Raw genomic sequence first — 122,039 nt, 5'->3', positions numbered from 1 at the left:
CTACCAACTTTGTAATTTAAAGCAAGGTATAAACCTATAAATATATTGTTATTTTTACATATTCACTTCGAAATGGGCGCTACCGATTCATCTACCGATTGAATTGAACACATTTCAGAAAATTTCCATGATTTAACATGTACGTGACGTTTATATCCGATATTTTCTTACACACCGTATACGATCGCCATATTTACTGTTCACACCTAACAGAATGACGTCTTCGTCGCTTAAGACCTTCTAATCCTTTATTGACCAACGAAATCGATTATTTATTATTATAATATTCAAATATCGTAATGTAGGCATTGGCGCACTTTTTTCCGGTGAAAAAACCATAACCTTGGTACAATTCACTACGTATAATATCTTCTGACAGCGGCATCCGCCACTGTCCGCCATTTCATAGATAACGTGATATTCCAAATTTGATTTTTTAAAATACTTCTTTGTGGCTGTTCACTCACTCTTTTTTTATTGAATAATTACCTAGGCCGACCTAGGCTACTAATTTCCATAGATCAGAATATAGTCATATTAAACTAACAAAGTTGCCATTGCAAACAATGAAAGAAATTAATACGAATTGTCATAGTCATCAAAATGTGTGATATTGTATATTCTACCTATTTTTATCGTCATTTTCATCATCATCAATCTTGACCTATCCACTGCTGGATGAAGGCCTCTTCAGTCGTATTCTACTCCTTACTTACACATGAATTGTTATATTTATCAAAATCAGTGATATTATATTATTATCTACCTATCTATATATAATGCCATTATTATCACGAGCCTCAATAAATCCACTGCTGGATGAAGACCTCTGTACGTTGATTGTATTCTTGACAGTATTCTAATGTTATTTATCTACATATTCATATCGTCATCATCATCTTCAATCCACTGCTGGATGAAGGGTTCCGCAACGTGATTCTACTACTATCGGTTGAACGAATTTGTGATATTATACCTATTTCTATCATCCTTATCATTATCGACCTGAACCAATCCGCTGCTGGACAAAGACCTCCCTAGCCTGATTCTATTTCTTTCTGCTATTTGAATTGCTGTATTTATCAAAATCTGTGATATTATATTTATCTACATATTTATATAGTCATCATCATCAACCAGGATCAATCCACTGCTGGATGAAGGGTTCCACAACCTGATTCTACTACTAGCGGTTAAACAAATTTGTGATATTATACCTATTTCTATCATCCTCATCATCATCGACCTGAACAATTCCACTGCTGGATAAAGGCCTCCCTAGCGTGATTCTATTCCTTTCTGTCATTTGAATTGCTGTATTTATCAAAATCTGTGATATTTTATTTATCTACATATTTATATAGTCATCATCATCAACCAGGATCAATCCACTGCTGGATGAAGGGTTCCACAACCTGATTCTACTACTAGCGGTTAAACAAATTTGTGATATTATACCTATTTCTATCATCCTCATCATCATCGACCTGAACAATTCCACTGCTGGATAAAGGCCTCCCTAGCGTGATTCTATTCCTTTCTGTCATTTGAATTGCTGTACCTATTTATCAAAATCTGTGATATTATATTTATCTACATATTTATATAGTCATCATCATCAACCAGGATCAATCCACTGCTGGATGAAGGGTTTCACAACCTGTTTCTACTACTAGCGGTTAAACAAATTAGAGATATTATACCTATTTCTATTATCCTCATCATCATTGATCTGAACAATTCCACTGCTGGATAAAGACCTCCCTAGCCTGATTCTACTCCTTTCTGTCATTTGAATTGCTGTATTTATCAAAATCGGTGATATTATATTTATCTACATATTCATATCGTCATCATCATCATCATCATCAACCAGGATCAATCCACTGCTGGATGAAGGGTTCCGCAATCTGATTCTTGACAGTATTGAATTTCTATATTTATTAAAAATGCTAATGTTATCTATCTACATATTCATATCGTCATCATAATCATCATCATCATCAACCAGGATCAATCCACTGCTGGATGAAGGGTTCCGCAACCTGATTCTACTACTAGCGGTTAAACGATTGCTATATTTATCAAAATTGTTGATATTATATTTACCCATTCATAATATCGTCACTATCATAATCAACCAGTATCAATCCACTGCTGGATGAAGGTTATCCCAACCTAATTCTACTCTACTTGGTCATATAAATTGCTATATTTTTTTTAATTTGTGATTTTATATACCTACCTATTTATAATACCCAAACCCTACCCAAAATAAATTTTGTTTCGATATGAATGTCTCACACCGGAAGACTATGTTATTTAAGTTTTGAATGTGAAGTGAATTTTAATTCAAAATTTGATTTCTTAAATATTATTCAACGGCTGCAAGCATTTATTATTTATATACTGCTAACCTTTTATTATCTAAATGGGTCCCGTGGCAGATTAATATTCATGTTATATTGGATCACCATTTATAATAATCACATACATTGCTTTATATTCGAATTTATGAGATGTATAATTATTTATCATATTTAAATGCACGTGTTTTAACGAAACATTTATATAACTACACATATTTTATTCTATTAAAATGTCAGTGGTCTCAATCGCCATTGCAAGCTGTTCTATTTGGCCTATCAGCCTCAGGTGGTGTTGGACGATATTGTGAAGGCCAGACTCCAAAATAGACTACGCATATGACCCCAAATTTATATTGACAGTGACGACTTGAAAATCGTAAAACTGACAAATCAGCAAAATGTCAAACTGTCTTGAGGTGAATGAAAATCAATTCCGAAGGGAAAACTCTATGCATACTTCACAATTATATTAAAATCCAACACCGCCAAGCCGTCTGCAAGACCTAGCGAGACAGACTGGCGACCGCCAGTTGACGCAGCTAGTTATCAATATTAGTGTTCACCTTCACTCTCCACACTTCCTCATAATCGTCATCAATAAAATATGGCAACTTTGCACGAAATCATCGTCATTATAATCCAACCCATTTTTATTTCTACTAAGGTCCCTTTTACATGATTCACTTTTCACGATCATCGCAGAGGAATCATCCGCAATCAAAAGTGAATGAAGTTCAACTCGTTCTACTTTTTGATCACTATGGATGATTCTGCGTATGCACACTGCGCCCCTGAGTACTGTCATCACATTCCCCATGATACTACGTCACATTACCCATGGTTTTATCCAACACATCTTTTTCCTACCAATCTTTCCCTCGACGAAATTACAGCATTCATGTAACAAATTGTTTGTATTCCAACCTACACCACAATTCAACTTGACACCATTTTGGAATGAATCAAGTATTTCACTTTCGGTGACACGTGTAAACAAAAAGTGAATGCCTGAATACAATTCCCTACGGACGATCATCCGCAGTGACTCGTCTAAATGAGCCTTTAGGTTCTCTGCATATTCACAAAGTTACCTACATAGTTTCGTGACATATTAGTAGGTGCCTAAGCCTAAAGAGATGTTGTAACAGTCAACATGGGTAATAATATATTGTGTTATGGTTAGTCTTTGAATGTATGGTATATCAAATTTAAGTATCAAACAGCAGTTTCTGTTTTATTGTTGTTGGAATTTTCATAGCCATGAGTGTGAAGTCATTTATACTGTTGGTCAGTTAATCAAAGCAATCCATCTCGTCACAATTGCCACTGTCTCAAAGGTGTAATTGGTAGCGCACTTGGCTGTCAACCGAAAGGCTGGTTGGTTAATGCTTGTTGCAATGTTATGTTGCAGAATCACACAGCACACTCACTCAGAACAATTAATATATACCTTACCTAATAATTGACTTCTGTGAATAATTTGGAGAGCATGTTGCTATTTCATCCATGCAATACATTATATTATAGTTCATCCAAATAACACCAAATGCTATAACTTCACAAAGTTTGAAGGCAAATTTCTCTCAGGTCTGAAAACCGTTGACGCAGTCCTATGTTAATGTGCTAAAACCGTAGTTTTACTTGAAAAGTTCAACATAAGAGCATGTCATTTTCGAAGGTATCTCTCATTTATGCTTTATAATTTACATTCAACAACAATGTTCTTGCCTTAGGTTTTCATTTATTAAAAAAAATGAATCACTATTTTTGTTCATAAGCATACTATATGGGCTCTACTGAGTGGAGGTTATATTATTATAATAATTTTTACAAGTCCAGTCATCCAATCAGTTCAGTTATTGCACTGGATCAAATGTAACATGTTGTATTTTTGCAAGCCGTGGGATAGAACCTGCGACTTACGGCTTCAGAGACAGGCACTTTACCAACTACGCTTCAGTGTAAGCATTACCCCTCATAACTTAAAACCATTTTCTGGAAGCTATATAACTGAAACTGGGGTGGAGTAAAGATAGAAGCAAAATGTTTTTTAAATAAGTTTATTTTCAGACTTATGATGTAGTGTATACATTTTAATAAAATTAAAAAACAATCAACTTCATCAAAATTTACATATTATTATAAAATAAATGTGCAATATATAGTTTTATTTTTAAGTTAACGGTCAACGCCATTGCCATTTTTCCCATTCTGCTCAAACTCAAAGCACGGTGCATAGATGAAACATGCACTTTTAAAATATCAACGGTAGGCAGAGATAAACTGTTATCATAGCACAAATCGCACCATCGCAACTAAACTGCCACAATCCAAAAAATGTCAAACAGAGAAAATAAGCTTTGAAGTTTTTACCTATCGCATTTTTGTACTGTGTTTTTGAAATATGTTTAGATATTGAATGAAGTTTTGACTTGAATTGACTGAAATGACTGAGAGAGAATGAGATATCAAATTTTCGGTACATATACTATGAACGATAGACAATGAAACGTAGTAATTAACTGAAAACACCTAAATTTGGACTTGTGGCGGTTTAGTTGCGAGGGTGCGAAATATCATATTTTCCCTTAAATTTGAGCTTATGTCATATTCGGACAACACAGGCTCACTCGTTGTTTGGACTGCCGCGTCCGCGATGTGTTAAGTCAGTGCTCGAAGCCACTCAGCCAGATTGGAACTTATTGACAAACTTACAGACAAATAAAAAAGATTCTCTATGCGTACAACAGGAAATGGCTAACTTATGAATCACTTTTCGCCTGAGACGATGACAACCGACGGCACTCAGTCGGAACTGATATTTATTTTATATACATAATATTTAATAACCGTATTATACTAGTTAAATTAGATTGAAAGCGACTCAATCGGAATCGCTTCCGGATTCGGAAAGGCACAAGTCTTCATTGAGAAGGTGCATCGGCATTGATGCTTCGCCATTGCCCACACTATTGCCGTTACCGTTCACCGCCCCTGCAAAACAACAAACATTATTATAGTTACAAACTTAATTGCTGTAATTCAACACTTGTTGAAGAGAGGGACCACTTACGAAGGACCTACTTTAAGGGAAAAGCTGCATTATTAGATGTGATGAAAAGGTTTACAACAATTATAAATATACAGTGGAACCCTGATTTACCGTGCCTGGAATTCACGTTTTCCCACTATTTGCATATAGTTTCTACAGTCCTGTATCATTTTAGTAAATTTTAAAACCCGGTTTTACATTTTTATTTTCGCGCTATTAATCTCTGAAATATTAAAAATTAAATATATATTAAAACATTCAATTAAATGCATGACAATTATTGAAATGAATATTAAGGTGTAGACGCACATGTGCATTTCTCATCTGTAGTGCCCAAAGGTGACACAATCCCATTGGCGATCTTTTATTTTAGCCATTTAGAGAGTTTGTCATTTTGTATTTTAAATGAAATGTTACAGTCGCTTGTTGGCGACATTTTTCATTCTTAAATATTCACATAATTTTTTAATAAAAAAATAAATTAGTTTTTTTAATTTCTCAATACCAGTTTTTTTAAAAACATAAAATTGGGGCTTCACTGTATGTATATTTTTCAATACAATCCTTGATGGAAATCAATTACAAAAATCATAAAACTATGTGAATTTAATTAACATACTTGCCAATGGAATAACTGAAATATAAACTAGTCAACCAAAGATTGAGAATCAAAACAAAAGTAGACAATACATACATAATTTTGATAAACTTCAGAAACACACCTATCAAAAAAAAGTTGGACCGAGTGAGATTTGAACTCATATCTTTTACTGTCCAGGAGAGTGTTTATTCTTTAACTCTTTTACTCCCAGCTGATTTAGCCTAGCATATGCGAAAACTCCCAAGCGTTTTTTGACAAAAAATCGTCAATTTAGTTTTTTTAAATAACTAATTCTACACATGTTTTAAAAATTTGAAACTTTTTTTGTGTGTTCTCAATGGTGTATAAAGCAATAATAAGTAATAATATTGATAGTTTACATCAATAAAACAAAAGAAAAAAATAATGTATCAATATTTATTTAGAAATGAACGGATAAAACTATGTTTGAACAACAAAACATTTTTTTATTTATAATTGATATATCAAATTTTATAATATAATCTATCCTTATGTAGTAACAGAAAAAAAAATAAACACATTATTATTTATCTATGAAATAGAATTTTTATAAAGTAATCAAAAAAAATCGTATAGTGTCCAAGGTATTCAAGAATATTATTCAATTCACAAAATCGCAAGAGAATTCGATACAGTATCGACGACTAACTGATATGGAATGAAGTAATTTCAAAAAATAAGTCTCAAAGCACTAAATCATTTATAATAATATTTATATTCATGTATTTTTTCACCATCTTACCAAAAGTACAGTGGCATCCATTGTTAGTTCAAAAATTACAAATTTCATTTTGTAATGTGATATATGAATCATAAAACAACTAAAAGAAATATCAGAATTTAAAATGTGTCATAAAAATAATGTTTTATTATTTTTATGACCCTCTTTGGTCTCAAGTTCGACAGCAGAGCAATTATGACTTGTGAGTTAATAGGGTGTGACATAATTATAAATAAAGCCGATACTAAAATAAATGTTACTCACACTCAACACACAGTGAATATAATGCTTCGTCTACACGAGACGAAATATGACGGGAAAAAATTTGGAATAAATCGTAAATTTGGTTCCAAACTTTCGGCCGATGGATCGGCCCAGATGGAGTTTTCGCATAGGTATGGTGGGCCGAAATATCGGCCCCATGGGAGTAAAAGGGTTAAGTTACCGATCCTTAATTCTAATAATTATATTGTCTCGGGTGTTTTATATCACTCTAATGGAAAGCAACAAATTTTGTAATTTAATCGAGGAAATTACTAATATGATTATAGACGGCGGGGCGGTCTGGTGTCGATTACCAAATCGAATCCGCCTGTTATAAATATTGTTTTTATATGAAAAGAAGTATGTTCATATGTATTCCCATGCGATTTTGACACATTTAAATATTACCTATTGATATAATTGGAATGACATACTGAATAAAATGACTCACCATTGGTGGGGGGTTCGGGATTAGTGCGACGATTGGTGTTGGGAAGCGAGAGAGAATTGAGAGAGGCGGGCGGAAGGTGCGGCCGATGGCGGTCCTCTCGTTGGTCGCCACTGTTGCTGTGGTCGCTGTCACTTCCGCTGCTAGATGAACCGCTCGACGAAGACAATACGCCCACATCTTCATCATCACCATTTAGCTGCAAACAAACAATTGAATAGTTATTCTCTAACTATTTTATTTTGTAATTACAAAATAAATTGTAATCTTATTGTGGTTTCAAGTGCCATTCAAAATGACATTCAATTGGAAAGAGCTGTGCAATTATGGATTAAAAGAGGTTTCTGTCAAATTGAGATGAGATACTGGAATGTTTTGTTATTTAATGGGTATAATGTTTTATCATACGTACCTATACAATGGGCATAATTAGGGTTCATTTGAGACTCTCTTAAGTGAAGACAAATCTATATTTTTGGTGTTGTTTATTTAATTTAAAGATTTCACTTGAAGTTGACATTCATAACTGTTTTGTGTTGCTTTATGGAATTATTACCATTCATTAGAACCTCGGTTATCCTTACCTTGAATATATGGATTCTATTTGATCAGCAGTTTCTTATGATTATAATATACATATTTATTGAGTTTTTTTTTGTAATTATCATAATGTATTTCCACCAACAATTGAGAGTTAATACCATAAAAGAAATTTAATATCACCGACTAGAACACAGTACCTATTACAAATCTATAGTAAAAAAAATATATATATAAATAAATCAAACATTACATAATTTCTGTAATCTAGTATTTGAAAAAATCTCAATACCTATCAACTATAATCACTACTAATTCCAACATACTATTCCATAATTTATAATTGGTGTATTGTAAAATCTTATAGTATTTTGGGTTGTAATGCTCTAGCCGATTAATATTTAATTTCAACTAGAATATTATACTCGATTCATAAACGGAAAGACAAAAATAAATGTGTAAAGACGAGTACCAGTGCATCGAGAGGTGCAGAGTCGCGCTCATCGATGGAAGGTAGAAAAGATGGCCGCTCTGGTAGGGCTGCGGAAGGGGCGGGCGCTAGAGCCGAGTCATCAAATCCGATCATGGGGAGGCTCGCCAGAGTACTCTGGCCTGAGTTCACAGTCCAACTAAAAGAGAAAAGAAATATTAATCAGTGTCAGTAATCTAAAACTTATATTTAATATTGATTCAAAAACGTTGAAGGAAACCTTCTTCAAAAACGAAGGCTAACTATATGACACTAAAATGTAATGTTACTAAGGCTAATGATTAAAATAGCTGCAAGTAATTTTTTGTTGCAGATGCATGTTCACACTTTTGTGCTTTGAGATTTATTTACCAAAGCTGAATCGAAATAAAAAAAAGTGTATTACTATTACATTTTAGATAATTGTTCTATAAATGCGGATCTGGTGGTTATTTTGTGACATGAAAAATGCTGTCTTTTTAGTATTCATTCCTATGAAAATTATAGCTTTCCTTTTCCTAAAGTAATAGTCATTGGCAGTTTAAGGTACATGGAGGCCCCAGACGCAGAGCGATTTTGTTACCGTCTATGATTAAAATTAAAATTATTAACTTATCTTATAGTAAAAGAATACATTTTAATTTTGTACACAGATTACAAATTTAATTTTAATTAATTAATCAAGCATTTAATTAATTTCCCTAAACAGATTAAGTTGCATATCTGTTTCACCTCTTATTGAGAACAAATTTTATTTGTGTTTGGAGGCCCCTCAGAAAATTAGTCACCCAATGAGTGTTCAAAATACAGATATAATGTTTTGCTACAATGATTTTTTACATTTAAAAACTTAAGAATGTGAATACGCATTATTATGTGTTTGGAACTTTCCGAAGAAGCGAGCGCATCCTATGGTTCAGGGAAAACTGCTACTCGCAATAGTGTAATTAAAATCTTACGGAGTGGCCTGCGGGGGAGAGGTCCGGTGTCTGCGAGGTGAGGATCCTCCGGCAGGCTTAGCGGAGGGACCGCGTCGTCCGCCCGATGCCACTTTAGTCCTGGAGGTGGACCTCTGTGTGCAGTTGTTGACTGACAGCATTTCTGGACTTGGCGGCCGCGGCGGGCCCAAGACAGGGACAGGAGCTGGGGCCGGCGTCGGCTTCTGCACCGGTTCTTGCCTGATGGCAATCAATTCACATGAAAAATAGATTTTATTTTACACAATTCTCATTACATACCGGCCAACGGTTCGAATCACTAGCCTTTTTCTATGAAGATTGAAAGGAGGCAGGATCTTTATAGGTCATAAATACACTTTAAAGGTGGGCAGCACAATAGGAGGAAGGCGTAACTGTGAACTTTATACATACGTTGTATGTACGATGATCCCTTTATAGCAGTGGTCGGCAAATTTTTTAGACATAGGAGCTACTTTAGCAAAATTTCAGATGTCATGTATATTATCAGTTTGATAATAAAATGTCACATCCATAAATATATGTACAAGGCACAGGCTTCTCATCTGGGGGTTTTGGGTTTAATGCCCGGTGAGGTCACAATACATCAATATGATTTTCTCAAAGCCTGGTTGTTTCCGTGATTATTTCACTGCTACTACTACACTACTGTTTCACTATTACAGTAAATACCGTTAATTCGAAATCGACAGGGTCGAAAATTTAAAAAAAATCTAATTATACAATACAAAATGTACAGAGAAAAAACAGTTCATCTTGAGAAAAGTTTATTTTTGTTGCAATTTTGTGTCATTGGTTCTGTTTCGATACAATTTCTTTCAGATTAATATCTGTGGTGACTATTATGGTTCATTCATCGAAATAATGGAAATCTTGCTATAAATAGATTTTATGATTTTAGTGATGTATTGATTTACCATGAATTTGGAATGAACCGACTTGGTATTAATGAGGTTCTATCGTAATACACTACTGTCATTGGGCTTCATAGCCTGTTATAGTGTAAATATAAATAAAAAAAAATGTCTGCACATCTGTTCTGCTGTTCAATGCCACATTTAAATGGCATATAAAACAACTGCACTTTGCATATCGTCGCCTAAATGCGCGGAACTTGTAACTCCACTTTTGGCCTAAAATGAGTTAAGTATGCAGTGTTATAGTAAATTTAATTGTCCATCGATCTGTTTATATATTGTAACTCCAAAAAATATTTACTGTAGCAAAAGCACATTGTTCATTCCTTGTATCTCAGGCTCTGTTATTTGTCAGTTTTCATACCTTGTAACTCCAGTAAAGTCATACAAAAAAGTCCACGCATGTTGCCTTGTATCGAACTCGATCATTATTTCTGCTTTACATTAAATTTAATTGACCATGGCCCAAGAAAGTGGAAAGCAGTAAGTTTGGTTGTATATTTAATTATGCCAATGTATAATTTCAACCGATGTTTCTCAACCAGTGGTCCTCAGAAAGTTTCTGGTGGTCCGCAAATTTTTGGCCTGTGCACCTACAAGTGTTTGAGCATTGTGTTTTTGTTCTTAAAATATATTAATGGTTTACGTGACAAAATCAACTGCGATCATACGCTATTATATTATAAATAATGTTTTCTTTATGAGTTAGCAGTGCATAAAACGTCTCTGAAATTTTCAGTAGTCCGCAAGTGTAAAAAAATTTGGAACACTGATTTTGACCTTAGGGACAAATAAACATTTTAAACATAGGTATGGGAGTTTGAGTCAGAAATTTGAATACCTGAATTGAAAACTATTTCAGTGTAAGAAATATATAAATGCGATGTATGCACGGCATACAAAACAAATAATTTAGATAGACTTGTACACCTTGTTCAGCAAGAAAAGAGAAAATACGGCAGAAGTGAAAAGGAATCTGACAAAATTACTGAAAAATATGTGTTTACAATGGACTTACAATGTGTTTTGTTATAGCCAAAATCTAATGTTTCCAGCGCATATTTTAAAACAAAACTTGGCATTCATAATTTTACCCTCTACAACCAAAAACGATTGGTGGTCATTGCTGTGTTTGGATTGAAGTCGAATGTGGGCTTACTACAAATTAGCTTTCTAGTGTAATAAGTCAATTTATTCTTCCTTTTCTACCTCTTTCTGACGACTGTAAAACCATTCTTTTGCATAGTGATGGAGCTACAAACCAGAAAGATATGTAGTACTTGCTAATGCTTTATTAAATATTGCAATGCCACGTAATATCACCACTGTATAATAAAAAATGGAGAAGGACCATACTCAATTTGAGGTTGATCGATAATTGTAAGTTGAGTAATTGAGAGGTTGAGAAATCAAAAAAAAATATGTTCATGCTAATTATGTAACTGCGTTTAATAAAGCCAGGAAAAAACCTAAGCCATACATGTCACATTTATTTATACGAGTAGCATCATTTTTCAAAAAAATTAATGTTAAATTTTACAAATCCATACGACCAGGAGGAAAACTAGAAGACACAGTCGTAACTAATATTCGAGCACTGCAATATAATGGATGGAATTAATGGAAATATTAATTTCAAACTGCGTTTTAGTGATGAATAAATTAAAGTACCTACTATTATGCAACCGAAATTCTTTGATAGCCTCCCTCAACTATATCAAGAAAGCTTAAAGGCTTAAAATAAAATTAAATAAGTACAAATACCTTCAGCCGTTGAAAGCAAGTATGGAGGCCGATTATCACTAATATACGAGGGTGGGTCAATAAGTCCTTAGAAAAGCCGACAGGTGGCGCGACTAGTACTGTAAGCGGTTTGTTTTCATGCAGCGGCACTACCGATTCAGTATGCTGCGAAGTTTCAATCAGATTGGTCGGGTTGTTGTGTGTTTCTCGTACATTTAAAAAAAAAATTTGCTTGTTTACAAAAATGGAGAAAATTGAGTTTAGAGCTGTTATTAAACATTTTAATATAAAAGGGTTAACAGCAAAGGAAATAAAAAATGAGTTGGATTTAGTTCACGGCATATCTGCTCCTTCACTTGCAACTATTTATAACTGGTTAAATAATTTAAACGTGGTCGTACATCAACAAAGGATGAACCACGCTCAGGACGTCCTGTAGAGGTGACTACACCAGAAATGATCAATAAAATCCACGATATGGTGTTAAGTGACCGAAGATTAAAGTTGAGTGAGATAATTGAGGTTACAGGGATCTCAAAAGGTAGCGTCATTTCTATTTTACATGACAAATTGGGCATGAAAAAAATTTCTGCAAGATGGGTGCCGCGTTTGCTCACAGTCGACAATAAACGCAATAGGGTGGTGGCCTCTAAAGCCCTGTTGTCGCTCATGCAACGCAATCCGGATGAATTTTTTCGTCGCTTTGTGACTGTAGATGAAACATGGATACACCACTATACTCCCGAGACGAAAGAACAGTCAAAGCAGTGGGTTGCGAAAGGCGAACCATGTCCAAAGAAGGCGAAAACCGTAAAATCAGCTGGAAAGGTTATGGCTACTGTATTTTGGGATGCACGTGGAATTATTTTCGTTGACTATTTGGAAAAAGGAAAAACAATAACAGGGGATTATTATGCATCTTTATTGGACCAGCTAAAAAACAAAATTGAAGAAAAACGGCCTCATTTAAACAGGAAAAAAATCCTCTTTCATCAGGACAATGCCCGTGTTCACACATGTTTACGATCAATGGCTAAAATTGAAGAATTGAAGTTCGAATTGGTCGACCACCCACCGTATTCGCCAGATTTAGCCCCCAGTGACTTTTTCCTTTTCCCAAACTTAAAAAAATGGCTAAGTGGACAACGTTTTTTTTCAAATGAAGAAGTCATCGATCGGACAAATGCTTATTTTGAGGACCTTCCGAAAACTTATTTTTCTGACGGTTTAAAAAAAATTGAGAAACGTCTAACCAAGTGTATTGAGCTCCAAGGAGATTATGTTGAGAAATAAAAAAAAATACAAAAATAAAAACTGTTTTAATGCTTTTTTCTAAGGAATTATTGACCCACCCTCGTAATATACTAATCTGCAATTTGAAAGCTAACTTAAATACACTTTAATTATGTAAATCTATTTTCGTTCATTTATGCAATGCTTATTTCCCCTATTTATACAATTTTATCTAATTTTCCAACATAATGTAAGCAAACTGGGTACTGTTTATTTTAATTCAAACATTGTAACTCCCAGCTCAAATCTCAAAAAAACAAAAGCAAACCATGTAACTCCTCACTAACCATGTATCTTCTTTATTAATAAATATTTGGTAAAAATGACCAGATTTAGGCATTTATAACATTAAAATACTAATAGTGTTTTTTCAAAATTTTCCTAAAACTGTTCGTTTTATTTTAAAACAGTTTTTTCTTCCCCCTGTAAAATTGGTCAATATGGAGTTACAAGTTCCGTGCATTTAGGCGACGATATATGATGCGCGATCGATCATGAAATTTTTTGGAATAGATAGTTTTCTGACCACAGGTCTTGAACCGGAACTGAACTGAAAACCGGAAAAATGGTAATTTTTGTCTAAATGAAAACCAGAACCAAACTGAAAAAAATATCGGTTTTTTCGGTTCGGTACATGTTCAAACACGCGCATTAACATGATCTTACTCCCCAGTTATGCTGCATTGCTACGTAACAATTGCTCTGCTAGTTGATGTTAGTCATTGACAGAAACTCCAATTTGACAGGCATAATATCTTAATGCCAGATAAAGTTGTAACCTTGGGGTATTAGGTGTTTTAACGTAATCTTACGTAAATCCATCTTATCCATGGGAAATATTGCAATTTTTATGACATCTTTAGTGAATAATTACTGAATATACTAAATCCAATCGTACTACAGAGTATTCTAGAGTATGAACACAAATCCCTGATGTACGTGTTTTGTAAACGATTACTGTTCGTAAATGCTCAGCATTCCAGCCATTCCATTCACTCCAGCAAATGGCAGCCATTTGCATTATGTCCATAGTGGTACACAGTGACATCAATATTTTTTATAGCATTTGTTAATAAGCCGTTCAACCGCTAATTACCTTCAGTGGGGTTTTGACATTTTCATGAATACGCCTCTCAGCCTAAAAGATGCTGGGACTCGTATTATGCAACTTCTCAGTCTTTCTAGTGACCATAGAGCAGCGTTAAATATTACATAGTCTGTATTCTATAAGCTGGCGTTCACGTCACGTCGTTTGCGGACGAAGAGCATTGTGCCATCACGTTCGACAGAAGTTCGAGTAGAAGACAGACTCTAGGTAGATCATTAGATCCCTTTTCATATTCATAATAAATGTCAAAATTTGCGTCAGTTATCTATCAATGATCCAAATAGAAATGAAGCTAGCTGCGGAAAGCAAAACTATGTTGCTACTCGATTACTTAATAAATATTTATTGGGAATTATTTGTCCGATATTTTTTTTAAATAAAAACACTGATAAAGTAAGTAGTAAATAAATTATTTAAAGTTATTATTAATTTTCCATTTATAATTGTTTAATTTATACTGTGCAGTTCGGACACTTTCACACTTCTTGACAATTTCAATTTTTTAATTTAATATAAGTGTGTAAAAAATCAATATTAAAAAAAATGGTCATAATAATGACGAGTGACATCCCTAACTAAAATATTGAACGGCTGTTATCGTATTTTCGTTTATGCATGCAAATTGGCAGAATTTAGTTTGAAGGTGATTTGACGTTCTATGCATGCTCCTCTAAGACAGTGAAGTGAGTTTTTGATAGGGATAGGGGAATGGAAACATTTCCTCGAGATGGTTGTTACATTACCTGATGTTTTTGTATCGCATAATATTTTCAGCTCATTAAAAAGCAAACAAAATTCAGAAAGAAAAACATGATTTTCTAGAGGTGACGAACCTGGTCTTCTTCACTTGAATATTACTCGAAAGCTTTTCCAAAGTTATCTCTCCAGTGACTTTATCGATTATGAGCACACATTCTTTTTGATAGGTTCGCTGATTTCCTTTGAAGACAGTCTGAGGTATGCCGGCTCCGTCTGTAAATTTCAAATAGAATGCTAGTTAAGAAAAGATACATCGCACACTGAGATCTATAGGGTATAGTATAGTAACTGCAAATTATCTTGAGTAAATTAAGATTGAATATTAAAAAATTAACTAGTTTCATTAAATGCAGTAGACTGCTGAAAATTGTACCTTGTTAGAATAATTTTGTGTATTTTATCGTATTGTCATTAATCATGTATTTTTCAAAATTTTATTGTGGGTTTTACTAGCAAACTTGCAGCTGCGGCTAATAGTTTTAATAGAAAAAAAATAAAATGCACCCTTTTCTTATAAAATAATATAAAACATTGAGAAATAAAAAAGAACAATACAAAAATAATCTTAATCATCGCTAGGATTGTTAATGGATGCTGGTTGGCAAGCTTTCATAAATATTATGATATTGTTCTTTAATCACATTGACTGTGCAGACAACAAATCCTGCTTCTTTCAAGCAGCAGTTATATCACTGATATTTTTATATTTCGCACAGAAGGAACACTGAGGTTTCACTGATCAGAAAAAAGATGTCATGTCTTTCGTATTTGTAGTTGAGTAAGTGTTGTATTTTCATTTACCTAGATGAGGAACTGTAACAGTCACTTGATTGTTTGTTCCGACGTCCAGAGTTGCCATCTTGCTGGCGTCTACCGATGCTGGTTTAAAGTCACCTGAAGAAGTTAATAGAACAAGTGAGGAATGAATATGATCAATATAGGTACACCGAATCTTGTACAACAGATTCTCCCATTTACTTTGTCAACATTTATAATAATTAAATCAGTATTCTTCATTTAAAATTTTGCTAATTCAGATGAAAAAAAAAATCTGCTCCCACACAAAGGTTTTCATACATGGAATTGTTATTTTACTGTTAGAAACAATAAGATGTTGGATATTAATTGATAAATAATAGACTATTATCAATTATTATTATTAGAATCAATAAAAATAAATAAAGTATATTATTTAAGTAGGTAGGTACCGACTTATATTCTTTTTTACACTGAAATGGCCCAATGACAGTAATGTAGTAGTACAAGTGAAACAATCAAACCCCTTGCTTTGAGAAAATCAAATAAATTAATATATTGTGATTTCACCGGAAATTGAGATGATTTGTGATGTTTTTAAAAAAGTATTTTTTTCCTAAGCGGAGCTAAGTTTTTAGTTCCTAAGTGGAGCAAATATTGGATATATTCACAGAATGTAGGTTATATTAACAGATATGTATTATTAAATGAAGAATGATTCATAGCCATTCGTCAGAACCATTGGGTCTTTATTTGAAACATACATTAAATAATCCTGAAATTTGCGAAACGCGAGATTTGAATGTGCATTCCATGGCTTTGGAGATGAACACTCATTTCACTGTGATTAAAACTATTTTTCCAATCTCGTGTCGACATACCTACTGACACCTATTAAATATTAAGTTTTCTGAACGGTGTTGTACTTACATTTTAGAGTGTGAAAGGATGTGGATTTGTTATTTGTAAAGCTGGCACCCAGTTTTAACTCCCGCCATTCGTTCCCCATTCTTAGCTTATCGGCCATTTTGCTTTGCTTTCACCCCATTCAATGGAGTTCATTTCCCTACTGTAAAAAATATTCATCAGACAAATCAGAAAAAATCATAACATTACAAGTGATTAGCCCACTGTTTTTCATTCACAAGTCTATAATCATTTCCTGGACATGCAGGTAGGTCCATTTCTTCAAAGCGTTTAGTACGTAAAATAACTGCCATTTAAATGTACACATTCAATTTGGTTACAATAAGTAAAATCGCATCATTTGTGGTGTTAACTGTCAATTCTCGGTGGAATATCCTATCAAGTGGTTATTTACTATCAGTCTGATCAAATTTTGCGTTAATAAGTATCCAATATCATAAGTTTTGATTGATCGATTTCATTGTGGTATTATTATTTAGTTTTGTTTATAATATAATGACATTCATCTTACATTCGACCTGAAGTACATATTAATGGTTTCCATGAAGATAGGTAAATTATTTTTTAGAATATCGTACTTACATAATAATTTAGTTTGTCTTCTCGTCTAGTTAAATTAATTGTTGAATAAATAGCGGTAAAAATGTATTTTGTATCAGTTGACAATCAAATATCTTAAATAAAAGAGGGCCTGCTCATTATTAAATTTTGTGGATTAAGTAATAAATCAGGTTTGATTTGAAGTAATTAAAAGTGTATAAATAGGCATTAGATTAAAATAAGTACCTAGCTAGTTTATGTTTGATAATAAACAAAATGGATTAAAAATTAATATAATTTTCCAGACATATGTAATAAAAAAAAAATGGTTATACGTAAATATTATCTAAATAGTATGTTTCTATACAATTTCTTGGCGCATATAATTATTATTAGGACTTCTGTCAATCACCTAACCTGCTTTTTACCTGTGTTGATGACACTGCACACACACCTACTTAGGTGAAAATATTGTAATAGCAGAAGTTTCTTTAAAAGTAAAATTAATACAAATTGACAACTCTTAAAAAAAGTTTTCACATTTGACGGGATCATTACAAAGTCATCGGCGTAATATTTATTGAACATAAAATAGTATAAAAATAAGATTTCAAAAATATGAAAGTAAAGAAACACAGAACCTAAAAAATATGGTAAGAGAGCTTAACAGTACATTAATATGCTTACCGATCGACGTTTGCTTAAAAAGTTAAGACTCATAAAACATTACAATTAAAAGCATTATTACACAAAATAACACTGATATACTAGAAAGATTGTTCTAAATATGGCAAAATAAAAATACGGCAACAAATTCGACACTCGACCCACTTCCCATGACGGTTCTTTGTCGCGACATCTGTTGGTGACATTTATGTAACTACAATTTAGCGATTAATTCGTTTTTCCCGATAATAATAAAAACCTCTAAGCGCTAAGATCATGCTAAAACGCTAATGCTAAATCTAAATGCTAAAAATATATATTTTATTGATTTCAATATCTATAAAATGAAATCTTTTTTTTAATTGGCTGGCTTATATTAATTTAAACGTCATTAAAATTGAGAATAATTCGTTAACTAAAGGTTCCAAATACAATAAAATTACGAAAAAACACTTATCCTCACTTGCTACTATTCTTTCCATAGACAATTTACTATATAAATAATGTCAAACTATAAATACTCAGCTGTCATCTAATATTGTTATTATCAATTTTGAATTGTATATTTCACGGTGTATTACCTATCTTTCAAAAATATCTTCACAATGGCTTGGCGAAGTCATGGTAAAGATAATGCTGATTTAGTGAAAAATTTACGAGGTATTTAGTTTTGTTTAATGTCGTATTATTGTTCATCTTAATCCATTAACCTTCAGTAGAAAATCAGAATATATGTACCTATATCTGGTACCTAATTAAAGATATTCGGCATACATACTGCAAGTCATACTTAATCAATTGCCTTTCATTATATAAGCTTTTAGTAATAATTAAATATTTCTTTATAGCCAATCGCATCATAAGATCTGACCCTGTTGAGAAAACAATGCTAGCGATTGACAGAAGATACTACTGTCCTTCATCACCTTATATGGATGCACCTCAGTCTATTGGGTATGCAGTTACGATAAGTGCCCCTCACATGGTAAGATTATAATACTATTCATTTTTCAAAATATGTATTAAGTACTTAGTGGGTTCTATTTAAACCCAAAAATCTGAACCATATTGTGTTCACAATATCTATTGCTATTCCTAATTTGGTAATTGTGCCGCAGAGGCAGCCATGAGCTTTTATATATATTTTTTTTTACGAAAACAGTTTATTCCATGTAGACAATTATAATAAATACCTTTTTCTGTCGGCGCATCGGCTTTTCGATCCAATAATCGTTAATTGAAAATATGAAATTTTCATTCATTTTGATGCAACATTATCACAAACTAAGATTATATTATGTTAGGTTTAAAAAGAAAGTTGTAAAATCTCATGGCCACTTCTGTGGCACATTTACCCCTAATTTTATGAATAAATTATATCCTAACCATGGCTTGCCTATTCTCAGTTATTATGTCTTATCATTTTGCAAGCTGCAGTCCATGTACAAATTGATATTGGTACTACCTGGTTGACAAATATTGGTTGGGCCAATTATGGTCGCTTTTTCCCATCTACCTCAAATCCCCAGATATTGTAGCAAGACCAGGCGACCAGCAGTTACAGGCCATGAGTCAATCGTGATTGTGAGTTATATTCAGTTACCTCAAGACAGCGGACACGCCTAGGCTTGTTAGAGCTAAGCCGCCGTTAACCACAGAGTGACTTATCCAAAATACATCTGTTCGACCTTCGTTGCGCTAAATCTGATATGGTTTCAGCGAACGTCACGTCTTATCATCCATCCTGAACTTGTCATTATCAGTTATCCCAAAACCGTGAGGGTGGCATTCCGAACCATCCGTTTACCAGTGCAAATTACAGTCCACTGCAAAAAGCGCAACCACATATTTAGACGCGTAAGGTTATATTACAAAATATATATTTGTAAGGCAATGGGGAGTGAAATACCTAGGCGAAATGCAGTCATTAACAAGACATTTCTACCTTTACTAATTCTAGTCTCAAATTTCATGAAAATTCATGATATAAGTACTTACTACATTTTATTATTTATGTACGGCTATTCTATAAAGGTGAAATTTTTCATCTACATAGAATATAATCTCAAAGGTTGTATGGTTTACATTGCTTCCCTAATTTTCCATTCTCATTGAATATGATGCTCCTTCCTACCTGCTTGCGATGACACTGCCAGTAGGGTTAGAAATGATAATTGAAGCACCTAGTTTCAAAAGCCCCTAAAACAGGGGCGGGCAAACTTTTTGGATGGAGGGCCAAATTCAAGAATTCAAAATGAGCGGCGGGCCGCAAGTAAAATACCATTTTTAGATATACACTATTTATTATCACGCAAAATAAACATTACCAAAAAACAAATAAGAAGAATGAAAGTGTTGTACATTTTTTCAAATGTAGGTGTTAATTTTGTAGTTGATATTTTCAAAACTGCTTGTAAATGGGCATCGGAGATATTTGATTGCAAATAATTTTTATTGAGGTTCATGATCGAAAATGTTTGTTCACATATATAGGTTGATCCAAAAAACATTTTTCTTGCATAATCTTTAAGTTGGTCGAATTTGTCTGAATTAAGGGCATTGTAAAATTTGGACATTTCTTCATGACGATATAATTCTCTTAAATCAGTGTCACACCGCAGATCAATAATCTCAAGTTGTAGCTCTGTCAGTACACTATCAATATCTATTGAAAATGGATCGCGTACTATTGCTAAACTTGTCTCAATTTTTCTGAAGTCACCAAATCTTTGTGAAAAATCGTCATTCAGAGCTTTGATTATTTTACCATATTCTTCAAATTTATATTCTGGTATATTCAGCAACTTCAAAGTTGGAAAGTGGTCCACGTTGTTATTTGATATTTGTCGAAGGAATAACTTGAGTTTTAATTGAAATCCATTCAAACTTTTTACCATATCATGGGCATATATTTTTTACCTTGCAACGCAGAGTTAAAAGTATTTAAATGTGTCACGATGTTCAACATAGAAAATAGTGGTTACATAGTGCGAGATGAGACGCAAGGAAGACGTACTGAGATAATATATTTAAACAACAAATTCTTCAAATTTTAATCTATTGTCAATATTTTTTAAAAAATATGTAAAAAAGTTATTCGTAATCAGAAGTACAATTAATGATGGCGGGCCACATGCGGCCCGCAGTTTGCCCTCCCCTGCCCTAAAACGATTTTAGGTAGTTCTGAGAAAAATGATTTTAGTTAGTTTTGAGAAAAAATTATATCTATTAAATCTGTGAATTTTATGTATTTATTTTTTAATTCGTTACATTCTGAAGAGTATTTTGGCTTTCCATTTTAGGGGTATTTGAAAAGCACACCCAACCATTTTAGCGGGTTTTGAATTTTACCCTAATTTTTGATCATATGTATTGACAGTTTTTTTTGCGTTTTTTAAAGTTCAATCTTTGGCCATCATATAGGTAACAAAAATATCCATCTAAATCCATATCCAATTCAAAAATTTTCAAAAACCGTTTTAGGGGCTTTTGAAACTAGGCGCTTCAATTCACACTCACTACATTAGTAATAATTATGTTGCATTATCTAATCAAACCTATTTTTCAGAAGACTTCATTGTTCTAAACTAAAAATAATATTGGCAGATTCTCATAATTGTTTGCCACGATCACCATCAATCGTGAAATGACACTTTAGATCGTTCCCTGGAGTCGTGGTCGAAATAGAATAATTTTTATTACGAACAGTCAATAATACAAAATAACATGCTATTAAATACAATCAGCAACTTGTTACTTGTCTAAATGAAATCTCAAATAGTTTCCTTTGGCATTTAAAGTAACGAGAAAACTGTTTAACGTTGCAACTAAGTTGCCTGATGATATATTTATTTTTATTGCACTAGCAAATGAGCGTGTATTATGAACCAGTCAAATCAAGTGTCAACACGATCGGGTAGTAGTAGGGTGTAATTGCTATTTAATGTCAATGATTGCTCACAACGGTCAACGTAGACTACTATTAGATCTGGTTGAGTCTACTGGTGTAATTATGTTTTTATAATGGGTCACGTTTTTTTTTTTTATATCTATAGTAGTAGGTACCAAACAAAAAGGTTACCTACTATTTTCTTCATAAGTTTCTGGGTATTCTTGCAGAACCTGGTTGGGAAACACTCAATTATCAATTTTATGGGTATATTGACACAGTATTACTAAAAAAATACTAAGGGATGTCTATCATGGCCCCCTCATCCTAAAGCGGGCCCCCAGGCCACGATGTTTGGCGCCCACCCCAATATATCGCTAAGGTTAAGGGCAGTGTAATGTTAAGTGTACCCAAAATGGTATTCCGCGGAATTCCAGGGTTCCGTATCTTTTTGGTATTCTTAAATAAATCCACTTGAATTGTCGGCACTCGGCATCATATTATTATGAAGCACTAATCGCGACCCCCCTTTGTGATAGCCAAGTAACATGTGACCCTTCTATTTATTAGATGAATAGTTATTTTTATTAGTCAGGAAATACACTAAAGATAATTAAGTATAAAATATATTAGTGTAAATTTGTGGTGTGTTTCACTTAACTGGTCGACCTGTTACTCCGGGCCCTCTTAAGCCCGGGCCCCTAGGTTAGAGCCCTGCCAGCCCCACCCTTGCGGGGGCCATGATGTCTATAACAAAGTGGTTAATAAGTAAAATAATATTTTACATGTTTCATTAATCTCAAGCAAGTTCCTCTTCAACTAATCATGATTGAAACCTCAAATAAGGCAGTTGTAATATTTCACATTATATTTCCAGCATGCGCAGGTGCTAGAGAATTTGAAAGATCACCTTTTACCAGGGGAGACAGGCTTGGATGTTGGTTCTGGATCTGGCTATTTAACCGCTTGTATGGCAATAATGGTTGGCGACACTGGAAAGGTGGTCGGAATAGATCATATATCATCACTTATATCTATGGCCACTTCTAACATCAATAAGAACACACCGGAACTCTTAAGTTCAGGAAGAGTTAAACTAGTAGGTTAGATTAAAATAATTTTATAATTCTACATTATTCTAAATATTCTCTATAACATAAACCTTTCTTGCTGTTATTAAAATAATGTAAAGAAAGTACTATAAAATTTGTTTTATTAATACAGTAGAACCTCGATTACCTGGACTAATTGTGGAAGGAGGTAATCTGGATACTGATAACTTCAGTTAACTGAAAAAAATAATAAAACATCTATTTGACTTCCGAATAAACCCTTTTAACAGGAATTTTTGAAAAAATCACTTTTCTTACTGATTATATAAGTAACAATTTATAAGTATATATTTCAAATTCTACATTTTTCTTATAATCATACGCACATGGTTAAAGAAATCTGGATAGTTGAAAATTCGGATAATGGAAGTCGTGATACCAGACGTTCTACTTTGTAATAATATTTATACTACACCAGCAAAATTAATTTTCTCATGATAATGCCATGTTGTTTAATTCCTAATCCTTATCCTTAATATACTAATTAAAACATTTTTTATGTATATAAACTTCTTTTTTAAATGAAGATTTATTGCAGAAGATAACTAATAAAGATTTATTTTAAATACTAGTTGGAGATGGCAGATTAGGATATAGCAACGATGCACCTTATAATGCGATACATGTTGGAGCCGCAGCCGCAGTTATGCCTGATGCAGTAAGTCCGCTTTATCACATCAATCTCATGCTACGAGGGTGGGTCAATAATTCCTTAGAAAAAAGCATTAAAACAGTTTTTATTTTTGTATTTTTTTTTTATTTCTCAACATAATCTCCTTGGAGCTCAATACACTTGGTAAGACGTTTCTCAATTTTTTTTAAACCGTCAGAAAAATAAGTTTTCGGAAGGTCCTCAAAATAAGCATTTGTCCGATCGATGACTTCTTCATTTGAAAAAAAACGTTGTCCACTTAGCCATTTTTTTAAGTTTGGGAAAAGGAAAAAGTCACTGGGGGTTAAATCTGGCGAATACGGTGGGTGGTCGACCAATTCGAACTTCAATTCTTCAATTTTAGCCATTGATCGTAAACATGTGTGAACACGGGCATTGTCCTGATGAAAGAGGATTTTTTTCCTGTTTAAATGAGGCCGTTTTTCTTCAATTTTGTTTTTTAGCTGGTCCAATAAAGATGCATAATAATCCCCTGTTATTGTTTTTCCTTTTTCCAAATAGTCAACGAAAATAATTTCACGTGCATCCCAAAATACAGTAGCCATAACCTTACCAGCTGATTTTACGGTTTTCGCCTTCTTTGGACATGGTTTGCCTTCGCAATCCACTGCTTTGACTGTTCTTTCGTCTCGGGAGTATAGTGGTGTATCCATGTTTCATCCACAGTCACAAAGCGACGAAAAAATTCATCTGGATTGCGTTGCATGAGCGACAACAGGGCTTTAGAGGCCACCACCCTATTGCGTTTATTGTCGACTGTGAGCAAACGCGGCACCCATCTTGCAGAAATATTTTTCATGCCCAATTTGTCATGTAAAATAGAAATGACGCTACCTTTTGAGATCCCTGTAACCTCAATTATCTCACTCAACTTTAATCTTCGGTCACTTAACACCATATCGTGGATTTTATTGATCATTTCTGGTGTAGTCACCTCTACAGGACGTCCTGAGCGTGGTTCATCCTTTGTTGATGTACGACCACGTTTAAATTCATTTAACCAGTTATAAATAGTTGCAAGTGAAGGAGCAGATATGCCGTGAACTAAATCCAACTCATTTTTTATTTCCTTTGCTGTTAACCCTTTTATATTAAAATGTTTAATAACAGATCTAAACTCAATTTTCTCCATTTTCCATTTTTCCATTTTCCACAAGCAAATTTTTTTTTTAAATGTACGAGAAACACACAACAACCCGACCAATCTGATTGAAACTTCGCAGCATACTGAATCGGTAGTGCCGCTGCATGAAAACAAACCGCTTACAGTACTAGTCGCGCCACCTGTCGGCTTTTCTAAGGACTTATTGACCCACCCTCGTAACATTCCAAAATAAGTAACAATTTATAAAGATACTTATTTCTCATAATAGTTTTATTTAAAAATAATTTTATGTACCTACAGTAAATAAAAAATTTCAATATATTTTGTATTTATTATAAGAGTTTGGACGGTGCTTAGTTATATGGGTGATATTTATATTTTTGACACTTACGGTGGCCGCGCGGCTTAAGCGTTGGACTATAAAGTCGTGGGTCCCAGGTTCGAATCCTGGGTTTGGCAAATACACATATTGTTTTTCAATTTGTGTGTCAGGGTATGGACCTAATAGGTTCAGCAAGTGGCTGACATCCATTTCTCGTAAAAAACAAAATCTGTCAATACAGACCTCCACTCTGTGGAGGCCCATATGATCCTATCAGGATCGGACATGGTCTAAAAAAAATTAATATATTATGTATGTAGTAAAATGAAATTTCAGTTTTTCATGCCTGTCAAATTATTTTCTCTCTTTCTGCTACAACCCTGTATGGGTCTTGGCCTCCTAGCGCCTACCTAACTTCATAATAGGCCGATATGAAATAAAGAATTTGATAATCCTTTGAAAAATTTAATTTAGTGATTTGTTTCAAATAGTTTTATTGATATTCATGTAATATATTTTATTTTAGTTGATAGAACAGCTTAAACCAGGTGGCAGATTAATCATCCCTATTGGACCAGAGGGTGGTGACCAACATTTAACACAAGTAATATAATAAGCTATACTATTTATTATAATATAATAATATATTATCCCATCTTTGGCAAAAATCACTTATTATTTTTTCATTGTGTTTTGACCCGGAGCAAGGATCGAATGGGTTGACTTGCAGTGGCGGCTGGTGGTTTCAGAAATTCTTTAAATTAAGGGTACACTTAAAAACCCACCGCATTTGGAGTAGAGATCTATTCGGAGTGGTTTTACAAATAAAAAGTTGCCAGAATTACATAATAATTTAATAATATGATCTTTATAAAAATAAAATCAATGGAAAGAATCGTCCACATTCGACATAAAAATAATTAGAGGCAATGAATAATTATAGTGCTCTTAACTAGCACCCGTCTGTTACCTGCAGATTGTAGGTGGTAAGATTCATATATGTCCCATGTTATTTAATGGGATGTACGTCCTGCACTTCAAGCTATGATACTACCATCGATGAAAGCTTTGCAATAAAAATTAAAACATTAAGTTTTGTAGGCGTAATTCTTAATTTTGTGCTAACTTAATTATTTTATTACTCGCATATATACCCCGTTTACATGTGCATGGATTTACTGCTGACAGTACGTATTATCACGACCATAATGAGAAAATTTAGATATTAATAGTATTAGAGCGCCAAGGATCATGACGGAATGGCTACCCCAACGGAAGAGACCCAGAGGCTGTCCAAGAAGATGGGCTGACGCCGTAGAAGTGGACTGGCTTCATATAGGAAGACCCGGTAACTGGAGAAGTGTGGCGAGAGACCGGAGTGAGTGGAGAGCGGTTGTGGAGGAGGCCAAATCCCACCCCGGGATGTAGCGCCGTGGAAGAAGAAGATAATGAGAAAATGCACGTGTAAACATGTATTATCCTGCAAGTTGCAAGATTGCATGCATGAATCAAAAAAGTTTGGAAGCTTCTGAATTTTCATGTGACGTTGGGATTTGTTTAATGTCTGTGCTTGTGCAGTAGAACCACAGTGGCGAACCTGCTGGAAAAAAACGAACTACACAGTGCAGAGACTTATTTTGAGGTTAACCGATTTTTATGACTGTCAAATAGTACCATAAAATGACAACATCACGTCTCGCTTACTCTTGAAGAATGAGATTGGCGAGACAGTCAGCAATTATACGTATAAACAGTTATTATCGTGATAGTTTAAAATACACACTATTGGTGCAAGTAAATCCATGCATGTGTACAGACGCTATTACTTATAATTCACATTGTGATGACGAATGATAAATACCAAATTGGAGTGATGTTTTATTTGATAAAATTGTGAGGAGTGCGGTGCATTTCGATGGTGTGGAGGCCCATACATTTAGGAATGTGTATAACAATTTACTTTTATCTATTTGTAGGTTGACAAGTTAGCGGATGGTTCGGTGAAATCAAAAAGGCTCATGGGCGTTTGTTATGTACCACTTACTGATAAAAATAAACAGTGGAAAGATTGACGATTAAGATATATAATCTATTTGGCTATTATATTGCTCATTGGTCTCATTATTGTAAGATTAATATATTTTTTCAAATTAATCTTTGTAAGCAATAAATAGTATTCAATATTATGAAAAATAAAATTTAGTGTGCCGAAAAGACAATGTTTTTTAACATGCTATAAATACGTGATAAATTTAATCTTTTCAGTTATTTACTATTTTTAACAACATTCAAATACATATGTAAATGAATACATTATCAAGCTATTGTTTCAATAGATTTGATTGATTTAAAAAAAAAATGTTGGACATGCCAATAATTTCTGCATGGAATATTGCTAACTTTTGATAGGAAGCATAAGTTAAACAATTGTAATATGACGAATTATTTATTATTTTATAATATATTTTGTGATTCTCGTATTAGTTGTTATACTAAAATTTGTGCAGGTATTATTTATATGAAATTTCTCAATAATTGAAATATTATGTGACTATTTAAATATTTATTTTGTCTCTTCAAAATTAATCAGCAACTGGCTGGATAAGAGTTTATCAATAAAAACATTTTTTAAAAAGCATGTTATATAAATTTTATTGTGTTGTGAACAAAAGAATATGGGTTAAAAATGTAACAAAATTAATTCTCCACGGTTATATTATTTGACTTTTCAAAGCAATAAATATATTGTCGAACAAGAACTTCTTGTCCATTGTGAACTAACAATCCCCTTCAATGCAGCTAATCACATCTCCGTTTTCGAATGAGGAACGCCCCCAAATTTATCATTTCATTTTACGCTCCCGTGGTGTACGGCTCTATCAATTTACGTAATTTGTAGCTTTTTATAATACAAATACATATGTCTAACACGATCAGAAGTTAGAATTATTATTAGTAAACTTTTGGTTTATTGCGAAGAAGAAAAGAGTTTCATCTAAAAGGATAACCGATACATTATAAACATGCCTCTAGCATGTGTTGCTGCCATGACAGGTACGTCACTGAGAAGTCTTTTGTATGCGGACCACAGCGATTTCCTGTTATCGCCGATTTCTTGTTGTCGGACAGTAGTACTTATTGTCTATAAAAAAACAGATTGTGATTCTTAAAATAATTATTATCACAGCGACAATGACAAGATTGTCCGGAAGAAATACGTTAAAATTTTTTCCCTCTTATTGGTTTTCCGAATCGATTTCTTTTTATATTCTTGTTATCAATGGTAGAATCGGTCGACTTATGCTGACAATGAAGAATGGTCCATAGCATTTCACCATCTATTTTATTGCACAGTATTTCTTGTATTTCATTCTGTCAAAAAAAATATAAACATTTAAAAGATAAAATGAACTGTGAGACTTCGTAAAAGAAATATTATGACATATTTAAAGTATCAATTTTTCTATGTGAAAAATAGTATATTGAGTAACAAATAGTCAAACCTTTTTTAGTTTGATAAGCTTGTCCATTGATACTCCTTTGTTTAAAATTTGGGCTATATTTTTAGAATTAACTCCCGGTAGTTTAAGGACAAAATCGTGGATCCTTGGATTAAACCTCTCTGCTAATAAACCATCTACAGATGCCTCCTCCCCAAGAGCTATTGCTATCGCCGTATCCGGCTGTGCTCTTCCTTGCTGTTAATGAAAGGAAAATTGGTGGTCACAAATAATAAAGTCATATTATAAATCTATCAATATAAGTTGTTTGTTGAGTTTGCTGCATACTAGTATTTGACAGCTTCTCCTGTATTTTATTACGTGTGTACGTATAACATTCCATAACTATGTTTTGTGTCGTAATTTCTTCCTCGTCTTCGGCCATATCTGCCCCTTAGAGCATATGAAAACCACGTGGCGCCTCCAAGAATCTCTGTCGCTCACCAGTCTTCTTGCATCGGTCCAGGTCATACCAGCACCTCATAGTAATTATAGTTAGTAGTAGGTGATTTAGAGAAACACAAAAACTATCTAGAGTGGACGTATTATGATTAGACAAGTAGAGATTTATATAAATGTTGTGTACTATTTTATTATTCAATTCACAATTTTTATGTAGGTTTATCTCAATTGATCTATGTGCGGTAATGAATGTCTAATTTGCGGTATTCCCTTAAAAGGTTGTGTGTGCATGTACAGCTTAGAGAGAACACTGCTGGTAAGCTGATTATGTTAAGTCCACCTATGGTAAAGATTGAAGTAAAACTATAAAACAACATCTTAACAAAATTGACCTGTAATAGATAATGTGACAAAAGTCATACCTTGAGTTCAAAAAATAGTTCCGCTGTAGCATAAGGGCTAGGAGACCAGATTAACTTTAAGCGGGGAAAATGTAATGTCAGCAATTGAAGTTTCTGTTGCACTTGGGCTCCTGATATATCGTTTGACACGACATAGTGACCCTTGAAAATAAAAATAGCATTACAATTTTTTTTACGAAAAATAAATCAAAGCCGAGTCAAAAACTTGTGGTTTGCCAGTTTAAAAAAATAAATAAATTACACAGTGACTAAAGTAAATTAAATAATATGTATGTATTACAATCCTTTAAAAAATATTAACCTGTAGTTGAAAAGGTCTGTTCTGATCAAACTCTATGAGTAACATCGGCCTTGCGTAGTTTCGACTCATTTGTGTGCATTGTGTGTATAATCGACCGGAATTTAGAGAACCGATCAGATCAGATAGAGACTTTCTCTCAACACAAATTTCAGGAGTCAGAATGTAGTCTCCAATCTAAAAAATAATCTTAGGTAAATTCAGTGAGTTGTTGTGTAAATACAGGGGCACCGCGTCCTTATATCGTCGCTTAAGAAACAACACCGCGGAACTCAATTAATTAAAATTTTCAGGGGCAAACAAAAACCGTCTCAAAAAATTGAAAATTGATACCTTTTAACTTATTTTTTTTTGTGTTTAGTTAAAAAAACATTTTTTTAACTATACACAAAAAAAAATAAGTTAAAAGGTATCAATTTTCAATTTTTTGAGACGGTTTTTGTTTGCCCCTGAAAATTTTAATTAATTGACTTCCGCGGTGTTGTTTCTTAAGCGACGATATGTTATGTGTGCGGTGCACATTGGTAGCCAAATCAAGGGGAAGCAGCAGGCTGTCTCTTAAATTTGTCTCTGCATTGACCGCCGTGATGGTGACGGTAATTTATGATATGTTCTATCTACCAGAACATAGGTTAGTATATAAAAGTAAATATGAAGTCCTATAATATTATTTTGTTTTTCTGACATTAATTGCTCACACCTTTTCATAATTTGTCATTTTACATAATATATAAATGGAGGTAGAGGTAGTGGAAGAGGCCCATGATGACTGAACGGCCTAATGGATCCCGGGTTCGAATCCTGGGTCTGGCAAAATTCACATGTTATTTTTCAATGTGTGTTAGGACCCAGAGTATGGACCTAATAGGTTGAGCAAGTAACTAATCCATTTCTCGTAAAAAAAAAAATCTGTTAATAATTCATCCTCCACTATGTGGAGACCAATATGATTTTCTTAGAATTGGATATGGTTACCAAAATTATTGTTCTTTCACGGTTTTTAATTTTGTGAAACGATACATGATGTGATATGTTTATGTTATAAGTATGCCATGCCAGTCTGAATATAAAATTTTGAATTACTGGAGTGCTAAATGTTAATGATCGATAATTCACAATTACACAGCGTGTGATGTGAGGGAATGTGAATAAATGAGAAAGTTTTTTTATCAGTAGACTATTTTTTCCTTAGGGCGACATTTGTTTCGCACATAAGACAGCTGTACTCCTTACAGCATTGTCCCTGCGTAAATACCTTATTTGTAATATTATACTTACATAATGACACATGATTTAAATGTACGTATGATAAACATTTGTAAATATCTTCAGATAAATTAGTAATTTATTTGTGAAATAATGAGTTTTAATTTGGTTACATAAATTTTATTTAAAAAGCATACTGAAATGTTAAAATGGTACCGTTATAGTAACAGGATCTGTTTCAATGCCCTTTTTGTGCAAAAGAGCTGGCAGATCTGATCGGAATTCTCTCATATCTACAATAATTCGGGGCTTTTCCTTAATTGACACATCGACTTCCTGTCCTCCTGTTAGTAAAATCAGAATGTTCTAGTTAATAATATACAATATACATAATACTGTGGATCATAGAGAAAAATAAATGCAATAACAAAGCCGAGTTTTGAAAACTGAGTTTTTATTGCTTATAACATTGTTGGTACATATATTAATTCATTGCACTGGTGACGAACGGTAATCTACTGGCAACCAAAACATATGGCCATTGAGTGCACAATATAATATGGTTTCTTAGATATAAATTTATTGTGTATATCTATATTTACAGTTATCGCTATTTTTTTTCATCATTTTTGTGTTGGGACAAAATGTATTCATTGGAATGCTTTCTTTTTCGAGTGCAAGTATAAACTTTTTAAGTCATGTTTTTGTAATTTTGCTATTAAAATTATTACAATGCAGTGCAAGGGCCAATGAGTTGGACGAATGTTTAACAACCATTCTTCATATACTCAGTTTCAGAGCGGACATGGCAATTTACTTATTTTTAGGTATACAAAATAGATGATTCTCGCATTTATTTTTTCTATATTTCGACGCAAACTTATATTTTGTTTGCTGAATCAAGATTGAAGATTGAATAAAAAAAAAGAATATTCGCAGAAATAATACATTATCTATCTTTCAAAAGAATTATAATATTTTGGTTTCTACATAAAATATTATAAAAAAATAGTGTCTTGAAACCTTGCTTGTTTCTGTGTTGTTTTGCCTTTATGTGTTTCATTAGAATTTCATAATAATTGTTCAATCCAAGTCAAATACATACTGTATGGTTAGGCTTACCATAATTATGACACTCTAAACCGGGACAGCAAAGTTTTATCATTAAAAGTATGTACAAAAGAAGAATGGAGAAAGTCTGCTGCAGCAGAAATTTTAATTAAGTAAGAATTTTATTTATTTATTGTACCTGTCGTACTTCTCGCTGGAATAAACTTTTTTCAGCACATAATCATTTTTTTAATCGTTCACGCACCGCATCCTTCCCCGCCATCTTATCACATATTATACGGTACTATAGTCAATCATGACAATTTATTATTGACAATCACGGGATATGGCATTTTGTAGAGAGCTAGCTATCCAAATGGGAATGGCTGGAGCAACATTCAACTGAACGCAAAGTGTCTGGCCGCCTATTCAATGCTTGCATTCAGACAGTGCTGCTTTATGGTAGCGAATCATGGCACCTTACGAAGGCTCAGAGCTACCGTATACTGAGCTTCGAATACAGATGTTTGCGACGGATACTGAGTGTGCGGTGGTATGACTAGGAGCAACGAGGAGATAAGAGCGCACCAAGCAGCCTCTCATCACGCTGAGAGTGAAGAGACGACGTTGGACCTGGCTCGGCCACGTGCTGCGGATGTCAGAAGAGAATTTTAACCTGGCTTGCCTGTTCTTCCAGCCAACCGGATTCCGGCGTCCTGGAAGGCCGCTAAATACCATCTATAAAGTGTATACGGCGGAGCTACGGGATGCTGGTTGGACATGGAACGATGCAAGAAGACTGGCGAGCGACAGGGATTCTTGGAGGCACCTCGTGGTGTCCATATGCTCCAACGAAGGGGTGGATATGGCCGAAGGACTAATGTGGACAATCCCGGTCAAACCGGGACGTATGGTAAGCCTATGTATGGTGGATATACATACATTCACATTTACCATACCTTGGATCAGTGTCTTTCATCCTTTCTGAGTGAGCGACACACTTAATGCTAATAAGGATTACACGACACACCACAATTAATTGTTAAATTAAAAAGATTTGCTTAAAATAGCACATTTTCACTTATTAGTTTTCGAAAAAAATTTGCAATACGAAACACTATTAACACCTTGAATGTTATGAACTATGCCCTACTTTCATATAAGTAGCTTCCCTAGTTGTCAATGTATGAAAGCACCATAATAATATAAGGTTTAAATGAATATTTCGTTAAACATTTAATTACCTGCTTTCCGGGTATTTGGTTCAATTGTAAGTGGCTCATCTCTCTGGAGGTTTGTTGGTATTTCAGATTTTCCATCTTGATATGCTGGAATCAGCATTGTCTGAAATATGGATCTAAATATTATTTTAAAATGCAATGCTACGCTCGGCAGCAATTTCAAACATTCTTGGTATTCTCAAATTGGTAATTATAGAAAAATTAATAATCCAGGTTGGCAGAATTGTTTGTAAATGGTAGGGAATTACTGTTCTAAGTGCTAAAGATTTCATTTAGATCGGATCACTTAATACTTACACTCTTTGCTTGGATAAGATGCTCGAAAGATTGTTTTTCTCTTCGTAGAGCAGTTAAATACGCTTGCTCTTCTGTCGTCTGTGAATGCATTAAGAAGTAAACTTTGAGAGGCACAACATTATGCTCTTTGCGAGCTTCGTATAGCTCTATTTGCCTGGTAGCGGTTACATTACTATGATACATGACCACGTATTCCGGTTGTAGAAATCTTAAAGTGTCTTCTAGGCAAATTCCACCCTCATTATTTTTGAATGTACGAATGTATATAAGCGGGTTCTTTGTCTCCAATTGGGTAAGATCCATATTTTCCATCTAAAAGTTATATAGAATAATATTATGTATTTGCTTTTTAAAATTTGAATAATGAATAAATTAGGGAAGAACTATCCAAAAATAAAATCTTATAATACGCACATTGCCTTTATTAAGTGATATTCACTTAATTAGGATAAATGCTAATATTGTCAAGTTGGTAAACTTGATAATTATTTAATTACACCTAATGTGGTTTTATTTTAATTTACCACTGATATAAAATATCTGACAACACAGAACCCATAGCAAACCGACAAACAATAATTAAATATTAATATTATTATGCTATATGTTGGAAATAATTACTAGGTAAATAGTAAAAGACCCTATCTCTTTTTGTGAGTATGTGAGTGAGAATACTGACCCACGATAACATATGCGCGGCATAAGCGTCGGCCTATAGCGTCGTGGGTCCCAGGTTCGAATCCTGGGTCTGGTAGGTACATATATTGTTTTTCAATTTGTGTAAGAGTCAGAGTTTGGACCTAATAGGGATGACAACACCCATTTCTCGTAAAAACAAAATCTGTTAATACAAACCTCCACTCTGTGGAGGCCCATATGATCCTATTAGGACCGGACATGGTCAGAAATAGTAAAAGATCCTATCTCTTTATGTGAGTATGTAACATATTATCGTATTAGAGATAAAACATGTTAAGTGCAATAATAAACTAATGTAGTCAATGTGTTTTATCTCTGACATAAAATATAAGTAAGTCCAAAGCGTTTATTCATTACAGTCTTCATAATCGTATTGCAATCGAAATAGTTATTGAAGAATAAATTAGTATACAAAATGAATGGGTAGGTACCGAAATATTTCATTCAATCTACCTGAGTAAATGATTCGAAAATGCTTTCATTTTTTATGTCATCCAATTTCGGTGGACCATCTTCTATGAGTTTTTCAATGAAAGCTTGTGTCATTGTTAGTGTGAAATTTGGGACATCAATATATTCATCTTCGGTACCATCAATGATAAATTTTTCTAAATCATCCAAATTATTTTGTTCATTACCACCAGATTTTTCAGTAGGATTTTTTTGGTTATTTTTGGCAATTTTGTCATCCAAATGATCTTTTGAGGCAGTGGATGGTAAGGTATCTTTGAATGTTACGTATTCTTTTGATACATTTTTCAAATCTATTTCATATCTCTGCGCTGTTAGATACATATACTTAAGAGTTCCTAAAGTCAAATACTGATTAAGTTGATAGGATGTTCTTGAATCGTCACAGAGGATTAAAATTTTAATTGGATTTGTTCGCTTTTCTGCATTTTTATTTTGGTCAGCTGGAATGTCAACAGTCAATATTTCGCTGAGGTATTTCCACTTTGAACATAATTCTGGTTCAAACTCTAAAAAATATAATGGACATGAAAATAAGCTTACATAGGCAGATAATTTAAGCTATTATAAACTATTATGTTTATAAAATAATACATTTTGCACTATTTTGGTAAAGATAATAAGTACCTTTCTTTGGATTGAAAACACGACTTCTGGAATACTTGAATAACTGTTCAGCTGAATCAAGCAAAATCCACCCGGAATTGATTTTAGCATACTCAGTCGTTCGGTATTTACCTAAGTCAGCATAAAAAGCTATGGGATCTCGATAAATCAAATCACTGAAAATGTAAGAAAATGAAAATACTGTATTGAGATGATACATAGATACTTATATTATCATAATCCGGAAGTTTACAAAGTGTTTGGTTCGGTGCCCTGGGGCACTGCAGAATATTCGAAAATTTTACTAAATCAAGCAATTTTAATCGAATATGCTGTTACTCTTTCACAGTGGTAGATTTGTATGCTTCGATGGCTGTTTTTTTGAGATGATAACAAAATTTACACAGTATACTGCTCTTCTCTTCACAATCCTCACCGATGTCACGTCCCTCTGTTTGCTTAATCTGATAGTAACTGTCTAGTTTGATCTGAAGAATTGAGAAACTGGTGAACATGCACACCTATCCCACTGATTGGTATTTTTTCAAGCTGGCCTGCAAAAATCTGTATACTCTAAGGATGCCGTGTAATGAAAGAGTTTTATAACCACTGTTAGAATAATTGATTTCATAAATATATAATATGAAAAAATAATTACATGATTAGAATACGCAATATTTTTAGATCCTGTATTAAGTCCTTAGTTCTTGTACTCAATTGATGCCATACTGAATCCAGTTGTGATTGCAAAATTTTGTGAAACTTCCTAGTTATGCAATTTTCCACGGTAATTTCCTACAAACAAACAAGACAGAATTGCAATGGAAAGTTTTAATGATACAGTGTAAGTAATATAACATTATAATTAAAACATTGAAATGGAAATCAAGAACTGTTGCATTTTTATCTTTTTCTTTTTTATTTACGGATCGTCTTATGTAGGCGAAGTCGATGCAAACGCGATCGCGACGCTGTTTGAAGTGATATAAAGCGAAACGATGCGAAGCGGCAACGTTGTCTAACGTGGCTTGTCACCTGTCATCATTGCATATTATTCATCATGGGCGGACATAAGATTTTTTTTATTTGAAAACTCATATTTTAAATACAAATTTTTACAGAAATATCTATCTCAAAGAAGTGGAACTAATATTATATATTTAGAAAGATACGTTCATGGAGAATTTCATCATTTATATGAAGATATTCAATGAGTATCTGCCGCGCTCCGCGTTCAGTTCGTGCAAAAATATCAAACCAACTGATCACGTCGCTGAAGCTACGCACCGCTTCGCATCACTCGCCGGGCGTAATCTGCACGTAGGCCACTCATTTGGCACTCCATGTGTTTGATATTTCCGTGCCGTGCCGCATCTCGTTCGCATCGACTTCGCCCGCGTAAGACCCCGCGTTAGAATCCTTATGGAATGGATTAATCAAATACTCACTTGTAAATCCAATGTTCGGTTAATTTTTTTCAATTCCTTCGTTGTATAATTCATAATATCTAGTAAGCATGTTTGTATGAGAGTGGTTTTATTTGTCAAAGGTACATGGAGTTCAATAACATTTGGTTGTTTAGCTTTTAGGCATTCGATCACGACACCATGAAATCTATGGTGTGGAATAAAATAGATTAATCACATATTAAAACAGTACCCAAATTATTGCCATAAATTTATTGTCATGGTATACAGCAGTGGTCGGCAAACCACAGCTCGCGAGCCACATGCGGCTCTTTAGCCCTTGAGTGCGGCTCTGCCACAAATGCCCTCTGCCCTATTTGACATGGTTACAAAGAAGAAGCAAAGAAAAATGGAAGACGAAAACCAATTTAAAGTTGAATGGACAGAGATTTTCGCGTTTATTCAAAACTACTTAAATGGCCCACCGACCTGTATTATTTGTCGGGAAAAATTGGCGCATAACAAGAAGTCAAATTTGGAGAGACACTTTACAACTAAACACGCGTCATTTAGCACTAAATATCCTGTCGGTGTTGCAAGGAAGAATGCTGTTGAGGATCTTTAGAAGATATGTATTTAATTACTGAATACAATCATCCAACAATATTAATATTGCGAGTTTTGTGGTTAGTAAAAGAGATTTCTTAGAGAGGAAATAATCAAGAGTAAATTAAGAAGTCGTCTTATGAGAACCTGGAATCGTGCTTAAAATTAAAAACAATAACATGCAATCCTGACTTCCCAAACTTTCCAAGGAGATGCAAGGACATTATTCACAATGAATGTTTGTCAGTCATTGTCATGATTTAATTGTATGGATACAGTGACGTCCCTAGACAAAATGCCGCCCCTAGGCAGCGTCAAAATGCCGCCCCATTTTTTTTATCATCCTTTCATTACTCCAATATCTAAGAAATGTGTTGTATGAAGCATGGCCCCCGCATCCTGAAGTGGGCCCCCAGGCAAGGATCTTTGGCAGCCCCCCTACCTATCGCTTAGGATAAAGGCAGTGTGACGCTCTACAGTAATGTTTTCCAAATGGTGTACGCGTTAAAACTGATGCGTATATTTAGTGTTTTTTTTTTGTATATTTTAATACACCCATTTGAATTATGGAGTTTTTGAGTATCGCTACACAATTATAAATTGTATTGTACAACCACATAATTTTAAATATTAATATTATTGAATAAAATAGCGCCGCAGGCGAATTTTTTGCTATTAGAGCAAATTTGTGATATGTGTTTATTTCACTTATCGAGCCCGGGACCCAGGCTAGAGCCCTGTCAGCCCCCCCTTGTGGGGGGCATGGTATGGATGGATACATCACTAACAAAATATATACCTACCACTAAGCTGAATCATAAAACATTAAATTTAGATATTAATAAATAAATAAGCGAATAAATATAATATTAGTTAAACACTTACCCAAATCACCAGAGTCTGAGATGCCATTTGGTTGATATGTCTGACACATTTGAGTCGCTTAGAATCATAACTCACATATTCCAAAAATCAAGTTTTGAGATAATCGCTAAAAACCAACAGAGCACTATTTTTTGCAATAAGAAGAACAGTATTGAACTCCCTTGAATATTAATGAGTGAGAGAGTCGAATAACTTTTTTTTTAAAAATATATATACCTAATACTCCTAACGTTGCAGACATACAGCATACTATGAGAAATAGAGCTCCCCGATTGGTTAGGAAGGCGTCAGTGACAAAACTCCATTCTTTGAAATATGCGAGATATTACACCAACAATGAACTTTGTCAACGATTTTCACATGGTTTAAATTGACTTTTAATACTCAACTATTTTTCGGTATATAGATTAATTCATTTAGAATCACTTGGCATATTTAACTAAAAAACGACAAAATTGCAATATGTGAGTTATGACTCCAAGTTTGGTCTGTACCATTTAGTAATACCTATGCAGACGCACGCATTACACCATTTTTTCTATGCTATTATTGTACCCTACAATATGTAAACACAATAATTTTCCTCATTATTTATTTAATATAAACCTATTTTTAATCATAAATACACTACTAATTAATAGTCTCAACACTCAACCGTTGATGATTGAAATAAAATACCCAAATCCACACTATTATCAGCACAAAATATGTTTACAAAAAAATGACTTAAAAGAAGGTATTGTTATTCACAGCACGATAAATACGATATAATCTAGGTAGGTACCTACTAGTGTACATTTTTAATACAATTAGCTGGTACTTAATGTAAATAGTATTATATGCACGAATACTAATTGATTATGACAAATGTCAATGGATTAATAATAATTATGAATATCTATTTTGCAATAGGTACATCCGGCAACTTTTAAATCTCGGGAATGACTGGCAAAAATATTTGGATAAATTAAAAAATACGGAAGTATGTACCTATCTATAAATCTCTACCATAATTTTCCTTGTTTCGTCACTAACGTTGAAATCTATATAGGTAATATTATTTTGTTTCAATACCTATCTACGTCGCTTGTTCGGCGCCACCCATGGCGCGACGGCTTTTGCGCGTATACCTACATAATATCACTGTTATGAAAGGAACTCTTTAATCTGAGTAAATGACATTATATTATTATATTATGACTGATTTATTATGGATTTTTGGTGTTTTACATTTATCATTCATAATGCGTCTACGTGCCAAGAGTAGTAAAAATATTTTTTATAGGCAATTTGTATACGAAACCGAGCAGTCAAAAATAAAACAAAAATTCCTCGCGAAGCGTGGTGACATCATACTAAAATATGTACTCTAGTAAGCACTGGATAAAAAAAAACATCCGGAAAAAAACATCTCCAACGCTCTGGTTATAATATAACTAATTTTGGTAGCTATTTCTATATAATACCAAATAATTCTCCTCGATTTGCCGCCCTTCGAGTATCTGCCGCCCCCAAGCGACGCTCAATCTGCCTACCCCCACGGGACGTCACTGTATGGATACCATACTTACAATTTAATTTTTAAAAATAAATAAGATTGTTATTACGTATGAAATCAAGTTTTGTTAAGTTAATAAACAGTGTATCTACCTATATAATTTAAGTTTAGGAAATTTGGCTCTCAAAAGAAATCTCAATCGATGTACTGTTGATATTTGGCTCTATTGACTAATGAGTTTGCCGACCACTGGTATACAGTAATGTAGATATTAAAGGTATGAAAAATAGAACATTGGAAAGATAGAATCATAAATATAAGAACACATTATAATAGTTACCTTGGCCATAAGAATAACTCCTTGACAAATAAATTCCGCATAACTTTTTCCACTTGAGCAAAACCAAAAGTAAATCGCTCTGACGAATGTGAGAATGCTTTTATGAAACCAATCTGGAACATTTTAAATTTGAATAAATTGATATGAAGAATATTAAACAATCAAATTGAAATTATCTCAGGTCTATGTTCCCTCTATGCAATACTATGTTGCATGTATGCACATAAATAAATTAGGGTGTCTACACTGTAGTCATAGACATAAACTAAGAAAGATTCTGAAAGGTATGCAATACAGTGGAACCCTGATCTACCGTTCAGTATCATTTTCCTCGATCTATCGTCTAAATATTATTGTCCCGTCACAAATATTATCCCGATTGACCGTTTTTGTTGAATATTTTTCATTTCGCTTTCGTAGAATTGTTTATGATACATACAGACCTTTCAGTCGCGTCGCTTTGTTTGCACAGGTCGGTCCGCGCTCAGGCTTGCCTCGCATCTCGTATTACGAATTTTTATAAGTCGCAATTAAAATGCCCCCCATAAAGAAAACTAGAACTCTTGCTGAGAAACTGAAAATAATTCAAGACGTCGAAAAAAATTCAGGAGAAAAACGAGTTTATTTTTATTTTTATATCCCGCATTTATCGTTTATTTTCTAGGGTCCCTTGAAAACCGTAGAATCGGGGTTTCACTGTAATCGAAAACTGTCTAGAATAGATCATTAAACCCATACTTATACAAAGAGGGCTTTATACTGAAAACTAAAAACTGTGCACCAATATAATAACATCTGACATCCATTTCTCATAAAAACAAAATCTGTCAATACAAACCTCCACTCTGTGGAGGCCCATATGATCCTATTAGGATCTGACATGGTCGAGAAAAAAAAATATAATATATTATTTAAATTTTAACTCAATTTAGTTTTCTGCAGCAATTAATTTATCAAATGTGCTCCCATAAAAGTTTTGTGTGTACAAAGCTTAAGCTCAGTCTCCATTTGTTGCTTATTTACATCTTCATCATTATTGTATCCCATCCAGTGATGCCAATGGCAAAGAGATCTTGAAGAGAGACTGTGGAGATCCGACATAAATAGTGTACGCTAAACTTTGTTAGATATACTTATAAGTTTTCATTGAGCTAATAACACAAATGGCAGATGGTGTTGGATAGTTTTTTAAATTCAATTGAGCCTTGCCTAATCCAAACGATAATAGATAAAGTATTCTTCAATCTATAAAATATCTAACAGTATTTAGAAATAGAAAAATATTTTTTATCTATTATGGTTTTCCATATTACAATATCTTTCCCCAATAATTGGCTGTTAACTTAAAAAGAAAACCAAGATGACCGAAAATTAAAATAATCCCCTAATTCTGTATTCGAATGAATGTTACTCTAAGTGCTCAGCCGTAGTGGTTTGGCGGGCGCGGCGCGGCGGCGTCTTGCGAAACTCAAATGTATAACCATGTGTATTCTGCCCCAAAAAAGACACTGTCTACGAACATTTCACACACGGTTATACGTTTGGGTTTCGCAAGACGCCGCCACGCCGCGCCCGCCAAACCACTACGGCCGAGCACTAAGGGAAAATCTGATTTCTGAAATCATAATAATTTATAGAATGAAAGTTACCTTGTTCTTTTGCCGGTAAAGTCTTAACGCAAATGCTTCTTGACAAGATTCTAGAATGCTATGTGCTCTCATCACAACAATCCCAGTGACGTGTTCAACTGGAACCCTATTTTTTAATAAATCAACAACCAATATTCTTGTTGAAACGAAGTATATTCCCCCACTTAGATATGCCTTTTCTCTGTAAGAAATATTAATATGGGTAAGTAGGTACTGTTACACACCCGAATGGTCCCCATTTGGGGATGTCTCTGTGGATCTAGAGAAGCCCGAACCATTATCAAGCCGACACATAATAAGGGTTGATAGAGAAAATAAATAATAATAAAACCGGCAACGCTGTACTTGTTTGGCGCCAAAGTTTAATAACAACTGCAACGCCGCATTTTTGTCCATTGCTTTTAGCGTAAAATTATCGCTTAAAAGCGATGCGAGACCACTGTAGGGCTAAATTATTGCAGCAGCAGGATCGAAAAGCAAACGATCTTGGCGCGCATGCACAGAAGAGAAGGTTAAGCAGCCATTTTAAAAACAGCGAGGAGAATCGATTTACCATCATAACCATAAACATATTCATACCGCGCTCTAAAATAAATTTATAAATATGTAGTCATATAGTAAATAAAAATCGCCATTTTCGACCATTCCGGTGTTATTTGTTCACCTCCCAAGTCCCAAAATATCACAGACGATGACGATAATCAGTATACCGCCAGAAGCAAGAAAAATGCATCTCACGCATTTTGATGGGGGATGGCAGTACCTAGGTAAAAGGAAATTTTTTAATGTTCTAAAACTGGCAATCGATATTCATATCACAATATACCTAACTATTTTTTAAATAAGTGCAATATCAAACCTTTCAGCGGATATGAGGGGTAATACATTTACTTTGAGTTTATTCATGAAATATTTTTCTTCAATATCGGAACTGTTAATAACGAGTACTAAATTCGATGGATCGTTATGAGCACGAAGTAAATTATGTATAACAACATAGTCGTTAAGACCTCTGTAATTGGAAAAAAAACATTTATTTATTATTTATTGGTTCGAATGGAATAATTATAGGTAAATAGAATTAAGGTTAAAAAATATTTACTTAGCGCAAACCATCAACGCGTCATTCTCTACAATGTCAAGAAACATTTTTTTCTCGTATTCAAGCATGGGAATAAGATCACGCTGGATAAGCGGGCAAGATTCATCTTTCTCATCCATTATGCTGTTGATAATGAAAACAAAGCTATCAAAGAATTATATTTTAGGAAAGATTTCAAACGAATCGCCAAAACCAGCTGTCAATGTTGACGTCTATGGTTTTCTGAATGGTCCTATCATAGACTAATATACTTTTATGCTGTGAAATATTATCTATGGCTGTGAATGAGTTCCCAAAAATATTTCATGAATAACATATTTTTAAAAATAGGTACTTAAACACAAAAGCATGTCTTTTTACTGGTTCTCCGCCACCGGCCGCTGTCATCTATCAGTGAGCGCAGTGTTGCCAACCGAACTATAATTATAGTACATTTTGGTTCGCGTACTATTCGAAAAGGTACATTTTCCTCCGCGTACTATTAAAAAAGTATAGTACGTCAAAAATACCACAATTTTGAAATTTTTTATTAATTGAATTCGCCGGTTTGGTTAGGGGTGTGAAGCGAGGGACGGTGTATGATAAAAATAATATAAGATCTCGGTGTGCGAATTTAGTCTATGGACGTGGTTTTGCGTTGTTTACCTACTCTAAAAAACTAACGTGACAGTTAATAACGGCGGCCGGTGTTAGCGTTTTTTGGTCGTAAGAGGTGTTATAATTAAGCAGGGCATCGGAATTTCTCGAATTCTCCGTTATGTTTATGTGACAAACAAAAAACTTTCATTTTATACATGTCCTATAATTTTTGCCGAAATACTATAATGGCTTGGACCGCGTACTATAATTTGATGACAAAAAGATAGCTAAAATTCAAAATGGCGACTGACAGATTACGATGACGGAGAACCAGTAAAAAGCACCAAGCATTTAAATAACTTTTGGCAATTATCTTTTAAAAAATAAAATTCTGTAGTAATTCCAATTAAATTTGGTACCATTTTCTGTTTCATGAAAATGGAAAATCAAAATGATCAAATGGCAATAATACTAAAGATAAATTTGGGAAAAGAAATAATTCGAATATTATCTATGATTGCGAATGACGTTTCGTTGATTTTTTTTTAATTAACAATAACAATAATTTCTAAATAAATTTGCCAAAAAGTTTAATATTCATTTTGATACAGTTTTAACAATATAGAATACCTTGTTTTTGGATATACATGAATTTGTTAAGGGAACCTTGTTAAAATGTCTCTAAACATAAATGATATCTGTCGGGTTTGCCTAGTCCCAACAACGACGAGAAAATATTCAAATTTATTTTTTTCTTCCGGCCGATCCACCCAACTTTGGGCCAAGGTGATGGCTTGTGCATGGGTCCAGGTAATACGTTTTGTTTAACTTTTTAATTCATGTAAGTGTATTAGCTACACTACACAATAATATGAAGATAGCTACAATTATTTGATTCATTATAATATTATTATAGTAAAACAAATGTTTCATTATTCATAAGATGCAACTCTTAGGTATATTATCATTATGAAGTAAATATAGGGTACCCCATATCGTTTTTGTGGTCGAGGTTTCTGGTCTCAAAACTTTAGGTACAAAGGTAAAAAAAGGGTAAGGTGAGTTGGGGTAAGTGTAACTTTGGGGTAAGTGTAGCTACTAAGATATCTCAGTATCTACTACAAATTGGATGATGCCATCTACGGAAAGGTGATAGCAAAGTTACCGATTTATAAAAATAATCAGAAATGGTGTCAATACCATGTTTTTTGAGGTGACTACATGGATTATTCTCCAGACGACATTTTGAAGTCGACGAGTGAGATGGTAGCTGTTAGTAAACTATTTTTTAAAACACGGAAATCTGCACATTATGTTATATTAGTGCACCTTTGTTTTGTGTCACACTTCCCCCATATATTTTCTATGAATTCACATAGTCATTATTTTAACTAGTGATGGGACACGACGCATTATTTATATCGAACGAAAAAATGTTCGCAATTGAAATAAAATGTTTATAATTTTATTGTTATACCTAGTTTTATGTTAGCTAAGTAGGTAGGTACTCGGAAGAGTGCCTGTGTTTCAATTTAATACACAAATTTTTAGAATAAGTGCTTATCTAACATGTGATAATAATTAATGTGCATTTTTTCCACATGTAAATATAAACGAAAGACATAAAGGAGCTTACGACCAAGGAAAATTACAAAAAACAGTTGAATGAGTAAAAAACAGGATATGTCATATGGATATGTATAATCATGTTTACGAAAGAAGAGAAGACAGTTTTAGCAGTAGTACAATATTACCCAAAGAGATTGAAACATCTTTTGCAGAAAATTTGCATACATTGGAAAAGCATGTCTCACAAAAAAAGTAGTCCTCGAATTAATTGGACAGTATATTAAAGAAAATAATATTAACACACCGTTTAAAAACGAAGTACCCGGACACAATTGGTTTATAGGTTTTATTAAAAGAAATAAGTTATTATTTAAATATGATGGTTACTTAAACACTAACGGCTAAAATTATTAAACATGGAACATGCTTTGCCCACTGATTCTTTGAATGCCGGTTGTCCAAATTCGAAGGAAAATAAAATAAATTGCGGGGCGCGGGTCACTCGTCATTCCCGAAGCGCAGTTCACGGCTGATTGAAGCCACTCTAGCCAGCGCCCCCCTACTTTCGTGACTTAATTTTTTGTTTTCGTTACCGCTGTCTGTGCGATGTTTTCGTAACGAATCCGGCCGGGTGGTCAAGACAAAAGCATGTTCCATGCTAAAAACCGCAAGCCGTAGAATATGTTTGAAAAAAAGTTTGCGGTCCTTTTGTAATCAATAGGTACTTTAACTTGTCTTATTAAACACTACAATCATCAACCTGAATTTAAAGGATTGTCCACAATGGATCTATAATATTCACTGTCAACTTGACATAACAAGTTTTCCCCATGTTCCTTCAAAAAGTAAACTCGTTAGTGTCATCAAATTTCCGTCAACTACCTACGTTAATTAATAAAAAATACGTCGTTTTTCTTTCGGGACATCACTAGCGCTTCATACATTAGTATGACACACTTACCCCAAAAAAAATGTTTTAGTCCATTTTGTTGAAATTCTATACTGCAGTTTTAACTGAAGACTCAATATCCATTAAATGAAATATTACCTTTCTATGCATATAATACATTATGGTTTTGAAGTACTTTTGGAATAAAGATGAATTTAGTTACACTCACCCCAATATTGGGGTAAGTGTAACAAACTGACTAGTGATCAAAAAAATTTAAAATGTCGTATTATAGTAAGATATACAGTGGGTTCCTTCTGTACATATTAATTGTAATGCTTTTGTAGATCCTACGGTAAAGTTTTCAACTGTTTAAAACACACCTCATCATGAACCAGGTGGAAATTCATCTCATTGAATTATATGTCACACTTACCCCGACTCACCTTATCTTTATCGATTATGATATTCTCTTGAGAATAGGGTTGTAGTGCCACAGAGGACCGCATGCCCATTTATCATTTTGGTTCTATACGTTTATCCTGGATACATCGGCAAACACATTTTGAAAATAGCCGATATACTGGATTATTTGTTAGTTCGGGTTAGTTTAGGTTAGGTTAGGTTATCCTAACAAATAATCCAGTATATGGGCTATTTTCAAAATGTGTTTGCCGCTGTATCGAGGATAACCGACTTGTACGATCATTGTTTTTTTTTGTGGAAACAGTTTATCCCATGTAGACAATTATTTTAAATACCTTTTTATATCGGTCAGATGCTTTTCGATCCAATAATAATTGTTAATTTAAAATATTTTCAAGCATATCGATGCATCATTATCACACACTGAGTTTAGTTTAGGTTAGATTAGGTTGGGGTTAGTCTAAAAAGAAAGTAAAAGATTATGCAGTCGAGCTCGGTTATTACGATCACGGATATAGCGAGATCTTGGATGTAACGAGGAAACATTCGTTGACATTTTAGTTTATGATTTTCTCCGTACATTTTTTCACTTTTATAACATGTTACCAATGACATTAATATGGACGAAGCATCTGGAAAAAAAAATGACACTCCTTTTTTGTCGAGTCTGCCGAATGGCATAATCTATTCTAACACCATTACAATATAGGTGATATTGCTATAAATTTCCGATGCTTTTTGTCGGGTCTGCCGAATGGTTCGGTTCGAACGGGTTCGCTCAAATGAACATTGACACTAGAAACACTGTTCTAACGCCATTACAATAAAAGTGATATTGCTATAAATTCTCGATGCGTGATATCGCATAATGGAAATTGCGTGATGTCTACCTATACATGTGCGAATGAAGCTATGCGCGAATTTATTTGATAGCTACTGTATTGAGTGCGTTGTCCATTAATAATGTCATTGCGTGCTACTTATCCGATATACCGAGCTAAAAATCGTCAAAAATTTTCTTAAAACTGTTAATTTAATGTTTCGATTGTTTAAAAACATCTTGACCCTAAGCAATAAAATCCGACCGGACAGGATGTCGCCGGCATCGAATTACGTTTATGACATTAGTTAAGTGTCTAAGTACCTACCTAATTGGTGTTATCGCCGACAATATTGAAAAAGTTTCCACGCATATGGTTGAAATTGCACGTAAAAAATCCAAGGTTTGTGAAGTCAGTAGATACCTACCAGCGTTCATTACAATAAACAACTTCTTTTGTAGTTTATGAATGCCATGCTTGTTTCGGGACAAAATTCTAATTGTCTATTTTTGTTTGAATTGCGATTTTTTGTGTTATGTGACCGCTCATTTAAAAATACCTATTCTCTGATATAACGAGTAACGCTCGAGTCATGTGTCGAGTCGAGAAAAATCAAGTATTTACTAAAATATAAACAGTAAATCACTTGACACAACCAGTTGTTCAGTGAGGCAGATATTCTTGAATGGCTTAGGATTCCTGGCTTTCCCTGTGATCAAAAGCTTCATTTTGCGTGTCCCAGTTGCATTGGAGCACGGCATAAATGTGATGCGGTCCTTGGGCATTTTCCTCCCTGGTACATTACTTTCTTCGAGATGAAAGTACGTTTTACGAAGGAGAAGTTTCCAAAATAAACCCTTCTCATCTGTGTTGTATACTTGTACACAGCGGACTACTGAATTTGACAATCGAATACTTGCAAATTATAGAGCTTGATTTTGTGCTTTTAACTAGTAAAAATAACGGCGGAATATAGTAGTTGTCGATAATCGAGCGGCGGATTACTGAGAGTGTAGTGTATATGATATTATATTTCACAGGTATTTGAGGGAGATGGACTGCCATCACAAATTTGTTACAAATGCCACAATAAATTGGATATAGCTTATCAATTTAAACAACAGTGCGAAGCAGCTGATGCTGAAATAAGGCAATTCTTAAATAGAAGCACAACCAATAAAGGATGCTCAAATAATGTTGATTTAACCCAGGTAACGCGATAATTAAAATAATAACCATCCTGTCAGTTACTACTTTGAATTCTTTAATTAATTAAAGTACTTCCTTTGTAATGTTGTTATTATATTGCTTGTTTCAGACTCAGCCTGAATGCTTAGCAGAATGTAAACCATTGAATTTTAATATCACCAGTGAATGTTTAGATTTAGCCCAGACCGATTTATCGTTGCCGGCGTATCGATTGATGAGTCAGGATATTCCACTTTCACAACAGATAGATTTCAAAATCCGTGAACATGATTTTGCCGCTATGAAACAGGAACCTGGATTTGTTTCAGACCTAAATGTATGTAAATTTATTAGTACTTTAATTGAATAATACATTACTTATTATTGGACCTTATCAATTTTCAATCAAATGATGTTTTCCCGAAATTTGTATAATTTATATTTAAAGTATTTCGTAAATATAATAATGCATACTTAATTAAATGGGTACCTACTCTATTAAACTGACAAGAATTAACATTTTTGCCTTAATTTTTTTTTGTTTCATCTGATGGTCGGTATTCGGAACCCATTAAAAAAAAAATTATCACCAACTAGTCGTGATATCATCCATAATTTGGTGTAGATGTAAGAATTTAGGCATTCATTTTGATTTTTCAAATAATCATTTTTGTTGTGCTAATTACTCTTTTTTATCTTAATTTTCATACTTGGATAACTATTGACTATAATGATTTCTTTTTCAAGTGCAAGCAACAAGTTTTTTTAGTAATCTTTTGAAATTTTACTAAAAATTTACCACTTTGATCAAATGAATGAAAAAAATTCGCACAGAAAGGCATGTTGCCACAGACTTAATTCTATTGCTTAATCACGCAGTCATTTAGCGAAAGAGAAAATGTTGCTGTCATATTTCTATTAATAATGTAAGCAGTTTAATTTGTGAATGAATCAAATACATACAATAGATATATAAATAGTGAGGTAGGAAATATTACAATAAAGTTATGTAAAGTTGGTTTTTCAATTTTTATATGCAAAGTTTTGATATTTCGTGTGACTTGTCTTAAAAAACCACTTGAAACGAATATAACTGATTTGAAAAAATATTCTGTTTTGTAGAAATATTTTTCAAAAGATTCTTATTTTGTTCTATTAATTTTTTTGCGTTTATTGAAGTTTTCACAGCTTAGTTTTTCCATGATGATACCTATATAAATAATATAAAACAAATCAAATTAATGAAATAATTTTTGCTTTTCAGCTTTTCAATCCACTACCATTACAAAAAGGAGATTGTGAAATCAATTCTTCATTTAAATGTGAAAGCTTTAATGATAGTGATATAATGCTTGATAGTTTACCAGCGAAACTTTTTGAATCCGTCGATGCGTCCATGCATCATGGTGGAACTGAAACCGTTGACCAAATAGATACCAAGCTTTCCATATGGGATTTGCAGCATAAGGAACATCCTCCATTGATAAACAAAAATGATTTCATTCTTAATCCCACTATTAGAGAATGTAGTAAAAATAAAGAGAATATTAATGAAAGTGAAGAGTTATCATTTTTAGCCGACGAAAGGTCGGTAAGCCCAATTGTTAGTAGGCATATCATGTTGCCAGAAGTCTGCAATAATGTTGCCTTGGATCAAATTCAAACAGAATGTAACTTTAACGCTGAAAAAGTACATCCCAATACACCTGAGAGAATTATCGATGAACTCCAAATATCAAATAATCGAGACATAACTAATACTTTAAAACAAATACCTAAGAAAATGAGGAAAAAGCCTGATAAAGAAAATCAGGTAATAAGCCAGTTTTTTATATTTTGTACATATTGCTTAGATATTCAATTTAAACCATCAAGATGTTCTAAACTCTGTGTTATAATGTGTGTGGGTATTTCTAAAATATTTGTTGTATAAGGATTGGTTGTTATCATTGCATCCATATAATAATATCAGCGGCGAAGGGTGGATGTAGGCTGTTAAAATCTGACATAAATAGTACACACTAAGCTTTGTTAGTCAAACGTATTTGTTTTCATTGAACTAATTGAATAATTATAGATATTTTATAGATAAATGAATATTTTCTGACTATTATCTACTATGGCTTGGATTAGGCAGGGTTTAATTGAATTTTGAAAACTAACCAACACCATCTGTAATTTGTATTCTTGGTTTAATGGAACCAAGTAAGTATGACTGACAAAAGTTTATTGTCCACTATTTATGTCGGATCTCAACAGCCTACCTCCACCTCCAGTCACTGATGTAGAGTAGTGGTAAAACTGAGATTTTTTGGTATTGCAATTGGACTGGAATATTATTTAGAGGATTTTTTATAGACTTAAAGCTCTTACTACCAGAGAAAAAAAGGATAAAAAATGTGCTTATTGGAAGAAATGGGTTTTTATGAATTAATGTTTTGTTTGCAGGACAAAAAACCAAGACTTCGTAAAATAGGCAATTCAAAAAATCGTAAGAAAAATGATGTACAGGAGCAGTGTGAACTTTGTGGTAGGTGAAATAATAAAAAATATTTATTAACAATTCCGGCATTGTAAATACCGAATAAAATATGTATTTTATTTGAAGGCTAGATATTGCTTTTAATACGGGTCTAATGTGAGTTTAAATTTATGTTACAAATTTTCAGGTAAGGTTTTTAAATATCGTAGCTATATGGTGCAACACTTACGAACCCACACTGGAGTCAAACCATTTGCTTGTACGAGATGTGACCAACGGTTTGCAGCGTATCATTCTTTAGTTGCGCATTTGAGAATACACACAGGTCAGTATGTAAAATATGTCGTTTTACTGTTAATTAAATTAAATTGAAGTAAACTTTTTCAGTTTACTCTTGTATTGATGATATTATCATAGGAATACGTAAATATGACTGATTTTTTAAATAATATTTTATTTCTACGGTTTCAGGTGATCGACCATTCATCTGTGCCGTGTGTGGGAAAGGGTTTAGTCAATCAGCTGGTAATTAATTAAATAATTTTAATATAAAGTTTATCATTAGCAAAAAAATGTAATTGAAGTGTATATTTTCTCTAAACATGGTAGATGACAATATAAACTTCATAAAAACAAGATTTAGCAGTATGTGTAATACAGTGATTTGATTTGAACATTGCTGATTAACTTCAACATGGTAAAGAAATTACAAACATTATCATTTTATGTTGGCTTACTTGTTACAATCAAACATTGTTTAGGTATATAATTTATTTAGTACTGTCCTACAACAAGAAATCGGCGATAACAGGAAGTCGTTATAGTCGCATATAGAAGACTTCTCAGTGGTGTACCTGTTGTGGCGACAACGCATGCTAGAGCCGTGTTTAAATAATGTATCGGTTCTCCTTTTAGATGTGACTCTTTTTCTTCTTCGCAATAAACCAAGTTTACTTATGATAATTCTAACAACACTCCTGATCGTTTTAGACATATTTGTATTATAAAAAGCTACGGATCACGTAAATTTATAGATCTGTACACCACAGGAGCGTAAAATGAAATGATAAATTTGGGGGCGTTCCTCATTTGAAAACCGAAGTGCGATTAGCTGCATTGGAAGAGATTGTTAGTTCACAGTTTTAACATGTGGACAAGAAGTTCTTGTTAAACAATACCAATAATTTTATGTAATATAAGTATTTCATTAAAAAATTGTTCAAATAACAATAATTCAACCGAATAAAATCTACAAAATTCTTCATTATTTTTTTGAAAAGCGTGAAAATATTGTTTTTATTAGATTACGAGGGTGGGTCAATAAGTCCTTAGAAAAGCCGACAGGTGGCGCGACTAGTACTGTAAGCGGTTTGTTTTCATGCAGCGGCACTACCGATTCAGTATGCTGCGAAGTTTCAATCAGATTGGCCGGGTTGTTGTTTTTTATTTTCGTACATTTAAAAAAAAAATTTGCTTGTTTACAAAAATGGAGAAAATTGAGTTTAGAGATGTTATTAAACATTTTAATATAAAAAGGTTAACAGCAAAGGAAATAAAAAATGAGTTGGATTTAGTTCACGGCATATCTGCTCCTTCACTTGCAACTATTTATAACTGGTTAAATGAATTTAAACGTGGTCGTACATCAACAAAGGATGAACCATGCTCAGGACGTCCTGTAGAGGTGACTACACCAGAAATGATCAATGAAATCCACGATATGGTGTTAAGTGACCGAAGATTAAAGTTGAGTGAGATAATTGAGGTTACAGGGATCTCAAAAGGTAGCGTCATTTCTATTTTACATGACAAATTGGGCATGAAAAAAGTTTCTGCAAGATGGGTGCCGCGTTTGCTCACAGTCGACAATAAACGCAATAGGGTGGTGGCCTCTAAAGCCCTGTTGTCGCTCATGCAACACAATCCGGATGAATTTTTTCGTCGCTTTGTGACTGTAGATGAAACATGGATACACCACTATACTCCCGAGACGAAAGAACAGTCAAAGCAGTGGATTGCGAAAGGCGAACCATGTCCAAAGAAGGCGAAAACCGTAAAATCAGCTGGTAAGGTTATGGCTACTGTATTTTGGGATGCACGTGGAATTATTTTCGTTGACTATTTGGAAAAAGGAAAAACAATAACAGGGGATTATTATGCATCTTTATTGGACCAGCTAAAAAACGAAATTGAAGAAAAACGGCCTCATTTAAACAGGAAAAAAATCCTCTTTCATCAGGACAATGCCCGTGTTCACACATGTTTACGATCAATGGCTAAAATTGAAGAATTGAAGTTCGAATTGGTCAACCACCCACCGTATTCGCCAGATTTAGCCCCCAGTGACTTTTTCCTTTTCTCAAACTTAAAAAAATGGCTAAGTGGACAACGTTTTTTTTCAAATGAAGAAGTCATCGATCGGACAAATGCTTATTTTGAGGACCTTCCGAAAACTTATTTTTCTGACGGTTTAAAAAAAATTGAGAAACGTCTAACCAAGTGTATTGAGCTCCAAGGAGATTATGTTGAGAAATAAAAAAAAAATACAAAAATAAAAACTGTTTTAATGCTTTTTTCTAAGGAATTATTGACCCACCCTCGTACTTACAAAAAAGGGTGGCAAGGTATATGTTTTCACAAGTTTTTGCATATTCCTATGGAATCCCAGCCTGAGTTTGCAGAATTTAACTGGGAATCACTGCGATACGTCATATTATTATAAATTTCAAGATATGTACCTATATCGAAAGTAAAATATGTATTTATGGTTCTATCAGTATTGTACCGATATTGGTGTTGTAACCAAATAAAAATAGGTATCGTATTGAGATGTACATATCATTAGATTTTGTCCTAGAAACATTTTTTTAAGCCTTCCGTAGATAAGTAATAGTATGTGGTCGCGGTATTGTATCGAAAGAGAAGTATCGATGCTTTTTGAGTCGTTTTTTGCGACCCGGGTTTCGCCATTCGGGATCTTCGGGCGCAAAGGCAAACACACACTGACAGTGTGTTACCATCCAATCCATTCGAATTTAAATTCAAATTACATCAAGTACATTCGGGTAATGAGTAATTATTATTAAAATGTATTATATTAATATATTAGTAAAAATATGAGTAAATGTTTAAATGTTCAACTTTTAGGTCTGAAGTCTCACATGCGGGCTCATAGTGGTGAGCAACCATTTGAGTGTGAAATCTGTGCCAAAAAGTTTTCCCAAAGAAGTAACCTACTCATACACAAGCATATTCATTCTGGTCAGAGAGACCACATGTGTACTGTTTGCAATATAGCTTTTAAATTTTACAAACATCTTGAAAGGTAAAATATACACTGTATTCAATTAATCTCGTTTATTTAACTCAGTTTTATATTGTGTTAACGCAAGTAAATATTTTTTCAGTCATATGAAATTGCACTCAGGACAGAAAGAGTTCAAATGTTCAGTATGTGAAAAGAGTTTTCACAGGTAAATATAATTCATATTTATATGCCCAAATACTTCTTTACCTATAATAGTTTCACTGCGATAATTAAATGCAACTTATGCCTGTCAAGTTATTGTAGTATCTATGTACTTCTATGGTTCATTCATTGGCAACACATTTACATCGGACATTGATTCATCAGTAGTCCATAATAATTATGCACTGAATCTTGATTTATCATAGCCTTTTAGCTAATTTAGCTAGGTTTAATGCTAATCACATGATATTTGTCATTTCGTACGCAGCCAATGAGGTGTCTGCTGATTGGTACGGAATAGTTTTCAGCCAATGAGGTTTTATATCACTAAGGTGCAGGAGAATCCAAACTATATGTGAACTCTACAATTTTTGCTTGACGTCTCTATGAGCACAATGAAAAATTTCAAACCCCATTGCACTGATCATTATGTTTTACCATAAATAATGTTTGGTAATGCAGTTGGAGTGTCTTTTTTATACCTTTTTGGGTAATCCAAGTTTACGGCCAATCAAATTCCTTATGCCAGTAAATTTTTCTTTTAATCTTTTAAAACTCTAAATTTAATCTTTTTCCAACTGCCTAAGTACTGTAAAGTAAAGTAATCCGTATATAATTTGCTTGTCATCTGTGGTTAATTTTTCATGAACAAATTAGAGGCATTTACATAATGTATAGACCAGGGAACTCAGAAATAATGGGAACTGAAATACACAACGGGTAAGGCGATAGCAGGTAACCGACTCGAGTAAGGATGAATCCGGGTTAAACTTACACACGTGTCTAATACGTTTAACGTCGAATACTGAAAACTGCTCTCGGTTTATGCATTTAAGCTCGTTTAATGTTGGTGTATTACACACACTATTGCACGTGCATAATGCGTGCTTCATTTTCGTAGGACACTCACACATTCAAAAGCCTGCTTCACCATGCGGCGTATTGAATATAGCCTATTGGTATTCTATTTATTATCTGTTCTGTGGTATAGACTAACCTTTTATAAACTATAAGCCAAATATATGGTACGCTGATTCAGTAGAAGGAATTGATTTAGTTTGGTACTTTATAATCATTTTGCACATAGGTAAATCATTCTACAGTGGCAGTATAGGCGATTCGCAGGTGTATTGGCATTGTTTGCTGCATAGTCTATTTCAATGCTAGCAAACAATACCACTACAACTGCAAACCGCTTTTGCCATATCCTTGGTGCCACCGTAGAATGCTTTACCTTGGGTAGACAAATTGTGAAGAAATACAAATCATGAAAATTTTGTTGCATGGAAACATCTCATTTCCAGCTTTAGTTTTTGTTATTTGAATTACTAATAAATTAAGATGTATTAAATTAATATTTCTTTTCAGGAAAAGTTATTTGCGTTCTCACCTCTCAATACACAGTGGTGAACGGCCATATAAATGTAACGAGTGTGGACATGCATTCGCCAATTCTAGTAACTTACGAGCACATTCACGAGTGCACTCCGGTGTTAAACCATATAAATGTCGGGTTGGTATTCTTATAAATAAATTATAGTATGCAATGTAATGCATTTGTGAACCACGATATTTAAGGCGTTGACGTGGAAAAAAAAATGATTTAAAGTGAATTATTGTTTATTTTTAGGTGTGCAAAAAAGATTTCACCAAATCTAGTACCCTAAATCGACATATGCAACAGCACCCGTCAGTGTTATTGCCAGAAGATAAGGTTCCTGAAAAAGACTGAGTTTATATTTTGTTATTTTTTACATTGAAATAAAAGTATGTATACGCATCATGATTGTTTAAATTGATGTCTCCATCCTAAGCATTCTCTTTTCAGCATGACACATCGAACCTTTTTGTAATCTTATGCACGCAGTTCGCCCATTTATTGCGTGGGCGATCCAAGCAACGAGTGTTGGCTTTTTGGATACTCGAGAGCTTTGGATTTTTCGCATCTTACAATGCTACCTGCCAATTTGAATCTTTTGTTTTATGTTTGTTAAGTAAAGCTTAAAAAAATTAAGGAGCTCAGCATTAGTATGGATAACCAATATGGTTTTTTTTACTAGGCCAATTATTTGAGAAGATTGCTTTTTCGTGTTTGTCCCACTCCCCCACTCCTCCATCCCTGAACTCTGATTTCACCTTAAGTTCATATACTGTCGCTATAGAGTTGGTTTGTCGAAATCGACCTTCAATACAAAATGATTTTTTGTATCTAAATGGACCATACCCATCCTTTTCTTTAAATTGCTTTGTAATGAAAACAGCATTCATATGCTGTAAAAACAAAAATTTAAATACCTCCATGTATTTAAATATAGGATAATGAAATTTGTTTTCGTCTCCTGAACATTTGACATTTGGTCTATTTGACAAACCAATCCTACAGCGACGATACTTGGTAGAGGATATGATTAAAAAGAATTACATACTTTGAAAATTCATATTTATATTTGTTCATTTATATTAAGTTAAAACACAAGACACACAATCATCATTTTCAGTCTTAGAAGGTACTACAACCATCACATTGATGAAAAACCAATTTTATTGTGACACTAAAAAACATTTTCAAAAGAATCAATTTTAATAAATTAAATTTTTATAAATAATGTAGGTAGGTACTTGACTATGTAAAATGTTACTGATTTTAAAGAGCGTATGAAAATGAGTGATGCAAGAATTATCCAAAAGATAGTAACATGCTCTCTAATGAAGTTGTGGTATTATGGCGGCCAACATTTTGTAAAAAAAGTTTATGAAACAAACCTCTTTTTGAGACAGCCAATATCCACACCGGATTGTAGAACAAATACAAAAGTATAAGGCCTAAGGGTGGTATGTAAAATTGCCATGAGTCTTCATGAAGTGATAGTGTAAGGCTGGCTGTGTTTTTGTGTAATCCACCAATGCTGGGTCACATTGTTTGGTAGTATTTTGATCAAAATATATATAATTATGTTTGCTGTAATCCTTTGAGACTAAATTTGGATCAGTATCAACTTTTAATTCTGCAGGCGCAGATTTATTCTTTTTGGTGAGAGCTTGGTGTTGCCTTCTGTGGCGTTGGAGAGCCGATGATTGATTGAAGCGAGCTTCGCAGAAATTACAGGAAAATGGTTTTTCGCCGGTATGTATTCTAAAACAAAATAAGCCAATTAAAAATAACACAAATGCCCCTGTGGTTACAAAAATATTTCGTTAATCAAGAGATTTGCCGAAAATTGTTAGACATAATTTTTGACAGAAATACCTTGGTATAATGGTTAAATTATGGCACAATTGAAAAAAAACAGACTGTTAGACAACTGTTATTATTTAATTAGAATAGTAAAAATAAAGATGCTGTTAAATCGAATTGAAATACAAATTTGGTCGGTTCACTTTCATCACTAAATTGAACTATTAAATTAATTCTTGTGTGTACAAACAAAAAAAGGTTATATTTCTTTGCGCTGAGTAAAACTATTATATCGAAAGAAAACATATCAATACGTTTTGGTATCGGTATCGTATCTAAGGAAAGTATTGATGTGATGTGTTTTTCTTCCTTCCTCCTTCACATTCTATCAAAATATCCTCATCAAAGGAAGTGTCGATACTTTCTTGACGGTTCTAGCGCTGAGTCTTCATTGAAAATCTTATAGAAATAAACAAGTGTCAATAATATACAAAAGTTATAATACCACAAGTGTAAAGCTTCAAATAGATGCTTTGAATTGGTCAGTCTGAAAAACAGCCTAACCAGATTTGGCTTGACTTAGCGCTTGATTTATATTTTCTGAACGAAACACATACATCATACTTTCTATTTTATAAAATATCAAAAATTCGGGATTGCGCAAACATCAGTGTTTGCTATTAATTTAAAAAAAAGAAAGATACCTACAGGTGGCCGGTTCACATGGTCACCTGACAATATACACGATCTAATATTACATTGAATTTGATCAAATCAGCTCGGCCACCTGACAAAAACAGATCGTCTGTAGGGAACTTGAACGACTAAATTAAGTTTGTGTTTTTCGTCAGCGTTTCTGCTTACAGTCACGCGGATGAATTTTATTTGTGACTAATTCTACTGCGGTTATTCATTTGTAGATAAAGCAACATATTCAGAAGATAACTGCCAGTAAAACTATTAAATTAAATTGTTTGATCATACCTAAAGTGGCATCTGAGATTAGAAGAGCTGGAAAATTCTTTTTCACATTCTGTACATTTATATTTTTTCTCACCCACATGAACGGCTTTTATGTGAATATTCAAATAGCTGATTTTGTAAAATGCTTTACCGCAAATTTTGCATATATGATTTTTTATGCCTGAAACATAACAAGGGAACATTTATGGAGAGATATGTATTACATTTTTGAGTGAATAAAGAATTAAAAACAGCATAATTTATTCTTCTTCCTGGTTTCTACTTCCAGTCAGCTTATATGAGATCGATCATGTGTTCGTTTACCTTTGAACTTTCCGAATGTCAGATGCTTTGTAATGCATAGCTCATTCGTATTCATTCATATTGTATGAAGGGGTCCTGTACATACAGCTCTTTAATGTGTCTCTGTCACCACCATAACTGTATCATTGATGTCTCCAAGATATTGTGCAGCACTCTCCATATTTTTTGCCATGCATCAGGTTTCTGAGCCGATATTTGATATCTGGTATTATTAATGTTTTATATTGCAGCAACATTTGTTTCCTACCACATTTCTTTTCTTAATTTAGATGATTTCTAGGTATAGTTAATTATTATTCAGTTATGATGGTACCTACTCTAAATAAAATATTATTAAAAATATATCATACCTGAATGTGTTCCAGTATGGCTAGCTAATTCTGTGGATGATTTGAAAGCTCGAGGACATTGTGTGCATGGAAAGTTTCTTGTTTCGCTATGAATTTTTTGGTGAGCATGGAAATTACTTGAAGTAGAAAATCTTTTGCTGAAAAACATGTTTTTTAATGTTACTAATTTGACATTGAGTAATACACACTTATATATTGTGTTTCTTTCGAGATAAGATGGCTATAAATAACCGTTGTGTTTTCAACAATGAGGCGGTATCAAAAAACTGTTTTTTAACTTCAAATCAGTGGATAAAACTATAGGATCACAATCAATGTTTAAAGCAAAACTTAACATTTATTTTAAATCGAGATAAAAAATGGTGGTGATACAGTGTAACTCCAGAATAAAAAAATTATATCATAATTTTGTTTAAGAAATGTAGAACCTGCAAATTTCACATTGAAATCGTTTTTCTCCTGTATGAATCCTCATATGCAGCGACAGATTTCCCTTTTGAGTGAAATTCTTTTTGCATACCTGAAATTATTCAAACATCACAACATAATATAACAATGTCTTACTAGTGGAATACCGAGCTGTGAAAAGATCATATTCATTTTTATCTGTTGACATAAAATGAAATATTTCAATTGGTACTTTTATTGGATCGCCCATGATGTAATTTTTTTTTGGGTTGTAATGATAAACATGATGATATTAGTGAGAGTTTTCCATGTTATGTATTTTCATTTTTTTACATTTTTTTTCCGACCATTCCCGATCCTAATAAGATCACATAGTGCAATACATTTATCTTTCATTTCGTATACAAACAGGCAAACTACAGGTGGCTGGCAGGATCTGGGCAAAAGAATAAAAGCTGATGGGGAACAGGGATCTAGGAGCACTGCACTGTGATTATATGCTATATTAAGGGAGTGGCAATTCGAGATTCTTATCTATTTTGTGCAGAGAAAAATATATACTATATGTAGATACTAACATTGCAACTATAAGGCTTTTCTCCAGTATGTGTCCTCAAATGAGCTTCCAAATATCCACTATAGTAAAATAATTTGCCGCAATCAAAGCATTTATCGGGTTTATCCAAGTTCTTGTGTTTTGATTTGGCTAATCGTTTAATCATGGCGTGTCTACAACAAATTACAATAATTATTTTGGTACATATTCAGATTTCAGGCACTATTAGGCGGCCATAGACGGACAGTTTTCGTAGCAGTTTGAACATGGCACAGACAATAACTGTACGTTAGTGGACACACCACAGATCAGTTTAACTACCCCATTTAAATCTGTCGAACTGTCAACAGACGTGCCCATATACGTACAGTTATTGTCTGTGGCAGATCAAGTGTCAAAAACTATGGAGGTTATGTTCGCCGAGATCATACACAGGGGTACCATGTTTGTGTTAAATTAGTTTTAAGTAGGGTATACTTGAACGAACGATTGATCTACGAATATTTTTACTTTGTTAGATTTATTATGATTACAATTTATTGTTTGTGTAAATATATGTCCAGATTCTTTTATTTTGAATAAATTATTCATAGTAAGTATACTAATTGTTGTTTTAATAAAATTTAATTAAGATAAAATACATACGTATTGTTTTATTTAAATCAGGGTTATATACATTAAATTTATGTAATATGTTTTATTCAATCACCAAAACAATTTACTTATTGGTTTTGAATAATATAATATATTAATTTGGTACAGACATATTAACCGGTTAAGTGCCCAAAGCGTCTTTGGACGCCCTAATTACACCAATTCTTATGTTAATTACTATCAATTAACTAATTGCGGCATAGAAAGGATTAACAACACACAATAAATATTGTTTGCGGTACCTAGTTGACACTTCACAATATTCGTAATTATATAATATGAGTAGCAAAAGAATACGCAACAAAAATAATATACTTCTTATCGAACGAACTTAGAAGATTATGACAGAACTGTCAAAATTTGCCGCCAAATCGCGCCAGCTACTCCTACTTTAGGACACAGCTAGCTAACGTCACCCGAAAACTTTCGGTGAGTTGAAATTCCAACAGTTTTACAAAAACACGGGAGTGGGAGGTCGCTGGCAGTTTGAACATGGCACACATCTGAAAGGTCGAAAAGTGTCCGTCTATGGGCGCAGCAGATTATCTACCAAAGATAACTGTATGGTTATTAACTGGCATGTTCAACCTGTTACGAGAACTGTCCGTCTGTGGCCGACAATTGCTACAATGTAATATAATTATAGTCTCAAATAATTATCTGAAGTTAGTATAAACAACTAAGAAGCTTTATAATAATTTAGGTACAATAAGAATTTCATGTTTTGGCTATTTTGAGAAATAAAATTCATTACATTCTTGCACGGACACCTCAATACCTCTGCACTTGGCTACTATCTTGTCAAGCACCGGCTAGACGCTCATGCTTTACCACAAGCTTACCTGTACAAACCGTTTGAATCGGGAAGCCTGAAGAATGTGTATGGACGGGAAAACTGTAGCTCACGCAAACTGAAAAGCGCTGTAAAAGTGTTCCGTATTTTTTTGCACTAACTATACTGCGCAGGCAAGTCGCTGCCGATCGCATTAGATTTAATTCCATCAACAATAACAATTGCATACAGTGCTTCTGACATATTGTCTAAAATATAAATGTCGCATTTAAGGTAAGAAATAAAATTATGAAACCTTTGAGTGTCTGCGAACGGTATATTTGGCAGTCCATTTTTTTTTTGTTTAACCTTCTTCCTAGATGACAGTATCATTTTTGTGGAGATCTTTTCTATTTCAGGTAGTGTTTTTTTTTTCGTTTTCATCATTATTTGCTCATTAGATAATTTTGTATCGTCTGAAACACAGAACTGTTTTAAGTTTCTATCGAAAATCTGTTAAATTAATACATCATGAAATGATTACTATCTTGTGATTCATGCAGCTGAAATGTGTTTGGGTAATCGCAGTGTTAAGATTACACTAGATATATTATTTTAATAGAGATTTTCGTGATAAACATTTAATAGGAGAGGTTGAATGAACACCGAGCTTTAGGAGCGAGTGATACTATTATTGAAATATTGAAGCGGTCTTCTCAATATGCTACAATAATTATTGGTGTTTGTATAATATTGGTACTCACCAAAACTCTGTTCGGATTCTGTTAACATTTCACATACATTTTCATTATACATATCCTCATCTTTCACTGCAGCATCACACACATGTTTTTCTTCAGAAATACTGGAAGAAATAAAGATATTTTATTTTAATTTACAAATAACATTATTTATGATAAAATTTGAAAAGACCATATTATGCAGCTCTAATTTGAAGAACACATTTATATCACTACAAAAGATCAAGACACCTAAACACAGTAGTGTAGTAGTAACACAAACATCGAGGCTTTGAGAATATCGCATGTCTTGTGACGAGAATCAAACTCAAAGCTCCCATATCAGAAGCCAAAGCCTTAACGTGTTTGACTATGAGGGCCACTTACGGTTGTCATTTCGTCTGTCTACAATCGATAAGTTATTTAAAATCAAGAATGGTGCTTATGTTTGGGCAAGTCAAAGTAAACCAAATTTTTTTCCAAAATGAATTTTAGGTATCTAGATAATTGAAAATTTGGTAAATAATGATACATTGACTTATACCTGGATTTTACGATGACGTTGGCTTTATTTTTATTGATAACTGCTAAGTATTGTTTGAGTTGGTGATCCGAGGCTTCACACTGTTTTTTGAATTCATAACTAATGCCTAGTCTACCTAAGCATGTGACGCATAAGACTGAAGGCAACCCATCATTTGCAGCAATCTAAAAATATTTTCACAATTAATAATAATATAATAAAAGCATTTTATTTTGTCGCGAAATTGTTAGGTTATGTTTTTATATTGTAAGTCATTCTATTCTAACACAGATATGATTGAGAAAATAAACAAATTAAAATGTCCTCAAAACAGTCACCTTCACTGTGGTACACATCATAATCATGTGAGAGGGAGAAATTTGTTCACTATTATAAATTGAGACGAATTCACCGCTTCCCAGACATATTCGACAAATATTAAAAAGTTTTTCCTCCATTTTCCAACTCTACTAAAGTAATATTTTATAGTGTAGCGTTGTAAACAACATTTTCATGGTAAACATTGGTTTGGTCCGATTACCTGTCAAATTTAATGTCATAGACTAATATACCTTTTTAATGTGAAATATTTTTTGAAAAGTGCTGCCAGTAAAATGACAAAGTCAATAATAACTATTGTTGTCATTAGCAAAATTCCCATTCTTTAAACAACAGGTCCATTTACCTGGATCACCCAATGTTAAAACTCCAACTTTTTTTGTGTGCATTTGTTTGTGCATCGTTAGTGCACGTTTGTGCACGATTTTTTTTCGTTTGTGCACCTATAATAACCGAAAAATTCCAATTTCAAATTGGGTGTTCCAGCTAAACGTTGGGTCAACCAATGTTGAAATTTCAACTTTTTTTTAGTGCATTCGTTTGTGCATCGTTAGTGCACGTTTGTGCACGCGTTTATTTCGTTTGTGCACGCACATTAAGGGGGTTATTTGCATTTCAATTTGGGTGACCCAGCTAAATGCTGGATACTTGTGTCACTAAACTTATATTTTTTTCAAAATTTAAATTGTAAACACTAGTGCGTTGGTAGTTAACGTTAGTGCACGATTCTTTTTTGTCTTTTCATCTGTATTCAGCGCGCTATTTAATTTTTAAGTTTGTATGCAAAACCTGACTGCGTGGGTTTATAAATATTTCTTTTAGTAAAATCTCTTGTCGCATAGCTAATGCGCAATCCTGCATACTTTTTTATTTTTTTTCTCATATAGTGCGTGAGTTATTTGATATGAAATATTTGATGAACGTTAAGTAGAACCATCCAACAAACTTTTTTAATTTTTTATTAGGTCATCAATTTGACTATTATTAGCTTACGTTTGTGCACGTGCTTTTTTTGTTTTAGAGATTATATCGTGAGAGATAGGTCCATTTACCTGGATCACCCAATGTTAAAACTCCAAATTTTTTTTGGGTGCGTTTGTTTGTGCATCGTTAGTGCACGTTTGTGCACGATTTTTTTTCGTTTGTGCACCTATAATAACCGAAAAATTCCAATTTCAAATTGGGTGTTCCAGCTAAACGTTGGGTCAACCAATGTTGAAATTTCAACTTTTTTTTAGTGCATTCGTTTGTGCATCGTTAGTGCACGTTTGTGCACGCGTTTATTTCGTTTGTGCACGCACATTAAGGGGGTTATTTGCATTTCAATTTGGGTGACCCAGCTAAATGCTGGATACTTGTGTCACTAAACTTGGATTTTTTTCAAAATTTAAATTGTAAACACTAGTGCCTTGGTAGTGAACGTTAGTGCACGATTCTTTTTTGTCTTTTCATCTGTATTCAGCGCGCTATTTGGTTTTTAAGTTTGTATGCAAAACCTGAATGCGTGGGTTTAAAAATATTTTTTTAATGAAATAACTTGTCGCATAGATAATGCGCAATTCTGCATACTTTTTTAATTTTTTTCTCATATAGTGCGTGAGATATTTGATATGAAATATTTGATGAACGTTAAGTCGAACCACCCAACAAACTTTTTTAACTTTTTATTAGGTCATCAATTTGTCTATTATTGGCTTACGTTTGTGCACGTGCTTTTTTGATTTCGAGATTATATCTTGAGAGATATTATTTTTTTAAATTTAGTGACTTGATACTTGAACCATTAAATTTACCTTAAAATTGTTTTGTTAAGTGCATACGATTACATATATTTTTTAAAACTTTTAACATGATTTTTCAATTTTTTATCTTTTACATTAAGCTATAAATTTGATTTTGAATGGCTGTCAAGTTTTAACATCAAACATTTTTTTTCCACACTTTTTAAATGCACACCTTTGAGTAATTTAATTACATGATTTTTCATGTATTTTGTATTGTTTTTCCATGTAAATTACGCGAAAAATTCCCATTTTTCCATTTTCACTAAGTACCCCGTCAAAATATCCCGAACAAAAACAACCGCATCCGTTTGGAAGATCCAGTCAACAGAGTCTCGCAAAATAGCCAAAACGGTGTATGCTCTCTAAATATTTCGGTCTATAATAGATTACTTAAAACTTAATATTTTGTATACACAAAAGTGTCAAATCTTAAAAAAAATCATTAATTAACTTAAAATTTGTCTTTTTATTTATGATTTTGTTAATTTCATAAGCAAAAACGCAGTAAATAATAAGTATACTTAGGTACCTTTTGTTTTTAACTTATGATCCGTAATAAGAAATAAATAAGTTATAATACAATAATTACGTTGGTATGCATATTTTTGAAAAATGCAATGTATTTTTATGCAACGATATTTTCTTCAAAAGATAATATTGGAATGACATTTCGTCAACTAAATGCGCGGAACTTGTGACTCCGTATTAACCAACTTCACAGAAGGAAGAAAAAACTGTTTTAAAATAAAACGGACTGGTTTAGGAAATTTGAACACTTTTAGTATTTTAATGTTATAAATGAGTAAATCTGGTAATTTTTACAAAATATTTATTAACATAGAATATAGAGGAGTTACATGGTTTGCTTTTGTTTTTTTGAGATTTGAGCTGGGAGTTACAATGTTTGAATTAAAATAAACAGCACCAAGTTTTACAGTATCTATTGCTTGTCTACATTATGTTGGAAAATTCAATAAAATCGCATAAATAGGGGTAATAAGCATCACATAAATGAACAAAATAATATTTAATTCATTTTAATTTTCGAGTTAGCTTTCCAATGACAGATTATTATAAAATTAGTGATAATCAGCCACCATACTTGTTTTCAAGAACTGAAGGTATTCTTAGTTATTTTATTTCATGCCTTTCTTGATATAGTTGAGGAAGGCTGCAAAGAATTTTGGTTGCATAATAGTACTTTAATTTATTCGTACAGGGACAAAGAGATTGGAGGGAGCTCTTGCTATTCTTCACCAAAACGCAGTTTAAATTAATATTTCCATTTATTAGATCCATTATATTGCAGTGCTCGAATATAAGTCATTAGTTTTTCTCCTGGTCGTACCTATGGATTTGTAAAATCTAACACCAATATTTTTTTTATTAAAATGATGGCATAAATATGTAACATGGTATCTTCTTCTTCTTCCACGGTGCTACATCCCGGGGTGGGATTTGGCCTCCTTCACAACCGCTCTCCACTCACTCCGGTCTCTCGCCACACTTCTCCAGTTACCGGATCTTCCTATATGAAGCCAGTCAATTTCTACGGCGTCAGCCCATCTCTTTCTTGGACGGCCTCTGGGTCTCTTCCGTTGGGGTAGCCACTTCGTCATGATCCTTGGCGCTCTAACTTCAGGCATTCTCTCCACATGCCCCGCCCATCGTAGTCTTTGGAACTTACAGTGTCTTATGATTGTTTGCTGTTCAATCAGCTCTTCCAACTCGTGGTTTATTTTAATTCTGTAGTTCCCATTTTCCAACGTGGGTCCAAAGATTTTGCGGAGTATTTCGCTCGAAGACAGCTAATTTGTTTTCTTCGTTTTGAGTCAAGCACCAAGTCTCACAGCCATAAGTGACCACTGGCCTTATAATCGTTTTATAAATTAGAAGTTTACTTCTTCGGCCTAGAATTTTCGACCCCACCAGTCGCTTGCAGGCATGCCAGCATTTATTCCCGGAGATAAGGCGGATTTTTATCTCCTCTGCTGTCTTATTTTGGGTATTTAGGCTGGATCCGAGATACGTGAACTTGTCCACCCCTTCATATGCATGCTGTCCTATGACTATATTCTGCAGCGGTACCTGATCGCGTGTGCTGACCATATACTTAGTTTTTGACTGGCTTATTTCCAGCCCAGCGTTTTCTGCTTTTATTTTCATAGTGCCACCATGGTCGATCATCCTCTGTTTGGATCTGCTTGTAATTAGTATCCGTCAGTGTGGTCTTTATAAGCCTTACTAGTTTTAAGGGAATTCCCAGTATTTTTAGGCTTTGCAGCATCTTATCCCTATTCACACTGGCGAAAGCTTGTTTAAAATCAATAAGCAGGTGGTGGAGTGTCAGGTTGTATTCGTGCGCTTTCTCCATAGTTTGCCTCATGAGATGGATGTGATCTATGGTGGATCTATTTGGTCGGAAGCCGCATTGGTATTCTTCCAGGATTTCCTCACCATAGATCATTAACCTGCTATACAGTACAGATGAGAAAACTTTATAAGCTGTGTTTAGAATTGTGATCCCTCTGTAGTTATCGCACATTGTTTTGTCTCCCTTTTTCAGAATAGGCACGATTATTATACCCATCTTCCATTCCTCAGGTAGAATTTCTTTTTCCCAAATATTGAGAATTATCTTGTGGATATTTGCTTCCAGTGTAGGGCCACCAGTCTTTATCAGCTCGGCTGTTATCCTGTCGGTTCCAGGTGCTTTATTGTTTTTCAGCGTTCTTAATGCTCTTCTTACTTCAGGCAGAGTAGGCTCATCAATAAATTCCTCAGCAGTGTAGTACAATACTTCTTCCGTTTCCTCATGACCATTATTATAAGCCTGATTTAAAAGTGTTGTGAAATAGCCTTTCCATCTTTCCATAATGTCCTTCTTTTTGATCAGCATTTGTCCTTCACTATCCTTACAGGAGTTTAATCAGGGTTGATAGGATTTAGTCTTGTAAAATTTTCTGAGATCATTGTTTCTTCTTTGACATTCCATGTCTTGAAGTATTCTCATGAGCATCAATCGCTTTTTCTCTCGGCAGAGCTTTGTTGCAGTTTTTCTGTTTTCTTTATAAGTTTCGTAATTTTGGCGAGTTTTCCTTTGTAGGCATTTCTTCCTTGCTTCATTTTTTTTCAAACAGTGCTTGCCTGCAATCATCATCAAACCATCCTGCATCTATTTTTGCTTTGTTTTCCCCCAGAATTTCTGTGGCACTCGTGATCACACAGTTTTTTGTATTTTCCCAGTCCACATTCACATCATCGGTTATTAAAGTCATTTTTAAGTTTGTTTCTATAGATTCCTGGTATTTATCCAAAATTTCTTCATCCCTCATTTTTTCAGCTCTCCATTTAGTTCTTCTCTGGCCTTCTTTTTTCAGTATTAAGGAGATTTTTTGTTTTAATTTTGCTCTCACCAGGAAGTGATCAGAATCGCAATTGACTTCTCTGCAGACGCGCACATCCTCCACTGTTGTCGCTCTTCTTTTTGATATAAGAATGTGATCATTCTATTTGGTTGCATGTATTACTTCCAGGTATTTTCCAGGTTCCTTTGTGGATATTTTTATGTTTAAACCATGTACTACTAATTAATAAATTATTTGCAGCCGCTAAAAAGCATAGACGTTCACCATTATCGATTGTCGTTTGATGCAAACTGTGCTGCCCAGCTACTTATTTAAATGCTTCATCTTTTCCAACTTTTGCATTGAAGTCTCCCAAGATAATTAGAGCATCATGTGGGAAGACTTTTTCGCAGGCTCTCTGCAGATCTTCATAGAATCTATCCTTAATTTCCTCGGTCGCATCATCAGTTGGGGCATAAACGTTGATGAACGTAATATTGAAAAGTGTACCTTTCAGTTTAAGTTTACATAATCTCTCACTAATTGGCTCAAATCCTAGTACTGCCCTGCGGATATCAGAGCTGATTAAGAACCCAGTTCCATAGCGACCCTGCGTACCTGCAGATCCACTGTAATACAAAGTGTAGTTTCTCTTGTTTATGAAACCTGCGCCCTCCCATCTTATTCCCTGCAATACAGTCACGCTCATTTTATACTTATGCAATTCAATTGCAACCTCCTCCATCTTGCCCGGCTGCAACATAGTGCGTACGTTCCATGTGCCACATTGTATATTATATAATCGTTTGTCCTTAATTCTTTGCTTGGGTCGTTGGTTTATGGGGAGTCCGGGGTTCGTAATCAGGGTTTTTTTTACCGTGTTGGGTGATTAACCCTACGACGAACCCTCATCCTTTATCCGGGCTTGGGACCGGTAATAGCGTAGGTAGAGTCGTTCCCTATTACTATAGGCGGAGATTGTGACATGGTATGGCTTAGGTTTTTCCAGGCTTCTTTAAACGCAGTTATATAATCAGCATGAACACTTTTTTTTTATTTCTCAACCTCATTTCAATTACAGAGCGAATCGTTCAACCTCAATTTGAGTGTGGTCCTTCTCCTTTTTTTAATGTACATTGGTGATATTACGTGGCATTGCAATATTAATTTAATAAAGCATTGGTGAGTACTAAATTTTTTCCTGGTTTCTTTCCCTGCTCCGTCACTATACAGAATAGTGGTTTTATAGTCGTCGTCGTCGTCGTCGTAGAAAGAGGCAGAAGAGGAAGAGTAAATTATTGACATATTATTACACTGGAAAGCTAATTTGCAGTAAGCCCACTTTCGACTTCAATCAAAACATTGCAAAGACCATCAATCGTTTTTGGTTGCAGAGAGTAAAATTATGAATGGCAAGTTTTGTTTTAAATTATGCGCTGGACACATTAGATTTTGGATATATCAAAACGCATTGTCTATTGTAAACACATATTTTTCAGTAATTTTGTCAGATTCCTTTTCCCTTCTGGCGTAGGTATTTTTTCTTTTCTTGCTGAACAAGGTATTTTAGTCCATCTAAATTATTTGTTTGACTGAAATAGTTTTCAATTCAGGTATTCAAATTTCTGACAGACTTCTATACTATGTTTAAAATGTTTATTTGTCCCTTAAAATGGTCGAAATCAGTGTTTCTAAACCTTTTTACAGCTGTGGATTACTGAAATTATTAGAAACGTTTTACGCACCGCTAACGTATAAGGAAAACATATTATATAATAACGTATGATAGCAGTTAATTTCGTCACGTAAAACCATTAATATATGACAAAAACACAATGCTCAAATACTTACAGTTGCACAGGTTTTATTAAAATTTTAGCATTAGCATTTGGACGCCCAAAAATTGCGGACCACAAGAAAACTTTCTGAGGACCACTGGTCTAAATTAAACATTGGCATCATTAAATATACAACCAAGCCAGGGCTCGAAATAGACCGGAACGCACCGGAGCGCCGTTCCTGTTCGTGAAATTCTAAAAGATACCGTTCCGGCTCGTGGATTCTTTGAAAATTGCGTTCCGTTTCGTGTTATTGAGATAATATTGCATGTAGGTATATAGTTCTTAAAGTTGTAAGAACTGATTCGTGAGAATATGTTAGGTTATTTATTAACGATTAGTCCTACAAGGTCTACAATATAATATAAGCTGTTCGGTTTTCAGATGTGCTCCAAATTTGTAATTATTTACCCTTACAAGCAGGGCTGAATTTCCAAAAAGGGCTACAGGTCCGGGACCTAAATTTAGTAGGTCTACAGAACCCGAAAAATAATGTGAAATCACAAAAGAACCTTGCAGCGAAGGAATACACAAATATACGAGCTTCTAGAATTTTGAAGATAAGAGCCCAATTCTAAGAAAATTGGTGGAAAATAAGTGATTTTGCAAAAACAAACATAAAATAATATGAAAAAACCATTAAAAAAATAATTGAAAAAACCAGGTTTTAGTACTTCTCTGTATCCATCTTTCAGAATCGTCCTTGTTTCTCTTATGAATGCCGGATTTATCTGAAATACCATCTGAGATATTATCTGGCACCACATAGTGCAGACACAAAAACAAGTCATTATCTTCCAATACTGGAGTAATATTTTTTGTGTTAAATATAATAATTGCTATAGTTACTATATAATTATTATAATACCATTAATATCGATAATTCCTAGTATGTATCATCTGCAAAGAATAATATTTTCCGAATTATGTACCTACCTACTCGTACCTATTTTAATAACAACTGTTGTTTCACTATTGCAAAAAAAAGTTTTTAATTTTTTTCTTCAATTTTCTAGTAGGTTTTTTAAACGGAATACATAGTTTTCAACTGCACCACAGTGGATCAAATAAACAGATGTGGATGGTTCAATGTCATCTTGCCGAGATAATATTATTATGTAAATGATTGTCGGTTCGTGATTAGACTGTGGTTCTATATCATTTAGTGTTCTTAAAACTGTTGAATACCTACATAGGTAGTAGGTACATCAATATTATTGTATATTTGCATAGTAGAAGCTGTTACCTTATGGCAGTGAAATTTAATGCTGCTCTGGTCTTTTCATTTTCTGATGTTTTAAAATAACTCCACAATATTGAAACAAGTTATAATTTTTTGGGGTGTCTTCACAGCCTTTCTGGTGTTTATCATTTTGAAGTGTTTGTATTTGTCTTCACCAATAACTTTTTTTAAAAAATCACAGGGAATAATTTTGGTTCAAGTTTTTCTGTATGAAAATGGAGACCAAGCTATACATATCAACAGACGACGTAATAAAATAATGACTGACACCTTATTTTATCAACCAAAAGTTGAAACGGCCAACTACTATGCTATGACCAATTCATAAATAAAAGCACCATATCTATGTATTAATTAAATACATAGAAATAGATATGTACCTACATATTATACATATTCGGCGTAAAAACCTCAAAAATGTTAATCATGCACGACTATTGCCACTCGATTACTAATAAATGGTAGGTAGGTACCTACCTATCATACATTTTTTTCACTTAATGTGACCTGTATGGGCATTGGTTAATAATAATCGCTGGCAAGCTATATTATTTCGTCTAGGTATCTTATAGGTTCAAAATGCTTGGGTGACTAGGTACAATGAAATAATGGCGTTGCGAAAACCTTTATAACATTTTTTAGTCTTGGGACATCTCTCAACAGCAGCCTCAAAATGATTGATTCCTTGCTATAATTAGAAGAGAGGCGATCTTCCTGTTTTTTTATCTTCACAGAATTATTAAACTCATTATTTCGTTCTTCCAGTCAGCTTTGAACGTAATATTAGATTGATTAAGGGCATTAAGGCGAGATATAGGTACCTAGGTACCTAACTTGCCGACAACACCGAGTTGAGTCTTTATTTTAATTGAGGCTTTTCAGCGATTAGGAATGCAGTATATGTATGAATAGAATAGTTACCTAAATTATAATAATACTTATATTATAAGTACCCACATATAATTTGATTTTTTACGGCGTATTGAAAACCTGTGTTATTAAAAATCTATAAACCTTATAGAGATAGGTACCTATCTTCTTCTTATTGTGCCATCCCCTAGCGGAGGTCGACCACCACCAAGGCGATCTTATCTTTGTCGTATGCTACCCGGAACAGTTCGGTGGAGCTGCACTCGTACCAATCACGGAGGTTATTGAGCCACGAAATGCGGCGCCGTCCTCTGCTACGCTTCCCATTGATCTTTCCTTGAATGACAAGTTGGTGAATGCTGTATATGTGTCCTCTCATAATGTGGTCGAGGTATTGTAGTTTCCTGGTTTTGATACTACGTAGAATTTCTCGGTCCTTCCCCTTTCGATTGAGAACTTCAACATTTGTCACCCGGTCAGTCCAAGGAATTTTGAGGATGCGTCTATACAGCCACATCTCGAAAGCTTTAAGTCTCCGTGACATCTCTTGGTTTAGCGTCCATACTTCCATGCCATAGAAAAGAATTGAGAGCACATAACAACGTACCATACGCAGTCTCAGACCTAGGTTAAGATCTCGATTGCTAAGGAGGCGTCTCATTTTGAGAAAGGCGCTCCTTGCGATCTCAATTGTAGTTTTTATTTCCTGAGACTGGTCCCATTTCTCATTGACCCATAATATCGTTGTTAGGCAAAAAATACAGCAAATCATTAATAGGTAATTAATAATTATTATGCTGTGTTATAATATGAATCATTATTTTTTACTGTTTATGTGTTAGCAGATCTAAAAAACTATAACGAAGTGATCGTATACTATTTTAAGCCTTTAACTTCCAAGTCGTATTTCTGATATAAATTTTATAAGCCCCACATGCCTATACGCTGAAATGATTCATTATTTTTCTATGTTACTTAGAGAAGCTTCATACATCGATTGGCGTAGGCCGTAGCGTATCGTTATACCGTACAATAGACAAAGGGTTAAGTTGACGATTATTCGTTATATGAAAATATAATATATTATGAATTTTGCAGCAATGTGAAAATAGATTACGGCAAAGCAATAATTCCTTACGGGGCATCCCAAGTTTTCTAATGCAGCTCGAAGACGGTGAATTCCCATAACACGGGTAAGTACAGCGCAATTATTTTTTACTCTAGTAGCTTAAAATGTAATGACGTCATTCTTTAGTTCCTCGATGGCTCCTCGTACCTACAGCCAGCGTTGCCATGTCTACTGAAATTTCAGTAGATCTACTGATATTTTTTGCCAATATACTGAATTTTTGATTATTTTTCGAAATTCATGAAATCTACTGATATTTGGCTATTTCCCATATTTTTAAGTCAACGATGGTGAATTTATTAATAAAGTTGAAAAGATTTACGCACGCCTTTGTTGATTTGGATACACGCTTCTAAATTAACAAAGGATGCATTGTTACGCTACCCAATACCGGCATTTTAACCCACTGACATCATCATTGCTTAGAAAATAATAAATTAATACCTACCTATTATTATTTATTACGTAAAACGTCACACCATAACGTAACATGACTCAATAATCATTATATTTTAATGCTATGCTATGTGTGACCAGCAAAAATAAAATTTAATGGGGATGAACAATTGCATCATTGTTAAGTGATAAACTGATAAGAAGGAAACCGAAGAACAAGAGACATTATTCAAACATTTCAATCATTGTTAGTACAAAGGGTTTTTGTCCACAAATATTTTTTTTAGAACGCAAAAAAACTTTTTTCTTCTGGTTTCAAATATTTTTCTTATGCACGTAAGTTCGAATGAATGATACTTTTTGGATCCGGCTCAGGTACATAAAGTAAATTTGAACATTTAATTTGGTTAGGTATTAATTACTGAATAGCAATTTAAAATTTTAGGTCAGGTTTCCCTTTCGTTTCGTTGAAGAACCTTTCAGCAAGTAAAGGTGAATGTACATAATTATATGATATAACAATTTATAAGTCTTCCGATTAGTGAGAGCGCCACATGCTGATTTTGATAGGTATATCATTCAATATTTTTTATACTGTGGTGAGCTTAGTACTAAATTCGAAAACCGGACAATTTATGGTGGCATATCTATAACTAAAACTTTCTCATGATATTTAGAATGAAAATAAAACTGAATAAAACATCGCGAATGGAGAGATTTCCTTTCTATAACTAGGAATTATTTTAATTACACCAAATAATGGGATCTCGAAACTCGAACAAGGAACAACTGGGTACCTACCTAGTACCTACTTTTTATAGTTTTGTTTTCATCAGATTGTTTAGAGTTTAGACAGTCGAAAATGGTTTCTACTGTGCCCTTAATTTTCATCAGTTTTATTCTAGCATTCTCCGATAGCAGCAGTTATAGCAATATTAAAATTATTAATACAAGTTCGTTAATATTGATACCTATTATTTTTGAACTTCTTAAAATATTTTTCCTGATTCATTTGTTATTCAGAAAACATTTTAAATTGTCCTTAGTAGTAATCGTGAAACCAGTGATATAAAAATAACTAGGTGCCTACTTAAGTGTAGTGATAAATCGTATGATAAACTAACATTATTTTGTGTAGAAAACAATAATAACGAAAACAAACAATAAATAAAACAATAAATAGATGGTGATGAATAGTTTTATTATTGTTATTTTATTTCATAATTATTATTACAAGACCATAATATTCTAAAGTAGCATCAAGGTCGTTTGTTATCTGCACAAGGTGAGTTCTTTCCTTATTTTTAAATCATACCTATCTGATATACTTATTGCATTTTCTAAAATCTACTAATATTTGTGTTTTCCATAATATTTGTGAGTAAATTCATGATTATGTTAATAGTAAACTTGACATGATTAATGCACTGAAATGAAATGAAATGCAATGAAAATTTGGAAAATAAGTTTGCAATCGAATATTTCTTGAAGCCCTCGCTAATTATTTTTGAACTTTCTGAATTTTTTCTAAAAAAAACGAGACGTTAATTACCTTATGCGGTATTTTATTCTAAAAAACGAGACGTTAATTACTTTACGTGTAATTTTTTGAAAATCCAGAAAAGAATTGGTCATTCAATGAGTAGGTATTCAGAATCTGAAATCTACTGATATTTTGTCAAATCTACTGAATTTTTTTGTCACATTCTACTGAAATTTTAAATTTTGACTTGGCAACACTGCCTACAGCAGGTGCCTGGTCATGCGACTTCGAAACATTTTGATTTTTGATAATAGTGTAAAGATAAACCATCACTTATTTTATAATAATGTAGTGTTTTGAATGTCGTCACCGTTTTAGCAAAACCATCTATGTGCACTTTCTCAAATTGTGCAGGAGAAGGATAAAACTGAATAAAAAAATAATGTTACATTTAAACATTAAAATTATGAAGAATGCTTTATTATAATCAGAAAATGGTCTAAGATTATTATTTTGTTTACAAAAATCTTTTATTTTTAATACAAAAATAATAAAAATACAGTTTGTGATGTCACATAAGTTGTTTTGACCGTTTTGTAAATACACGTAGTTTAATTTATTCATCAAAATGTGAATAATAATAAATTCATGAAAAACTGTTACATAAATAATAGTTGAAATATACATAGTGCATTAGTGATAAATTGCAATATCATTTTATTAATTATTAATGCAATAGTGAGATGATATTATATTTATAAGTTCGTTTACTTTCTATTAGCAGGTTTAAATGTTAGGTTATCGTAGAAATAGTGGTGATCTTTCTCTATTACACTTTTTAATTCCTGAAGATGTATGTATTTCGACTGTGATATTGGCAATGATTCATTATATATATTATAAAGGCAGTCAAACGGTTGCACTGATAAAGTTGAGTTTGTAAAAGATTGTTCCATCTGGTAGATACTGTAACATTTTAATATCATATACAACAGGATCTCCGATTCGTTTTCCTGGTCTGATTGAACTTAATCCAGATTTAATCTTATCCATAATTCTTAAAAATTAAAAATCAATGACATTAATTTTATAAGGTTGTTTTGGTCTTGCTAGCCGCATACGTGCTATATAATCAGATGGTGAATATATTGGAGGCTTAAAATACTTTTTTTAGGTAGCATGTGCACTATCGGCCTCTATCATGGTGTGGCCTTTTTCCAGAAAAAGCTGTTGAATCTCGATGTTTTTTCTCTCTAAAGATATAACTTAGAGCAGTAGCGAATAATTTATTTCGGTTTTGATATCCACACCCATCCGATATTAGAATTATTTCATTGTATTGTCCTGCTTTCGATGAGATGAGACAAATTCATTAGAAGATACATTATGAAGAATGTACCTATATGGTGAAATTGTGTAGTTGCAGCTTTTGTTTATAATACATTTGTGCCTGTGTTTTGGACATAGCAGCACACTTTGGAGATCCATTGTGATTACTAACCGTCCAGTAATACTTCTGGTACTCTCCTTCATTTCATTTTTGGTCTTCTAGCATCTTTTTTTTTTTTTAATAATGTGGCTATTGTATTCCATTTCTGAAACATTCTTCATTTTATAACTACAGCAGATGGCAGTGATGGCACACTGATCTTTACGTGGTTGGTGGATACTGATTTTTTGGTGGTAAATATACTGGAGTATATTCTGCTGCTTTATGACCATTTTCCAGAGACCATTTTTTATATTCACCATGCATTTGTATTTTGGATCGGAAACACAATTCCACACACACCCTGGAGGTATTTTCTCTGCAATAATGGCTGGGAACTTTGGAATTAGATCCAACCATAATGTAACATTTTTCCACAAATCTCTCCGTTTTGATTTTTGGTTGCACTACCAATTATTTATCTTCAGTCAGATTCTTATTACTTGTCATTGTTGCTTTCAATTGGCCACTGTCATCGAGACGTTTGTAGTTGTTTATCCAACTTTTAAATTAATTCTCGCCTATACCCTATTGACCATGTAGGCATCTTCCAGAAATTATTGAATATTTCCTGTCTCTCTTTTTGAGAAAGCATCTTTCAAGCCGTCGTGCAAGACCATAATGCATAGCATATAACATATAAACAAACAATGTGTAGCCAAACTGTAAAAAAACATTACACTCTCGATATCAAAATACCATCTATATGTTACTATAATATACACATAGTTGTTTTTGTGAACCGTGGTTTTTGAACCTTACACATAGCTGTTTTTTATTTTTTGAAATAACTTCGGAGCGAGTTTACCCAACACATAGATCATTTTACTGGCCTATAGAGAAAAAAATAAGGAATGACTTGGTATTTAAAAGTCATTTTTGATAAAAGTGACACATAGATGGTTTTGCTAAAACGGTGACGATGTATAGTTTCGTTATAATTATTACATTGAACTAGCTAAAGTTTTGTGATGTGATTTTACTTCATTTTATGACATGTGACGTAACCAATGTCGTTTGCCTAATCTAAATTGTTTTTAGGTGATCGAAGTTGGATCCTGAACAATTATTACCTACCGCATGAGATGAAAAAAAATACTCAGTATTCTTCGCCTAGAGAGATCCCACTTATCATCTGGGTCAATGTCAATGTTGGCGTAAGTAGTAAGTACTTATAAGATTTTACGCATGGAATGTAATGAAGTTAGAATGTCACCATCAATTTCCTAGGGTAAACAGTCTATTGTAGAAAAAAAAACTATCAATTATAATCTGGATGGCGAACCCTTTTGAGTAGGTATATTAATATTTTACTAAATAACTAAATGAATACTTTTTTAATCAATTTTTATGGGTAATGATTACTCTCTGGTGTTTGCTTTTCTCCATCGCAAACCACCACGTCTCGACACACATAGTCGAGCGTATACCATGGTGTACCGAACATTGGGCGTTTTTCATAGCTGTGCTAAGAGTGACACCTGTAGAATCTTCCCGATATCTCGATTGGCGTGCAAGAATGCATGATTTCTAATCCAATTTAATCTATTATGGTCATGCCTCAATGAAAAAAGACCTTGCTAATCATATGGCGTTTCAAACTTTTTGAAAGAAATAGTGCCCCATAGAAACCAAGTTACAATAACCGAGCCGGTATTAAAACTTACTCGTTTGTATACATTGATATAAGTACCATGATAATACACCGTTTCATACAAAATCACAATATTAAAGTGGGCAAGTTTTGCAGAATAGGTCAAAGACATCTTTCAAAAATCTCGAATAATCCTTTTTTTGCAATGTGGGTAAAGTTAATATTTAACTACTTGCTACAATATAATATAATACATATATTAGCGTTTCGGAAAGAAATGTACAACAATAACCCTAATTGCGATGTAGGCAGGGTTAATTTTTCAACCACATTTATCCACATTTTTATGTCCAGAGAGAATGATATTTGAATGAATGGATGGGACCTGTCGGATCTTGATTTCTATTAGCATCGTTTGCGAGGGTCCTTTCAATTTTTCAAATTGCGTATTCTCATATAAATGTTTGTATTCTATACAGGTGCCGTACGTAAACAAAAAGAACTGATGACTTCATTAAAATCTTGGATGCGGGCCGCACCGCGGCCAACATCGATTATTCTAACTCGGAGAAAGATCAGATGCGGTGCCTGGACATGCTCGCCACATACTGCGTGCAGGAAGCTAACCATGAAAAGAATATAAACATGAAACGGGATCTGTTCACCAAAGCCGCAAACCTATACACCACTGCCGACAAAATCATCATGTATGATCATGTAAGACGATACCTACCCACTTTCATTACCTATTTTATTCAACCTAGTCAAATTTTGTTCAAATTTCTTTATATATAATAATATGAAGTGAACTTTACAATTTACAAGTTCAATTCATTCACAACATGACTTGGAAAAACAAAATGAAAACAACTGATTTTTCATTATACAACAGCCGAATTTACTTTACCGGCGAAAATGCTGTATATCTGTATTTTTTTTTTTTGCAGAATCTTTTGGGCCGAGCATACTTGTGCTTGTTGGAGGGTGATAAAGTGGTGGACGGTGGATGCGCAATTCAATTTTGTGGTGAATCAATCTTCCAACAACATCCCCTCGCTGTTCTGGAAAGTGTGCATCGCTTTCAATAAAAAAGACTACCGCAGCGCTCTCGGCTTCTACAGGGAAACTCTGAGAACCAACCCCAACCGCCTGGCTGTTCTCCGTCTCCGTTTCGGCATGGGCCATTGCTTTATGAAGCTAAATAATCAGGATAAAGCAAGGTTTGGGATACTTACATTGTTTTAAATATTTTTCACAGCAAACGTCAATCTGTGAAATGAGAATATACTCATCTCTCATTTAAAATAGTTCAATATAATATTTTAAATATTCAGTTAAAATGAATATCTAGAATTTTTCAAAATTGAGTTTGCATATTTCATCAAAGATCCATTAATTCTCATGTTTTTTTAAGTTTTGTTGATTTACGGATGAATGCCATGTGCCAAGTGCAATTTTGCATTATCTATCTTATATTCAAATTCTAAATAGTCATGACTCATGACTCTGGATCCAATTGGTAATGCAAGTGGCTAAACATCCATTTCTCATAAAAAAATATTTTATATTTAAAATATTTTTTCCAATGAAAAACCATTATAGTGTAACAATAATTTAACCCTGATCATCCACAGATACGATTTCTAGTGCGCATGAATCACACAACTGATAAACATTCTACGAATAATGTTTGCTTTATAATAATTATTGACCTAAGAATAAGGTAGTATTATTTTGAAATACGCCATTTCTATTGGCATTTCCCAGTGGCTAAGCCACAACATACGACCATAGCCATAACCATAATCTAACCTAACCGAAAAAAAATATTTTTTTAAATCGGTACATGTTCAAACACGGGCATTACCATGATCTTACTCCCTACTTCATTTATCATTTGTCAATTTATAGCTACGGCCGTATGTTGTAGCTTAACCACTGGGAAATGCCAATAAATATGGCGTATTTCAAAAAATAGTACCTTATTCTTAGGTCAATAATTATTATAAAGCAAACATTATTCGTAGAATGTTTATCACATTTGAATGGTCAAAGACATAGCTTATAATTAGTATCTTTAGAATTATCTTCAAATGTGTTAATCGTGCCAATTTTTTAATAATAAAATGCCTAATTTTTGTTAAATTTGGGATCACAAAGATTATTAAATATAATTTTTTATCGTAAATATGTCACTATATAATGTTAACATTAATTTTACTAATGGTTTTGTAAATGCGTTTAAAAAATAATGAATCTAAAAAATATTAATACCACTGCACACGGATGTACCGAAATATGACTATATTCTAAAACATTAGAGCGAAAAGTTTAAAAAAATACTATTTTATGTAATAAAAATACTTTATGCAGTCATCAAATGTTTAAAATAAATATAAAGGATAATAAGGCTTCAAAATTATATAAATAGATTATCTAAAACGTTTAAGGAATGTCCAGGATTATGCTCTGAATATACCTAATAGGTTGAGCAAATGGCTGACATCCATTTCTCCTAAAAACAAAATCTGTCAATACAAACCTCTACTCTGTGGAGGCCCATATGATCCTATTAGGATCGGACATGGTCGAAAGAAAAAAGAAAAAGAATACCATAAAAGCTCCATTTTTACCTATGCTGAGCATGTGGGCCGTTAAGTCTGTAAAGAAAACATGAAGAAATTATATGAACCTATAATTATGTCTGATTACTTAATGTAAATATTATGATATAAATTTCATATATCACATGAGTATGAAATGAAATTTATGACGAAAAGAATAAAATCCTTTCTACATAAATTTTAAAAAGATCTCATTGCTCCATCTATCTAGTAATCATAATAGTAATTCAAGAACCTTGTCTATCCGCTTAATTCAGCAGGGTGAAAATTTTTCTCAGTTCAGTTCATTCAGTTGTCTTGTAATTTGTTTTCAGGGTTACAATTCAAGTCCAATAACAACACAGAGAATCGGGGGTTGTGTGCGGAGAACTGTTACTAACTTGCACGAGAAACCGCGACCAGGCTACGCAGTTTGCACTTTCTGCATTTGTCCTGCCGCACTTTGGCCTCGAGCAGATGTATATCATTTTATCGAGGGGATTCAGAGAATGTATGTATATTTTATATCATATTTGTATAGGCGTACAGTTAAAAATATATTTTTTACTGGCCCTACAATCCGATGTGGATCTCGGCTGCCTCATGAAGAGGTCTCATAACAGATATTTTTTACAAGAAATATAATTGATCGTTTGCTCAACCTATTGGGTCCACAGCTTAACAGTTGATATTCCTAAATAATACACGTGATTTAAGAATGTAACAGTCTTCATTGAAAATATTTAACTTGGAACAGCCTCAGTAAAATACCCATTCGAAAAATCTTGGATCTTCTCAAGCTGACTCAGCTGGCATGCGATAAATCTAGGGTTGATTCCCATGTCATGTTCTAACATTTTTATCAATTAGGTTTCGAGTTATGTATGGAAGATTGATGAATGTTTCATTGTTAAATCTTGTGTAACATCTTGAAGAATCTATAATTTAATTTAAACTATTAAAAAGTACTAGTATGTCAGTACGAAAATTCGAAGAGATCCTTATGCTATCTATGAATCAAAATTTGTATATAATAGAATATGACCTGGTATTCACCACTTAAGAAAATTGCTTTACAATAATTGTTTTGTTCACCCATACGCACTTGTGGCAGGCCGCTGCGGCTAGCCGGCATACAAAAAACGATATGCGGCTACTACTGCGGCACTAAGCTTTTTATCAAGTCATCATCATCAGCCGGGGTCGATCTACAGTTGGATGAAGGCCTCCCTTAGCTTCCTCCATTTTTCTCGGTCCATAATTCCTTACTGCCACATACATCCTTCTTCTTGGTCGTTCACTCATGGCTGAGGATCGTGACCACTTTTTAATTTTGCCATCCAACTTTATTGCCGAGTTTTTTCTTATTTTTTTATCAAGTATGAGGACTGAAATTTATGTTCTAGTCTATATTATTATAATGTTGTAATTATTATTGTTAATACTGTATGGTGGGCGAATTTAAATAATTCATGCAAAGCCAATGTATAAATATATTAAGTTGTTTTATTGTATTCAACAATTATTCCTTCACTGGGCCTCCCAATGTTTCAAAAATGTCATAAAGGCTCAACCAAAGAACTACGAGATAATAAAAATTCTTGGATCACTATACGCTAAATCTACCTTTCAATCTTAACGAGATGTAGCTCGTGCACATCTCAAGAAAGTCACTGATCAATTCCCAGATGACATCGAAGCTTGGATTTAATTAGAGCAGTCTGATTTGCAGTTATATCATCCCATTTTTTATTAATATACAAGACATAAACTTTCATTTTTAAAGATATAATAATTATGTATAACCATCTTAGTCATTTTGTCATCTGTCTTTGTTTCATCGTTGATACTAGATAGATCAATATACAGTTCAGAGAAGAGGTGTTTATTATCTGCATTGTGAAACTTGTAAAACAGTTTAGAGATTCACACAATTCACCAAGCACGTCTTTATAGCGAGCAGCAGCCATATTGTAGATCCAATTCATGGTCCGAAATATGTGTATCTATATGACAAGGGTGATCGACTAAATCTCATGGAGCAATTTGGGATAAAAAAAGTGTATTCCAAAAAAGTCTATGTGGATGTTAATCTGTAAAAGACTTGTTTTCGCAGGGTTTAATTGAATTTTAAAAACTAACCCAACACCATCTGTAAGTTGTCTTATTTCAATGAAAAAAATATGCATGACTGACAAAGTTTAATGTGCACTATTTATGGCAGTTCTTAACAGCCTACCTCCACCCTTCACCACTGCTATCTATGCCCCAAGGCTTTCTATGCAATGTGCTGCTCACCCATCTAATGGTCAAACAAGCAATGAAATGTAAAAACAATAAATTGTTGACTACGTAGTATACGTTTATACAGCATATACTTTAAGTAATATTCTGTTTATTTCTGTACACGCTTGCTTAATCTTATCAATGCTTTTTTGTTTGCAGTATGAGAATTGTTTGAACAAATTCCACGCTCACCATAATGTGGATGATTTGATTTACATGGCCCGAGCTGTGTCGTATGCGAATCGACTCCAGGAAGCCAATATAGCTTTGCTACGAGCCAGACGAGTTGGGCCTTGTAACGGCTCTCTACTCTACACCATGATGCTCATCCTGAGAAGAATGTCCGCCCACGTTTTGATTGGTCACAGAAGTTTATTACTTTCAATACTTACCTATGTAACTACCTACCCACAGAAAATTGATTAACTTTTGTATCATAAATTTCATGATTTTTCCTTTATAACATTGATGATTTATTGTAATACATTTAGACCAAGCAAAGAAATTACACGTTACACCTCCTTACATTTTTAAGTTTAAGTCGACCACCCAGTTAAGTACCTTTTGGATTGATGATTGTTAATAGAAAGGTAGTTTAAAGTATTTTAATAAATAATTGATGTTTTATGATAAATGTTGAATTTCATTTTTTCACCCTTTCCTTTGCTCAGCTGTTATAAAATATTATTATATTCGCAGAGAGCATAATATTCATAGACTATAGATACATCTAGACGCCACCCGTTGCATTGCTAAATGAAGCTGCGTGCCATGCGTTTGGTTTGTGGGTGAGCGAACGCATTCGTCTACAAATGTTCGAGACCATAGACCATTTCGGTAGTGCTCGCACTAGACGCTCAGAATTAAAATATAATTTTCTATAATAATATACAAATAAATTATCACGAACATGTATCAACTTACCTATGAAGCGTAATACCATCTTTTTGCTTATCAGTACGGCTACCATATTTTAATACAACACATAAAACCATCTTTCCTGCTTAAATAACTAAAAATATTTACCAATGACTATGTTTAACACAAAAAATAGCAATTTAGCAACACGAGCTACGACGCTACGTGAAGCGATTTACCACAATTTGTCGGCGATACTTTTGGAAACTAACTCAAACATATGTAGACCTTTTATCTTACTATAGCGCGTGTCGCAGAGATTATAAGGGTGCCGAATACTTTCCCACTCGCACTCATGCATCGTTTTTGTTCAGGCCTTGATAATATTACTAATTGCACTTTTGGAGGAGTCCACACTGCTCTAAAGGGATCTTATAGAATATACTATATCACAATATTTGTGAGGGTGACATTCTTTATGAACATAAAACACAATTTTAAAACATATCTGCTCGATTAATGGAACCGCTGGAAGCTGAGTCCCATTGTATTCTTACCAAGCCGCAAAGGTCAATAATACTAGCATAATTTGTAAAAAGCTTCAGTCACATTACGGCTAGTTATGCCGTAATTGGATATAATACTGGTGACTAAATTGGTAAAGCGCATCGGCCAGAATTCAATGTATACAGGTTCGAATTCTGTCAGGTGTCATATTTTTTTAAGTACCAATGTTTCTGAGGTGTTTTCAAACAGTGCAAGTAGGTAGGTATATTGTTCTTGTCGGTTTATAGGAAGCCAGCGGCAAACAAATTTTGAAAATAGCTGATATACCTACTGGATTATTTGTTAGGTTAGGTTTTCATTTTTGTATTCATGAATTTTGCCAAAATCAGCAATAAAAATTGGCGCGGTTCCCGCCTGGCTTTCTGTAAACTGACTTGCACCGGTATGTAAATCAGTGCCCCGCAACCTTTTCTCCACGACACACCACAGGTCTTCACAGAAGACAGTGACACACCGCATGTTAAATAATTTATACACCAAAACATGGACCCCACATCCTGAAGGGGGACCCCAGACTAGGATATTTGCCACCCCTACCTATCGCTAAGGTTAAAGACAGTGTGATACCCTAAAATAGAGTTTTTAAAATGGTGTTTGAGGTAAAATTAATGGTATTGAATGTTTGTATTTATTAATACATCCACTTGAATTATGGTTAGTTGTCTGGTTAAGAATATTTGTTTGTCGAATATTGACACAATAATAATAAATAATTATTGTAACCTACAATCGAATGTTTTAAATTATTAATACCAGCGTAGTAAAATAGCGCTGCAGTCAATTATTTTTAATATGTGAGCAAATTTGTAATTTGTGTTTATCTTACTCCTTGTCGGAAATCCAAGAATATTCTTTTTTAACCGAAATCCAGAAAATAGCCAATGGAACATCTGCAAAATTTAGTTTTTAGAGTCCCATCGTTTCTCAATTCAACTTCAACGAAAGCGCTTCTATAGAATTTTCGGCATTGGTTGCGAAAGGGTTTCGAATCCAGTCGTATTGATTGTATGAATGTAATGATGAAATTTCTTTTGCTGCAAAGTTAATTGTTTTTGAGACGGATCCAAAATTAATTGCTTGTTTTTAATGGTGGTCTGGTAGGTCCTTTGATACATTTGTAGAGATCCTTGTCTTAACTCCTAGTTTATCAGAGCACGTCAATATATTATTTTCATTCTGACTTTGCATTGTTTTATTAAGTTCATGCAGGTGCTAAAATATATTACCGAACATATATTTTTATATGTACGCAAATTTGGTTATTAAGTAATTATCGTATAATATACAAAATTATTTGTTTTTTTGCAAGCAATGCACCGCGACACATCTACCGTCTAGCGGCGCACCGGTGTGCTATAGAGCTACAAGTCTCATGACAGTGTTAAACAGAGTATGATTCTCTCAGTTCAGATGGCATCCTAGTTATTTTCAAGGAGCGTATGTGGCATAGGTGCTGGTGCATTATGGCTCATCCATCAATATTGACCACGGCACTGGGTGTGTAGAAAATGATGGGTATTAGGAAATGAAAAAAATATCGACGTTATCGTGACATTGTTACCATAGAATACTTCAATGTAGTTACTAGGTGCTGGGAAAATTCTAGGGAGAACAATAATTATCCACTATAACTGCTTAAGCAGGGATGTGGTAAATAGACGGATAAACTTGTATTAAATAGTATTTCCAGTACCCTAAACCTGAAAGGCGCATCCATAGACTAATATACTTTTATAGATCCGCCACTCAGGGATACCAACTGGTTCAAAGTTGTCTCTCTCTAAAGTAATATTCTGTCTCTCTCTAACAACTTGGTGTAGCTGGCGGGCTTTTTTTTAAATAATCTGTTGCATTGTAATATGGTAATAAAAAGTCAAAAAATTGATATAAGTATTATTTTTATTGCAGAAATATAAATGTACAACAAAAAATAATATTACATAGCATGATAAATTAATAATATTCCAGACATGGTATATAATATCACATATTACATTATCACAAAACCATGAAAAATATAAATTTTATCAAATACAATGAAATTGTGAATTACATTAGGATTTTACATATTTCAATTAATTCAAAAAACTAATTATTGTTCTCTGATCAACAGCATTTAATGATCATAATTCAATTAGGATTTAGTCGTCAGAATCCCAATTTCAACAGTTGAATAATGATTATACAGACATATAATAATTATACAGCTGGTTGGAAATTATACAATTAATTTGGTATGTACTTAAGTATTATTAATTGCATGTTATCGTCATGAAAAGATTATATTTTAAATTCTCAGAATTAATGATTTTGTATTAGCAGAGATAAATTACTATTTTTCATTAGTTTGTTTGATTAAAACCTCAATAACTGAAAAAAACCGATTATTGAAAATGCCATGTTTAATCTATATTGCATTTAAGGGTTTATTGGCTTAAAAAAATAGCTGTATTATTTTAAATAGAAATTACAAATTAAATCATCATTTAATTACAAGATTCGTTTGTCACTCACTACGTAAATTCGATATTTTGACATTAATATGCAATGATTCGAACTGAAAAAAGCTGTAATTATTTTAAACATTTTTATTGATTAATTTGTTAATTTAGATATCAGAAAATGAGAAATTAATCAATTTTATTAAAAATTTGGATGTATGAAATTCTTAAAAGGAAACGTAAAACTTGTGTTATTCTCACTGCTATATTATTTTATGCAAATCCACATATAAATAACAGAATTCTTTACGATTATCGATTACGATCGACATTACGATTTGTTTTAACTATCTCAACTGTAAAAGCTCGACCATTTTACTCGTCTGTTAGTCAGTAGCGAAGCATAGACAAATCGGATGATTTATTGTCCTCAGACTTTTCGCTCGCCTGCGCCTGCATTAGCATAAATTAAGAAAAAGACAATTCAAAATAAATTACTGTAAATTGGTTACATATCTTTTTAGATAAATATTAGTTCTATGCTGTACAATGTTTGTAAATAAAATGTTTCCACAAAATGTATATAAACCCAAAAATTCTTAATTATCAACTTATTTTTAAAAGCATCTAGGTACAACTGTATTTAGAGTCGAGTTAAAATTGAGAGCGTACACAAGTTTTGCAGGAGACAAAAACATCATGGTTATTATAGAAATATATACAAACATAAATGGTTATGGAGTTTAATCATCCATGGTTTAACAATGTTAGATTTTTTATAGAATTACATCATTTGCAAGATGGGTAAATATTAACAACGGCCACTAGATGGCATTGAAAGTCAATTTTCGATTAAAATGGAGTCACTTTTTTCTAGTTTCATCGACGAATATATTATACAATGAAATTGGTGAATTACGTTAAGATTTTACATTATTTCAATTACTCCAAAAAACTGATTATTGTTCTCTGATCAATAGCTTTTAAAAATCATAATTCAATTAGGATTTAGTCGTCATAATTCAAATTTCAACAGTTTAACAATGATGATACAGACATATTATAATAATTATACAGCCGGTTGGAAATTCTATAATTAATTTGGTATGTACTTAAGTATTATTAATTGCATGTTATCGTCACGGGTTTATCGGCATAGAAAAATGGCTATATTGTTCTAAATTAAATTATAAATTAAATTATCATTTAATTACAAGATTAGTCTGTCAATCACTACGTAAACATCTAGAGCGGGTTTAGCGATTGATATATTATTATGTATATTTATTTATCCAATCTTCAGAGGTTATTTTATAACCCAACACAAACGTATTTGCTTTAAAATATCAGAGAAAGTATTCTGCCTTGGGGGTGAGTTGATCAACACAAGGGACACCAAGACGCGCTAAGATGCAGCCATATGTTTTATCTGAAACATCATAAAACAATGTATTATTTACTTATAATTATTGCAGTATATGTTTTATTTTTCAGTTTTGTATAGTTAGTCATGGTAACGGCCCATTACTTATATGTAATCAGATCAGTATAAAATGGCTGTAAAGCCTTAAGTCACATAAAAAATTGTTACCCATTTAATTAATTTAAAACAAGAGCTATGATGTTTTTGAGAACACCAAATATAATGTGTATACATTATAATTTAATTCTTATTCTTGCAAGTCGGTTCCAGTCAATTTAGGACCTTGTGAACCTACCAATTGATGTAGGTAAGTATTGATATTTTTTAGTTGTGTGGATAGGATCGATTTGTGTCAATCAGCACTAGTGATTATGTACTTCAAGGCAACTAAAAACTTAAAAATTACTCACGCTTCTCTTTCTGAACAGCTGAAGTGCTAGACGTCTCCAACTGAAGCTCTTGCTGCATCGTTAGGGTTCCTGGCGATTCTGCACGTTCAGCTGAAATCGTGCAATATTCACCATCGTTAGTAATCGTTGAAGAACAGTTTACCATACCTAACAAATTGAGGAGAATTGAAATAAAGTTTGTGTCCACAGATTCATTATAACTTGTGTATACAGAATGGATCACACGAGTATATAACATTATAGCTCCATGTGCATGGATTTACCGGCACCAATAGTACATCCACGTTGGCCGCGCGGCTTAAGCGTCAGCCTATAGTGTTGTGGGTCCCAGGTTCGAATCCTGAGTCTGACAAGTACACATATTTTTTTTCAATTTGTGTATGAGTTGGAGTATGGACCTAATAGGTTGAGCAAGTGGCTGATATCCATTTCTCGTAAAAACAACTTCTGTTAATACAAACCTCCATCCTGTGGAGGCCCATAATATGATCCTATTAGGATTGGACATGGTCGAAGATAGTGTGTAAACTAAAATATCCCAATAATAACCGTTTACACCTAAAAGTGCTGACTGTCCCGCTAATCTCATTCTTCGAGCGTAAGCGAGACGCGATGTTGTCAATGTATGGTGCCATTTAACAGGTTGTGAAAATGGTAAACGTCAAAAATGCCCTGCGTCGCCGTGTAATTAGTATTATTTCAGGCAGATTCGCCACTTTCTTTCAACTGGCTATGCGTATCCGCCATGCAAGTCCCAACTACTGCGTTATGTAGGTACATTATTTAAAAATATTACTCACAAAATGAAAATCACATATCCGACGATGCATAGGTACATATAAAAGTCGCATCTAATTCTTTTTTATGGCCACCGCTGAGTCGTAGGTACCCACTGGAAAAATATTTCTGTATTCTTCTCTGGGTGTGGACGAAGCACTGCTTCAGCTGAAATATAAAATAATACTAAATTACGGTTTTGCTTCTCAGAGAAATGAGACCCCACGCAGCAGGGTTTATTATATTAATAGACTTTTCTACGATTCATTGATTGACATTCATGTTTGAGAGGAAGCTTGATGTATTATTGTATGTATGTCGAGTGTAATTGTTGTTTGGCTTGTTATATAGTGTATATATTAATTATTATGTTAAAATATAGTGCAGATGTATGAATACTTCATTTTAATGCAATATTGTAGCCAACTTACGTTTAAAATCAACACATCCTTCCTGGCATCATGGCACCCTTTTTGTTAAACATTGTTTAAATAATATTATAATTAATACATAATAATATGTATGTACTGGACACAAAAGTATATAGTTTGCTTATTTCGCTTTTGATTTTGTTTTAGAACAAACTAGTATTTTGTATATAAAATTAGCCGTTAATATTTATGTACGTCAAAAACTTTCGATTTTTTCTGTGGACGCCAGCAGTGCTGCCAGATGAAATAAAAATATGAATTTGCCGAATATTGCCATTAATTTTGCGATTTTTTCCCAAATGAACATTAACTAATTAATACCTCCAAAGTACGATAAAAAATTATAAGTAGGTAGGTTTTTTTATATCAAAAATAATTAAATTATTATATTATGTAATACCTACCCTTTTAAAAAATAACATTTTTTTAAATTTATGTTTTGTATAATATTACCTACACTATTACAGGATATCTTTCTAAAATAAGTAGGTACGCAAATTAACTATCATGATACAACATTTAGAATATGTTTTTTTATTGTTTAGACCTCAAATATAATTAAATAATAAATGCAATACTCTTAAAGTGACATTTTTCTAATTCATTTTTTTGATATATTCCATGATTTATTCCTAAAATAAGTAGGTAGGTTGGTACGTTAGTACAAATTTAAAGTGGGGTTTCCTATTGTTTAAATCTCAAAAATAATTAAATATTATGTAATACCCCAGCAATATTAAATAAATAAACGAACATTCATTATTATATAAAATATTAACACGAAATTAACCATAATAAATAACATAAACAATTAATTTTGAATATTAATCAATATCCCATAAACCATGTTCCCCAATCCCATATCCCATAACATCATGTTCTTTAAATGCTGTTGATCAGAGAACAATAATCAGTTTTTTAAATTAATTGAAATATGTAAAATCCTAATGTAATTCACAATTTCATTGTATTTGATAAATTTATATTTGTCATGATTTTGTGATAATGTAATATGTAATATTATATACCATGTCTGGAATATTATTCATTTATCATGCTATGTAATGTTATTCATTTATCATGCTATGTAATATTATTCATTTATCATGCTATGTACTATTATTTTTTGTTGTACATTTATATTTCTGCAATAAAAATAATACTTATATCAATTTTTTGACTTTTTATTACCATATTACAATGCACCAGATTATTTAAAAAAGAAGCCCGCCAGCTACACCATGTTGATAGAGAGAGACAGAATATTACTTTAGAGAGAGACAACTTTGAACCAGTAGGTATATTTGAGTGGCATGCCCCTGGGCGCATCACATGTGACAGAAGATTTTGACGTATGATAGGCAACGACAACAAACTTAGTATACATATAATCATAGACAATATATGACAAAATACAAATATTTAATAACTATTAATTATACATGATTCATACGCTGTCAATCGAAACGATAAGGTGGATAATGACTACTTATAATTTTGTTTATTGGTTGTCTTATTATTAAACGTACTTAAAATTGGGATTTTTAAAGTAACTAGCGTTGGATATAAAGCTTGCTCGTCATAAATTAATGCATAACGAAACATTTATGAACGCACGAGGTCTAAAGATACAGTGAAAGCCATCAATAATTTGTAAGATAAATAACAATAAATAGTATAATATTATTATATTGTGACATTGGAGTGATGAAAAAAGTTTTTGGTGACAGCTATAACTGTTGCGAATGGCTTTGCAAAGTATATTTTGACGACGCACCAATAAAAATATATACAGGTGCTTTCCAAATTGAAGCACGAAGATGTTGATTATCATCAATTAGTATAAATGGAAAACAGGTAGATAGGAGCCGTATTGGCTGTTTTGCGAAACTCTTTTGACCAGACCATCCATGCGGATGCGGTTGTTTTTGTTCGGGATATTTTGACAGGGTACTTAGTGAAAATGGAAAAATGCGAATTTTTCGCGTAATTTACATGGAAAAACAATAAAAAATATATGAAAAATCATATAATTAAATTACTCAAAGGTATGCGTTTAAAAAATGTGGAAAAAAAATGTTTGGTGTTAAAACTTGACGGCCACTCAAAATTAATTTTCTAGGTTAATATAAAAGATAAAAATTTGAAAAATCATGTTAAAATTTTACATAAATATACATAATCGTATGCACCTAACAAAAATTTTTTAAAGCAAATTTATTTGTTCAAGTATCAAGTCACTGAATTTAGAGAACTAATATCTCTCACGATATAATCTCTAAAACAAAAAAAGCACGTGCACAAACGTAAGCTAATAATAGTCAAATTGATGACCTAATAAAAAATTAAAAAAGTTTGTTGGATGGTTCTACTTAACGTTCATCAAATATTTCATATCAAATAACTCACGCACTATATGAGAAAAAAAATAAAAAAGTATGCAGGATTGCGCATTAGCTATGCGACAAGAGATTTTACTAAAAGAAATATTTTTAAACCCACGCAGTCAGGTTTTGCATAGAAACTTAAAAATGAAATAGCGCGCTGAATACAGATGAAAAGACAAAAAAGAATCGTGCACTAACGTTAACTACCAACGCACTAGTGCTTACAATTTAAATTTTGAAAAAAATATAAGTTTAGTGACACAAGTATCCAGCATTTAGCTGGGTCACCCAAATTGAAATGCGAATAACCCCCTTAATGTGCGTGCACAAACGATGCACAAACGAATGCACTCAAAAAAAGTTGAAATTAAACATTGGGTGACCCAACGTTTAGCTGGAACACCCAATTTGAAATTGGAATTTTTCGGTTATTATAGGTGCACAAACGAAAAAAAATCGTGCACAAACGTGCACTAACGATGCACAAACAAATGCACACAAAAAAAGTTGGAGTTTTAACATTGGGTGATCCAGGTAAATGGACCTGTGAGAGATATTAGTTCTCTAAATTCAGTGACCTGATACTTGAACAAATAAATTTGCTTTAAAAAATTTTTGTTAAGTGCATACGATTATGTATATTTATGTAAAATTTTAACACGATTTTTCAAATTTTTATCTTTTATATTAACCTAGAAAATTAATTTTGAGTGGCCGTCAAGTTTTAACACCAAACATTTTTTTTCCACATTTTTTAAATGCATACCTTTGAGTAATTTAATTATATGATTTTTCATATATTTTTTATTGATTTTCCATGTAAATTACGCGAAAAATTCGCATTTTTCCATTTTCACTAAGTACCCTGTCAAAATATCCCGAACAAAAACAACCGCATCCGCATGGATGGTCTGGTCAAAAGAGTTTCGCAAAACAGCCAATACGGCTCCTATCTACCTGTTTTCCATTTATACTAATTGATGATAATCAACATCTTCGTGCTTCAATTTGGAAAGCACCTGTATATATTTTTATTGGTGCGTCGTCAAAATATACTTTGCAAAGCCATTCGCAACAGTTATAGCTGTCACCAAAAACTGTTTTCATCACTCCAATGTCACAATATAATAATATTATACTATTTATTGTTATTTATCTTACAAATTATTGATGGCTTTCACTGTATCTTTAGACCTCGTGCGTTCATAAATGTTTCGTTATGCATTAATTTATGACGAGCAAGCTTTATATCCAACGCTAGTTACTTTAAAAATCCCAATTTTAAGTACGTTTAATAATAAGACAACCAATAAACAAAATTATAAGTAGTTATTATCCACCTTATCATTTCGATTGACAGCGTATGAATCATGTATAATTAATAGTTATTAAATATTTATATTTTGTCATATATTGTCTATGATTATATGTATACTAAGTTTGTTGTCGTTGCCTATCATACGTCAAAATCTTCTGTCACATGTGATGCGCCTTTCAGGTTTAGGGTACTGGAAATACTATTTAATACAAGTTTATCCGTCTATTTACCACATCCCTGCTCAAGCAGTTATAGTGGATAATTATTGTTCTCCCTAGAATTTTCCCAGCACCTAGTAACTACATTGAAGTATTCTATGGTAACAATGTCACGATAACGTCGATATTTTTTTCATTTCCTAATACCCATCATTTTCTACACACCCAGTGCCGTGGTCAATATTGATGGATGAGCCATAATGCACCAGCACCTATGCCACATACGCTCCTTGAAAATAACTAGGATGCCATCTGAACTGAGAGAATCATACTCTGTTTAACACTGTCATGAGACTTGTAGCTCTATAGCACACCGGTGCGCCGCTAGACGGTAGGTGTGTCGCGGTGCATTGCTTGCAAAAAAACAAATAATTTTGTATATTATACGATAATTACTTAATAACCAAATTTGCGTACATATAAAAATATATGTTCGGTAATATATTTTAGCACCTGCATGAACTTAATAAAACAATGCAAAGTCAGAATGAAAATAATATATTGACGTGCTCTGATAAACTAGGAGTTAAGACAAGGATCTCTACAAATGTATCAAAGGACCTACCAGACCACCATTAAAAACAAGCAATTAATTTTGGATCCGTCTCAAAAACAATTAACTTTGCAGCAAAAGAAATTTCATCATTACATTCATACAATCAATACGACTGGATTCGAAACCCTTTCGCAACCAATGCCGAAAATTCTATAGAAGCGCTTTCGTTGAAGTTGAATTGAGAAACGATGGGACTCTAAAAACTAAATTTTGCAGATGTTCCATTGGCTATTTTCTGGATTTCGGTTAAAAAAGAATATTCTTGGATTTCCGACAAGGAGTAAGATAAACACAAATTACAAATTTGCTCACATATTAAAAATAATTGACTGCAGCGCTATTTTACTACGCTGGTATTAATAATTTAAAACATTCGATTGTAGGTTACAATAATTATTTATTATTATTGTGTCAATATTCGACAAACAAATATTCTTAACCAGACAACTAACCATAATTCAAGTGGATGTATTAATAAATACAAACATTCAATACCATTAATTTTACCTCAAACACCATTTTAAAAACTCTATTTTAGGGCATCACACTGTCTTTAACCTTAGCGATAGGTAGGGGGGGCAAATATCCTAGTCTGGGGTCCCCCTTCAGGATGTGGGGTCCATGTTTTGGTGTATAAATTGTTTAACATGCGGCGTGTCACTGTCTTCTGTGAAGACCTGTGGTGTGTCGTGGAGAAAAGGTTGCGGGGCACTGATTTACATACCGGTGCAAGTCAGTTTACAGAAAGCCAGGCGGGAACCGCGCCAATTTTTATTGCTGATTTTGGCAAAATTCATGAATACAAAAATGAAAACCTAACCTAACAAATAATCCAGTAGGTATATCAGCTATTTTCAAAATTTGTTTGCCGCTGGCTTCCTATAAACCGACAAGAACAATATACCTACCTACTTGCACTGTTTGAAAACACCTCAGAAACATTGGTACTTAAAAAAATATGACACCTGACAGAATTCGAACCTGTATACATTGAATTCTGGCCGATGCGCTTTACCAATTTAGTCACCAGTATTATATCCAATTACGGCATAACTAGCCGTAATGTGACTGAAGCTTTTTACAAATTATGCTAGTATTATTGACCTTTGCGGCTTGGTAAGAATACAATGGGACTCAGCTTCCAGCGGTTCCATTAATCGAGCAGATATGTTTTAAAATTGTGTTTTATGTTCATAAAGAATGTCACCCTCACAAATATTGTGATATAGTATATTCTATAAGATCCCTTTAGAGCAGTGTGGACTCCTCCAAAAGTGCAATTAGTAATATTATCAAGGCCTGAACAAAAACGATGCATGAGTGCGAGTGGGAAAGTATTCGGCACCCTTATAATCTCTGCGACACGCGCTATAGTAAGATAAAAGGTCTACATATGTTTGAGTTAGTTTCCAAAAGTATCGCCGACAAATTGTGGTAAATCGCTTCACGTAGCGTCGTAGCTCGTGTTGCTAAATTGCTATTTTTTGTGTTAAACATAGTCATTGGTAAATATTTTTAGTTATTTAAGCAGGAAAGATGGTTTTATGTGTTGTATTAAAATATGGTAGCCGTACTGATAAGCAAAAAGATGGTATTACGCTTCATAGGTAAGTTGATACATGTTCGTGATAATTTATTTGTATATTATTATAGAAAATTATATTTTAATTCTGAGCGTCTAGTGCGAGCACTACCGAAATGGTCTATGGTCTCGAACATTTGTAGACGAATGCGTTCGCTCACCCACAAACCAAACGCATGGCACGCAGCTTCATTTAGCAATGCAACGGGTGGCGTCTAGATGTATCTATAGTCTATGAATATTATGCTCTCTGCGAATATAATAATATTTTATAACAGCTGAGCAAAGGAAAGGGTGAAAAAATGAAATTCAACATTTATCATAAAACATCAATTATTTATTAAAATACTTTAAACTACCTTTCTATTAACAATCATCAATCCAAAAGGTACTTAACTGGGTGGTCGACTTAAACTTAAAAATGTAAGGAGGTGTAACGTGTAATTTCTTTGCTTGGTCTAAATGTATTACAATAAATCATCAATGTTATAAAGGAAAAATCATGAAATTTATGATACAAAAGTTAATCAATTTTCTGTGGGTAGGTAGTTACATAGGTAAGTATTGAAAGTAATAAACTTCTGTGACCAATCAAAACGTGGGCGGACATTCTTCTCAGGATGAGCATCATGGTGTAGAGTAGAGAGCCGTTACAAGGCCCAACTCGTCTGGCTCGTAGCAAAGCTATATTGGCTTCCTGGAGTCGATTCGCATACGACACAGCTCGGGCCATGTAAATCAAATCATCCACATTATGGTGAGCGTGGAATTTGTTCAAACAATTCTCATACTGCAAACAAAAAAGCATTGATAAGATTAAGCAAGCGTGTACAGAAATAAACAGAATATTACTTAAAGTATATGCTGTATAAACGTATACTACGTAGTCAACAATTTATTGTTTTTACATTTCATTGCTTGTTTGACCATTAGATGGGTGAGCAGCACATTGCATAGAAAGCCTTGGGGCATAGATAGCAGTGGTGAAGGGTGGAGGTAGGCTGTTAAGAACTGCCATAAATAGTGCACATTAAACTTTGTCAGTCATGCATATTTTTTTCATTGAAATAAGACAACTTACAGATGGTGTTGGGTTAGTTTTTAAAATTCAATTAAACCCTGCGAAAACAAGTCTTTTACAGATTAACATCCACATAGACTTTTTTGGAATACACTTTTTTTATCCCAAATTGCTCCATGAGATTTAGTCGATCACCCTTGTCATATAGATACACATATTTCGGACCATGAATTGGATCTACAATATGGCTGCTGCTCGCTATAAAGACGTGCTTGGTGAATTGTGTGAATCTCTAAACTGTTTTACAAGTTTCACAATGCAGATAATAAACACCTCTTCTCTGAACTGTATATTGATCTATCTAGTATCAACGATGAAACAAAGACAGATGACAAAATGACTAAGATGGTTATACATAATTATTATATCTTTAAAAATGAAAGTTTATGTCTTGTATATTAATAAAAAATGGGATGATATAACTGCAAATCAGACTGCTCTAATTAAATCCAAGCTTCGATGTCATCTGGGAATTGATCAGTGACTTTCTTGAGATGTGCATGAGCTACATCTCGTTAAGATTGAAAGGTAGATTTAGCGTATAGTGATCCAAGAATTTTTATTATCTCGTAGTTCTTTGGTTGAGCCTTTATGACATTTTTGAAACATTGGGAGGCCCAGTGAAGGAATAATTGTTGAATACAATAAAACAACTTAATATATTTATACATTGGCTTTGCATGAATTATTTAAATTCGCCCACCATACAGTATTAACAATAATAATTACAACATTATAATAATATAGACTAGAACATAAATTTCAGTCCTCATACTTGATAAAAAAATAAGAAAAAACTCGGCAATAAAGTTGGATGGCAAAATTAAAAAGTGGTCACGATCCTCAGCCATGAGTGAACGACCAAGAAGAAGGATGTATGTGGCAGTAAAGAATTATGGACCGAGAAAAATGGAGGAAGCTAAGGGAGGCCTTCATCCAACTGTAGATCGACCCCGGCTGATGATGATGACTTGATAAAAAGCTTAGTGCCCATACGCACTTGCGGCAGGCCGCATCGCGGCTAGCCGCATATCGTTTTTTGTATGCCGGCTAGCCGCAGCGGCCTGCCACAAGTGCGTATGGGTGAACAAAACAATTATTGTAAAGCAATTTTCTTAAGTGGTGAATACCAGGTCATATTCTATTATATACAAATTTTGATTCATAGATAGCATAAGGATCTCTTCGAATTTTCGTACTGACATACTAGTACTTTTTAATAGTTTAAATTAAATTATAGATTCTTCAAGATGTTACACAAGATTTAACAATGAAACATTCATCAATCTTCCATACATAACTCGAAACCTAATTGATAAAAATGTTAGAACATGACATGGGAATCAACCCTAGATTTATCGCATGCCAGCTGAGTCAGCTTGAGAAGATCCAAGATTTTTCGAATGGGTATTTTACTGAGGCTGTTCCAAGTTAAATATTTTCAATGAAGACTGTTACATTCTTAAATCACGTGTATTATTTAGGAATATCAACTGTTAAGCTGTGGACCCAATAGGTTGAGCAAACGATCAATTATATTTCTTGTAAAAAATATCTGTTATGAGACCTCTTCATGAGGCAGCCGAGATCCACATCGGATTGTAGGGCCAGTAAAAATATATATTTTTAACTGTACGCCTATACAAATATGATATAAAATATACATACATTCTCTGAATCCCCTCGATAAAATGATATACATCTGCTCGAGGCCAAAGTGCGGCAGGACAAATGCAGAAAGTGCAAACTGCGTAGCCTGGTCGCGGTTTCTCGTGCAAGTTAGTAACAGTTCTCCGCACACAACCCCCGATTCTCTGTGTTGTTATTGGACTTGGATTGTAACCCTGAAAACAAATTACAAGACAACTGAATGAACTGAACTGAGAAAAATTTTCACCCTGCTGAATTAAGCGGATAGACAAGGTTCTTGAATTACTATTATGATTACTAGATAGATGGAGCAATGAGATCTTTTTAAAATTTATGTAGAAAGGATTTTATTCTTTTCGTCATAAATTTCATTTCATACTCATGTGATATATGAAATTTATATCATAATATTTACATTAAGTATGTAATTTTATTAATCAGACATAATTATAGGTTCATATAATTTCTTCATGTTTTCTTTACAGACTTAACGGCCCACATGCTCAGCATAGGTAAAAATGGAGCTTTTATGGTATTCTTTTTCTTTTTTCTTTCGACCATGTCCGATCCTAATAGGATCATATGGGCCTCCACAGAGTAGAGGTTTGTATTGACAGATTTTGTTTTTAGGAAAAATGGATGTCAGCCATTTGCTCAACCTATTAGGTATATTCAGAGCATAATCCTGGACATTCCTTAAACGTTTTAGATAATCTATTTATATAATTTTGAAGCCTTATTATCCTTTATATTTATTTTAAACATTTGATGACTGCATAAAGTATTTTTATTACATAAAATAGTATTTTTTTAAACTTTTCGCTCTAATGTTTTAGAATATAGTCATATTTCGGTACATCCATGTGCAGTGGTATTAATATTTTTTAGATTCATTATTTTTTAAACGCATTTACAAAACCATTAGTAAAATTAATGTTAACATTATATAGTGACATATTTACGATAAAAAATTATATTTAATAATCTTTGTGATCCCAAATTTAACAAAAATTAGGCATTTTATTATTAAAAAATTGGCACGATTAACACATTTGAAGATAATTCTAAAGATACTAATTATAAGCTATGTCTTTGACCATTCAAATGTGATAAACATTCTACGAATAATGTTTGCTTTATAATAATTATTGACCTAAGAATAAGGTACTATTTTTTGAAATACGCCATATTTATTGGCATTTCCCAGTGGTTAAGCTACAACATACGGCCGTAGCTATAAATTGACAGATGATAAATGAAGTAGGGAGTAAGATCATGGTAATGCCCGTGTTTGAACATGTACCGATTTAAAAAAATATTTTTTTTCGGTTAGGTTAGATTATGGTTATGGCTACGGTCGTATGTTGTGGCTTAGCCACTGGGAAATGCCAATAGAAATGGCGTATTTCAAAATAATACTACCTTATTCTTAGGTCAATAATTATTATAAAGCAAACATTATTCGTAGAATGTTTATCAGTTGTGTGATTCATGCGCACTAGAAATCGTATCTGTGGATGATCAGGGTTAAATTATTGTTACACTATAATGGTTTTTCATTGGAAAAAATATTTTAAATATAAAATATTTTTTTTATGAGAAATGGATGTTTAGCCACTTGCATTACCAATTGGATCCAGAGTCATGAGTCATGACTATTTAGAATTTGAATATAAGATAGATAATGCAAAATTGCACTTGGCACATGGCATTCATCCGTAAATCAACAAAACTTAAAAAAACATGAGAATTAATGGATCTTTGATGAAATATGCAAACTCAATTTTGAAAAATTCTAGATATTCATTTTAACTGAATATTTAAAATATTATATTGAACTATTTTAAATGAGAGATGAGTATATTCTCATTTCACAGATTGACGTTTGCTGTGAAAAATATTTAAAACAATGTAAGTATCCCAAACCTTGCTTTATCCTGATTATTTAGCTTCATAAAGCAATGGCCCATGCCGAAACGGAGACGGAGAACAGCCAGGCGGTTGGAGTTGGTTCTCAGAGTTTCCCTGTAGAAGCCGAGAGCGCTGCGGTAGTCTTTTTTATTGAAAGCGATGCACACTTTCCAGAACAGCGAGGGGATGTTGTTGGAAGATTGATTCACCACAAAATTGAATTGCGCATCCACCGTCCACCACTTTATCACCCTCCAACAAGCACAAGTATGCTCGGCCCAAAAGATTCTGCAAAAAAAATAAATACAGATGTACAGCATTTTCGCCGGTAAAGTAAATTCGGCTGTTGTATAATGAAAAATCAGTTGTTTTCATTTTGTTTTTCCAAGTCATGTTGTGAATGGATTGAACTTGTAAATTGTAAAGTTCACTTCATATTATTATAATATATAAAGAAATTTGAACAAAATTTGACTAGGTTGAATAAAATAGGTAATGAAAGTGGGTAGGTATCGTCTTACATGATCATACATGATGATTTTGTCGGCAGTGGTGTATAGGTTTGCGGCTTTGGTGAACAGATCCCGTTTCATGTTTATATTCTTTTCATGGTTAGCTTCCTGCACGCAGTATGTGGCGAGCATGTCCAGGCACCGCATCTGATCTTTCTCCGAGTTAGAATAATCGATGTTGGCCGCGATGCGGCCCGCATCCAAGATTTTAATGAAGTCATCAGTTCTTTTTGTTTACGTACGGCACCTGTATAGAATACAAACATTTATATGAGAATACGCAATTTGAAAAATTGAAAGGACCCTCGCAAACGATGCTAATAGAAATCAAGATCCGACAGGTCCCATCCATTCATTCAAATATCATTCTCTCTGGACATAAAAATGTGGATAAATGTGGTTGAAAAATTAACCCTGCCTACATCGCAATAAGGGTTATTGTTTTACATTTCTTTCCGAAACCCTAATATATATATTATATTATATTGTAGCAAGTAGTTAAATATTAACTTTACCCACATTGCAAAAAAAGGATTATTCGAGATTTTTGAAAGATGTCTTTGACCTATTCTGCAAAACTTGCCCACTTTAATATTGTGATTTTGTATGAAACGGTGTATTATCATGGTACTTATATCAATGTATACAAACGAGTAAGTTTTAATACCGGCTCGGTTATTGTAACTTCGTTTCTATGGGGCACTATTTCTTTCAAAAAGTTTGAAACGCCATATGATTAGCAAGGTCTTTTTTCATTGAGGCATGACCATAATAGATTAAATTGGATTATAAATCATGCATTCTTGCACGCCAATCGAGATATCGGGAAGATTCTACAGGTGTCACTCTTAGCACAGCTATGAAAAACGCCCAATGTTCGGTACACCATGGTATACGCTCGACTATGTGTGTCGAGACGTGGTGGTTGGCGATGGAGAAAAGCAAACACCAGAGAGTAATCATTACCCATAAAAATTGATTAAAAAAGTATTCATTTAGTTATTTAGTAAAATATTAATATACCTACTCAAAAGGGTTCGCCATCCAGATTATAATTGATAGTTTTTTTTTCTACAATAGACTGTTTACCCTAGGAAATTGATGGTGACATTCTAACTTCATTACATTCCATGCGTAAAATCTTATAAGTACTTACTACTTACGCCAACATTGACATTGACCCAGATGATAAGTGGGATCTCTCTAGGCGAAGAATACTGAGTATTTTTTTTCATCTCATGCGGTAGGTAATAATTGTTCAGGATCCAACTTCGATCACCTAAAAACAATTTAGATTAGGCAAACGACATTGGTTACGTCACATGTCATAAAATGAAGTAAAATCACATCACAAAACTTTAGCTAGTTCAATGTAATAATTATAACGAAACTATACATTCAAAACACTACATTATTATAAAATAAGTGATGGTTTATCTTTACACTATTATCAAAAATCAAAATGTTTCGAAGTCGCATGACCAGGCACCTGCAGTAGGTACGAGGAACTAACGAATGACGTCATTACATTTTAAGCTACTAGAGTAAAAAATAATTGCGCTGTACTTACCCGTGTTATGGGAATTCACCGTCTTCGAGCTGCATTAGAAAACTTGGGATGCCCCGTAAGGAATTATTGCTTTGCCGTAATCTATTTTCACATTGCTGCAAAATTCATAATATATTATATTTTCTTATAACGAATAATCGTCAACTTAACCCTTTGTCTATTGTACGGTATAACGATACGCTACGGCCTACGCCAATCGATGTATGAAGCTTCTCTAAGTAACATAGAAAAATAATGAATCATTTCAGCGTATAGGCATGTGGGGCTTATAAAATTTATATCAGAAATATGACTTGGAAGTTAAAGGCTTAAAATAGTATACGATCACTTCGTTATAGTTTTTTAGATCTGCTAACACATAAACAGTAAAAAATAATGATTCATATTATAACACAGCATAATAATTATTAATTACCTATTAATGATTTGCTGTATTTTTTGCCTAACAACGATATTATGGGTCAATGAGAAATGGGACCAGTCTCAGGAAATAAAAACTACAATTGAGATCGCAAGGAGCGCCTTTCTCAAAATGAGACGCCTCCTTAGCAATCGAGATCTTAACCTAGGTCTGAGACTGCGTATGGTACGTTGTTATGTGCTCTCAATTCTTTTCTATGGCATGGAAGTATGGACGCTAAACCAAGAGATGTCACGGAGACTTAAAGCTTTCGAGATGTGGCTGTATAGACGCATCCTCAAAATTCCTTGGACTGACCGGGTGACAAATGTTGAAGTTCTCAATCGAATGGGGAAGGACCGAGAAATTCTACGTAGTATCAAAACCAGGAAACTACAATACCTCGACCACATTATGAGAGGACACATATACAGCATTCACCAACTTGTCATTCAAGGAAAGATCAATGGGAAGCGTAGCAGAGGACGGCGCCGCATTTCGTGGCTTAAGAACCTCCGTGATTGGTACGAGTGCAGCTCCACCGAACTGTTCCGGGTAGCAGACGACAAAGATAAGATCGCCTTGATGGTGGTCGACCTCCGCTAGGGGATGGCACAATAATAAGAAGATAGGTACCTATCTCTATAAGGTTTATAGATTTTTAATAACACAGGTTTTCAATACGCCGTAAAAAATCAAATTATATGTGGGTACTTATAATATAAGTATTATTATAATTTAGGTAACTATTCTATTCATACATATACTGCATTCCTAATCGCTGAAAAGCCTCAATTAAAATAAAGACTCAACTCGGTGTTGTCGGCAAGTTAGGTACCTAGGTACCTATATCTCGCCTTAATGCCCTTAATCAATCTAATATTACGTTCAAAGCTGACTGGAAGAACGAAATAATGAGTTTAATAATTCTGTGAAGATAAAAAAACAGGAAGATCGCCTCTTTTCTAATTATAGCAAGGAATCAATCATTTTGAGGCTGCTGTTGAGAGATGTCCCAAGACTACAAAATGTTATAAAGGTTTTCGCAACGCCATTTTTTCATTGTACCTAGTCACCCAAGCAATTTGAACCTATAAGATACCTAGACGAAATAATATAGCTTGCCAGCGATTATTATTAACCAATGCCCATACAGGTCACATTAAGTGAAAAAAATGTATGATAGGTAGGTACCTACCTACCATTTATTAGTAATCGAGTGGCAATAGTCGTGCATGATTATCATTTTTGAGGTTTTTACGCCGAATATGTATAATATGTAGGTACATATCTATTTCTATGTATTTAATTAATACATAGATATGGTGCTTTTATTTATGAATTGGTCATAGCATAGTAGTTGGCCGTTTCAACTTTTGGTTGATAAAATAAGGTGTCAGTCATTATTTTATTACGTCGTCTGTTGATATGTATAGCTTGGTCTCCATTTTCATACAGAAAAACTTGAACCAAAATTATTCCCTGTGATTTTTTAAAAAAAGTTATTGGTGAAGACAAATACAAACACTTCAAAATGATAAACACCAGAAAGGCTGTGAAGACACCCCCAAAAATTATAACTTGTTTCAATATTGTGGAGTTATTTTAAAACATCAGAAAATGAAAAGACCAGAGCAGCATTAAATTTCACTGCCATAAGTTAACAGCTTCTACTATGCAAATATACAATAATATTGATGTACCTACTACCTATGTAGGTATTCAACAGTTTTAAGAACACTAAATGATATAGAACCACAGTCTAATCACGAACCGACAATCATTTACATAATATTATTATCTCGGCAAGATGACATTGAACCATCCACATCTGTTTATTTGATCCACTGTGGTGCAGTTGAAAACTATGTATTCCGTTTAAAAAACCTACTAGAAAATTGAAGAAAAAAATTAAAAACTTTTTTTTGCAATAGTGAAACAACAGTTGTTATTAAAATAGGTACGAGTAGGTAGGTACCTAATTCGGAAAATATTATTCTTTGCAGATGATACATACTAGGAATTATCGATATTAATGGTATTATAATAATTATATAGTACCTATAGCAATTATTATATTTAACACAAAAAATATTACTCCAGTATTGGAAGATAATGACTTGTTTTTGTGTCTGCACTATGTGGTGCCAGATAATATCTCAGATGGTATTTCAGATAAATCCGGCATTCATAAGAGAAACAAGGACGATTCTGAAAGATGGATACAGAGAAATACTAAAACCTGGTTTTTTCAATTATTTTTTTAATGGTTTTTTCATATTATTTTATGTTTGTTTTTGCAAAATCACTTATTTTTCATCAATTTTCTTAGAATTGGGCTCTTATCTTCAAAATTCTAGAAGCTCGTATATTTGTGTATTCCTTCGCTGCAAGGTTCTTTTGTGATTTCACATTATTTTTCGGGTTCTGTAGACCTACTAAATTTAGGTCCCGGACCTGTAGCCCTTTTTGGAAATTCAGCCCTGCTTGTAAGGGTAAATAATTACAAATTTGGAGCACATCTGAAAACCGAACAGCTTATATTATATTGTAGACCTTGTAGGACTAATCGTTAATAAATAACCTAACATATTCTCACGAATCAGTTCTTACAACTTTAAGAACTATATACCTACATGCAATATTATCTCAATAACACGAAACGGAACGCAATTTTCAAAGAATCCACGAGCCGGAACGGTATCTTTTAGAATTTCACGAACAGGAACGGCGCTCCGGTGCGTTCCGGTCTATTTCGAGCCCTGGCTTGGTTGTATATTTAATGATGCCAATGTTTAATTTAGACCAGTGGTCCTCAGAAAGTTTTCTTGTGGTCCGCAATTTTTGGGCGTCCAAATGCTAATGCTAAAATTTTAATAAAACCTGTGCAACTGTAAGTATTTGAGCATTGTGTTTTTGTCCTTAAATATATTAATGGTTTTACGTGACGAAATTAACTGCTATCATACGTTATTATATAATATGTTTTCCTTATACGTTAGCGGTGCGTAAAACGTTTCTAATAATTTCAGTAATCCACAGCTGTAAAAAAGCTGTTAGAAACACTGATTTCGACCATTTTAAGGGACAAATAAACATTTTAAACATAGTATAGAAGTCTGTCAGAAATTTGAATACCTGAATTGAAAACTATTTCAGTCAAACAAATAATTTAGATGGACTAAAATACCTTGTTCAGCAAGAAAAAAAAAATACCTACGCCAGAAGGGAAAAGGAATCTGACAAAATTACTGAAAAATATGTGTTTACAATAGACAATGCGTTTTGATATATCCAAAATCTAATGTGTCCAGCGCATAATTTAAAACAAAACTTGCCATTCATAATTTTACTCTCTGCAACCAAAAACGATTGATGGTCTTTGCAATGTTTTGATTGAAGTCGAAAGTGGGCTTACTGCAAATTAGCTTTCCAGTGTAATAATATGTCAATAATTTACTCTTCCTCTTCTGCCTCTTTCTACGACGACGACGACGACGACTATAAAACCACTATTCTGTATAGTGATGGAGCAGGGAAAAAAACCAGGAAAAAATTTAGTACTCACCAATGCTTTATTAAATTAATATTGCAATGCCACGTAATATCACCAATGTACATTAAAAAAAGGAGAAGGACCACACTCAAATTGAGGTTGAACGATTCGCTCTGTAATTGAAATGAGGTTGAGAAATAAAAAAAAACGTGTTCATGCTGATTATATAACTGCGTTTAAAGAAGCCTGGAAAAACCTAAGCCATACCATGTCACAATCTCCGCCTATAGTAATAGGGAACGACTCTACCTACGCTATGACCGGTCCCAAGCCCGGATAACGGATGAGGGTTCGTCGTAGGGTTAATCACCCAACACGGTAAAAAAACCCTGATTACGAACCCCGGACTCCCCATAAACCAACGACCCAAGCAAAGAATTAAGGACAAACGATTATATATACAATGTGGCACATGGAACGTACGCACTATGTTGCAGCCGGGCAAGATGGAGGAGGTTGCAATTGAATTGCATAAGTATAAAATGAGCGTGACTGTATTGCAGGGAATAAGATGGGAGGGCGGGTTTCATAAACAAGAGAAACTACACTTTGTATTACAGTGGATCTGCAGGTACGCAGGGTCGCTATGGAACTGGGTTCTTAATCAGCTCTGATATCCGCAGGGCAGTACTAGGATTTGAGCCAATTAGTGAGAGATTATGTAAACTTAAACTGAAAGGTACACTTTTCAATATTACGTTCATCAACGTTTATGCCCCAACTGATGATGCGACCGAGGAAATTAAGGATAGATTCTATGAAGATCTGCAGAGAGCCTGCGAAAAAGTCTTCCCACATGATGCTCTAATTGTCTTTGGAGACTTCAATGCAAAAGTTGGAAAAGATGAAGCATTTAAATAAGTAGCTGGGCAGCACAGTTTGCATCAAACGACAATCGATAATGGTGAACGTCTATGCTTTTTAGCGGCTGCAAATAATTTATTAATTAGTAGTACATGGTTTAAACATAAAAATATCCACAAAGGAACCTGGAAAATACCTGGAAGTAATACATGCAACCAAATAGAATGATCACATTCTTATATCAAAAAGAAGAGCGACAACAGTGGAGGATGTGCGCGTCTGCAGAGAAGTCAATTGCGATTCTGATCACTTCCTGGTGAGAGCAAAATTAAAACAAAAAATCTCCTTAATACTGAAAAAAGTAGGCCAGAGAAGAACTAAATGGAGAGCTGAAAAATTGAGGGATGAAGAAATTTTGGATAAATACCAGGAATCTATAGAAACAAACTTAAAAATGACTTTAATAACCGATGATGTGAATGTGGACTGGGAAAATACAAAAAACTGTGTTATCACGAGTGCCACAGAAATTCTGGGGGAAAACAAAGCAAAAATAGATGCAGGATGGTTTGATGATGATTGCAGGCAAGCACTGTTTGAAAAAAAATGAAGCAAGGAAGAAATGCCTACAAAGGGAAACTCGCCAAAATTACGAAACTTATAAAGAAAAGAGAAAAACTGCAACAAAGCTCTGTCGAGAGAAAAAGCGATTGATGCTCATGAGAATACTTCAAGACATGGAATGTCAAAGAAGAAACAATGATCCCAGAAAATTTTACAAGACTAAATCCTATCAACCCTGATTAAACTCCTGTAAGGATAGTGAAGGACAAATGCTGATCAAAAAGAAGGACATCATGGAAAGATGGAAAGGCTATTTCACAACACTTTTAAATCAGGCTTATAATAATGGTCATGAGGAAACGGAAGAAGTATTGTACCACACTGCTGAGGAATTTATTGATGAGCCTACTCTACCTGAAGTAAGAAGAGCATTAAGAACGCTGAAAAACAATAAAGCACCTGGAACCGACAGGATAACAGCCGAGCTGATAAAGACTGGTGGCCCTACACTGGAAGCAAATATCCACAAGATAATTCTCAATATTTGGGAAAAAGAAATTCTACCTGAGGAATGGAAGATGGGTATAATAATCGTGCCCATTCTGAAAAAGGGAGACAAAACAATCTGCGATAACTACAGAGGGATCACAATTCTAAACACAGCTTATAAAGTTTTCTCATCTGTACTGTATAGCAGGTTAATGATCTATGGTGAGGAAATCCTGGGAGAATACCAATGCGGCTTCCGACCAAATAGATCCACCATAGATCACATCCATCTCATGAGGCAAACTATGGAGAAAGCGCACGAATACAACCTGACACTCCACCACCTGCTTATTGATTTTAAACAAGCTTTCGCCAGTGTGAATAGGGATAAGATGCTGCAAAGCCTAAAAATACTGGGAATTCCCTTAAAACTAGTAAGGTTTATAAAGACCACACTGACGGATACTAATTACAAGCAGATCCAAACAGAGGATGATCGACCATGGTGGCACTATGAAAATAAAAGCAGAAAACGCTGGGCTGGAAATAAGCCAGTCAAAAACTAAGTATATGGTCAGCACACGCGATCAGGTACCGCTGCAGAATATAGTCATAGGACAGCATGCATATGAAGGGGTGGACAAGTTCACGTATCTCGGATCCAGCCTAAATACCCAAAATAAGACAGCAGAGGAGATAAAAATCCGCCTTATCTCCGGGAATAAATGCTGGCATGCCTGCAAGCGACTGGTGGGGTCGAAAATTCTAGGCCGAAGAAGTAAACTTCTAATTTATAAAACGATTATAAGGCCAGTGGTCACTTATGGCTGTGAGACTTGGTGCTTGACTCAAAACGAAGAAAACAAATTAGCTGTCTTCGAGCGTCCGCAAAATCTTTTGACCCACGTTGGAAAATGGGAACTACAGAATTAAAATGAACCACGAGTTGGAAGAGCTGATTGAACAGCAAACAATCATAAGACACTGTAAGTTCCAAAGACTTCGATTGGGCGGGGCATGTGGAGAGAATGCCTGAAGTTAGAGCGCCAAGGATCATGACGAAGTGGCTACCCCAACGGAAGAGACCCAGAGGCCGTCCAAGAAAGAGATGGGCTGACGCCGTAGAAATTGACTGGCTTCATATAGGAAGATCCGGTAACTGGATAAGTGTGGCGAGAGACCGGAGTGAGTGGAGAGCGGTTGTGAAGGAGGCCAAATCCCACCCCGGGATGTAGCAGCGTGGAAGAAGAAGAATATACCATGTTACATATTTATGCCATCATTTTAATAAAAAAATATTGGTGTTAGATTTTACAAATCCATAGGTACGACCAGGAGGAAAACTTATGACTTATATTCGAGCACTGCAATATAATGGATCTAATAAATGGAAATATTAAGTTAAACTGCGTTTTGGTGAAGAATAGCAAGAGCTCCCTCCAATCTCTTTGTCCCTGTACGAATAAATTAAAGTACTATTATGCAACCAAAATTCTTTGCAGCCTTCCTCAACTATATCAAGAAAGGCATGAAATAAAATAACTAAGAATACCTTCAGTTCTTGAAAACAAGTATGGTGGCTGATTATCACTAATTTTATAATAATCTGTCATTTGAAAGCTAACTCGAAAATTAAAATGAATTAAATATTATTTTGTTCATTTATGTGATGCTTATTACCCCTATTTATGCGATTTTATTGAATTTTCCAACATAATGTAGACAAGCAATAGATACTGTAAAACTTGGTGCTGTTTATTTTAATTCAAACATTGTAACCATAGACTAATATACTATTTGTAACTCCCAGCTCAAATCTCAAAAAAACAAAAGCAAACCATGTAACTCCTCTATATTCTATGTTAATAAATATTTTGTAAAAATTACCAGATTTACTCATTTATAACATTAAAATACTAAAAGTGTTCAAATTTCCTAAACCAGTCCGTTTTATTTTAAAACAGTTTTTTCTTCCTTCTGTGAAGTTGGTTAATACGGAGTCACAAGTTCCGCGCATTTAGTTGACGAAATGTCATTCCAATATTATCTTTTGAAGAAAATATCGTTGCATAAAAATACATTGCATTTTTCAAAAATATGCATACCAACGTAATTATTGTATTATAACTTATTTATTTCTTATTACGGATCATAAGTTAAAAACAAAAGGTACCTAAGTATACTTATTATTTACTGCGTTTTTGCTTATGAAATTAACAAAATCATAAATAAAAAGACAAATTTTAAGTTAATTAATGATTTTTTTTAAGATTTGACACTTTTGTGTATACAAAATATTAAGTTTTAAGTAATCTATTATAGACCGAAATATTTAGAGAGCATACACCGTTTTGGCTATTTTGCGAGACTCTGTTGACTGGATCTTCCAAACGGATGCGGTTGTTTTTGTTCGGGATATTTTGACGGGGTACTTAGTGAAAATGGAAAAATGGGAATTTTTCGCGTAATTTACATGGAAAAACAATACAAAATACATGAAAAATCATGTAATTAAATTACTCAAAGGTGTGCATTTAAAAAGTGTGGAAAAAAAATGTTTGATGTTAAAACTTGACAGCCATTCAAAATCAAATTTATAGCTAAAGCCTCCCCAAACCAAAGCGAATATTCGCAGCGAATTATTCGCCAATCAAGCTCGTATTGGCTTACGGGACAGAGCACGCTTGCGCGACCGCCTTGCGTCTTGAGTGCGAATTTGCAGCGAATATTCGCTGCGATTTTCGGGAACTCTGTCGACAGCGAATTTATTCGCGGCGGACAATTTCGCCAAGGGAATTAGTAAAATCAAAATGGCGAAGACATTGAGCAGCTGATCGAGTTGGTCCGGAAATATCCAATCCTTTATAATTTCTCTGACAGTGACTACAAAACATGAGAAAGAAAGATAAGATATGGGATGAAATTGGCAGGGAAATTGTTGAAAATGGTATGAAGGTCGTCATAATAATATCTTTTATCTTTGTCTAACCAAAGTATGTAAAGTTTTTTGACAGGATGAATACGCTATTATAAATAAATAACTTTAATCTAAGGTCCCGATATTTAAAAAATACATATTATTAATTTGCGTCATGCACAGCCTTTAATAACAGAAACTTTATAACTTTGATTGTTAGGGCACTGACAGTTCTAACTTATTGCGATCGTTTGACGTTTTGGTTTCGACTTTCGAGCAGTCATATCAATAATGTTATAATTAGGTATCATTTACAATACCTACTTCAATCATATTCGGTATCGGTCACGTAAATACCCATTTTATATTCGTTGATAATATTTTTTTAGGTTAGATAGGTAGTCTTTAAGATTATTTTTTTGCATCTAACATTATGCAGCATAGCATTTCTATTGTAGCTAAAGATATAATATACATATAGGTAGATAAGTAGGTACTCCATGTCGTCATTGTGGTATTTTGTAAGGTTTTAGACCAAAAACCTTACATACTACTTACTATCGGGTTATTTACAGTAGGACATAGGTACCTAGGTTGTTTGTTTTTTGATCTCAAGAGACCTCAATCACAAAAACGATATTATGTACCTATATACCTACTAGGTATATATTTCCTTCATTATGTATAGGTATATTGAGCTAATAAACTGGTTTTGCCCAGTGCCGACCGCGAACCAAGATAATATCTACATGTTCCATGTACCTACCTAACATAACCAATGTTTTCTGTTTCACATTAATTTGTATACCTACCTACAAACATTTTAAACTTAATTGAGATGTTCTTAAACTTCTGTTCATGTAATATTATGTAGGTAGGTATATCTTGGTCTGCATTAGGCAATAAGATTAATAATTTTATGTGCATGTAAATATAAAGGTCAGGTACCTCCTCTAAGTACATAATATTATATTATCATCATGGATACCTACCTGAATGATGTTGGAGATATACTAATGCTTTGTGATGAATTTAATTTTAGCAAAGATCTTCAACCTTTCAACGTAGGTACAAAGCACCAGAAGAAATTAAAAATGAAACCCCCGGCATTAACAGGAATAAAATAATATTTCATCATCAACATCAGTCGGGGTCATTCCACTGCTAGATGAAAGCCTCTTCTAGCTCCTTCTACTATTTTCGGTCTCTAGTTATTCGCTGCTACATACTTTTATTGTACTTCACGTGAACAAAGAGATCAACTAAGTGAAGTGTCAATCAACAAAAGTGGCATTTGTGCACAATGTTAATGAATTTTCCAAAACATTAAGTGTGATAATATAATATACAAGGATGAATAAGGCGTGGGCGAGGGCCAAGGTCCATTTTATGATTCCTCTATTGATGTACCTATTTTTATTAAGAAAAATGTTTGCCGTAGAATGGGGTGAATACTGAATAGACCCTTTTTAAAATTTCTATTTTTCTGCTACACATTATTCGGACAAATATGAATGACTTAAAACCTGTTTCTATGGACATAATCATACTCTAAAATATTTTTCAACTACCATTTATTATCAAACAGCCAATTTTGTGTGATGTCTCTTTCTATCCAGCGTTGGGGTGATTATAGACATGGCGGGTGGATAGAATCGAATAATGGTAATTTCCTAATGTTAAAAATGTAATTAAGTACCTACTGTACATTACAAATTTATGTAGGTACATTTAAGTATGTAAATCAAAATCAAAAATATAAATTTAAATGTTATACAACACAGTATCATGTAAGTATTTAAAAAAACATATACTTACATAAACATCTATTTATCCAAGAATTATTTGATACTTGAATCTGTATTTTACATACCATATTCGATGGATGTATGTGGTGTATTTTGTAAAATATTTGGTATGTATTTATTATTTAACTAAGCGTATTTAATTTGCTACGTGACCTGTAGCTCTTTTATAATCACAAATTATTGTTGAATGTTCCGAAAATGAGTTTATGTGCCGAAACAGCTGTCAAGGTAAATGACTCAGTTAAAGTAGAATTAACAAAAATAACTATATTTCAAAACCATTATAATCCATCTACCATATAAACACCATTTCAAGTAATAAAGAAATAAAAAGTCACCTAATTAAATAATATTATACTAGAAAAAATATACTATCTATATACCCACTTAATTTTCATTTAAAGTTGTAAAACGCCCGGTTACTAAATAGAGGAAGGACAGAGTCTTCTGGCACGACCGAATCACATTGGAACGGTGTTATTGTCATTTGAAAGTAACAATACTGACACCTAAATGAGTCGCCTGCAATGCCAGAATCATCTGAACCCTGTCTACCTATCTATATACAATTTATTGTTATTTTTTTTCATATTTGTCCATTTTATTACAATATCGTGTTACTTTTAAAGCTCATTGTAATTCTAATAATTATATAAATATTTTTCTTGTATTCTGTGCAAAAATGATTATTAAAACTTTCTTAACCTAAACCAAGTATTTTTTATTGAATGATCCTGCAAAAATATTCAAGTACAGTTAAGTGACATATTTTGTTTCGGTGTATAAGCCATAAATAAATATACATAAATTATATTTAATATATACATGTATACTGTATGTATAGCCACGGTTGGTCTTGCACTTGTTGCTGTAGCTATGCGATCTGGTGTGGTCCATTATCCAAAAACACTCAATCACATCCCTGGTCAAACAGCGGGCAGCCGTGTAGTGAGTCTGGCTGGCCTATGGTGGCACTAGAATGATTTCAATATACACAGTCTGTTAATTTGAATATGTTTTCGACTGAAAGTTGTAAAAATATTAGAAATCAGGATTTAAATAATTAAAAAACTGTTTCATTAAATATCATATTCATACCTATGCAAAATTTTGATTCCTTTGAAGTACCTGTACAAAATACGGATGAATATAAACCAAACAAAAATATTTGTTACTGGTACTGCCATAGTAAAGTAAAGTTTAACATACTTCCCTAATAAAACAAAATTCCCAATTCTTGTCGTTCTGTAGATGTTTCATTTCAGTTTTTACCAACGATCCACTAAATATGAATTGGTCATAAACACTCAAAGGAAATCTGGCACTCACTGCCAGAATGTCCATGTCAGACATGTCAGATACCTGCATAAAAATAAATGTCATGTTATGATATTATACGTAATGAATATGAATGTATCAGAAACAACATAGATTTTATTACGAATTTCACATTTACAGAAAATTTTCTGCGCTCATTTTTGAAAGTCTCCAAGTATGACGGGTATATTCGCACATGGGTGCAGTTAATGCACCCAATGATTTTCGGGAAACCTGCCCTTTCTTGAAGTCTGAAATTAAAAAATATTTTTACCGACACAAAATAATATTCCCGTTAAATTCTTATTGAGTAGGTAATTTACTTGTTGTGTCTATGCGCAGTTACTCTAGTTACATGACATGTACATTGTAATATTGTATAAATTGATCAGATGGTATCAACACAACACTAAAGACTGTCAGCGCTGTATGGCGACTGTATGTAAGTATTACTAAGCACTGCTATTATAGCATCGGACACGTTTCCTATGCATCTGCTTACTGATGCCTGGCTCATTGCGCAGAAGACTTGGCCTACCCGTTTTTGGTACGCTCCCTCTGCGTAGAAACGCAAAATAGTCAAAACCTACAATTCAAATAACGGAGACATGTTATTTCAATAGCATATTACCTTCAAATCCTGTTAACCCTTCATGGTAAATGCTTATTTATAATATGTGCAGTTATGAAACTGAGTAAATCTATCTTACCTATGAGCCATGGCAATCTTGCCCTGTCATAAAGTAAGGTTATATTAAATGTCGATGTAATTTGTCGCACGCCATCTCATTATATCTTCAGCGTGTAATAAGCATTCAGAAGACGTGTACATTTTGTCAACACACAACTGTCACTTTGACATTCGTATATGTATTTAGTCTATGGCTGCATCCAATGCTGCCACCTTGTTTCAGATAATTAAAATACACTTTACGCAAAGTGGGTAAAAGTTGTAGCAATTCTGAAAGCGCTATAGTGTACGTGTATTTTTTATATTTAATTCATAAAAATTATAGAATAATTGGCGTAAAATATTAATAATATTTACAATTTTAAATCTGGCGCGTAAATAAAATTATTTAGTCTATGGCTGCGTCGCTGACGCTTTGGTGTGGGGCCAAGCGCGAAATTCGCATCAAATCCAAGCGGTAGCGACAGCGATAGCGAGGGCGTTGCGAATTCGCTGCGAATATTCGCTTTGGTTTGGGGGAGGCTTTAGATAAAAAATTGAAAAATCATGTTAAAAGTTTAAAAAAATATATGTAAGTAAATTTAATGGTTCAAGTATCAAGTCACTAAATTTAAAAAAATAATATCTCTCAAGATATAATCTCGAAATCAAAAAAAGCATGTGCACAAACGTAAGCCAATAATAGACAAATTGATGACTTAATAAAAAGTTAAAAAAGTTTGTTGGGTGGTTCGACTTAACGTTCATCAAATATTTCATATCAAATATCTCACGCACTATATGAGAAAAAAATTAAAAAAGTATGCAGAATTGCGCATTAGCTATGCGACAAAAGATTTCATTAAAAAAAATTTTTTAAACCCACGCATTCAGGTTTTGCATACAAACTTAAAAATCAAATAGCGCGCTGAATACAGATGAAAAGGCAAAAAAGAATCGTGCACTAACGTTCACTACCAAGGCACTAGTGTTTACAATTTAAATTTTGAAAAAAATCCAAGTTTAGTGACACAAGTATCCAGCATTTAGCTGGGTCACCCAAATTGAAATCTGAATAACCCCCTTAATGTGCGTGCACAAACGAAAGAAACGCGTGCACAAACGTGCACTAACGATGCACAAACGAATGCACACAAAAAAAGTTGAAATTTCAACATTGGGTGACCCAACGTTTAGCTGGAACACCCAATTTGAAATTGGAATTTTTCGGTTATTATAGGTGCACAAACGAAAAAAAATCGTGCACAAACGTGCACTAACGATGCACAAACAAACGCACCCAAAAAAATTGGAGTTTTAACATTGGGTGATCCAGGTAAATGGACCTTTAAACAACACAAAACTCGTTACCTATTTTGAAAATAATGATTTTTTATATAAGCCTAGCGGCGGTATTGGCTTAGTTCAAAAAATCCAATGAGCTACATATTATGCAATTTTGTACTTTTGAATGATACAATTTTAAATTTTTTGGCCACTAGTAGGTAGGTAGGTATAGTGCGAAATCTTTAACGTGAGACCTGGCGGCGGCGCTCGTGTTGTAGCTTGTCTATGGTTTTTGATTTTGAAGTATTGAAATTACTGAAACGCGAGAGGAGGGGATCTAGTTCTCCAAGTCTCCGCCTATCACCGTAAAGATTTTGCACTGTATTTTATAAGCTTCCGATTGCTAAATATTAAGGTTGAAATTAATAATAATTATTGTCAAAACTGAGAATCAGACGACAAATTTTTAGAAAATTCCCCAAAAAGTAGAACATGAGCGCGGTAGGTGATAAAATCTTTTAATTTTCATGAATAATTTTCTCAAAAGACTTCGAATTCATAAATTTACTCCATAGTTTGCCTAGACTGCGAAATCTTTAACGTGAGACCTGGCGGCGGCGCTCGTGTTGTATCTTGACTATGGTTTTCGATTTCGAAGTATTGAAAGTACTGAAACGCGAGAGGAGGGGATGTAGTTCTCCAAGCCACCGCTTATCACCGTAAAGATTTCGCACTGTACCATTTGAATGGCCGCTCCTAAGCAGTGCATAATCTATTTACACCCAAGAGACGTTACCTGCCGTTATTTAACTATTTTGTTAGCGCTCGAAATAGAAACGTTTGCAAACTGAAACGCTGGACAATAATTTTCTGAAAACATTAAAGTGTCTAGGTACGATTTTTTTACCTAGGTACCTTCGATGGACAATAATGAAACAACAGTCTTTAGACTTCTGACATACCTATTCATGACAACTTCTGTCAGGAATGAAAATTAGAGTAGACAAAGATTGGCAGCTTTGCAGATAAAAATTCATTTAAGTATATGAAATATATTGTCAAAAATTGTATTGTTCTCTTTTTTACCTGGGATGACTCTGCTTTGTACTTTGTATTATCAACGATTTTATATTCATATATCGAGGGCTTAGTGTCAAACAACACTATCTACAAAAGTGGAACTTTACAGGAGAGCCAAAAATCGTTATTTTAGATTCTTGTAACTCAATAAGGGAAATGTTTATTTAAAACCTAATGTTAATATTTTATAATTTATTGTGTGTTGTACATTTATCTTGCTTATGATGATGTTAAAATTTATAGGGATAGTTTAAAAAAAATATGAAAACAAGGGTCACTAATGTAGTTAGCGTTAAATTTTACTGACGATTTATTAAGAAATTAGAAAAGATTGACATAACGTTGTTTGACTATCATGTAGCCATAAATGTAAAATAACGTTATCTCAAAAAACCCTTTTTTTGTAGATAACGTTGTCTGACTTTAAGCACTCGATATGTACTTTTGTCTTTCCTTGCTTTCGTATTACCGTAATAAAACAAATAACAATATTATTGATTACACGGTACCGACCTACTCCAGTTTTTTTAATAAGATAAAAAATAACTACATACAACTTCAATATTGTGATTATTTACTGTTTGTTCTTTATTTTTACGGTCGCAAGCTATAACAAAAACAATATTTTGTTTTCACCAACCGGGGTAGCGTTCCGGTACATTTCGAGCACTGAATAGTATAACAGTTATCGATAGACACGTCCACACAGACTCTTTAGATATTACGCACTTGGCCTTGCAAAATAATTAATACTTACATATACTTAATCAAAAGTAGAAATGGTTGACAGAAAACACGTGGAAAGCTATTATTGAGGAACGCAAAATTTTAAAGAAAAACGGTCTTACATTCGAAACGAAATAAATAGAATTAGCAAAGTAAACTCATTAAACAACTCTGCCGAGGTGATAAAAATGAATTCACTGGGAAAAATTATACGGAAATAGGAAAATATTTGAAACCAAAATTCAAGTTACTTATACACATTTATATTTTTATAACAATCGATGTTTTTTTTAAATATACATGAATAAAATATTAACACTACGAATAAGTCAAAAATCTCTATGTCAAAACATAGATAACTAATAATCTAAATTTTAATAATAAATATGACCATAAAATATAATGTAATACATAACGTGGATATAGCTGTGGACCAGCGCTCGAAATGGAAGATTTTACGTACCGGAGCGCTTGATAATTTTCCGAAAATATTTCCATATTATTTATGTAATAATTATATATTATATCATAATATCTTAGATACCTGCCAAGCTCAGTCGGTCAAATGAAGTGACTGTCTTGAAAATTGTGGCAAGCAAGATTAGGGCATAATGTTATCGACGCCACAGCCAAAAATTGAGGATTACGTCATAAATATTTTTTTTACTATAAATCCGACAAGTAGCGTATAAACTTTTAAAAAAATATATGAAGTAAATTAATTTTATGACTTTTTAATACTTCACTTTTTCCACGAGACGGAGCGATAATTTTGGGGGTTTCACGAACAGGAGCTGCGCTCCGGTGCGTTCCGGTCCATTTTGAGCGCTGCTGTGGACATACCTAAATATGTAAAAAATTCAATTTTTTTTACAATAATTGTAAGTTTTATCTTTGACTTAAAAAATCTTTTTAATGTTTTCAGATAGGTACATATTTATTAATTAATACAGTTGAAATTGTAAATAATCAAAAAAAAAGTCTCAAATTGCAAGTTTCGTATTTTTCCGCTAGGTGTCTCTGGTAGGTACAAGCTACCCCCCCTTAACAAGACTGAGAAGATTACTGACAGCTGATGGAAGGAATACTGTGAGAATATTTACCAGGATTCCATTTGAAGAAGAGATTTGAAGAGAAATAGAAACATTCTGATCATGCTACGGAACCATGCATATTGAGAGGGGAAAAGGAGCGTGCGTTTCAAGCTCAAGAATAATAACAAACAATAATAAAGCAACTTGACAACGTTTGTACCTACCAACCTATCCCAGCAGAAGTACTGAAAATAGCTGACGAGGAAGACATAATATATATTATTATCAGATGTGGTCTACTGTATTGGATTCATGCATGCATTGATAATTATAATATAGTTATAATACAATAAGCAAATGGCCAGGAAGCCTCGAAAGATAGATTAATTGTTTTGGGAAATGTGCCTAGTAAGCGTGGCAGAAGGCGAACAAGCATGAGGTGTACCAAGTGGAAGAATTCACTGGAAAACCGGTAACATCCACCACGCGGCTTGTAGAGGATAAGGAAAGTTGAAGAAGGCTGATCCAGAGTTATACAGTAACGATTCCAAAGTGATCACGATTCTCAGTAATGAAGGTTATGGTGAGGAAGATGAGAGATGCGCTTTATAGAGAGCTAAAGTGAATTACGATGAAAGTTTGTGTTTTCATAATGTAGTAAGTAATATGTACGTTTCTACATCCAGATCCAATTTTTGACCGTTACTATTCTTTTCACCTACAATACAACAAAAAAATGCTATCGTTTGATGTACCTACTATATCAGAGAAAATTCCGTCAAAAACAAGTGTGTTATTGCGAAATTTGGTTCTGCCACCTATGTCCGTTTGGTGCAACAAGGGAGCAGAGCCGGACATGCCCCCTTCATAATATTATAATAATTTTATTTATTATAATAATTTTGATATTCATTTATTGCTTCGTTAAACATTGTTAGTTATTTAAGTGTTGCTAAATAGTTTCTAAAACACAACATTATTAATATTATTGTGTTTTATTATCCATAACACTAAAGTTTATAGTATTTTAACATTTTGGTGCAAAACGGGGGCAGATCCAAACTTTCAAAATTCGCCAAAATTCTAAAACTTATTAATTATTTACCTTAAAAACTATATTCAAACGGGTAAAATATGGTATTTTATTAGTGTATATTTATTTAAACATTAGTAAGTAAGTATAAAATTTAATTTATTAACCAGTTTTTTTTTTAATTAACTATACTTTTTAAAAGTTGGATTTGCCCCCCCCCCCCCTTTTATGAAAGGTCTTCAATTATTGTTAGCATAAAATCCAAGGCTTAGTGATGGAGTTTGATATAATTGTTATTGATTGAAATCTTCGTACTTACGCATACTTGGTTACCTACAACACTAAGTACTAAGTATATTCATTTTTCATGATATTATTTCTTAAAATTAAATACTTAGTTTAAAGGTATTTCAATGAATATATTGCAATATATCATGTTTCATAGCAGATATTGTTTATGTCAGCTACGTTCCACTGAAAAATTATCCACTACATATTAGCTGAGAGTGATGTCTGACTGAGCTTGCGAGTTTTTCCGACGCGGCGTATAAAAAAACCCGTCAATTGGTAACACGAAAGTAGGAAGGAACAAAAGCATACTACTAATAATTAATACATTAAAAGTCGTAGCACGTATTTGTGGAATGAAATAGTTCAAACATCAATTCTCAGCAAATCCCCTATCACATTCGTGGGAAACGTAATATCCTTAGTAAAATGCTTAAAATAATAGAATGGCATCTGCGATGGCGGCTATAAAAATACAAGATAGCGATGATGTATGTCTTCGCCTCGAGGAGCCACTAGCCAGTTCAGTTGTTGGATGGTGCGGAACACCCTCCGCTCCGGAAGATGGAATGGGCAAATACGTGTGGTATAAATCACCGAAAAATACGTGTGGTATTCAAAATAGCCACGTATCGAAAATCATGGCGTACTCGGCGCCTGCTTGTTCGAGCACAATGCGGCCCCCAAGACAGTGGCGTGCGTAGAACATCACACCATAGAGAGACAATTAAAAAGTCGATAATTATTTGGGTGTCAAGTGGTGGTACGAATCAACATGGGCACATTATCTGGAGCAAGGCAAGGAAAATTTATTCAGATGCCCAACAAGAAAATTATGAGTGAAAGAGTAAATTAATTTAAATGGTTTGATTGAAATTGAAATCATTTCATGTAGGTGATTAAACACTACAAACTATTTTACAGTTATCACGAAAAATCAGTTACTCACGAAAAACCAATTTCTTAATCTGTTGAAATGAATTTCATATAGGTTGGTAGGCACTAATAAAGTGACATAATATCAAACATAATGGTTAGGTATGCTAGATAATATTATGTATACCTACTTGAGAATGTTGACAATGAAGCACTTCAATTAATTTGATTAAATTAAATTCGTGTATTTATTTATTTA

General features: G+C 33.5%; 6 protein-coding genes and 3 long non-coding RNA genes across 11 annotated transcripts; 3 read left to right on the top strand and 6 right to left on the bottom strand.

Moving 5' to 3' along the window:
* Window positions 1-4,413: 4,413 nt before the first annotated feature.
* LOC147078455 (ell-associated factor Eaf-like) lies at window positions 4,414-18,359 on the bottom strand. Its single transcript, XM_085959691.1, has 8 exons — window positions 18,193-18,359; window positions 16,969-17,107; window positions 16,084-16,176; window positions 15,357-15,495; window positions 9,445-9,663; window positions 8,489-8,645; window positions 7,480-7,675; window positions 4,414-5,363 (listed from the first exon to the last, which is right to left on the bottom strand). The coding sequence occupies exons 2-8, from the start codon at window positions 17,063-17,065 to the stop codon at window positions 5,254-5,256; spliced, it is 1,011 nt and encodes a 336-aa protein (XP_085815817.1). The 5' UTR covers window positions 17,066-17,107; window positions 18,193-18,359; the 3' UTR covers window positions 4,414-5,253.
* Window positions 18,360-18,673: 314 nt separating this feature from the next.
* Pcmt (Protein-L-isoaspartate (D-aspartate) O-methyltransferase) lies at window positions 18,674-28,027 on the top strand. Its single transcript, XM_085959762.1, has 6 exons — window positions 18,674-18,831; window positions 19,020-19,156; window positions 22,938-23,163; window positions 23,745-23,830; window positions 25,799-25,876; window positions 27,249-28,027. The coding sequence occupies exons 1-6, from the start codon at window positions 18,777-18,779 to the stop codon at window positions 27,342-27,344; spliced, it is 678 nt and encodes a 225-aa protein (XP_085815888.1). The 5' UTR covers window positions 18,674-18,776; the 3' UTR covers window positions 27,345-28,027.
* Window positions 27,741-43,174, bottom strand: mei-9 (DNA repair endonuclease XPF mei-9). 2 transcript variants are annotated; one of them, XM_085959753.1, is made up of 15 exons: window positions 42,951-43,174; window positions 42,708-42,860; window positions 41,849-42,611; window positions 40,200-40,312; window positions 36,913-37,078; window positions 36,123-36,259; window positions 35,486-35,640; window positions 34,841-35,367; window positions 33,689-34,000; window positions 33,395-33,494; window positions 31,317-31,444; window positions 29,898-30,071; window positions 29,597-29,737; window positions 28,776-28,970; window positions 27,741-28,644 (listed from the first exon to the last, which is right to left on the bottom strand). In XM_085959753.1, exons 3-15 carry the CDS (start codon window positions 41,918-41,920, stop codon window positions 28,492-28,494), a joined length of 2,373 nt encoding a protein of 790 aa, XP_085815879.1. In that variant the 5' UTR covers window positions 41,921-42,611; window positions 42,708-42,860; window positions 42,951-43,174; the 3' UTR covers window positions 27,741-28,491. The 2 variants fall into 2 exon arrangements, with proteins under 2 accessions (XP_085815879.1, XP_085815872.1); XM_085959746.1 differs by having other exon boundaries at window positions 41,849-42,029.
* An 870-nt stretch (window positions 43,175-44,044) lies between these two features.
* LOC147078452 (uncharacterized) lies at window positions 44,045-56,988 on the top strand. Its single transcript, XM_085959813.1, has 11 exons — window positions 44,045-44,339; window positions 48,275-48,445; window positions 48,553-48,759; window positions 49,687-50,235; window positions 50,871-50,952; window positions 51,092-51,229; window positions 51,376-51,429; window positions 54,052-54,229; window positions 54,312-54,377; window positions 55,742-55,886; window positions 56,004-56,988. Exons 1-11 carry the CDS (start codon window positions 44,205-44,207, stop codon window positions 56,103-56,105), a joined length of 1,827 nt encoding a protein of 608 aa, XP_085815939.1. The 5' UTR covers window positions 44,045-44,204; the 3' UTR covers window positions 56,106-56,988.
* LOC147078451 (uncharacterized) lies at window positions 56,798-63,421 on the bottom strand. Its single transcript, XR_015072129.1, has 9 exons — window positions 63,177-63,421; window positions 62,860-63,023; window positions 62,340-62,440; window positions 61,892-62,051; window positions 60,172-60,322; window positions 59,614-59,705; window positions 59,186-59,322; window positions 58,533-58,692; window positions 56,798-57,506 (listed from the first exon to the last, which is right to left on the bottom strand). It is a non-coding gene; the product is annotated as an uncharacterized LOC147078451 (long non-coding RNA).
* A 12,104-nt stretch (window positions 63,422-75,525) lies between these two features.
* Window positions 75,526-83,870, top strand: LOC147078450 (RNA polymerase-associated protein CTR9 homolog). 2 transcript variants are annotated; one of them, XM_085959830.1, is made up of 6 exons: window positions 75,526-75,582; window positions 77,798-77,920; window positions 78,830-79,067; window positions 79,298-79,570; window positions 81,289-81,464; window positions 83,399-83,870. In XM_085959830.1, the coding sequence occupies exons 3-5, from the start codon at window positions 79,060-79,062 to the stop codon at window positions 81,308-81,310; spliced, it is 303 nt and encodes a 100-aa protein (XP_085815956.1). In that variant the 5' UTR covers window positions 75,526-75,582; window positions 77,798-77,920; window positions 78,830-79,059; the 3' UTR covers window positions 81,311-81,464; window positions 83,399-83,870. The 2 variants fall into 2 exon arrangements, with proteins under 2 accessions (XP_085815956.1, XP_085815948.1); XM_085959822.1 differs by having other exon boundaries at window positions 75,567-75,618; window positions 77,656-77,920; window positions 83,399-83,868.
* Window positions 83,871-87,175: 3,305 nt separating this feature from the next.
* Window positions 87,176-90,200, bottom strand: LOC147078449 (uncharacterized). Its single transcript, XR_015071832.1, has 4 exons — window positions 90,147-90,200; window positions 89,739-89,883; window positions 88,939-89,028; window positions 87,176-88,534 (listed from the first exon to the last, which is right to left on the bottom strand). It is a non-coding gene; the product is annotated as an uncharacterized LOC147078449 (long non-coding RNA).
* A 6,410-nt stretch (window positions 90,201-96,610) lies between these two features.
* On the bottom strand, window positions 96,611-100,943 carry LOC147078448 (uncharacterized). The gene is made up of 3 exons (XR_015071831.1): window positions 100,865-100,943; window positions 98,957-99,132; window positions 96,611-96,997 (listed from the first exon to the last, which is right to left on the bottom strand). It is a non-coding gene; the product is annotated as an uncharacterized LOC147078448 (long non-coding RNA).
* LOC147078447 (RNA polymerase-associated protein CTR9 homolog) lies at window positions 100,944-104,888 on the bottom strand. Its single transcript, XM_085957123.1, has 5 exons — window positions 104,534-104,888; window positions 102,932-103,026; window positions 102,518-102,640; window positions 101,371-101,608; window positions 100,944-101,137 (listed from the first exon to the last, which is right to left on the bottom strand). Exons 4-5 carry the CDS (start codon window positions 101,506-101,508, stop codon window positions 100,997-100,999), a joined length of 279 nt encoding a protein of 92 aa, XP_085813249.1. The 5' UTR covers window positions 101,509-101,608; window positions 102,518-102,640; window positions 102,932-103,026; window positions 104,534-104,888; the 3' UTR covers window positions 100,944-100,996.
* Between the last annotated feature and the right edge of the window lie 17,151 nt (window positions 104,889-122,039).

This window comes from Rhyacophila brunnea, unplaced genomic scaffold (assembly GCF_057557595.1).
Source record: "Rhyacophila brunnea isolate RB1 unplaced genomic scaffold, BYU_Rbru_1.0 scaffold_11, whole genome shotgun sequence".
NCBI classification, from domain to species: domain Eukaryota; kingdom Metazoa; phylum Arthropoda; class Insecta; order Trichoptera; family Rhyacophilidae; genus Rhyacophila; species Rhyacophila brunnea.
Note: the sequence above shows the minus strand (reverse complement) of the source record. Positions and strands in the feature narration are given on the sequence as shown.

Bases quoted from the DNA above. Each gene is read 5' to 3' on its own strand.
- LOC147078452 (XM_085959813.1), top strand. From the start codon at position 44,205: ATGTCTCTAAACATAAATGATATCTGTCGGGTTTGCCTAGTCCCAACA. The intron at 50,953-51,091 runs GTAGGTGAAATA...ACAAATTTTCAG, and splicing joins GGAGCAGTGTGAACTTTGTG to GTAAGGTTTTTAAATATCGT. The intron at 51,430-54,051 runs GTAATTAATTAA...TTCAACTTTTAG, and splicing joins AGGGTTTAGTCAATCAGCTG to GTCTGAAGTCTCACATGCGG.
- Pcmt (XM_085959762.1), top strand. From the start codon at position 18,777: ATGGCTTGGCGAAGTCATGGTAAAGATAATGCTGATTTAGTGAAAAAT. The intron at 19,157-22,937 runs GTAAGATTATAA...TTATATTTCCAG, and splicing joins CGATAAGTGCCCCTCACATG to CATGCGCAGGTGCTAGAGAA. The intron at 25,877-27,248 runs GTAATATAATAA...ATCTATTTGTAG, and splicing joins GTGACCAACATTTAACACAA to GTTGACAAGTTAGCGGATGG.
- LOC147078450 (XM_085959830.1), top strand. The intron at 79,571-81,288 runs GTTTGGGATACT...ATTTGTTTTCAG, and splicing joins AATAATCAGGATAAAGCAAG to GGTTACAATTCAAGTCCAAT.
- LOC147078447 (XM_085957123.1), bottom strand. From the start codon at position 101,508: ATGCGGTGCCTGGACATGCTCGCCACATACTGCGTGCAGGAAGCTAAC. The intron at 101,138-101,370 runs GTAAGACGATAC...TTTTTTTTGCAG, and splicing joins AAATCATCATGTATGATCAT to AATCTTTTGGGCCGAGCATA.
- mei-9 (XM_085959746.1), bottom strand. From the start codon at position 43,069: ATGGATGAGAAAGATGAATCTTGCCCGCTTATCCAGCGTGATCTTATT. The intron at 37,079-40,199 runs GTAACTATTATA...TCCACACCATAG, and splicing joins GAGTTATTCTTATGGCCAAG to ATTTCATGGTGTCGTGATCG. The intron at 30,072-31,316 runs GTACCATTTTAA...ATTATTTTTTAG, and splicing joins CAGATCCTGTTACTATAACG to ATTGGAGACTACATTCTGAC.
- LOC147078455 (XM_085959691.1), bottom strand. From the start codon at position 17,065: ATGGCCGATAAGCTAAGAATGGGGAACGAATGGCGGGAGTTAAAACTG. The intron at 16,177-16,968 runs GTAAGTACAACA...TAACTTCTTCAG, and splicing joins ATCCTTTCACACTCTAAAAT to GTGACTTTAAACCAGCATCG. The intron at 7,676-8,488 runs GTACTCGTCTTT...GTTTGTTTGCAG, and splicing joins CTGCACCTCTCGATGCACTG to CTAAATGGTGATGATGAAGA.